Genomic DNA, 144,179 nt, shown 5'->3' with positions numbered 1-144,179 from the left:
GATCACCATTTACTATGCTGGAAAAGTTCCTTGGATACAAACATTTATTCTCATCATCATATGGCACATAAAACATAATTTAAAATATCAATTATTAGTTTTACAATCTCTTAGTACACCATACACTGATAACAATGAAAATAATTGTTATTGATCCTAGTCTTTAGTGTTTACTGAGACATGAAATAAGTAACATTGAAACCTTTCCCTAAAAATCCATCACTGCTTTGCCACACGACTTATTATCTATTTATAGAGTTTCTGCTGCCAAAGGAGGAGTCCCTTGAACAAAGAAAAATGCTAAAATGCAGTGTAAACCACAGAACCTAACACCTACTATTGCATCTCTTTGGATTTTAATGGACTTTTGTATTATAAGAGTGGAAATAGGTTTAGGGACAATAAATTCCTCTGTGATACAAAGGTTTCTCTGTCTAGTATGTATGCATTATACATTTGCATGCAGATTATATGTCTCTGATGTATATGAGAACAGTGCGTGCATAAGGAATCCTTTCTTTTGACCTTAGTAGCTATGGGGCTTCACATGAAGATGAATGTGCACATTTTAATTTTTAAATTCACTCGTACATTATATTTTAAATAAAAGAGAACAAACCCACCAAGCCCCCTTTAAATTCACCTATATGCTACTCTGATTATAAAAGGAGTAATATCTTTCCTATAAACCAGAATCAAAATAAATTAATTTAATAGTTATATTATGGATTTTAACAAGCACAGAATCTGCCAGCTCTGAGAAGAAAATATTGTTCCTGAACATTAAATTACAGAATGTATTCAACTGAGTAAACAGGTATAAAATGTTTTATTTATAAATTGATTTTCCTCCAAATGGGAATGTTTCTGTCCTATGTTCTTTTAATCAGGACCTCAAAACTTACCTGAGATGAGCTGGCTTTAGGTAGCTGAGCAGTAAGCAGATAGCATTTTATTTTACCAGGTACTTTGGGACTTAAATCCCTGGGCCACTGCCTCTGGGTATTGTCACTGTACAAACATGTCATTAATTATGTTTCTGCTTCTGCATGTTGCCTCATGAATTCAGGGACAAATTTAACACAGGATGACCTTGTATACATCAATATTGTTACTAAATTAATCTAGCAAAAGGGGGGCTTCCTTCATAGCTCAGTTTGGTAAAGAATCTGCCAGGAGACCCGGGTTTGATTCCTGGGTTGGGAAGATCCCTGGAGAAGGAAATGGCAACCCACTCCAGTACTCTTGTCTGGAAAATCCCATGGACAGAGGAGCCTGGCAAAATACAGTCCATGGGGTCCCAAGGGTTGTAAACGACTTAGTGACTAAACCACCACCACCAAGGATGAAGCAGTGTGAGCTAATATAAAGAGAAATGTTTCCATAATATATGAAGAAAATATTTAAAATATTTAGAAACCTTGTACATATGACAAAGAACTTGTATCCAAATATACGAACTTTAATCAATAGTAAGAAATAAAAAACAAACAAAAAAAGTGAGCAAAAAAAAAAAAAATTGAACAAATACTCAACAAGATAACAAATAAGCAAGAGGTTAATGCTTAAGAATTTCATTCTTATGTGAATCAGTGGGTATTAAGGCAATGGCAATAAAGCCACAATAAGATAAGATGACCTAAATGTTAATGGGCTGAAATTAAATACTGATCATAACTAATTTTCTGTTTCACCTGAATTCTCATTTGCGAAATACACAGGATTTCTTATCAGTTTGGGTGTTTTCTCAGTTCTTTTCAATTTTTTTGTTTGTTTGTTTTTCTACTTTTTTCCTTATAAATCTGAGAAATTATTTATGCTAAAATTCATAAGTGTGGTACCTGTATAATTTTGTAAAAGTGATTCTTAATGTCAATTTTTAAAAATGCCTTTGTATATGTTATTGTCATTCTTGACTATGAGGAGATCAACTTTAAAATGCCACCTGTAACCTGTGGAGGTATCATTGAGGCAAATCTCAAACCACAATATAATTGCTAATAATTTTCCACTAAAATTAAGAAGGGTTCCCAGGTGGCTCAGTGGTAAAGAATCCAACTACCAATGCAGGAGACTCAGGAGACATATGTTTGATCCCTGGGTCAGGAAAACCCCCAGAGGAGGAGATGGCACCCCACTCCAGTATTCTTGCCTGGAAAATTCCATGGACAGAGGAGCCTGGCAGGCTAAAATCCAGGGGTTGCAAAGAGTTGGACATGACTGAACATGCACACACACACACATACACACAGACAGAATCAAGAAACTGATTATGTTTCAAAAGCATTTTTCTATCTTTATTTACTTTTCTGTTACAGATATGGTATATGTGCAATTGTTCTCAATTCCCTAATTCTACTCCTATCCAAATTAATTTTTCCCTCAGGTACATCCCAGTCATCAGGGAAGCAAATATCCCTTGGGTTACATTTTGTTAGCCAGAAGCAAGTGTTAATTTTTTAACAGGTCTGCTTCTCAAAAACACGTGGACTAACATCCTTTCTATCTTCCCCCATATAACAGTTTAAACCCAAGTTTGGGTAGCTACATTATTAATTGCAAGGTGGGTAACCTAAAATATCTCCCAATGGGATTGGTGCTTCATTAAAAATGGAGATTTTAAGTAATAAAAGAACATCTTAAGGAGAAAATGTATGCTTCAGATACAAATGAGGGAAAAAAAGGTCATTATTTGGGTTTTTCCTGGTGCCTCTGCTGACATGAAAACAATTTTATGTCAGCAAACACTACCCAAAGATGACCTTTTTCAGAATATAATGGTCAGTTCCCCCAACCTTGAGTAGAATGACACAGAGCTCACTGCATGGTCCAGGTCAAAGTCCAGGAGCGACCCCCGCTGCAGAGAGGGTGACCGGGAGGGCCAGGGGGTGGACGGATGCAGTACTGTCCTACAAGCAAGGCAGCGCTTTCAGTGATACGGAGACCGAGGATGTCCTGAGATGCTCTGGTGATTATGCTCACCTCAGTTTCACCGTTGTAGCCGCACGTTCCGGGAAACAAACTCACTCAGAAGGACAATGCAGATCGTGGAGTGCAGTTTATTACACCAGCGGGCCAAGGCAGAGTCTGCTCTTAGCCAAGGGCCCCGACCAGCATTTGTGAAAATCTTTTCTGCCCCATGTGTACGTGTCCGAACCCACCAGCCCAAATTCCTTGAGACTTACATAAACTAAGGAAGGGTAAATAAAATCCCAATAACCCCATGTGTCATGTGCTCAGACAGTTAAACAATTAGCCAATAATCAATAAGTCCAAGGTTACACTCTGATAGGTACAGAAAAATGTATGGCCTGTCTGGAGGAAGGGGTGATTAGTGTATGTGTTCTCTTAGGCGAGGAGTAACCTGGATACGATCTTCAAGATTCCCCTGTCTGGGGCGGGGGTGTGGGGGTCTTATCCTTCTGTTGTCATTTCCATAGACATTAAACTCAGAGTTCAGAGTCCATTGGAGAGGTGGCCGAGCCTGATCAGCATGGACAGGCCTACGATGGAGTCCAGGCCCTAAGAATTCCTTCTTCATCATAAATCTATATGAACAATCATTTTATATAAGAACATTTTAGACTTAAAAATAAATATTATTATTTTTTATAATCTCATAGAGAAAAAAAAATAAAGAGAGTGATTTTAAAGTATAATATAAATACAGAAAAAAATTTCTATCTAAAAATGCAGGCTGCAAAAAATCTTTCAAAAATAGAAAGATTCCTGCACTCAGAACCAAAAAAAAAAAAAAAAAAAAAAAATTACTAGATTCTCAGAAACTGTCCCTACATCCATCAGAAATTGATTTTCCATATGATATGTGAGTTTGTTTATTTTTAAGGTACATAGTTTAGATCATACAGATTTTACACTTTTATGTCTGACATTTTTCACTGAAGATTATGTTTGTGAAGTTTTCCCATGCTCTTGTATGAAGTTATTCTTTCTCATTGCTGTGTACTTTTCCAGCATACAAATTTATCATAAACTCATTTGTCTAATCTAAAGCAGGAGTCAGTAAACTTGACCTGTTAAGTTTTATTGGAGCTGTGACACACCATTTATTCATGTATTATGGATGGCTACTTTTGTGATAGAGGACAAAACAGTTTAGATATACCAAGATTTTATGGTCTACAAACCCTAAAATATACACTATTAAATACTTTCAGAAAAGTATGTCAAGTCTTGATATAAGTGTTAAAAGAAATGAGTTGCTTTTGGTGTTACACTATTGTAAATAATACAATGGTGAACATGTCTATACATGCCTTTTGGGTGCATATTCACTCTGTACTCTTGGACATACTTCTAGGAATAACGTTTTTGGTCCTAGGACATTTATGCGTCCAGCTATAGGAGACTCAGACATAGAATTTTACCAAGTGCAGTGTGAAATCTCAATCTACTGTCAAGGCATAAAAATTGGTTGTTTCACATCCTCAACAGTAGTAGATACTTGTTTACTATTTGGTATGTAAACAAGTACTTTTTGCCATTTGGTAAATGTCAACACAACTGTTAACATTTTATTTCACTTCCGTTTACTTCAGCACTAATAAAGTTGGATATCTATCCACTTCTATAAGTGAAAGTTTGCAGTCTCTAGCCATGAGCTACTCCAGGATTCGTGACCTCCAGAGGAGAGGATTTTGATCTGGAGTCAGAGAAGAGGCTTGATCACTTGAAGTTTTTGTGTCATAAAGTTTTATTAATGTATAAAGGGATGGAGGAAGCTCTGACATAGACTCCATAAGGGGGCAGAAAGAGTGCCCCACTTGCTAGCTTTTAGCAAGCAGTTATATATCTGTTGAAGAATCACCTCAAAACTGAGAGAGTTGCATCAGCCCTCTCTCCCACAACGTGCATTTTGAGACAGCACAGAATGCAAGGTGACTCATCCCCAGTCGTAAAACAATTGACATGAACCCTAAAGAAAGGCAGATTTCCAAACAAATACATAGCTTCATTAACATAGCTTAAGAGAATATTTCCATGAGTAAGACATATGGATTTGTTGAGTCATTATCAGTTCAAGGTTTGAGAAAAGTTAAGCCCAGGCTGAACCAGGGGTCTTCCTGACAATACACAATTTAAAACAAACCTTTTAATTTTGTATACAGAAGGAACAAACAAAACAAACAAACAAAAAGCATCTGCCACTTGCAGTTTATTTCCTCTGCTTGGGGATCCCTAGCCTTCCTGCCTGTTACCCTCTCATTAGGAGTCCATGAGATGTTGAACTTGGATAACAGGGCATGTAAAACAGCTGTTTTTAAAAGATTTTGGCCTACTAAAACTCACAGTGTCTTCATGGCTTCATGTAACTGACAATGCAGGTTGAGCGAGTGAGTGAAACTCACCCAGTCGTGTCCAACTCTTTGTGACCCCATGTACCATGCAGTCCATGGGATTCTCCAGGCAGAATACTGGAGTGGGTAGCCATTCCCTTCTCCAGGGGATCTTCTCAACCCAGGGATCAAACCCACTTCTCCCGCATTGCAGGCAGGTTCTTTACCAGCTGAGACACAAGGGAAGCCCTAGAATACTGGAGTGGGTAGCCTATCTCTTCTCCAGGGGATCTTCCCGACCCGGGAATTGAACTGGGGCCTCCTGAACTGCAAGCGGATTCTTTACCAATTGAGATACTCAGCCTATATGCTCAGACCAATTCTTTGACTGAATGTGACCTGACTCTTTTTTCTTTTTTTCATATTCTTTCCACTGATATAGATGAATTTACGCTACAGTAAAGCCATAGTTTATAGAGGAGATCATTTCGCCTGAAAAGAGCCTTAGAGGTAATATAGCTTAAATCCCTCTTCTATACAGGGTGATCTGAGGGATAGAAAGCAAGAATAAGGTATTTAGAGTGGTGTTCCTGCCTGGTTCATAGCATGGTTCTAACAAAAGAGAAAGACATCCAGGTTGGTTAAAGATTTTTGCCTCTAGCTTTAGCCCAGATCTTCCTACTTACCGGTGTGTTGAACGTTACTGTTTTTCTACCTGTAACGAGTATACCTGTGCAGCCAGTAACAAGTATGAGTCTGTCTGTCCTCTGCATTAGACCTTTACCAAACCTAATATTTCTTTGCCATTTTCAGTTCAGTTCAGTCTCTCAGTCGTGTCTGACTCTTTGCGACCCCATGGACTGCACCATGCCGACTTCCCTGTCCATCCTCAACTCCCAGAATTTGCTCAAACTCATGCCATTGAGTTGGTGATTTCCATGTTTATGCTAAAGAATTTCAGTGGCAAGGATGAAGAAAGAGGTCAAGATAGAGGAATTTGACTGTAATATTAAAACATTACATATGTGTTTGATAAATTGCATTTGCACAATGATATTTTCCATGAGTCACTGGTGCATGTATAAGGATAATGTGATGTGAAGACATTAAAATGGTAAAGAATGAATAATACTGAAATTGACAGGCTAGAATAAAGTTTTTGATAAATTGTTCCCATTTTTTCACACATTACTGTCAAGGAAGAAGAAACATTTTGCCCAAATTCCTATCTGAGTTAGAAATTATCTAAAAAAAGAAAATTTCCATAATTTCTCATTAATTTCTTCAATATGAGGAGAGGAAGCCTACAATTAACTGAATCAATCAATTCTATTTTTGAAATTCCATTTAATGGGCTTAAAATTTTCTTCTATTCACATATTCCTCACTAGATACAATGAAATGGGCTAGTATTCATGTTGAATTAGTCTTTAGATGCTGAGATAAAACTGATCATATATATGATGATGGATTAATTAGGTCCATGTTTATTAATCTCTGAATTAATGGTAGTCCACTGACACCCTATTTTAACTATATTTCTGACTATATTTGCTGCCATTTTGCTGCTCATAAGCAACAAGTCAAAAGAAGTCTGAGTGAATTGATAAAGTATGCCAGGAGCACACATATTTAAGTCTTTTATGTTATGCAAGAATTATCCTAATTTTTTCACTACGATAATTTTTCTTAACATGGCATAGTGCTTTACAAATACCACCCTGAACAACAGAGGAATTATGTAGGCTTTATTTTTCCATTCTGAAGTATTGTCACATAAGAACATTTTACAATGGCAGCAAGAAAATTGAAGACCATCAGAGGCTTTTAATTTTATAATTGTAATGGATAATATGTCTCTTTCAGTACATTATGGTATTTTAAATACATGGCCACATCCTAGCTTTCTTAGCAAACTAATTTAGTGCTTTAGCCTTCAGGAAACCAGATCAAAAGCAGATGAAATAGTCAACTAGCAAGAACTTAGAGCTTATTCTTTCTAGTGAAATTAATAGGCATGTCATCACTCATGGGAAATAGATGGGGAAACAGTGAAACAGTGTCAGATTTTATTTGGGGGGGGGGCTCCAAAATCACTGCAGATGGTGATTGCAACCATGAAATTAAAAGATGTTTACTCCTTGGAAAAAAAATTATGACCAACCTAGATAGCTTATTAAAAAGCAGAGAAATTTCTTTGCCAGCAAAGGTCCATCTAGTCAAGGCTATGGTTTTTCCAGTGGTCATGTATGGATGTGAGAGTTGGACTATGAAGAAAACTGAGCACTGAAACATTGATGCTTTTGAACTGTGGCATTGGAGAAGACTCTTGAGAGTCTCTTGGACTGCAAGGAGTTCCAACCAGTCCATCCTAAAGGAAATAAGTCCTGAATATTCATTGGAAGGACTGATGTTGAAGCTGAAACTCCAATAGTTTGGCCAACTCATGTGAAGAGTTGACTCATTGGAAAAGACCCTGATGCTGGGAGGGATTGGGGGCAGAAAGAGAAGGGGCGACAGAGGATGAGATGGCTGGATTGCATCACCAACTCAATGGACGTGAGTTTGAGTAAACTTGGGGAGTTGGTGATGGACAGGGAGGCCTGGCGTGCTGATTCATGGGGTTGCAAAGAGTTGGACACGACTGAGCGACTGAACTGAACTGAATTTATAGTCTATTATCTTAATGTCCAAAGCCATTTTATGGACCTTGCAAACAAACATGTGTATATGTGTTCAATATGTTAACTATATTCTGATATACATTTGTAAACTACTTATCAAACCCTCGTTTAATTTTGCACTACTGACATATAATTAGCAGTGAAAAAAGGTTGTCTTCTGTTTTTAGTTTATTATATATTTGTTTATTTGATCTTACAGACAACACGCAGTGCTTTGTTTATATAATGCAATGCTCAAAAGCAAAGAACTCTGATAAACACGGTGATATAAAGTAATCTTTTAAATAGGTGGTTTTTTGTGAACAACAAAGAGACAAAGAGGTGTATTTAACCAGAGCTAAGAGCAAGGAAAATGGGAAGGAAATTGGTGTGCAGAGAGTCACAGAAGAATCTACAGGTGATAATGAAGCACAATTATGTACTTTACTATGATTCTGTCCACTGTCCCTTAACTTCTTTTACTCCTTTTTTTAAACTGTATTCAGATAAAATTGACAACACGCTTATGATATAGGGCATGAAGATTTAATATATGTGTACATTGTGAAATAATTGCTACAATAAACCTAGTTAGCACATTCATCAATTTACATAGCTATCATTTTGAGTGTGCATACCATGAAAACCTTTAAGAACTACTCTCTCAGCAAATGTCAGTCTTACAATACACAATTTTAACTAGAGTCACAGTGCACATTAGACCCCAGAACTTATTCACTGAGCAACAGAAAGTTTGTAAACTTTGATCAGCATCACCCATTGCTCCCACCGTTCAGCCCGCAGCAATATCCAATCTATTCTCTGGCTCTGTGTGGTTGACCAGTTGGATTCTACGTGTTTGTGAGACCCGTACAGTGCTTGTCTCCCTCTGTATGAATTATTTCACCTAGCATATGCTCCTCATGGTTCTTCCATGTTGTAGCCAATATGATTTCTTCTAACAGGCATGGACTCGTATACTTCAAGATCTGAGTAACTGTCAGATCCTCTGCCTACTATTTTTTCATCTCCCAAATTGAATCTTTTTCTGATTTGACTGAATATCCAAAGATGCCTTTTCTTTAGACTGTTTTTAGATATTTTTACTTTTGAATAATAGACCACTATGCATTATCTCATGATGAATTTCAGGCTTATTATGAATTACTTGACTATTTAGTTAATGCATTGTTAATACTAGCTTATATTTAATTGTATTTAAACTACAAGATGTATTGTAGTACATGAAGAACTGAAAAGCTCAAAGATCAATTAACAAAATGCACTCTATATCTTAGTGTAATTTAAATAGCACTTGACTAAAAACTGAACAAAATTAATATATTGAAAAAGTCAGAAATTTTTTTCCCAGAAACTGATGCCATATACAAATCCAGGAAATATAAAGAAGCATGGCAGGTGGGGGAAATAGCAATATACTTCCAATAGAAATTATGTTTCTCATGTAACCTACCATTTAGTTTTAATAAATCAACAATCACCATATATGTATGGATGTGTATGTGTGCACATACACAAAATATAAAATTTTAAAACCACTTATTCTTCAGTTTTTTCAGGGTTTGTTTCACATCCTTATTCCTTAGGCTGTAAATCAGAGGGTTTAACATGGGAATCACAAGGGTGTAAAACAAAGAGGTCATTTTGTCTTCATCTAGAGAGTAGGAAGAACTTGACCTGAAATACATGAAGAACATTGTTCCCTGGAAAATTGCCACAGAGGTTAGGTGAGAGATGCAGGTAGAAAAAGCTTTGATCCCCACTTTGGCAGAGTGGATCTTCAAGACAGATAGGATAATATAACAATAAGAGACAAGGACTCCTGAAATTGTACTCAATTCAATGAAGCCAAACGCAGTAAATATCAGTAACTCGTTGACCTGCGTATCTGAGCAAGATAGCAATAGAAGAGGAGCAACATCACAGAAAAAGTGATTAATCTCATTTGACCCACAGAAACATAAGCGGAAGGCTAATGTCAAGTGTATCAACGTCTCTGCTATACTCACCAGGTAAACCCCCGCCATGAGCAGGGAGCACAGCCTGCTGGACATGCTGACTGCATAGAGCAAGGGGCTGCTGATGGCCTTGTACCAGTGATAGGCCATCACTGCCAGCAGGAGACACTCACAATCTATAAAGGTATAGAGCACCAGTAATTGCAGGGCGCAGACATAGAAGGGAATTGATCTGTTCTTAGCAAATATGTCCACCAGCATCTTGGGGCCAACTGCTGTGGAGATGCTGAGGTCACAGAAGGAGAGGTGGCTGAGGAAGAAGTACATGGGTGTGTGCAGCTGGGGATCCAGCCGAATCAGGGTTATCATTCCGAGATTTGCCAGAAGAGTAATGAGATAAACAAGGAGAAACATTGTAAATAGGATTACTTTGTTCTCAGTGTTATCCGTAATTCCCAAGATAATGAATTCAGTTAAGGAGGAACAATTCTCTCTTTCCATTCTTCTTTGTTCTTGTGTAAACTTTTGGAGAAAATGATCAAGAAAATGATACTTGTATGTGTAACACTTTTCGGCATCTACAAAATGTCAAAAGATAGAATATCTTCTCTGTAAGTGTATTTTTATACTTAGAAAATTATTCAGTCATGCACCCACTCTTTAAAGAGGCATGACTCTCTATTCTGCAATAATAAAAAAGTACCTGAGAAAGACCTTTGAGAAATTAGATGTAAATCTATGTCATTCATGAGGTTTTTTACTTTCTGTAAGCTCTTCTCTGAGTGTTAGTTTCTTCATCCCAGGGAGTAGATTTAGAGAAATTTAACTCGTTACCTCTTGAGAAAAACCTAGAAGAGATACTAGTGTTAGAGAGGTCAAACTGTAAGGCATAGGACTGAGCATCTATGATGGCTGAAAATAGTTACTTAGATACAAAAAACAATAACAATTTTTATGTTTCTCAAAAAAGAATGATTGGTTTCAGAGAATTTGACTTAGTTCGAGAAACAGTGAGTATATCAATGACTAGTAATAAAAAATAATTATATTCCTGATTTTAGTTTATGTTATATTCAGTATTTGCTTAGATATGAATTAAGTATTATTGAGCTGATTTTATAGAAATGTATTCTTGCTTCCCTACAATGCTAATTACCTCTTTGTGGAGTGGTAGTTGTCAAAAGCTGAATCTCTTAACAAGTGGAAAAAAGAGCTAAAAGGAAGTGAAAACAACAGAATTTATTGTATGATTCGCAACATTTTAGATTTTAAATGGCCTGTTAGTTACTAAAGTGGAAATAATATGAGGGACAATAATGTTTCTAAAATGCATAGACTTTCCTCTTTGCTATATGTGTGTATGTGTATACATTTTAATGTTTATAAGCGTAGAATGGAAGCAATGAATTTTTTTTCCCCTCAGACCTAAGTAAACATGGCATGTGGTTCACATAGAGATGGATTTGTACATTTTTTATTTTTATTGTGGTACCTACTCTATTTTAATAAAGCAAAAGATACTTTAAATTCATGTATACATTTTTCCAATGATAAAAAGAGTAAATATTTCCTATGAAGAAACAGCAAAATAAAATAAATAAACAGCTGCATTATGGATATTAACCAGTTCAGATTCTTGTGATTCTGAGATTGAAATATGTCTAGTCATTGAGTTCAGATTTTAATGAAGAGGCAGGCACAATATGGTTCATTTACAATTTTTTTTCCCTCAAAATGTTAAGTATTTTCTTCTATATTCTTTAAGTTAGGAACTGGAAACCCACCTGAGATGACCAGGTCTTAGCTAGCTGAACAAAAGGCAGATGGCCTCTTATATTACCAGGTACATTGGGACTTAAATTCTTGTGCTACTGCCCCCTGCTTTGGTCTGATGCAAACATTTCATTAATTATGTTTCTGCTTCTGTGTCTTCTCCTGAGAATTCAGAAGCCACTTAGCACAGGCTGAATTTTCATGCTTCACTAATGTCATCAAATTGATCTTTGGTAAAAAGAAAACTGCAATTTTTTTTTTTTTTTTTTTTTTTTTTTTTTTTTTTTTTTTGGTATGATGTGCTTCACAGTTACCCTGAAATGGTTTCATCCTTCTTTAGGTAAAGAGTAAACATACTGAAACTCAAAAAGACCCTCCCTCCATTATGTCCGTTTTGTTAGATTTATTCATAGTGTTTTAGAGTCTCTTCACATTTCATTTAAGGATATTACCACACTTGGTTCATGTTTTCTTTTATACTGAAATGCAATGTGTACATCATAGAATTCAGCCTTCTAATGTATACAGTTCTTTCTTTTTACTATATTTTTAAGGTTCTTAGGTTATCACCAGTCTTTACTGCCACAACATTTTCATCATTACAACAAGAAATCCATATTTATTAGCTGTCACTTTCCCTTCCTTCCTCCCTGAGCTCTGGCAGATGCTAATTTACTTTCTGATTCTTTGCTTTCCATTCTTGGCCTCCTTTTAAACAGAATTATGCAACATGCATTTTTGTTTGTTTGTTTGTTTGCTTGTTTTTCTTTTCTTTTTCTTTGCTATTCTTTTCAACAGCCTTCTTGTCTTCATTGGAATATTTTCAAGGTTCATCTATATTGCATATTTATATTTCTTTGAATTTTTGCCATAGTTCATCTGTTTTGACAAACAACATTAGCAGAAATATTGTAAGTCACTCTGGGTCTTGTCTTGAAGAAGACAATATGTGAAAGCCATGGATTACTATTACAACTAGCCATCTGATTAAACAGTGTGGCACATTCTGAGATTACATGAACTGAAAGGGGAGAATTTGGGCTCATCTTTCTAGACATTCTCATCATGTCAATAATTAAAGAACTTGAAACCTAGCCAATCTTTCCACTGAATATTTCATGCAACCTCAGTAAACACTAGAAAGAACAAAATAAGGAGTCAGTGGTCATTCTCTTAAGTGATTTAGTTTTGAAATATAGTTTAGGTAGGAAGAGATAACTAGAACAGTGTGCAAAAATAAATCAGAGAAACAAGCTTTTGAAGATATATAAATGCATGTATATTCAAGGGTTTCCCAGGTGGCTCAGTAGAAAAGAATCTGACTGCCTAACAGAAGATGTGAGTTTGATCCCTGGGTCTGGAAGTGCCCCTGGAGTATAAAATGGCAACCCATTTCAGTATTCTTGCCTGGGAAATTTGGGCAGAGGAGCCTGGCAGGCTGCCATCCATGGGGTCACAAAGAGTCAGACATGACTGAGCACATATGGTCAGTGGTCATTCTCAAGTTATCTAGTTTTGAAATGCAGTTTATGTAGCAAGAGATAAGTGGAGCAGTGTGCAAAAATAAATCAGAGAAGCAAGCTTTTGAGTATATATATAAATACATGCATATTCAAAGATTGAGGAAAAATGCTTGAAAATATCTGACAAAGAACATGTAGCCAAAGTACATGAAGAGTCCACACAGACAGTAAGAAAACAAAGAATTAAAAAAAAAATTGAACAAAGATTATCAACAAATTAAGTCTCATCAAGAAGATATACACAAAGAAACCCACTTCAGACCTAGAGACACATACAGACTGAAAATGAGGGAATGTAATAAGATATTCCAGGCAAATGAAAATCAAAAGAAAGCTGGAAAAGCAATACTCATATCAGATAAGATAGATTTTAAATAAAGAATGTTGAAAGAGACAAGGAAAGACACTATACAATGATCACGGGGTCAATCCATGAAGAAGACATAACAATTGTAAATATATATGCACCCAACACAGGAACACTTCAATAAATAAGGCAAATGGTAATATCTATAAAAGGGGAAATTAGCAGTAACACAATAATAGTGGGGAACTTTAGCATTCAAATTACACCAATGGACAGGTCACCCAGGCAGAAAATTAATAAGTAAACCTATTCTTAAATGACACAATAGACCAGATAGATTTGATATTTGTAGGACATTCCATCTGAAAGAAGCAGAATGCACATTCATCTCAAGTAAACATGGAACATTTTCTACAATAGATCATATCATGGATCACAAACCAAGACTTGGTAAATTTTTAAAAATTGAAATAATAACCAGCATCTGTTTCCAATGACAATATGAGAAATCCATTACAAGATAAAGCTGTAAAAAACACAAACATATGGAAGCTAAACTATATGTGACTAAACAACCAATATCACTGAAGAAAACAAAGAGGAAATAAAAAAATACTTAGAGACAAATGACAACAAAAACACGGCAATCCAAAACCTAAGGTGCTCAGTAAAAGCAATTCTAAGAAGGAAGCTTATGACAGCACAATCTTACCCCAGGAAACAGGAAAAATCACAAATCAACAACCTTACATTACACCTAAAGCAACTAGAGAAAGAATAAACAAAACCCAAAGTTAATAGAAGGAACCAAAACATAAAGATCAGAGCATACATAAATGAAAAATATAAAGAAAATAATAGCAAAGGTCAGTGAAACTAAAAGCCGGCCCTTTGAGAATATGAAGTTGATGAACATTCAGTCAGACTCACCAAGGGAAGCCAAAGAGAAGATTCAAGTCAATAAAATTAGAAATGAAAGATGAGAAGTAACAACTGACATTACAGATATTTTCCATTAGTCATCAGTGATGTGTAAGAGGGATGTGCTATGGAAAGAAGGAAAGTTAGTGATGAAATTAAAAGACACTTGCTCCTTGGAAGAAAAGTTATGATCAACTTAGGCAGCATATTAAAAAGCAGATACACTACTTTGCTGACAAAGCTCTGTCTAGTCAAAGCTATGGTTTTTCCAGTGGTCATGTATGGATGCCAGAATTGGACCATAAAGAAAGCTGAGTACTTAAGAATTGATGCTTTTGAACTGTGGTGTTGGTGAAGACTTGAGAGTCCCTTGGACTGCAAGGAGATCCAACCAGTCCATCCTAAAGGAGATCAGTCCTGAATATTCATTGGAAGGACTGATACTGAAGCTGAAACTCCAATACTTTGACCACCTGATGCGAGGAACTGGCTCATTGGAGAAGACCCTGATGCTGGGAAAGATTGAAGACAGGAGGAGAAGGGGGCAACAGAAGATGAGATGGTTGGATGGCATCACAGACTCGATGGACATGAGTTTGGGTAAACTCCGGGAGTTGGTGATGGACAGGGAGGCCTGGCGTGCTGCAGGCCATGGGGTCTCAAAGAGTCAGACATGACTGAGCTACTGAACTGAACTGAAGTGAATCATAAGCTGTGGAAATAGTTTTCTCTACTCTGATTTTACCATTATTTCAAATAATGATGACATGGTCATATACTTTGTAAGCCAAATTCCAAATAAAATCTGCAAAGTCTGCATGTTCAACAATGTTTTTTAATGTTAAAATCATATAGAAGTAGCAACAAACTGAAAGACAAAATAAAACATTTTTTAAAATAGTAGATATTTGTGCAAAAAAAATGCTCTTAATTATGAAATCCATACCTACAGAAGCATGCAATTCTTTTCTTTAAAACAGGACCTCTTTTAGTACTTTCCCTTTGACACCATTAGTATATTAAATTCTTGCAAAGTACTAATGAGATGTGTCATTAGTAATTATAAATGTGTCACAGCTAATTATATTCACAGAAGTTCATACATCAGATGAAGGTGTGTTGAATACATACATAGCAGAAGAAAGCACTCTTTAAATATCAAAGTGCTCAATCATAGCACACACATTAAAATATTAAAATTTGCACTTCTGAACAACATTTCCTACCACAGAAGAGCTTCTGCACCAGCTGAAAAGTCACTGAAGAGGTACAATCTACCACCACCAAACACTGTGAAACATGAATGTGTATTTTCTCCTTTATAATTGTATTCAAGCCTGTGCAATAAAACACAGTTTTTTAAAAAATTTCACACAGCGATGCTTCTGGTGGAATGGTGTAGCTAGCCATGAGCTTTTAAATAAGCTTCATACTCATTTTAATTTTGTTCTTTAAAGGAATGAAAGGAAAAAATAATAGCTAAATGACTTGCCTTACGTCTGGTAGAAAAGATTGAAAACCAGTGATCGAACTTCTGGGACAGCAGTGCTCCATGATTTTGTAAAACCTTCTTTAGTAAGTAATACATATATATGTAATCTAAAAAAAAATGATACTGATGAACCTTTGCAGGAAAGGAATGGAGACACATGTGTAGGGAATGGACTTACACAGTGGCGGCGGGAGAGAGTGAGATGAATGGAACAGTAGCATCAACATATTTGCACAATCAGGAGTGAGATGGTGGGAAGTTTCAGTCTCAGGTGATGACCTGGGGGGATGGTGTGTGTGTGGGGGGATATAGGAATAATCACGGCTGATCTGTGTGGTGCTGGAGAAGACTCTTGAGAGTCCCTTGGACTGCAAGAAAATCCAACCAGTCCTTCCTAAAGGAAATCAGTCCTGAATATTCATTGGAAGGACTGATGCTGAAGCTGAAACTCCAATACTTTGGCCACCTGATGCGAAGAACTGACTCATCGGACAAGACCCTGATGCTAGGGGAGATTGAAGACAGGAGAAGGGGACGACAGAGGATGAGATGGTTGGATGGCACCATGGACTCAATGGACATGAGTTTGAGTAAACTCTGGGAGTTAGTGATGGACAGGGAGGCCTGGCGTGCTGCAGTCCATGGGGTCACAAAGAGTTGGACACAACTGCGTGACTGAATTGAACTGAATTGAAAAATATAGTATAAAAAGAAATGGTTAACTTCTAAACTGGGAAATGTAGAGATTTTTTAAAAATTTTCTCTGATAACCCTGTGGCCAGTATTTAAACATTTTAAAATAAACTCATCACACTACTTTTTTCAGTAATAATTTTCTCAGTGCTGCAATCACATCCTTGTTCCGAAGGCTGTATATCATGGGATTGAACATAGGAGTCACTATGGTGTAGAAGAGAGAGAGCAGTCTGTCCGTTCCTGCAGAGTGTCTGGATTTGGGCCTTAAGTAGGCAATGGTAGCAGATCCAAAGAATAAAAGCACAACCAACAGGAGAGACGAACAGGTGGAGAAGGCTTTGGCTCGCCCTCTGGCTGTTGGCAGCCTCAGAATGGTGCAGATGATTTTGATATAAGAGGCAAGGATCAGCATAAAAGGTACGCCAACAAACAGCAGAGCTACTGCATAGACTGCCAGCTCTTGCACAGAAGTGTCCCCGCAGGCCAGCTTCAGAATGGCGGGCACGTCACAGAAGAAGTGGTTAATCTGGATCGAGTGACAGAAACGCAGAGTGAAGATCCAGCACGTTTGCCCTATCTGCACTGGGATTCCACTGGCCCAGGAGCCCACAGCCAGCTGGAGGCACGTCTTTGGGGTCATGAGCAGGGGACAGTGCAGGGGGTCGCAGACGGCCACACAGCGGTCACAGGCCATCACCGCCAGGAGGAAGCACTCAGCAGCTGCCAGTACCAGGAAGAAGCACATTTGGGCAGCACAGGCCAGCAGAGAAATGCTCCCGTCCTGGGTCCAGAGGTTCACCAGGACCCTAGGGAGAGTGACGGACACATAACAGATTTCCAAGGAGGAAAAATTTGCCAGGAAAAAATACATGGGTTTCTGCAGAGCTGGGTCAAGCCAAGTTATTATTATTAAGAGGCCATTTCCAATTAAAATAATGATGTAACTGATGGTGAACACTCCAAATAATAACCCTTGTAGGTCTGGAAGATCAGAAAACCCCAGTAGTGCAAACTGGATGACTGTGGAGATGTTGTCGTTTGCTTCCATCTCTTCATATTTCATCTGTGGGAATGATTCAATCAGAGGCACTGTCATTTCATTTTTATTGACTCTTCCTTTTTGTGTATAAACTAGACTATATGTGTTCTTATTTTTCATTTCCCTATAAAAACAAAACTTATAATGCCAGGTGCTCTAAAAGTACAGAGAAGTATACCTTTTTTTTTTTTTTTTTTTTTCATTTATTTTTATTAGTTGGAGGCTAATTACTTAACAATATTGTAGTGGTTTTTGCCATACATTGACATGAATCAGACATGGATTTACATGTGTTCCCCATCCCGATCCCCCCTCCCGCCTCCCTACCTTTATTTATCATTAAATCTACCTGAAAGAAAAAACTTCAGTCTCTGTTTTCTCTACCATATATTATTTTATTGCTTAGATTCTGAAGATGCGTGATTGCAATTTTCCTATTCATCTGAACATTTAGAAATTCAAATTGAAAATTATGTTCAGTTGTAACAATGATTTCATGTTTTCAACTGACATGCTATTTTCACCTCCCTATTCTGTTTTCCATTATCATCAATTCAAAATTAATATCATTCCTGTAAATATTTTGTAAGCCACTTAAAATTGTTTTGGGGATAAAGATAGTTAATTTTTAAAATGATGATCTTCCATTGGTATTTTGAAATCTTGTTTGTCTTTGACATTATGCATATTTAGCTCTTTTAATATAAAACCAAATTAATGAGCTGACCATTGAGTATTATGGGATATGATTTATCTTTTAAAAGAGTGTACTTCAATGTAACATCTATGAAAGCAACCATCATAGATTTTTTTTTAATATCTAATTTCTCTTTTTATTCATGTATTTATTTTAGTTTGGCCACATGGCATGTAGGATCCTAGTTCCCAGACTAGGGATCAGATCTGGACCCTTGCAGTGGAATCAGGGAGCCTTAACCCCTGGATCACCAGGGAAGTTCCAGAAGTCATAATTTTTAATTCAGATTTTCCAACTTGGAGAAAAGAATCATTAAGTTGATCTTTCTGTCCAGGAACACCCAAGAGAGAAGAAGTAGGTACATCTGGCACTTATGTTCCAGCTAGGGGTTCTAACTAGAATGCTCACCTCTCACACACTTACTGCATGAAAGACACATCAGCCATAGTTCATCTCTGAGATCTTCCTAAATTATTCACATCCTTGATAATTGCTGTTGTTCTGCTAGCCCCATTTAATTCATTAATTCTTGTGGGGTTTTTTTTTTTGTGTGTGTGTGTATATGTTTGTTTATGTGAATGTGAATATGTTGAGTTGAGATTGCCCATCTTTGTTAAGCACTTGTCCTTTGCTATAGCTAGATCTTAAACTTCTTGTGATATTCATACATCTTTCTATGGAGTATATAGTATATTTTCTCAAAAGCAATTCCTTAATTTATTGAATAAATTAAAATGAATCAACTTGATTGTTTCTTTACAATAGTCCCAAGATGTAAGTGAGGATTTCTACCCCAAATTCAGAACAAGCTCCTGTACCCTCCTGTTTTATTTACTTATTTAATTCAGTGTAGACTGTAGTACTTGTATACTGATTAAAATTGCTTGTTGAAAGAATCACCAATCTTTTTAGACCAGTACAGTTCAGGCGTACCTTTTATAGAGTGTGTGTGTATCTAGAAATTATACTCTTTTCACCCACTCTTGTAGAAGTTACAAATTACATCATTGTTTTCAGTATATCATGCATAACTTTCATGGTATGTCTTAACTAATTTGAAAGTTCGCAAAGACAAAACCACTGCAAAGAAGCGACAAACCTGTATCCATATTCTAACAGTTTTAAGTGAGGACGAGGGTCAACATTTCAGCTACAGAAGTGTAGACACACATGTGGGGCAGAAGGAGCAGTCCATCCAGAACTTGAGCATCCCGAGGAACTCCTTTTCCCTTGGGACGGGGGAGCCTGGTGGGCTGCGCCTTTGGGGTCGCACAGAGTCGGGCACGACTGACGCGACTTAGCAGCTGCAGCAGCAGCAGCAGGAGAAGAAAAGCTAAATAGGAGTCTGTTTTATCATCTGCAATATTTCAGACTACTTACATATATTTATATTTTACATATAATATATATTAAGGATCAAAAGCTATTTAAACTAACTCATTATTATAGAATTTTCTCAATGAAAATGTGATTTTAAGAAACATAAAAATGCTTTAGCTGAGTCTTTAAAATGATCAGAAAAGGGGGTCTGATATGTGACATTATTAAGATATGATTTTGTGTGTATAAGACTATGAAACGGTGCCTATGTTTTTCACTACCTTATCCTGACACCTTTATCCACGTTTATTCACCCGTTTAATTCAATGCAGAGTGTAATACCTGGATACTGATTAAAACTGCTTGCTGAATGAGCTCTCGGTCTTTTCAGTCCAGCATGCACCATGCCCTACATTGATGAGTTAACCTCTGCCTTCAGAAACTACTGTCAGTCATTTTTGTTTGTTTGTTTGTTAATTTTATTGTATCTTCTTTTGATAAAAGGTCTTCTCTCATTTTTTGGATTTTATCTAAATTATTCCTTTCTGTTCAAGTAGGACAGTACATTCGAATATCCCTAGGTCAAGAAGATCCCCTGGAGAAGGGAATGGCTACCCACCCCAGTATTCTTGCCTGGAGAATTCCATAAACCGAGTAGCCTGGTGGGTTACAGTCCATGGGGTCGCAAAGAATCGTACATAACTGAGCGACTAACACTTTCACTTTTTCACACAGGGTAGTACATTTGAAAATCATACTGAAACTCAGGTTCAAAAAACAGCCAAAAGAAGTCAAAAAACAGAACTTGCAATCAAAAATACAGTGTTCTTAATTTACTGAAATCTTTTTTATTCTTAACCTTGCTTTTCTTTGTCAAATGGAGCAAGATTTTATGAATCTTAAGTGGAATTATCAATGTAAAATCATATTCAAATTAAGAAATATTAAAGTTATTCAAATCCTACCCAAGTTACGCTTAGCTTTATAAACTCAGTCTCATCAGCATTTTTCTTCTCAAACCTCGCAACGTTGGTTTCCAACTTCCAGGAACCTTTAGAGAGTACTACTGCCACACTCAGAAAGAAGAGCCGCTAAATTATTCAGCTTATGTAGCCACTTTTGTTTTTATCCAAATAACTCATGTTTGCTTTTCTGGTCTTCCCACTGTGTGAGGATTATAATAAGCAAGTACATCATCTATCATTAAAATGTACATGGTGCTATTGAAAGCAGGTTTGTAAAATCAAATTGAAGATAGGAAGTAAAAGTCTAAAATTGTGACTCCAGAAGTCTAATTCCTTGCGTGCTGCAGTTCATGGGTTCACAAAGAGTCAGTCACAACTGAGCAACTGAACTGAACTGAACTGAATTCCTTATTTGAAGTTTCTAAAGATTAAAATGAAAACATACCAAAATCTCTTTCGCATTGTCAGATTCAGTTACCATAAAAGTTATTTTTAACAAACAGTATTTTATGTTAATAAGATACAAAATCCTTTTAATAAAGTTTATTTACTATCTTGTTCCTTAGTTATATACAATTAATTTTAATGAGATATCCCCAGGTTTGATACATGCAAACTTCTTAAATACATACATAACATATAGCAATCACTTAATAAAGGTTAGCATTTAAATGATTATGATAGTGATGCAGAGGTTGGTAAACTTTGGTATAGTGGCCCACTATATTATAAAGTACTTTTGTAATTTTTTATTTGATAATATAATAATGTGCATCAGAAAATTAAAAAGGCTATCTGAATCAGGGTTTTGAAATAACAAGAATAACAACAAAAGTTTCCTTGCTAAATTTTCTGAAGTGAGGGTTTTTTGCCTGATGTTACATATAAATAGGTACATTTAAAACTAAATTTGACATTGGACAAAAATGAATCATGCTTACCTGTTTAGATTGAAGTTAAATACAATGCTTACCTTTATTAATTGAGCTATTGAGTTAAAAGCTGATAGAAACTGAATGTTTTGTGGGTTTTTTTTTTTTTTTGGTAGTTAGGTAATTTTTGACATCAAGTATTTGATACCAGGCTTAACCACCCTCTAAAATATCTGCTATCTTCATAACTAATAGTGCTCTTTAAATAGGAATTATTCTTACTCTTGGGATCAGCTTCTTCCCCAAGTTACTTTCTAATTGAACTAAACCTTTCTGCATGCCACTCAAGAAGTTTGGTACAACAAGCAAAACCATACCTGTCTATACCACACATTCTCTAAATTCTCTGTCTCTCTTCCTGTATTTGGCAATTACTAAGAAATATAAGCATGGTAAAGCAATGATTTATGATGATTGATATATTACTTTTATAAAATAAAGATGGTCTAAAAAGATGTAAATATACGCTGCCTTACAGGGAATTTTGCTTTTCTCTAAGTGTTCTGTAGTAAGAAATCCAGGACCGTCGGGGCAGCTGTATCGTCTTCAATACGGACCTTCCATCTCTAGGTCCACATGAGTCAGGTAGTCCTCAGTGCCTCCCGGACGACAGGTGGATACAAAGGAATGCTCACTCACTCCTTTTTAGATGTGCAAACTGGAAACAGAATCCTGAATTTCCAGGCATGATCCCTCATATCAGCATTAGTCACAATTTCACAATGAACTGGGAGAGAGGATGCAAATATTTCTAGCTGTGCTGCCATCTGTCCAGCCCAGACTCCCATTTCTATCAGCTGCCCTCACTTGTCACAAACTATAACTCCAAGAAGTTACTATATTGTCTCCCCAGCCAAGGATGCCCTCAAGTTAATTGTGGCAACTCTCAATACAGAGACCATCAGGTATTAGAACAGTATTTTCTGTACCACGCCCTACAAACAAACTCACAGACACAAACTCACAAAATACAATGGAGAAAGATATTAGATTTAACTATAGGAAGTGGGAATAGATTTATACTCTTATGAAGGTTAATAAGACATAGTTTAGAAATTTGATGCTCATGCATTGAAAGCTATTCAAGTGTTATATATGTACACACCAATTTTGAATTATATTATTTTGTAATTTGTTTTATTTTAATTCTAACAATTGAAATACATGCACAGCATAATCTCAGTTTTGTTTTTATTTGCATTTTGATAATGAGTAATGGCAGTGACTATCCTTTATGTGATTATTTGGCTTCTGCTGTCCGCTTTAGTAAAATATCTATTAAAGAGTTTTGTACATTTATTGGACATTTAGATTACTTCCATGTCCTGGCTCTTGTAAATAATGCTGCAGTGAGCATTGGGGTGCATGTGTCTTTTTGAATTATGGTTTTCTCAGGGTATATGCCCAGTAGTGGGATTCTTGGGTCAATGGCAGTTCTATATTAGTTTCTTAAGGAACCTCCATGCTGGTCTGCACAGTGGCTGTGTCAATTTAAGTTCCACCAACAGTGCAAGAGGGATCCTTTTTCTCTATGCCCTCTCTAGCGTTTCTTGTTTGTAGATTTTTTGATGATGGCCAGAGAGCTAGTGGGAACCTGCTTTAAACCACAGGGAGCTCAACTCATTGCTCTGCGGTGACCTAGATGATGGGGTGTCAGGGGTCAGAGGGAGGGGACATATGTATACATATAGCTAATTCACTTTATTTTACCGTGGAAACTAGCACAATATTGAATACCAATGATACATCAATGAAGAAGAAAAAAACTCATACATCTGATGTTAGATTGCTTCTTTTCTTCCTGTTGGCTTTGAGAGTTATTTGTATAATCTTTCTATATATTTCTTATTTGATATATGCAACTTTCAAATGTTTTCCCTTTTAGCTTGTATTCTCTATTTGAGCTTCCCTAATAGTTCAGTTGGTAAAGATTCCGCCTGCAATGCAGGAGACCTCAGTTCCCTTCCTGGGTCAGGAAGACTCCTGGAGAAGGGATAGGCTACCCACTTCAATATTCTTTGACTACCTTTGTGGCTCAGCTGGTTAAGAATCTCCCTGGAGTGTGGGAGACCTGGGTTCAATCCCTGGGTTGGGAAGATTCCCTGGAGAAGGGAAACACTACCCACTTCAGTATTCTGGCCTGGAGAATTCCATGGACTGTATAGTCCACGGGGTCACAAAGAGTAGGAAACAACGCAGGGATTTTGACCTTCACTTTATATTTTTGAAGGCAATTGGGACAACTTACTCTTCCTTTAGAGAGATTTTATAAACATTTTGCTGACTTTATCTTGAAAAAAATTTAGATGTAGGAGCTTATTAGGACTGTATGAATATTCACAACAAAAATAAATTGAAAATAAGCACAGATCAGTACAGATACAGGTATTATTAATAATATCTCTTGAAATCATTTTTATCTTTGGGCTACTATTTCAAGTAATGATGAAGGAGGCATAGTTGTTGTTAACCAAATTATAAGAAAATATGTAAAGTTTGCAGGTTTAACAATGCTTTTACATGTTAGAATTATACAACAACAACAAAATAGATTACAAAATGAAATACTATTTAAAATGTAAGATATTTGTCGAACAACTGCCTTCAGATCATCAAATATCTAGCTGTGGAATATCATAATTATGAAAGTCACACTTACAGACACATACAATACTTTTGTTTGAAATATCAGTAGGTCATTCCAGGGCCTTTCTTACTACTCTTCCCGTTGACTTGTGAATATATTAAATTCTTGCAAGATGCTTATGAAATGTGTCTATATTCACATGTGTCTATATCCACAGAAGTTCAGACATCATATGAAGTTGGGTTAAATGCATTCACAGAAAAGAAAAGCACACTTCCCTTGGAACATCCAAAATGTCAATCATAACACACACATTAATGGTACTAAAACCTGATATTCAGTTCAGTTCAATCACTCAGTTGTGTCTGACTCTTTGTGACTCTATGAACCGCAGCATGCCAGGCCTCCCTGTCCATCATCAACTCCTGGAGTCTACCCAAACTCGTGTCCATTGAGTTGGTGATGCCAACCAGGCATCTCATCTTCTGTTGTCCCTTCTCCTGCCTTCAATCTTTCCCAGCCTCAGGGTCTTTTCAAAAGAGTCAGCTCTTTGCATAATGTGGCCAAAGTATTGAAGTTCAGCTTCAGCATCAGTCCTTCCAGTGAACAACCAGAACTGATCTCCTTTAGGAAGGACTGGTTGGATTTCCTTGCAGTCCAAGGGACTCTCAAGAGTCTTCTCCAGCACCACAGTTTAAGAGCAAGAGTTCTTTGGTGCTCAGCTTTCTTTACAGTCCAACTTTCACATGTATACATGACCACTGGAAAAACCGTAGCCTTGACTAAATGGACCTTTGTTGGCAAAGTATTGTCTCTGCTTTTTAATGTGCATTTTTAATTTTCATAACTTTTTCTACCAAGGAGTAAGTGTCTTTTAATTTCATGGCTGCAATCACCATCTGCAGTGATTTTGGAGCCCCCAAAAATAATGTCAGCTACTGTTTCCACTGTTTCTCCATCTATTTACCATGAAGTGATGGGACTGGATGCCATGGTCTTAGTTTTCTGAATGTTGAGCTTTAAGCCAACTTTTTCACTCTCCTCTCTCACTTTCATCAAGAGGCTCTTTAGTTCTTCTTCACTTTCTACCATCAGGGTGGTGTCATCTGCATATCTGGAGTTATTGATATTTCTCCTGGCCATCTTGATTCCAGCTTGTGCTTCCTCCAACCTAGCATTTCTCATGATGTACTCTGCATATAAGTTAAATAAGCAGGGTGACAATATATATCCTTGTTGTACTCCTTTTCCTATTTGGAACCAGTCTTTTGTTCCATGGCCAGTTCTAACTGTTGCTTCCTGACCTGTATACAGATTCTCAAGAGGCAGGTCAGGTGGTCTGATATTCCCATCTCTTTCAGAATTTTCCCCCATTTATTATTCAGCTGTTAAAAAGAGTAAAATGATTCCATTTGCAACAACATGGATGGTTCTAGAGACTGTCATACTGAGTGTGGTCAGACATAGAAAGAGAAATATCATATTATATCATTTAATTGCAGAATCTAAAAAAAAAAAAAAGTGACATGTACACACTGCTGTATTTAAAATGGATGTCCACCAATGACCTGCCTATTGCACAGGGAGTGCTGCTCAATGTTATGTAACAATGTAAATGGGGAATTGTTTGAAGCAGAAAAGATACATAATGTGAACTTAGGGGACAGCACTATTTCTATGGGGCTGTGATTCTTGCTTTCCTAAATTTCAGAAACAAAACTATTATTGTTTTCTCCATCTAGATTGTCATCTTTGTCATCCTTATTATAATCATCATCCTAGATTACATTACAGACTATATATGAAAGTATATAATTTTAATTAGAAGGTATATATACATATAGATGCTATGAATAAAATGCATAAGTAACTAAACCTGGTACACCATATTTACTCCCTAGATGGTAAAGCAAGCAAATGGACTGAGAAGAGAAACATAACTAGCTTCAAAACAGGAGCTAACATTGCCTTATACACATGTGTACAATTATAACTAAAACAACAAAAGAGCATAATTGTCAAAAGAACTCCAGTGGACATATTCTCCAAATGAGTTGCTGATTGTGCTTGTGTGTGTGTGTGTGTGTGTGTGTGTGTGTGTGTGCGCGCGCGCTCAGTCGTATCTGACTCTGTGTCCGCCTAGACTGCAGCCCACCAGGCTCCTCTGTTCATGGAATTTTACAAGCAAGAAGACTGGAGTGAGTTGCTCTTTCCTTTGCAGGGGAACTTCCTAACCCAGGGATCTAACTCTTGTCTCTTGCATTCCTGCATTGGCAGGCAGATTCTTTACCACCATGCCATCTGAATGTAATTGGGAGGATACCTGTTAATGATTCTATTGACAGATGCTCATTTTCCTGGTGAATATCAGTTCAAAGGGTTAAATATTATATCACTTAGAGAAGGTTAAAAATATAGAGGATTAGGCAAGGCACACCAATGTAAATGCAATTGTGGAAGCTTTGTGTAATTCTGAAAATAGCTTCTAACATTTTCTTCACATTAAAAGCACATATATTTTATTTTTAAAATATGAAATAGCATAGGGGTAGCTTGGAAGACAGTGATGAAAAGATGAAATAATTCAAAGCAGATTATTTTGGGGCCAAAGTTGCTACATAGAATATAGAAATATGTACAAAGTAAAGTGTTGAGACAAACAGGGAGATTCTTCTATGATGTGCAGTTAGGAAAAGTACTCAGTGCATGAAAAATTTTCTTTTGGTATGATGATTGAAGTAATTCCTCATGAGGGTATAGTGGGCTAAATAAACATACTCCTAGTGACTATTGATTCTTTGAAGTCTCTAGATTTTGCCAGGCCTCTGACATAGGGCATGGTAATATGCAATCACTCATTCACTTGTTCATTCCTCCTTCAAATAGTCATTATTTAACTGCTACTGGTCAGTTTCCATGCAATTGAATCAAAAAGGGCCAAAAATGAAAGTGGAAAACTATAAGGAATCTTTCAGATTTTAAGGTATATTTAAGCCAAAAGTCTTAACAACTTGAATTCTCTTTTGTTTTCATAAAGTATGCAGCAAACATTACTCTTTATTCACAATAGAGGATTATTTAGGTATGAACTATTGAAGACCCCTTCACTAATTAGCCTGCCAGGCTCCTCCATCTGTGGGGACTCTTCAGGCAAGAATACTGGAGTGGGTAGCCATTCCCTCCTCCCTGGATCTTCCCAATCCAGGGATCGAACCCAGGTCTCCTGCATTACAGGCGAATTTTTTTTTACCGTCTGAGCCACCAGGGAAGCCAAAAAATATTTAAGCACAGTCAATGGTGGATTATTTTAAACTATCTAAAGTATCTTATTGTTATGCCCCATGTCCTAATCCCCGAGCGGGAAGAGAGAAGGCTTCCAAGACAATGCAACTCGCAAAAAGGAAAGTTTATTACTGACTCGAGCCAGGGCCCTCTGCCGCAACCAACGCAGTGGTGCGGGACAGAGAAGCCAGAGCCCAAGCTGTTATACAAATTTATAGGGTGAGCACACACCGTTGGTTGTTGGTTTAAGCGGATTGGTTACAAGCTCGCAAAAAGGAAAGTTTATTACTGACTCGAGCCAGGGCCCTCTGCCGCAACCAACGCAGTGGTGCGGGACAGAGAAGCCAGAGCCCAAGCTGTTATACAAATTTATAGGGTGAGCACACACCGTTGGTTGTTGGTTTAAGCGGATTGGTTACAAGTTTGCAAAGCAATTTCATTGGTCAAAACTTTCGCGCGGGTGGGACTTTTCTGGGGGTTTCTGCCCCATTCCTAATTTCCTAATTGGCAAACAGCGGTCAGTATTAAGTGAAAGCTAATTGGTCCTAATTGGCAAACAGTGGTCAGTGTTAAGCAAAAGCTAATTGGTTGTATCCAGGTGGCCTGATAATCTTACCAGGTAGGAAGGCCTACTCTAATCTAAGCTGCGTTACTTCTGCTCGCCTCACATTCCCCCCTGTCTGTTGTTCAAGTAGAGGAATCTTCCTCTTTTCCATCTTGGGCCACTGACACTGTAAGTGGACCCAGGAGGGTGGAAGTTAAGGTAGTCAGCCAGGGGGAGTGCTGAAACCAAGACTCAAACCATCTGCTGGGCTTCCCGTTCTCTCTTTCGTTGCGCCAGTCCCTCTGTCACTTTTACCATAGATTCTCTTACCACTCTTGTATGGTCTGCAAAGAAACCTCGCAGACCCTACCCTTTTGGAGAAAATCAAGTCTAACCCTCTCTCATTCTGCAAGACCACCTCAGACAAGGAAGTCAAACCCTTCTCTAAGTGACTGATTGCATCTACAGCGGCTCGTAGGGAGGAAAGCCCTTGGCCTTGCAGAGATAGTGAAGCTTGGTTAAATTGCCCCCGTATCTGAGGTACTTGGCCCTGGGGATTGCGCCACACTCGGGGCTACCAAATCTCTGTTTCCTATGTCCCGTTCCCAGGGCCCATTACAAGAGGTTACACAGCTCCAGCTCATGCAATAATAGCTTTCCATGCCACCACAGGTTTTCCAGTTATTTCTTACGTTGCCCGGCACGCGAAGAACCCCTCTTGGCTGAGTTTTCTCCCGGTTCCCACGGCTCCCCATGGCCCGAATTGTGGGTATTTTCCCTGGCTCCTTCCCTGGGGAAGATTCCCCTTAGGTCAAAGTAAAGATCTGGCCACCAGGTGTTCAGAGGGTGGATTCCTGAGGTCTCATTGAGCAGCTCATGAGTCTGCCCGTCGCTGACCAGCAGGAGAATTAGGATACCTCCCAGCGAACGAGTTTCAGTTTCAAAGCATTTGACGGGTGAGGACTCGCCTTCCATTCTGCTCGCGCTTTGGCTTGCCGTACGTGATGGCAGTGAACCCAGGGTCCAATCCCGTTGACCTTGACAGTGGTAGGAGTGGTAAGAACAACATAAGGGCCTTTCCATCCAGGTTCTAATACACACAGGAGGGGGTCTTCCATACAGAATCTCAAAAGGGGTAAGATTCAGCTTATAAGGGGTGTTACACGCCCGAAAGAGTGTGAAAGGAAGGAGGGTCACCCAGTCCCCGCCAGTCTCTATTGCCAACTTTGTCAAAGTTTCTTTTAGGGTCCGATTCATTCTCTCAACCTGTCCTGAGCTCTGGGGATTATATTCACAATGTCATTTCATCCCCAGAGCTTGGGCCAGCCCTTGTACAATCTGGCTCACAAAGGCAGGTCCGTTATCAGAGCCCATAGTCACCGGCAGCCCATACCTAGGCACCATCTCCTCTAAGATCTTTTTAGCAACCACTATTGCTGTCTCTCCCTTAGTGGGGAAGGCTTCCACCCACCCCGAGAAGGTATCTACCAGAACCAACAGATAGCGATACCTGTAGTTACCTGGCCTTCCCTCAGTGAAATCTATCTCCCAGTGTTTCCCTGGCTCTTCCCCTTGGTACCTCGTTCCCATGTGCTGCTTTTCCCCTGTCCTCATCAGCTGGCATGCTTTGCAAGCCTGGATTATCTCTCGTCCAGTTGCATTTTCCTCAAACACTGATCAACACGCAGATTCAGTCCATATTTGCTTTCATTTATCTACTGAGTGTACCCAAGCTTCTTCTTCAGAGACTCTGGCATCTCAGGGGGAGGAGGGCGAGGGAGCCTGAAGTAGACCTTCACAGAATCATAGATAAACCACTGTAGTGCAGTCAGAGTGCTGATCATGATGATGCGGGCAAAGAGTGCCTTCCATACACCTCTAAATCCAAGTCTCTTGAGGACCTGAGAGGCACTGCTACTCTTCTCTTTATTCAACACAGACACCACGGAATCGGCAGGGTGGGAAACAAAGGCACAGAAGACTCCAGCTATGTAACCTGCCACAAATGTGACAACCAGCTGCTCTGGCTTTGAACATTCGCTTCAGGCTTAGGAACCACAAACCTGTACAATGCTTCAACAGTACGTTCAAAGCAGGCAAACTCCATCATGGTATATGGTATCTGTCTCATCCAAAGAGGAGCAACCCCCTTGTAGAACGCCTTTAAGCCTTCTTCCTTATATATTTTGGGAGCTGCATCCCTCAGAGTGTTAGCATAACCTGGTTGGGTTTGAATTTGAACCTTAGCAGCTTCCATAGGAGCCAGAGCAATGTCAGCAAAGAATTCAGCACTGGCAGAGGCAGCCAAATACAGTGATGTGTGCCACAGATAGGCATTCTCCTCACCAAGCATGTTGCTGTACAAAATCTTGAAGACTTCATAAAAGCCAAACTTGCAGAGTCCCTGCAGGGAGTGGCCAATGAAGGTCGGGGCCCATCCTTTGGCCAAACCACGGAAACCATCCTCTTTGAGAGTAACTGAAAATCCATTAAAATGCCCTTGTACTTCTTTGGGTCCACCTGCATACGGCATTTCACTAAATCCAGAGGAACAACAGCAGTGTGTGTCAGACCACAACTTAATACCCCACCAAAGCCACACAGTGCATAAAACTTCGTGGAGCCATATTCACAACTGTACTCTTCTACTGTGGCAGCTCCAGCGTTCCTTTGCCCATCTTTTACATAGCTGCTCCCATTGGTGAACCATGCTAGCTCACTGTTGTCTAGAGTTACATCAGTTAAGCCTTTTCATGCCTCCAGGGCCTCAGCCAGTATTAAGAGGTCCCCGGTGGCATGGCTGCATGCCTCCTCCGTGGTTCCAGCCAACATAAGGACGTCTACGTATTGTAGCAGAATAACCTCTTGGTGGCAAGTCTGATATTCACAGAGGTCCTCACTCAGAGCCTCATTAAACAAGGTAGGGGAGTTCTTGAACCCCTGTGGGAGGCAGGTCCAAGTTAATTGTATTACCGGTTGGCCTTCCCCCTCGGTCCACTCAAAGGCAAATGTCTCCTGACTCTGGGCCACCAGGGGTAGGCTGAAAAAGGCATCTTTCAAGTCCAACACAGTGTACCAAGTGTACTCAGGCAGCAAACTGCTCAGGAGGGTATACAGGTTAGAGACAGTGGGGTGTATGTCACTCACCTGTTTGTTGACTTCTCGCAGGTAATTTGTCCCCCCTGGCTTCTTCACCAGCAGTAAGGGGGTGTTCCAAGGGGATTGACACTGCTTGAGAATTCTGGCATCCATGAGACGTCGAATGTGGGGAGTGATCCTCCGCCGAGCTTCCTGGCTCATGGGGTACTGTCTCACCCTCACAGGAGTTGCCTAGGCCTTTAGCTAGATGACGACCAGATGTCTCTGTTTGGCCAGTCCCATCCCTGCCATTTCAGCCCAGGCCAACAGGTGTTTATTCATCTCTTAAGGCTAAGGATAAGACATGTATCGGCTGTCCAAGTCCATCCATCACTGTCATTCTCCCAGCTCTGTAGGCTTAACTGAATAAAACCCAATGGCCTTTCCTTTCTTCCACATAATCTTAGCATAATCAGTACTGCTATGGCACAGCAATGGGATCTCATTTCTCTCCATTTCCTGCTTTAACCACTCTCCCCCCAAGAGTTCTCACCTGCTTAAGCCCCTCTCTAGAAGGGACAGATGTTTTCATAATATCATCAATAGCCCACCACTGATCAGCAAGGTAAAGTGCCACAGCTGTGAGTGAGTCCTCAGGTGCAAAAAGAGCAAGAACTTTCTGGGTCTGATCTTCACCATAGAGAGGTACAAAGCCTACATTTGACAGACTAATAGGAAAACATTCTGGATTTTCAGGGTCCCCACACCTCAGATCTAACATGTAATCTTCAGCAGAATTTTCCAGTTCCTCATGACTGCAATTATCCAACATATCCACAGGGAATGCCATCGGTCAAAATGAATCTGAGCATTAAATTTAGTCAACAAGTCTCTTCCAAGTAGAGGGCCTGGGCATTCTGGTATCACCAAAAAAGGAATGGGACACCTGGTGGGTCCCCAGATCTACTTTTCATTCTGTGGTCCAATAATATCTTTTTGTCCCCGTGTCCAAAGTTTCACCAGGATCCTAGGGAGAGTGACGGATGTGTAACAGATTTCCAAGGAGGAAAAATTTGCCAGAGAAAAATACATGGGTTTCTGTAGTGCAGGGTCAAGGCAAGTTATTATTATTAAGAGGCTATTTCCAGCTAAGATAATGATGTAAATGATGGAGAACACCCCAAATAGTAACCCTTGGAGGTTTGGAACGTCCAGAAAACCCCAGGAGAACAAATTGTATAGCTGTGGATACATTGTCTTCTGCTTCCATCTCTTCATATTTCCTCTGTGGGAATGACTCAATCAAAAGTACCATTATTTCACGTTTTGACTTTTATTTCCTCATGTATAAACAGGATTCTATGTCCTCTTGTTTTTCCAATTCCCTAAAGAAACAAAACCTATTACTAATAAGACCTGTGAAAATGTAGTGAAATATATTTTTCATTAATGTTAAGTATATTTTTTAGAAAATATATCTCTAATCTTCTTGAAGAGATCTCTAGTCTTTTCCGTTTTGTTGTTTCCCTCTATTTCTTTGCATTGGTTGCTGAGGTAGGCTTTCTTACCTCTCCTTGCTATTCTTTGGAACTCTGCATTCAAATGAGTATATCTTTCCTTTTATCTTTTGCTTTTGGCTTCTCTTCTTTTCACAGCTATTTGTAAGGCCTTTTCAGACAGCCATTTTGCCTTTTTGCATTTCTTTTTCTTGGGGATGGTCTTGATCCCTGTCTCCTATACAATGTCATGAACCTTCGTCCATAGTTCATCAGACACTCTGTCTATCAGATCTAGTCTCTTAAACCTAATTCTTACTTCCACTGTAGAGTCATAAGGGATTTGATTTAGGTCATACCTGAATGGTCTAGTGGTTTTCCCTACTTTCTTTTATTTAAGTCTGAATTTGGCAATAAGGAGTTCATGATCTGAGCCACAGTCAGCTCCCGGTCTTGTTTTTGCTGACTATATAGAGTTTCTCCATCTTTGGCTGCAAAGAATATAATCAATCTGATTTCAGTGTGGACCATCTGATGATGTCCATGTGTAGAGTCTTCTCTTGTGTTGTTGAAAGAGGGTGTTTGCTATGACCAGTGCGTTCTCTTGGTAGAACTCTATTAGCCTTTGCCCTGCTTCATTCTGTACTTCAAGGCCAAATTTGCCTGTTACTCCAGGTGTTTCTTGTCTTCCTACTTTTGCATTCCAGTCCCCTATAATAAAAAGAACATCTTTTTTTGGATGTTAGTTCTAGAAGGTTTTGTAGTTCTTCATAGAACCATTCAACTTCAACGTCTTCAGCATTACTGGTTGGGGCATAGGCTTGAATTACCGTAATATTGAATGGTTTGTCTTGGAAATGAACAGAGATAATTATATTGTTTTTGAGATTGCATCCAAGTTCTTCATTTCTAGCTCTTTTGTTGACTATGATGGCTACTCCATTTCTTCTAGGTATTCAGTGGTTTGCTAATGTTTACATATACTTTCAGTATGGAAATCCAATATATGAGGCAGTTATTAATTGATTCTCTGTTTTGTCAAGTATGTTGGCTCTCACAGAATAATGACCCTCAAAGACACATTTTATAAAGAAGGCTGAGTGCCGAAGAATTGATGCTTTTAAACTGTGGTGTTGGAGAAGACTCTTGAGAGTACCTTGGACTGCAAGAAGATCAAACCAGTCAATCCTAAAGGAAATCAATCCTGAATATTCACTGGAGGGACTGATGCTGAAGCTAAAGCTCCAATACTTGGACCACTGATGCGAAGAGCCGACTCTTTAGAAAAGACCCTGATGCTGGGAAAGACTGAAGGCAGGAGGACAAGGGGACGACAGAGTTCAAGATGGTTGGGTAGCATCACCAATTCTATGGACATGAGTTTGAACAAGCTCTGGGAGATGGTGAAGGACAGGGAAGCCTGGCGTGCTGTAGTCCGTGGTCTCACAAAGAGTCGGACAGGACTGAGCGACTGAATAGCAACAACAAGATGCCTATATATGACAACCTTGTGTGTGCATGCTAAGTCACTTCAGCGGTGTCTGCTTGCACCACCCTATGGGCTGTCGATAGCCAGGCTCCTCTATCCAGGGGATTCTCCTGGCAGGAATCCTGGAGTGGGTTGCCATGCCCTTCTCCAAGCTATCGTGCCAATCCAGGGATCAAACCCACGTCTCCTGCAGTTCCTGCACTTCAGTCTGGTTTTTTACCACTGAGACACTGAGGAAGGGCATATATGACAACCTTAATCATTCTAAACATAATTAGTTCAATGAATCCACCTAGAAAAGTTCACATCTGAGTTACTGCATGCACATACACAAATTCTTTTTATCTATGTATCTATCATCTATCCAAATGCTTTAAACACGAAATATAAATGTACATATATAAATATGTATATCTTTTGTGTGTAAAGCTTATTATGGAAAAGCTCAATCATCTTCCTTTTTGAAATTTCAACATCATCTCTCTAAAAGTTTGTTTCATAATTTATATATTTTTCAACTCTTCCCTTAGACTATATGTTCACCTTCTCTTTATCTTCCAATTCTATTATTCTATTTCCATATATGTTCTCTGTACTAATTATATGATAAGCTTATTTCACAATAAGCGTACATGCTTTCATGTCACAGCTAAAGATATAGTTTATCAATATGAAGGTTACATATAGCAAAACACTATTCCAAGAAACAATTATACATATGATACCTATATAAATATAAACATACAGATACCTTTAAAAAAAGGAAAGAAAGAGATGTCTACCATTATTCCCTGAACTTTCTTTTCCAGCAAAGAATCCATAGCTATTAATACAATCAAGATGCACAATGAAGACATATTCACTTTTCACTTTCCCCGAATCAGGCTATTAATCTTGGAGACATCTTGCACATATTATTGACCTTCCCATTCTTTGTTGTCAGTTGACTTCAGTCCACAAAAGCAATATTATCCTAAAGTACACTCACACACACAGACAAGCATATATACCTACATAAATGAATATCTGTTTTCGTGTTTCTAAATAATAAAATTGTGTTTGCTTAGTTTCTCAGGATTATAAGTGACTTGTTTTAGGAATAGTACAATGCAAAGTGGTAACAAAGGATTATGTTGCTAATAAAGATATTTGTAATTTACAAAGCACTGGTAGTATTTGCACACATTCATTGTATTTTAAAAACAAGTAATACAGATACAGATTTTTGGCAAGCTATTACCACTGAATGTGGTAACTAGTTTAGATATGGTTTGTTAGTTGCCAAGCCAAAGTGAAAATAATTTCTGAAGCTGTCCACTGACATTTTTAGCTTGTGAAACGTCAGTATCTACCCAAAAAAGTCGTAATGCTTCAAGACATCACTTTTATTTGCTATTCTCTACAAAAAGAGATTGATCCAATCACATCTTATTGATATATCAGTATTTTTAAATGCTGCCCCCCCCATTAGTTATCTCTTTTCCCTAAAAAAGTTTTTTTTTTTTTTTAATTAGGTAAGAAGGACAGAAAAAAGAGAGGATTTCTTAATTTCCTTCTCAATCTTTTCAACATATAATAGCTTCAGGATTTATCCAACTTCTGCCTAGAAATGTTCTTGGAATTCTGGTGTTGCTGTTATTACAGTTCTCTTTCTTTCTTTCTTTCTTTTTTTTTTTTTTTATAAGTTGGAGGCTAATTACTTCACAACATTTCAGTGGGTTTTGTCATACATTGCTATGAATCAGCCATAGAGTTACACGTAATCCCATCCCGATCCCCCCTCCCACCTCCCTCTCCACTCGATTCCTCTGGGTCTTCCCAGTGCACCAGGCCCGAGCACTTGTCTCAAGCATCCCACCTGGGCTGGTGATTTGTTTCACCATAGATAATATACATGCTGTTCTTTTGAAACCTCTCACCCTCACCTTCTCCCACAGAGTTTGAAAGTCTGTTCTGTACTTCTGTGTCTCTTTTTCTGTTTTGCATATAGGGTTATCGTTATCATCTTTCTAAATTCCATATATATGTGTTAGTATGCTGTAATGTTCTTTATCTTTCTGGCTTACTTCACTCTGTATAATGGGCTCCAGTTTCACCCATCTCATTAGAACTGATTCAAATGAATTCATTTTAATGGCTGAGTAATATTCCATGGTGTATATGTACCACAGCTTCCTTATCCATTCATCTGCTGATGGGCGCCTAGGTTGCGTCCATGTCCTGGCTATTATAAACAGTGCTGTGATGAACATTGGGGAGCACGTGTCTCTTTCAGGTCTGTTTTCCTCAGTGTGTATGCCCAGAAGTGGGATTGCTGGGTCATATGGCAGTTCTATTTCCAGTTTTTCAAGAAATCTCCACACTGTTTTCCATAGTGGTTGTACTAGCTTGCATTCCCACCAACAGTGTAAGAGGGTTCCCTTTTCTCCACACCCTCTCCAGCATTTATTGCTTGTAGATTTTTGGATAGCAGCCATCCTGACTGGCGTGTAATGGTACCTCATTGTGGTTTTGATTTGCATTTCTCTGATAATGAGTGATGTTGAACATCTTTTCATGTGTTTGTTAGCCATCTGTATGTCTTCTTTGGAGAAATTTCTGTTTAGTTCTTTGTCCCACTTTTTGATTGGGTCATTTATTTTTCTGGAATTGAACTGCAGGAGTTGCTTGTATATTTTTGAGATTAATCCTTTGTCTGTTTCTTCATTTGCTATTACTTTCTCCCAATCCGAGGGCTGTCTTTTCACCTTACTTATAGTTTCCTTTGTAATGCAAAAGCTTTTAAGTTTCATTAGGTCCCATTTGTTTATTTTTGCTTTTATTTCCAATATTCTGGGAGGTGGGTCATAGAGGATCTTGCTGTGATTTATGTTGGAGAGTGTTTTGCCTATGTTCTCCTCTAGGAGTTTTATAATTTCTGGTCTTACATTTAGATCTTTAATCCATTTTGAGTTTATTTTTGTGTATAGTGTTAGAAAGTGTTCTAGTTTCATTCTTTTACAAGTGGTTGACCAGTTTTCCCAGCACCATTTGTTAAAGAGGTTGTCTATTTTCCATTGTATATCCTTGCCTCCTTTGTCAAAGATAAGGTGTCCATAGGTTCGTGGATTTATCTCTGGGCTTTCTATTCTGTTCCATTGATCTATATTTCTGTCTTTGTGCCAGTACCATACTGTCTTGATAACTGTGTCTTTGTAGTAGAGTCTGAAGTCAGGCAGGTTGATTCCTCCAGTTCCATTCTTCTTTCTCAAGATTACTTTGGCTATTCGAGGTTTTTTGTATTTCCATACAAATTGTGAAATTATTTGTTCTAGTTCTGTGAAAAATACCATTGGTAACTTGATAGGGACTGCCTTGAATCTATAGATTGCTTTGGGTAGAATAGCCATTTTGACAATATTGATTCTTCCAATCCATGAACACGGTATGTTTCTCCAACTGTTTGTGTCCTCTTTGATTTCTTTCATCAGTGTTTTATAGTTTTCTATGTAGAGGTCTTTTGTTTCTTTAGATAGATATACTCCTATGTATTTTATTCTTTTTGTTGCAATGGTGAATGGTATTGCTTCCTTAATTTCTCTTTCTGTTTTCTCATTGTTAGTGTATAGGAATGCAAGGGATTTCTGTGTGTTAATTTTATATCCTGCAACTTCACTATATTCATTGATTAGCTCTAGTAATTTTCTGGAAGAGTCTTTAGGGTTTTCTCTGTAGAGGATCATGTCATCTGCAAACAGCGAGAGTTTCACTTCTTCTTTTCCTATCTGGATTCCTTTTACTTCTTTTTCTGCTCTGATTGCTGTGGCCAAAACTTCCAAGACTATGTTGAATAGTAGTGGTGAGAGTGGGCACCCTTGTCTTGTTCCTGGTTTCAGGGGAAATGCTTTCAATTTTTCACCATTGAGGGTGATGCTTGCTGTGGGTTTGTCATATATAGCTTTTATTATGTTGAGGTATGTTCCTTCTATTCCTGCTTTCTGGAGAGTTTTAATCAAAAATGAGTGTTGAATTTTGTCAAAGGCTTTCTCTGCATCTATTGAGATAATCATATGGGTTTTATCTTTCAATTTGTTAATGTGGTGTATTACATTGATTGATTTGTGGATATTAAAGAATCCTTGCAGTTCTCTTTCTTTTACCCTCCCCTGTATTCAATCACTTCCATTAGATTTTAGTAGGTTATGATAGCCGTATTATCTGCGAATCATGGTGATTTATTTTTTACTTGGTTCTCAATAAAAGTTGGTTTTTTCTTCTTCACTTTATTATCAGAATTGGTCACATGTCATCTGGCTGTTTTCTCCCAGGGAGAAAGTGTTACTGCACCTCCCTATCCATGTGGAAGTAGCCAGCACCACATAATGTGCACAGAACTGGCATATATTTTTACGGGAACAAACTTTAAAAGTAATGGTTCAAGTTTCATCATACTTTCTAACTTTGAGTAATGGTGACTGGTCATATTCTGCAATGATCTGTTGCCTGTCTATATGAAGGATTATTATATATACATGGAATTTTGAAACATATGTAACTACAGAAATAGCACACATGACTAATAATTGCGATTTCCTTGTCCAGAATAAATACAAATGTGTTATTTTGATTACCTGAATAGCACAAGTTTATTGTAATAAACTGTACAATTTCAATAAAACAAAGGGAAACATAGAATGATTTACTCTGTGATCTCCATAATTAATAATGATGATTATTTTTGTATTGACCATTTTTAATATGTGTATGTATGTAAGGTTTAAAGTGTATAATACTTGTGCTTTTATAGCAGATACTTACTTTTACAAAAATTTAAATCCTTTCCCTTTTACCCTAACTTTCCTATCCCTATTATCATCTCTAGGAAAATATATTATATGACTTGTGAATATTCCCATCACTTTTTCCAAGCTCATCTTACTGTACATAAAGATTTCAATAATATCTTTTGTTTTATCAACTCAACAAATCTTATTATGGATTTAATGATATACACATAAATGATGACTAATAATTGCTAATATCATTGTACAATATCATTTATTAAACTACATTCCCAATGAGAGGTACTTTTCACTCTAAGAAATTATTTCTCTGTAGAATAATTGCTAGGCCAAACTATACATAACATTTTAATTAATGTGCATTACTAACTTAGTTTTAAAAATTTCCATGACAACTCTATGGAACTGAATAATATGCTTTCCAATAAGTGATATAACTGAGTCTGTATTACAACTGGGCCTCTTATAGCAGTTCTTGTCTAAAGCTCTTACTACAAAAGAACATTTCACAATAAGGTTATAGAATTCCCGAGCTATTTTTTGCTATTGCTGACCCACACACTACAGTATAACTGGAGACAGAAAGGTTTCTCAGTGTTACAAGTAATTTTTATTTTGGTAATAGACTTTATAGACAGATAAATTGAGTTTAAGATAAATATCTGTTGAAAATTTGTAACACACATATAAGAAATCAAGTTCTGAAATACAAGTCACTTTTTCCATGAACTAAGGTGTTTACCTGGCCATTTTCTCAGGGCCATCATGACATCCTTGTTCCTCAGACTGTATATCACGGGGTTAAACACAGGCGTCACGATCGTGTAGAAGAGAGAAAGCACTCTGTCAGTTCCTGCTGAGCCCTGCGTCTTGGGTCTTAAATATGTGGCAATGGCTGATCCGAAGAACAATGCCACGACCATAAGGTGAGATGAGCAGGTGGAAAAGGCTTTGCCCCGACTCGTGGCTGAGGGCAGTTTAAGGATTGTGGAGATGATTCTGCCGTAGGAGACGAGTATCAGCAGAAATGGAACCAAAACAAACAGCGCAGCAACTGTGAAGACCAACAGTTCATTCAGAAAAGTGACCCCACAGGCCAGCTTGAGTATGGGAGGGATGTCACAGAAGAAGTGGTTGATGAGGTTAGAACCACAGAAGGGCAGAGAGAAAATCTGGCATGTCTGGCCTATTTGGATTGGGATTCCACTGATCCAGGACCCAGCCACTAGCTGGACACACACCTTGGGGTTCATAACTAGAGGGTAGCCAGAGGGCTACAAATGGCCGCATAGCGATCACAGGCCATTCACGGCCAGAAGGAAGCACTCGGTGGCCCCAAGTGTAAGGACGAAGCACATTTGTGTGGCACAAGCAACCAGAGAAATCGTTCTTCTTTGTGTCCCAAGACTTGTGAGCATTCTGGGGAGTGTAACAGACACATAACAAATCTCCAAAAGGGAAAAGTTGCCAAGGAAAAAATACATGGGGGTCTGGAGACCAGGGTCTAGTTTTGTTATCAGAAATATGATGCCATTGCCCATCAAGATAATTATATAGATGAGTAAGAACAGTCCAAATAAAAACTTCTGGAGATGAGGAACATCAGCAAAGTCTAGGAGAACAAATTCCGTCAATATAGTGAGATTACCTTCTGGTGCTTTTTCTTGATGTTCCATCTGTGAATAAGGGTAAATGTATTATCTGCTTTTTATTTTTACCACCAGGAATCAGTGCCTGTTTTATAAGTTGTATCAGGGTATCCAGGTTGATTTTCATGATCAATGCAACTGCTTCTATTTTAAGAATTTTATTATTTATGCATTTCCCCTTTCTCAGTTTATAATCCATGTGTTATCACCATACACTGTCCCTTGAAATATCTTTTAGGGCATTCTTTCTGAATACAGTCCAAAGACAAAAAAGTTAAAAGTGTTAGTCGTTCAGTCGTGTCTGACTCTCTGATCCCAAGGACTGTAACCCGCCAGGCCCCTCTGTCCATGGGATTTCCTAGACCAGAATACTGGAGTGGGTTGTCATTCCCTTCTTCAGGGAATCTTCCCGATTCAGGGATCAAATCAAACCCAGGTCTCCTGCATTGCAGGCGGATTCTTTATCGCCTGAACCACCAGAGAAGCCCCGAATGCCCCGCTCAGCACAGACATTGGACAAACTGATAGACAGACCCACGGTGTTGTCATGTGATCTCAGTTTTAAATACTGACGTTTTTTTGTGGCCATGTTTCACTGTTTGTGGGATCTTAGTACCCCAACCAGAGATTGAACCTCAGGCTCATGTCAGTGAAAGTACAGGGTCCCAATCATTGGACTGCTAGGGAATTCCCTCAAATATCTACATTTTTTGACAAGTTTATTGTATTTCTCTATGACTTTACATACTTCAGTAGCACTATTAATATAACAGAAATTATCTCCCTTGTATATTTTCAGCTACATATTTCAACTCTTCATTTCCCTCCCATCACTTGATGATCTTGATCATACATGTCTTATATACAATTCACATTATTAGGCAGTTTATAAAAAATATGAGAGAATATTTTATTTTATTGTACATAGGGGAATAAAATACATATATTTCAGTAAGATGCTATGTGGGGGCTATCAGAGGGTTTTATTCTGGAAAAGTTGTGTGGGAATAGATAAAGAGAGAAACAATTCAGAGGGTCACTGTGGGAAAAGAGGGGTCACCTGGAATGTGCTCACTAGCTGTGTAAGATACTTCCTGTCACGCTTTACCCCATGTTCTGTGTGCATCTCTAATGTCTTTGCTGTTCCTCAAGTAATAATAATAATTCAGATAACAGTTTCTAAACTCACTTTTCTTGAGCTAGGATATTGAGATTTAGCAATGATGGATGCATTGCTCATTTGCACATTGGTTTTGTGATTGCAAATCAGTGCCTATTTTTAAAATCATACTTAAGTTTGAATCCTGTTATTTATCATTGGTTGTATTAAGTAATTGCTTAAACTTTCTGTTTACTTTCTTATTTGAGATAATTAAATATGATATTATTTATAAAATTACCTATTACTTTTAATATGTTTAAGTCATAGTCCTATAATTATAATTACTAACATGGTATAATGTTCTTAAATCTTTAGTTGCCAGGGTTGTAACATGCTCCCTGGAAAATTGTTTTTGGTAGAGGTATTGAGTTACTCATTGACGATTACTTTTTTCCATTTTTTCCTTTAATCAGGGCCAGGAGTAGGATACAGTCTTACCTAAATAAGGGAGGAGACTCCTCCAGTACAGAATCTAAGAGCACACGCTCAGTTTCGGGGCTGATTCTGCATTGCACCATTGTTAAAGTGACTGCCTCCTTAAATCTTCCACCCCAGGCATCACTGACTCAACATGAGTCCAGCCCTGCTTCTCAGTCCCCCACCCTCTATGTTTCAAGTTTTCCACCAAGCACAGCCTAAACATAGAGTCATGGACAAGAAATACAATCCTGACAAGATGGCCTGCGATTGAACCATGGCTTCACTTACCAGCGGTGTGACAATGCCAAGTGCTTAATCTCCCTGCCCATGGTTCACCTGGCTGCAAAACCGACAACGTTTGTACCAACAGTTAGCACTGCTACATGAATTAGTTCATTTGATACAATAAAGCAACGTAAAGTTGTTTTGGCATTCATAGAAAGTCTATTTGAAAGCCAGCTATGCTAGCTATTATTGTTTTTATTAAAAGCTAAATTTTATGCTAAGTTTCACTCTCGGCTTTAACAGTATGAAAAACTGCTCTCTGATTTACCTTGGTTTGGTATCACATGGTTAATGTGGAGATGAAATAAGATATTAAAGCAATCATCACAGTGTTATAAAAATCCCAGACTTTTAGATGTGAATTCTCCACTAAATTTCTGCCAATAATTTAATAATATTATCACCTCTACTCTAGAACTAATAGGGAGAGTGTACCTGACTTTGTAGCACATAGTGTTGCAACTTTCATATACCTTTTTTCTTTCCCACTGATATTACATGATCTAGGATCTAAGCACTGAGATTTAGGAAAATAATTACTGCATGGTTTAGGAAAATAGTCCTAGTCTTCCTGCTTGGAAGCAATATAGATCTTAGAAAACGCTTGTTTACTTAACATATTGTTCATGATTTGATTCTGAAATTGAGTAAAGCAACAGACACTTTTAATTTAAAATGTTCAATCTTAAAAGAGGAAAAATTAATATACAAAAGAATAGAATTGCAATCTTTATCATTTTTATGAATAAAAGCATTTAATATTTCACTCATTAGCTGAATAAAATTATTTCCAGTACTATATAAAATATAATTTCTAATTGTACAGATATGACATTTTGGTGATGAAATCTTGTATAACATGAAATAGGTAAGATTTGAGTTTGAATTTTTCAAGAGTAAAACAAGGTATACTTCAAGTATGTTTGTATATTTGATAAAAATTGGTACCTCAATCCTTGAAAATAATTTAAAAACATTGTTGAAACTAAAGCTATCTTTATTATTTTATAAATCCTGAATTCTATAACTTTTCAAGATAATTGTTCTTTGAATTCCAATGGTTAAAACTTTATGTATTACTTTCTTTTAAATCTCTTATTATAATATCAAATTGAATAGACATATGTAATCTTTTTTTGTTACAATATGTGGGCTCAAGTGAAGTTTTCTTTAATACTATCTATACCTAGACTTTAGCTATTACATTTTTTGGCATTTCAAAGTGACTTTATATGATTATTTATTATAATTATTTGATTGCAAAATTTATTTAATAGAATCAGAAATATATAGAAGTTGCTTTAATGAACAAAAATATTTCCTATCATGTGTAAAATTAATAATTTACACATTAAAAATCTGTGTACATGATTAATTTTAAATTTAAAGTAAGAATTAAGCCTTACTATCATTTTCATATTTACCTTTCTTACTTGAAATGTTGCTGATTTTTCTTACTAGAGAGGCTTTGAATATTTACTGTAAGTGGAATTACTTGTTTCATCAAAGTAATTCAACTGGCCTTTAAATATTCTATTTTTTCTAAACATAAAGTGCTCTTTAAAAGTAGTTATCACTACTCAAGGGATCTCTGCAACTTGGCACATTTAAATTTCTAATTAAAATCATCACTCTTTGAATTCTCTGATCTGTTGTATTTTTTTATTTTAATTTTTCCCAGAAAGCTCTCACTACTCAGAATATTTTTTTTCTTCAGTCTCTCTAGGGAATAGAGGACACAGTACATTTCTCAGATGTGAACAGGGTGCTAAGTAATATCATTTGTGGGCTCCCCAGGTGGTAGAGTTGGTAAACAATTGGCCTGCCAATGCAAGAGATGCAAGAGATACAGATTTGATCCCTGGGTCATGAAATTCACGTGCAGTAAGAAATGACAACCCACTCCAGAATCCTTGCCTGGAGAATTCCATGGACAGAGGAGCCTCGTGGGCTCCAGAGTCAGACACGACTGAACACACACACACACACACACACACACACACACACACAATATTATTTCGGTTGATCAAATAGACACGGATTCAATTCTTACCTTAACTGTTAATCGTAGTAGGAGGTTAATTGTAGCAGGAGAAAACTTTTCCTCTCTTTTGTAGCCTACCACCAATTTTTCCCAATCTTATTTTACATCTTCAAGATGTGAATACTTTCAGCCTCTAGTTGCAATAAAATGAGAATCTGGAATAAGTCCAGCTGAGATCAGGGGAAAGACGCTAAGCAAAAAGTTTGTGAGTTATATGTTTCAAATGTGGAGAAATTTCTCCAACATAAAGACTGTTTAAAAATCTTGGCTTAGAGCCAGTTTTTCATGACCCCAAAATTGGATGCTGTTTCCTATTATTTAGTAAATAGTGATTTCTTAAGGTTTATGATTATGAAGTGAAAATATTTACAAGAGAGGGAACACATAGTAATGTGACAGTGGGAGTGATCTGGAAGGTTAATTAAAAAGTATCAGGAGCCTTGTGGCCCAGACCCTGAGTAGTGGGGGCGGGACAGGCTTCTCACGGGGACCGGATGCGTAAAGGACAGGAAGGGGGTGAGGCCGGCCCGGCTGAATCCTGCAGGGGTCCCCAAGACACAGCTGGTGCTGGGAAGCAGCCACAAGGCCTCTGGATCAGCAGGTGCTCGTGGTGACGAGTCGGCCTCCCGCGGGAGCCGGGAGGGCTGTCGTCCCCGGGGCCGCAGAGTCTGGACCAGCGGAACGGCTGAGCGCAGCATCATGCGTAAAGACAGACCCGCTGCTGGGATGGAACAGAAACTCCAGAAAAGGCTCAAATACACACGAAAATCTGTCATTGACTGAAATAGCCTACCAAATTGGTAAAGCGTGGACGTTTAAAATAACTGTCTTTCGGACAACTGGGCAGACTTGGGAAAAAACAGCATATGTATTTTTGATAACTGTCCCACAGCAGAATAAACTCCAAATGATACACGATTTTGTATATTTTAGAGTGAAATGATGAAAGTATTCTAAGAAATTATAAAGTGAGGTTTTATAATTTGGAGTAAGGAAAGTTTAACTCATTAAAATTTAAAATGCAGGACACACACACACACAAATACATATTTTTTGTAATATATTTTTGTGTAAAAATAAATGATTCTAGATGCTAAAAAGTGGCAAACCCCATAAGTATCAAATATAATTAATATGACAGAAAAAATTGTTACAACTGATTTGAAATAAAGGGATCCTGGTTCCTTCTTTAATACAGAGGAAAAGTCCAAAGTATAAATATAAAAATGGGTAAAACAGATGAATTAACAATTCACAGAAGAAAATTTTTCTTTCAATATACAGAAAACATCTTCATTTGTTAAAGAAAAAAAAGTAAATTGTAATCTGATCAATGATACAGTATTAAAAAATCTGAGACATTTTCCTATGCGCTGTATATGTGTGGCGAAGAATATCCAATCAACCAATATCACAACTGTGCTCACCCTTTGAATTAATCAGTAAGCATGCGCACATACTAAGATAAGCAATACCGTGATTTTGTAACAAATTTGTGGCTTGAAAAAGTATGAATATTCTATGACTGAATGAGCCTTGATTTTGATATTGTCATCTATTCTTTTTTCTCCCATAGTTATATACCTTTAAAATACATTCTATAATTTCTCAAAAATTTCTAGTGCTTGAAACTAGACTGGCTTGTTGTGACCCAGTGCCTCTTAACCACAAATGAAAGTTATTTTCTGTTGTTGTTTTAGAGGTTGGAAAATTAAACCTGGCTGTAAGTATGTCCTTTTATAAAGATGCTGATTTGTTTTTCAAAGCAATTCAGTGGCATCGCCAGTTTTGAATCATATTTTTGTTGCTTGATTACTACTTTTTTATAATAAAAGTTAATTCATTTTTCTGAATTAGTTTCAGGAAAAATAGAAGCATAGCCAAAAATAAGAAAGAGCATTATGCTTTTTTCCATGATAGAATTTGCTCATTAAATAAAATTTAAGAAATAGAAGAAATTATGTATATACATATGATAAATGGTGTTCTAAATACGGCTTTTTAGCTTAACAAAAAGGATATGTACAGTATGATTATGATTTGGTTTGCTTAAAAATATGCTTAATACATGCTGTACGTAATTGCATTTTATTCATTTCTATAACTCTTTGGTTTTCCTCTGTGTGAAGTTGTCACAATTACGTTCGATTCTAGTTTGATAAAGATTTGACATTATGAATGATTCAAAGTGAGCATTCTCGGATGCCTCCCTTGGCACACGTGTGCACACATTTCTCCTGGTGCGTGGCTAAGGGTAAGATTTTCACGATGAAGGCAGGCTGTGTGCTAATATGCCAGCATCAGGTGAGAGCTTTCATTACTCCTCACCCTTTACGTACGTGATGGGGTGAGTCTTTTTGTTTATTTCATCCTTGTAATGAATGTGTCATAGATATCATTTGGTTTTAATCTGGTTTTAATTTGCATTTACTGGTTGCTAGTGAGTTATTTTCTTCTTTTCTTCTGGGTATTTAGATTAGTCTCTTTTGAAATGCATCTTCAAGTCTATTGTCAATTTTTCTCCTGAATTTTTGATTCTTTTGATTTAGAGCACTCCTTTAACAACAGTGTATTTAAACCTTTTATGTTGAAAAATTTCACTCTGAATATCAGTATTTCTTAGTCCAGGAAGTTCAACTGATTAATGTTTACGTTATGACTCATAATTTTATCAAAAACACTTTTCTTGCACCAGCGTCATGAAGTTAATAAACATTATCTTGGAAAAGACTCGTTATGCGTTTTTACTTAAGTTTACAAATTATCTGAGACTCCATTTTAAAATAAATTTTGTGAAGTGAAGGTCAAGCTCTCTTTTTTTGTACCACTATATGTATTTAAGTTAATATAGTTTATTAAAAGATCATCTTTTCTACATTTTCTGCAGTATGAACTTTTGCTTATTCAAGTGTGCCCATGTTCTATAGTCATTCAACAAGTATTCTCTAAAGCTTTCCATATGCAGTAATCTTTGCCAGCTGAAATCTTTTACTTTTAAGTAAATTATAACAATGTGGAGGGAGACAAACTAGAATATACATTATGAATTTTGGATAAAAATATCGGGAGGCCAATTGCTAGATAAAATATATTATATTGTTTTAGCACTTTGGCCACCTGATGCAGAGAGCCAACTCAATGTAAAAGACCCTGATGTTAGTAAAGATAAAGGCAAAAAGGAGAAGGAGACAGCAGAGGATGAGATGGCTGGATATTAATAGTGTCGTTGACTCAATAGACATGAATTTGAGCAAATTCTGAGACATAGTGGAGGCCTGAGGGGCCTGGCATGCTACGGTCCATGAAGACACAGAGTCGGTCATGAATTACCAACTGAACAACAATGAATCAAATAAGCAGTGAATTTTTGGTGACAGAGACTAGTCCCTTAAATATAAGATCAGCAAAAAAATTAATTTCTTATAAATAGAAACACTAGGGAGATAACCCTGATATCAGAAAGTCAAGCATAAAATGGCAAGATCATGAGGATAACCAATTTATATTAAGGCAGGAAGCAAAATTCCAAATAATGTCTGATTAAGACAATAGCAGAACTAAGTGGGGAAAAAGATCACTAGCTCAAAGCAGTGGATGAGACGTTAAATATTAAACAGTCATTTTCTCAAGGCTATCGTGACAGCCTTATTCCTCAGAGTATATATCATGGGATTATACATCGGGTAACACCGTATAGAAAGCAGAGAGAAAAAAATCTTCCCTGTAAAACTGTCTGGAATCATGTCATAAGTATGTAATGTTGCTGGGTCCACAAAATAAAGGCACAGCCATGGGGCTTCCCAGGTGGTGCTAATGGTGAAGAACTTAACTGCCAATGCAGGAGACATAAGAGACGCAGGCTCGATCCCTGGGTGGGAAGATCCCCTGGAGAGGGGCACAGTGGCCCATTCCAGTGTTCTTGCCTGGAGAACCCCATGGACAGAGGAGCCTGGTGGGCCACGGTCTACAAAGTTGCAGAGAGCCAGACACAACTGAAGCAATTTAGTTCACACGCGTGATATGAACTGAGCAGGTGGAGAAAACGTTGGCTCACTCCATTGCTGATGGCAAATATAGGAAGGAGAAGCGATTTTACTGTAGAAGCCAAGTATCAGCTGAAAGGGGATCGTGACAAACGGTACACCAATGGTACCACTGTAGAGATTGACGTCTCATCTCATCTCTCTAAACATCATCGCCGCGGGTCAGCCTGCAGTTAGAGCCAAAAATGACAGAGAGAAAGTCTGGCATGTTTGCCTTATCCTACTGTGACACCACTGATTCAAGAGCCAAGAATCATTAGTTGAACACAGAGCTCCTGGTTTCTAACTAGAAGAGGTTACGGAAAGTTACAGTTGGCCACATGGCAGCCATGGGCCATAACTGCCAAGACCAAGTATTCTATGTTCCCAAGAACAGAAACAAAATAAATAAAATAAAATATACCTTTGTAGTGCAGGCAAATATATATATATATATATATATATATATATATATATATATACATATATATATATATATTCTTTCTGACTGGGAAAATTTATGAATATTCTAGAAAGAGTGATAGATACATAACAGATTTCCAGGAAGGAAAAGTTACTGAGGAAAAAATACATGGGAATTTGAGAGCCTGGTCAACTCATTATGAGAGTATCGATGTTGCTTCTCACCAGGATAATCACATATAAAAGAAAAATATTCCAGAAAGAAACACCCAGATTGGGAACACAGAAAAATCCCCAAATAACCAATGTCATCACTGAAGTGAGATGTGCTTCTGGGTTTTGTGTGTATGTGTGTGTGTCTGTGTGTGTCTTTTGTTCTCTCTGTGAACAGAGTGAAATCAGTCATTTTAATTTTTGTATAGCTGTATATAAATATATATTTTCTGTTGCTATTCAGTCTTCCAGTCATGTCCAGCTCTTCATGACACTATGGACTGCAGCACTCCAGGCCACCCTCTAGCTCACCATCTTCCGGAGTTTGCCCAAGTTCATGTCCATTGCATCCGTGATGCCATTCAGCCATCTCATCTTCTGATGCCCTCTCCTTCTACCTTCAGTCTTTCCCAACATCAGGGTCCTTTCTAACGTGTCAGCTGTTTATATCAGGTGGCCAAAGTATTGGAGCTTCAGGTTCAGCATCAGTCCTTCCAATGAATATTGAAATACATATGTTTATATTATATAAAGTATACATTATACATATGGAAGAGTGCCTAGGTACATATATATCCATTTCATAATCTTAAATTTATCTCTATTTGTAAATATTATTAAAGCTATCTTAGTCCTTTTTTTAAAAGAAATGATCAAATATTATATATTTTGATTTTGTTTAGTTCACAAAAAATGTTATTTATTTCAAATATCAAAGATTATTTGGCTGATATTAAAATTACCCTGTTAGCTACTAAATATTCTGTAAAATGTTGGGAGGCAATAAGAAAAGAAGATATGCAGTAATTTTCTTCCACATGTATTTTATTGTCTGAATAAAATTTATGATTTTTGTGATGTGCACATTTTTCTCTTTGTAATAAATCAATACTCCAAAAAGTATAAATAAATAAGTCAGACATTATCTGAACTCCCTTCACTGTAAAGAAGCTCATTCTCTCTTCTAATACACATCCAGATACCGCTGACATATATACACACCACCTACAGAGATGCACATGTGAAATGTTATATGAATATATGGATGCCATCTCCCTTTGTTTTACAAAAATAGAGTTATATTTTATCCATACATTTATGCACTTATTACAGGTCTCAAAAGCGTGGGATTTCTTCACTGCAGTGTCTCTAAAGCACTGTTTAGACAGACTGTGCAGCATCACATGGTAAACGGACGCCCGTGTCTAAATGCTCCAACTGAAAGCAGCTTCCCTTTGCGTTGCTGGTGTTGTCTTTTGCAGGATTAGAAAAGCTTTTAACAAACATATTGGACAAGCACAGGTAGCCGTCATTCTTGGGCAAACATTTTTATGAGGTTTCATTGATATAGTTTTTAAAGTTAAAAAAAAAAAAAAATCCTACTTTTTTTTTTTTAATCACTGTTCCTAAAAGATACAGAATTTATTCAGAATGATTAGCATAAAAGCACCTTAATAAAAAGACTGCTTACATAGTGTATGTGTACACTAGATCTTTTGTAGTTCTATTGTAACAAATTATCACAAATTGGGTGGTTTAAGCAACAGAAGTTGACTTTCTCACATCTTTAAAAGCCAGTGTCCAAATCACACTGCTGGCAAGGTTTCCCTCCACAGGCTCTGAAGGGAAAGCCACTCCTCGCTTCTTTCAGCTTTCGTGGTCCTTGACCTCCTTTGCTTCGTGGCTGTGTCACTCCCGGTTGCCGCCTCCATCTTCATGTGATATTCTTCTATGTGTCACTGCATCTCTAGCCTTCACTTCATCTCTCTTCCCCCCTGATAAGAACAGTGATCACAGGATATAGTGCCCTTCCCTTACATTAAGATAATCTTGTTTGAAAGTCCTTAACTGAATTACATCTGCAAGGGCTTTTATTTTCCTAATAAGTTCAGGTTTGCAGACTATAACCTGACATATATTTAGAGGGATCAACATTCAACCCAATGCCCTTTATACTTTAAATTCCCAATATTCCTAATCCTAAGGAGACACTACCAAAGCAAAACCTGAAGCTACAAGCCAGAGGAAATGGAGTCACTAGAGAAGAGTCAGCATTGAGGTAACAAAGGATCCTTTCAGGGTTTGTACTCTTGCAAAACAGAGAAAGAAGGAAAAAATGCTAGAACATTCTAAGATTCCGCTACGCCCACCAACTTGGACGTGGTTGTTCTTTTCTCATCGTCTAAATCCAATCCTCAGTACAGAAAAGGACAGTGACTATGTCTGAAGGAATGGGAAGTTTCAAGCAAATTTCTTACAAGACATGACCCTGATCATTAGTTTTATAGCAGTTAACTATCATTTTATTGCTCAGGAAATCTCTTAACTCACTCTTTCCCAGTGAAAGGAAAGATAGGTCTTCAGAATAGATCATTGTCATGGAGATAATGTGTGCTTTGATAACCCAGAAACTCTTAACTCTTTGAAATTACGGTCCTTTTACATAATGTGAGATGGCAGTGATGATATTAACTATCATTTCATAGGAACATAAACATAATACTAGATGATATTTTCTGATGCATTTCATGAGAAACATAGAAACAAATTGCTTCCGTAATTTCAAGCCTTCGAGTCAGGTTGACAATTTTCTTAGTAGTTTTCTCAGTGCCACGGTGATATCTTTGTTCCTCAGCGTATATATAATGGGATTCAACGTTGGGATCAAAACTGTGTAGAAAAGAGAGATCAGCTTCCCAGTTTCTTCAGATTGATTCGGCTTGGGTTGTAAATAGGTGGTAGAGGCTGTGCCGTAGAATAAGACCACCACGGTGAGGTGGGACGAGCAAGTGGAGAAGGCTTTAGCCCTCCCTCTGGCGGATTGCAATTTCAGAATGTTGGAGATGATTTTGCCATAGGAGACAACAATCAGCAGAAATGGAACCATGATGAATACCACTGCAACTACATAGACTGCTATCTCGTTCACAAATGTGTCCCCACAAGCAAGCTTGAACACTGGGGGGAGGTCACAGAAAAAATGATTGATTGTGGTCGACCCACAGAAGGGCAGAGAGAAAACCTGCCATGTTTGCCCAATTACAACAGGAACTCCACTGACCCAGGAGGCAGTGACCAGCTGGACGCAGACCTGGGGGCTCATGGTCAGACCATAGTGAAGAGGGTTACAGATGGCCAGGTAGCGGTCGTAGGCCATCACGGCCAGGAGGAGACACTCTAAACCTCCAAACAGAAGGACCAAACACATCTGTGTAGCACAGGCAATGAAAGAAATGCGGCCTTTCTGGCTCAGGAGGTCTGTGAGCATTCTTGGGATAGTGACAGTTACATAACAGATTTCTAAAATGGAAAAGTGGTTGAGGAAAAAGTACATGGGGGTCTGGAGAGTGGGGTCAATTCTTGTTACCAGCACAATGACACTATTGCACGTCAGGATGGTCAGATAGAGGACTAAAAATATCCCAAAAAGAATCCGTTGGAAATTGGGAATATCAGAAAATCCCAGGAGGATAAATTCCATCATTGCAGTGATGTTTGATTTTTCTGTTCTTAATTTGTACTCCATCTGTAGATATGGTGAATTCAAGACGGTTAATTCATTCATGCTTTTGAGCAGCATTTCCCTTCTGTTAACTGAATTAGATGCATGAACTTATTTACATAGTCCATGCAAGTACTGTTGCCTTTGCCTTGCTCAGCTTCTAAGAAATGAGATTTGAAACCTCAGCAATAAAATGACGTGCAGTTAAAATCAGTCAGAGAAATAAAATCTTCATTTTTACACTTGGATGTAGTGATACCAGAGGCTTCCCTGGTATCTCAGCAGTAAAAGAATTTGCCTGAAATGCAGGGGATACAGGAGATGTAGGTTTGATCCACGGGTAAGGAAGATTCCTTGGAGCAGGGGACGGCCACCCACTCCAGTATTCTTGCCTAGAGAATTCCGTGGACACAGGAGCCTGGCAGACTACGGTCCATGGGATCACAAGGAGTCAGACATGATGGAAGTGACTGAGCAGCAGCAGTAATATACCAGAAACAATAAGATGCATGCATTTTTATTTAGAGTTTATTATGCAGCAATAATATTAAATTATTTCACCCCCTTTAAGGGTGAAATTATATATGACACAGGCTTCCTATTGTTTTTCTTTGAGTTCATCAGTTTCATTTTCTGTACCTATTGACTTATTATATCTCCTTTCAATTCAAAGATTTTCACTTAAAATTTTTACCTAATTCTTATTCAAAACATTTTAAGCCCTCCCATTTCTACTTCAATGAGAACTGACTTTCTTAGACTTATTCCTTGTTACTGGGGGAACAGATACGTGTAATCATATTGTTCTTCTCTGTGTACCTCACCCATCAGTTTGCTACACATGAAAAGCATTAGTTACATCATGGGATCCAATAACGTTCCCTATTCATACCGTTGTACATTGCATTACAAATGCCAGTTAATCTTTAACTCAGTCCATAAATATGACCCATTCTTCATGATATTTGGGGTTCCCTGATAACTCAGTCGGTAAAGTATCTACCTGCAATGCAGGAGACCCCGGTTTGATTCCCAGGTCAGGAAGATCCACTGGAGAAGGGAAAGGCTACCCACTCCAGTATTCCCAGGCTTCTTTTGTGACCCAGCTGGTAAAGAACCTGCCTGCAAGGTGGGAGACCTGGGTTTGATCCTTGGTTTGGAAAGATCACCCGGAGAAGCGAAAGACTACCCACTCCAGTATTCTGGCCTGGAGAATTCTATGGACTGTATAGTCCATGGGGTCACAAAGAGTTAGACACAACTGAGTGATTTTCAGTTTCATGAGATTTTAATATAGTTTTTCTTAACATATGTGATTCTCTGATCCATTGTCATCTACTTCTCTTACAACCAAATAAAATATGTCCTATGTAATTCTGTTATAATTTTATCTAATAAATGTAACTTTATTTAAACCCTTTGATTATTTAGTTTAGAAATGCAAATGGCAAAAGCATATGAGTGGGATTAACACACACACACAAAGGCCCGTTATCTTGCTTCACTTCAAGTTCATGTAATCAGATATCAGGCGGTCAACACTTTGACAATTCTCATAGCAGTTTATTAATGTTTGTTCTTCTAATTGTGTTTTCATATTTCATTAAATCTACTATATCTGTTCCCATCTTCCAGCCTCACAAACTATTGTTTTTGCATTAATACTTTGATAAATAAAATTGAGCCAGCAAATATTCTCTCATATTTCTCTAGTTCCACTAGAATTAAGTTTCAAAATTACCCTAAGTGTAAGTTTTATTATAAATACTATTATTATTGTAATTTCACTTATATCTAATTTTATTTTATCATTAAGAAAGTTAAGAAACACATTAGTTAATTTAAGTTATTAACTAATTTTCAGGTAAAGATCTCAGAATTTCATATTTTTCTGTTTTATCCTTTGTATCTTAAACCTCAAATTCAGAACTATTTTTAAATAAAACCATCTAACATCTTACCTTCATGGATTTACATGAAGCTATCTATGGGAATATAGATGTTTTGACCCTGTAAAATTTTATAATTCTTTTGAGTCAGGAAGTCACTGTCATTCTGGAGTATTCTTCAAAAATCAGTTGCTCTTAAATAGGAAGTAGTCACGCTCACCCTGGGGGACATTTTCTCTTGAGTATCAGTTTAATTTCTAGAAGACTGCTTCTGTTTGCTGATTATCTGCGTTTAAGTTTTAAAACTACTTTTTCTGTAGATGACTTGTCCTCTGCAGCTCCGTCTTGGCATAAAGGTTCCCCTCTGTGGGGGTAGGAACTTAGTAGAGAAATGGCACTCTAGTATACAGTACTTTCTGGAAAAAAATAAAATAAAACTTTCAATTTATCGCATTTCAGGCCATTAGTAATTGCTGTAAATTTGTCTTCCTTAATTTTAATCCCATAATTCATCCAGATCTCATCTTTCACATCTTTAGAAAAATGTATCCCTTACTAATACACGAATGTGGTATGTTTGTTCTTTCCAACCCATTTTAGGTAAGGTTAGATCCTTTTTCAGAAGTGGAACACTCTGTTCCTAGACTAACTTTTGTGGAAATTAAGGTATGTTTTATCTGCTGACAAAAATCTGGATATGCTTATTCATGTTAGGGTATCTAGTTGGTCATCAGCGTAGGTATCTAACAGATTCAAAATGAAATGCACCTTAAATGTCTAGAGCCTGTTATGCAGAGTGAAGTAAGTCAGAAAGAGAAAGACAGATATCATATGTTAACACACACACACACACACACACACACACACACACACATATATATATGCTCGAGACAAATGACACTGAAAAACCTATTTGCAAGGTAAGAATATAGACACAGACATAGTGAACAGACTTGTGGACCCAGCAAGGAAGTAGAGGGTGGGGTAAATTGGGAGACTAACGCTGAGACATACACACCACCACATGTAAAAGAGAGAGCTAGTGGGAAGCTGCTATGTGCATAAAACACAGGGAGCGCAACCTGATGCTCTCTGACAAACTAGAGGTGGGAATGGAGTGAGGTGTGGAAGAGAGGTTAAAGACAGAGGGGACATGTATACACTTATGACTGATTTACTTTGTTTTATGGCAGAACCAATACAACATTGTAAAGCAATTACCCTCCAATTAATATTTTTTAAAAGAATAAACATTTAAACCCAATTGTTTAAGAGAGAAAAAAAGAAAAAGCAAAAAACAAAATAAAACAAAAAAAAAACCTCTCCTACAAAATGCTTTTTCTATTTCAGCTACTTCCAGGCAGGTATGTAGGTAAAATTGTCAGGAATGAAGTTACAAGACCAATATCAAATTCTGCTCATAAGCATATTTTTTTTTTCTTTCTGTTTAGAGATTCTTTGACAATTTAAAACACTATGAGTGTTTCAAAAATTGCATTTCTTTTTTGTTTTTTAAATTTGCTTCTCTTTATTGCAGCACAGTCCTAGTAAATTGGACCTATGCATTCTTTTTTAGGATTGATGAGGTATCCACGTCATTTAGTGTCATGCTTATTTAGAAATAAGAATTGCACTCATTATTTGTTTCAGCTAAGTTTTACTTACAAGATGGAACAAATTGAATGTCCATCACCCATGTGAGTAAACTGATCTAATTCCTAATTCTATTGTTAGGATAGTGAATTGAATATTTCTCTGTTCAATTCAGTATCACCATCACTCGAAATCAAATCTACAATCTGAGACAGTACCTCAAACATATCAGTGTAACAAAATAAAGAAACATCTTACAATCAATTACAGCACAAGTTTGCAGTCAGTGATGAAGAATCTCTGCTTGCTTTCACCCAAGGGTCCCGTTATTCCTACTTTTTCTTTGTAGTTTCCTACTGGATCTTCAGCTTGCAGAAACCTGAGATGCCAGACAGACAAAACATAAGGAAACAAATACACTATTCAGAGACTCTATACATAATAAACACATCACTTCTACCCATATGTCATTGTAGAAACTAATCACCTGGTCCAATGTAGTTCTGAGAAGGTTTAGGGAATGATATTCATTGTATGTCAGTAAAACAGATGTATTTGAAAAGCATAAAGCCAGACTCTGCTGCAGTCCTCACTTTTGGTCACTAAAAAAAGGGTGTTAGAGCATGCTGCAACATGTATACCCTTAGACTGAAGACTTAAAGTGACACATAACGGAATAAGTGTTTATGGTACATATTTATGCATATTAATTAGTTTTGGAGATATATTTGAACCTAACAATACAATGTCATTATTATTTTCATTAGGCTTTGATGTTTAAATTAGCAATAGTATTGAGGCATAATTTGCATAACATAAAGCATGACCTTTAAAATTCAATCAGTGATTAGTTGAGATATACTTGACTTACAGCATTATATTAAATTCTGCTGTACAACATAAATATATTTTAAATAATCATCACAATGTCTTGTTAATATCCATCACCACCCAAAGTTATGGATTTTTTTCCTGTGATGTGAGTTTTTTAAAATTTCTATTCAGTTCAGTTCAGTTCAGTCAGTCGTGTCCGACTCTGCGACCCCGTGAACCGCAGCGCGCCAGGCTTCCCTGTCCATCACCAACTCTCCATTTAGTCCATTTAGTTCCTTATCTTAAATTTCTCTCAAATTATTTTCTAGTTTACTAAATAAACTTCCTGCAGGGTTTTCATTTCCATTGCTTTTTAAATGTTCATATTTTTGTTCCTATTTAAATAGTATTTTCATGTCTGCTTATTTTGCTTTTCGATGTGGAAATAACGGCTTCACAGGCGGCGCTAGTGGTAACGAACCTGCCTGCCAACGTAGGAGACAGAGAGATGCGGCTTCCATCCCTAGGTCAGGAGGGTCCCCTGGAGGGGGGCTTGGCAGCCCACTCCAGTGCTCTTGCCTGGAGAATTCCGTGGAAGGGGAGCCCGTGTGGGAGAAGCAGGCTTGATCCCTGGCTTGGGAAGACCCCCCTGGAGAAGGAAATGGCTATCCACTCCAGTATTCTTGCCTGGAGAATTCCGTGGAAGGGGAGCCCATGTGGGAGAACCAGGCTTGATACCTGGCTGGGAAGACCTCCTGGAGAAGGAAATGGCAGCCCACTCCAGTGCTCTTGCCTGGAGAATTCCATGGACAGAGGAACCTGTCAGGATACAGTCCACTGGGTTGCAGAGAGTCAGACATGACTGAGTGACTAACACTTTACAGTGTTCACATATGCATTTTATTCTTTCTCTCTCTCTCTCTCTTTTGTTTTTTTTCCCCCACTGTATAGGCTGGTATCTCTAGTAAAATGTTGAGGAAAAAAAAAAATACTGTAAGAGAAAAATCCCTTTCCTTGGTTCAAATTACAGAAAGACATGTTTCAACATTTTTTAATTTAATTGTTTTGTTAACCCTATTGCTGAGATTAAAAAAAAAAAAAAAATAACTTTAGTGTCATCCTTTACTGAAAGCATTCTTTAACTTCTTATTTCCTAAACTTAAGTTAAACACCATTCTATTATTACAAGTTCAATGTGGATCATTTTACTGTATGATTTATTTTATGCTTTAATGCTAAGTTATTATTTATCTAGTAACAGTTTGTTCCCCTAGATTATGAAATTTAAGTGAAAACTGGATTTTTCTTCTCTGTAATACATCATTGTAACTACACAATATAATTATGTGAAGCTGTTTTAGACATGAAAACCAATCAGTCACCATATGAATTCTCTTTAGTGATGACAGTCAATGCTTATGGAGGAGGACAACCATGCAGCTGACCCCTGCCTCAATACTGGACAATGCATGTAATACAATCAAATGATATTATTCTAAACCATAAATTTTGGATATAATTTGCTGTGCAGCAACAGAATATTGAAACAAAGGACTTCAAAATGAAGCCTTGAAGCCATGTTTAATATTTTACTTCAGTCCTTTCAATGGGTAATTTGCAGTAGCCACGGTGTCATCTGTTACTGTCATCTGCACATTATCTCCTCTGAAATGATTGCTATAATTTTTGTGTGCTTTTTAGATGTCTTTTTTGATAACATGATTTTGCTCAAAGAAGAGAACTAGCTGGTAGATGAATTATGGTCTTATGAAAAATAATTTAAACACACAGTATAATAAGAGAAAGACAGATTTAAAAAGAATATAAAAGAAAAAACCTTCCTCAGATTGCATAATTTCCCAATCAGTTTGACTGAAAATGATCCAGTGTACTGTCTGTAGTTCAACTCTTTCCATCTGAACAAATACAAGATCTTTCTAATAGTAATTTTTTTTTAGTTTAATATAGTGATTCTGTCTTATCAAGTATCATCCTTTACAACCAGGAAAACTTGGGGAAATAATGTACTAAATATCCCAAGTATTTTTATTTTAATTTCAGTTATATACTTCACCAAAAGAATTTAAAAAAAAAAAGCAAGAGATCTTAGAGAATGGATAACACTATATGGGTGAGAAATGATTGAATCCCATACATCTTATATCTCTGAACAGCAAACATGCATTCATATTTTTTGCATTAGTAAAAATTAAGGTAACAAATTATCAAGACGCTAGTGGCATGATTTGGCTACATAAAAAAAGCATATCTACAAAGAAGAATTCAGATAGAAGCAGAGAGCAAAAATATATTGCCACACTACAAAATTTTAAGGGTCATTATGCAGAATTTTATTTTTAATCTTTACAGTTGGATCAAATCAAAGTTGCTGAAAGGTAAAATGTGTAAAGTCAAAAGCACATAGATATTTAACGATTGTTCTCCAAACTTTTACCATCTGTATTAACTAAAAATATTATGAAAAGGAAAAAAAAAGTGCATGATAGTTACATGAACAGGAAAGTACAAAAATATCTATGGTTTTAGGGGAAAAGGTAGGTAAGTAATACTATATTTTCTCATAAAATTGTAAATCACCAGTAAATTTGTGGACTGAATATAAGATTGCCTAAATATATAGTTTCTTAACAGCAAGGCACCCTAATATAATCCTGATATTAGAAAATCCAGCATAAAACAATAAGGCCAGGAATGAATAAATATAATAAATATATCAATCATATGGAAAAAGCAAACTATTTCTGATTATACACTGACAAAATTAAATAGAGAAACAGAAAATGAATTTAAATCAAGCAGCTAATGCTTTACATTAAGGGAGCAGTTTTCTCAAGGCTGTTAAGACATCCTTATTTCTCAGAGTGTATATCAGGGGGTTAAACATCGGGGCAATAACAGTATAGAAAAGTGAGAGAAATTTGTCTGTTCTGGAAGAATTTTTGGATTTAGTTCGTAAATATGTAACAATCGCAGAGCCGAAGAATAAAGTCACCGCCAGGACCTGAGATGAGCAGGTGGAGAACGCCTTTGCCCTTCTGTTGCCGATGGCAACTTCAGGATGCTGGAGGTGATTCTAAAGTAGGAGGCAAGAATCAGCAGAAAAGGGGCCTCAGCAAAAAGCACAGCAACCGTGAAGACCTGCATCTCACTCAGAAACGTGTTCCCGCAGGCCAGCTTCAGTACTGGGAGGATGTCACAGAAGTAGTGACTGATTTGGTTGGATCTACAAAAGGACAGAGAGAAAACCTGGCACATCTGCCCTATCTCAGCTGGAACTCCAGTGACCCAGCAGGCAGCCCCCAGCTGGACACAGACCTGTGGCTCATGACCAGAGGATAGTGCAGGGGCTACAGATGGCCACGTATCGGTCAGAGGCCATCGCTGTCAGAAGCAGGCTCTCTACGTTTGCAAATATAAGGAGAAAACTCATCTGTGTTGCACAAGCAAGCAAAGAAATATGTCTTTTCTGAGTCCAAAGGTTTATGAGCATTCTAGGAAGAGTGGCAGACACATAACAGATTTCCGAGAAGGAAAAATTACCGAGGAAAAAGTACATGGGAGTCTGGAGAGTCTGGTCTGTCCTGGTTAGGAGAATAATGATGCCATTTCCCATCAGAGTTATCACATAGATAAACAGAAACATCACAAAAAGAAACATTTGGAGATTGGGAATGTCAGAAAATCCCAAAAGAACAAGTTCCATCATTGAAGTGAGATTCACATTCACTAGATATTTTTCAGGTTCCATCTGTGAAGATAGTACAGTTAGACATTTATCTTTTTTTGCTTTGTAATTTTATAAATTAAAGGGACTTAGGGGAATCATTAATATTGCATAAGATTTATATTTTCTCTAGTATTTTATATCCTAGACTAAACATAACTGAAGCTTAATGGAGAATATGTATGCTAAATTCTAAATATAAAAGCATAAGTTGCAATTCAAGGTTTAACTTTAAATAAAAGTGATATGTTTAAGAATTATGCACTTTCATTTTGAATCTGTTTGTGTGCAGAGCAAAATCTATCCATTTTACTTTTATTAAGGAAGAAAAATTCTGAAGCAGAAATATTTGATTCCCACTTTCTCAGTGGTAGGGCACCACCAAATTCTGTAATGCATTTTTCAGGAATTTCCCAACTCTTCCATCAGAACTTTTTCAAGAATGAAGCATGCCTTTCCTTTCATATTCTTCAATGATAGCTCTTACTTCTTGTGTGTGCACTTTATTTAAGACCATTCTGACTGCCTTTATCTACTTAAATAAACAACATAGCCATCAGGAATTATAAAGCAGGAACATTTATTTTTCTTTTACAGGGATGCAGCTTATGTTTGACAGTGTCCTTGACTTATCAGTTATTTAATTAATAGTGACAAACTTGAAGGAATTACATTGATGATATAATTTCTGAAACTCTGCCTGGTAAATCTATTCTAAAATCTCTTATGATGTGCCAGAGGCCACTTTCATTTAAAAATTATCATGCTAATAATATATATATAAGATGCAGCACATGAAAATTAAACCTGAAAACTATAAATTATTTAAAATATGGCTAATACACAGTTGTCAACAATATCAAAAGCAGAGAATATATATTTTAGCTAGTAGGTAGGTGAGCAAATAAAGTTTAGTGAGTAACTAGTGAGACCTACAGATACTCAAAGTTCTCCTGTGTTGAGATATACTTAGAAAATATAAGAATTTTATAAGAAAGGTGATTAGTAAGCTGCAGCTTTAAATAATATCTAGGAAATTGGAAAACACAAATTCCGTTGTGCTACTCTTGTGTTAGCAAGCTACTTGCAATAGCAGATTATTGAATTGTGTTAACATCAGGTTATATTGATATTATAGATGAAGAAACTAGGGCTCTAAGGTTTACATGATTAAACTAAGAAAAAAAAAAAAAAGTATTCTCTTTGACTTCCAGGATTCATGAGCATGTGAGAAGGGTAACAGATCCATAGCTATTTCCAAAAGGAAAGAATTGCCAGAGAAAGAATACATAGAAATGTAGGGGTCAAGACCAAAGTAGGTTATTAGAATTATGGTTCTATTGCCCATCAAGATAATGATATACCTAACTAAAAGCAACCCAAATAGAAGCCACTGGAGATGCTGAACATCAGCAAAGAGCAAGAGAAGAAATTCCTTCAATTTAGTTAGACTTTACTCTAGTATATTTCTTCTTGTTTTTATTTTTTCATTGCTGTTCTTTTTTTGTTTTTTTTTTCACTTTTTTGTGTTTTCTCTATAGAAAAAGAAGATTTAGCAATTGCTTTTACTCCTTCATCCCCAACATTTCTTGTTCTTCAGTGCTAAATAAATTATAATTTCTAATTGTACAAGTCCAGCATTGTGATAGTTAAATTTTCAGCATATGCCATGAACAAGATTCATCGTAAGATGAAATTTTTGCATGTTATTCTCAACAGTGAGCAATTTAGAAAAAATAACTACTGTGTGCTGTCTCTAAATTATCTATACTATACCTCTTTCTTGTAAATGTTTAAGTGTTTATTATTAAGGGAAATAAATATTAATGCTTTACTACTGCCATCTTTGAACTCAAGTCTCCATTACTTTGAAAAATTCAAATTATTAAGAAGATGTATGATAATATTCCATATCAGTTTGTCATTGGTCATATCACCATCTCTAACCTATCTACTTCAGTTAGGTCTGTATATGTAATATTAATTTACAAGCTAAATCATGTAAGTAATTTAAAATCAGTGTAGAACTCAAAATTACTTCATTATTTTAATTTAAAAGCATTTTTTTTTCTTAAAATAGATGCTCCTTGAATTCCCCAGAACTTGCAATTGCATGAACTAGATTGTTTTATATTCGTTTCAGCTCAGTCGCTCAGTCGTGTCCAACTCTTTGGAACTCCATGGACTGCAGCACACCAGGCTTCCCTGTTCATCACCAACTCCCAGAGTTAACTCAAACTCAGTCGATTGAGTCGGTGATGCCATCCAACCCTCTCATCCTCTGTGCTCCCCTTCTCCTCCTGCCTTCAGTCTTTCCCAGCATCAGGGTCTTTTCTAATAAGTTGATTCTTCACATCGGTGACCAAAGTATTGGAGCTTCGGCTTCAGCATCAATCTTGGTTTTATATTAAATCTCTTCTTAAAATATCATCAGGGATCTAATTAACTTAAAAATGCCCATTAAAATATACTGGCTCAAAACCAAGTTTATCTCCCCACGTTATATAAAATATATCAGTTTTTCAAGTCTTTAGCATTTCAAATAATTTAATATTATTATTGAATATTTTAACTGTAAACTATATTTGACCTAGTCAGAAATACATGGAAGTTCCTTTAACATATTACTCTTGCTATTATATATTAGTATTAGATTTTAAAATAAAAGTTATAAACTATAGCTTACAAGAATATAAAATAGTTCATATTTACCATTCTTATATAAGATGATGCTGATTTTATCTCACTGTAGAAGATGTAAATAATTGTTAGTTTACGTGAAACCACAGTATAATCAAACATTCAACTTAGCTTTAAAATATTCCGTTCTTTCCAAAATAAAGGGCTCTTTAATAAAGTTTCTCTACCCCATGAAATCTCTTTGACCAGTCACGTCACATTTCCAATTAAAAGCACCATTTGGCACTCTACCACTTATTTTTCCCAGGTAGCTCTCACTCCATCCAGAATACTTTCTCTTCAGCCTCTCCATGGACTAGAGTGTGCAGCACACGTTTTATTTCTTAAAATTGAATAAGGTGCTGAGCAGCGTACCTGGAGACCATCTAAACCTGACACACACCCAGTTCAAACGCTGCCAAGATCTCTCTACTGTGAGGCTCTTTCTATTAACACTGAGCCTTCAGCACAGTTTCCTGAACGTGTTTTTCTTATATCCTCCTATATTATATTCTTAATTGATATTTAGGGTCCTGCACGTGCAATTGCCCAGATGATAAATACTATTTTAATCTTATGTTATTGATTCTTCCCCAGGCACCGGGGAGACCTAAGAGATAGATGCTGTATTATTATTCCTAGAATAAAAAAAAAAAATTAGAACCACTGATAATAGAGGTTTTATGTTCTCAGTTTAAAATTTCTAGTGTGAATGCAGTTGTAAGAGAAAATACCAAAACTTTGTATGGGATAAAATAACATGAATTCTCCAACTGAGATAGTGTGGAAAGACACAGCCTGTGTCTTCTGGGCTTCAATTCTGGGGGAAAAAAAATTTATTCCCAACACCTAGATTGTTTCAAAAATGTTGATTTGTACCCAGTCATGTTACTTATTAGTAAACAGTGGCTTCTAAGGGTTTATGATTACAAACAGAAAATATTTCCCTGAGAGGGAGCTCTGATGAGAGTGTCATAACAGAGAGTGACTACGAAGGTAATCCCAGTGTCAGGGATCATGTGGAAGACACCACGGAAGGCGAATGAAGAGTGGGTGATGTGAGAAGCCAGCCGGAACTGAGCTACTGCAGGTGCATAACCAAAAAGCAACAGTGCTGGAAGGAGTTCTAAAGTCTCATAATTAGCACAGTGTAGAATTATGCATGGACAGAGAAAATTTCTGATGCCATAGAAAATAAAATTCAGAAAAAACCCCACAAATTTATCATTCAATACCAAAATACCATAACACATTTGCAAATATAGACTTTTAAATTAATGTTATTGGAACAGCACGGTAGCTTTAAGATAAGAAAGCTTTAAATGATGTGTAGGTTTAAATAGTGTAGAAAGTAAGTGAAATAATGAAAACATTCTAAATTAAAATTTGTATAATCTTGAAGCAAGAAAACTTTAACTTTGGCTCAAAATTAAAATTCAGGACACAGAACCTGAAAAAAAATTAACTACGCAAATGTAGGTAATTCTACTTGATGGAAATGAGCATGCACCAAAAGTAAAGTTAAACTAGTGTGGGTAAAGTTTTGGAAAAAATATGTCATATCTCAGATAGATTTTTATTTTCCAATACAAAAAATATATATATATTTTTTAGTTATCAAGGAAAAGTCTAAAATGAAATTAGAAAATGATACAAATAGTTTAAGGAACACTTCACAGAAAACAGAGGGAAGCAATTGTTTAAAAATGGGAAGATACTCAACTTGTTAATGAACAAGGAGTAACATTTAACTCTACAGAGATTTAGTTGTGAAAAATAATCTGATATTTTTCTATGTAGTTTTCTGGGAAAGCACATTAATACACTAATAATATTGAGAAAAACTCTGATAGAAATTAAAATTTATCCTATAATAAAAATAGCATACCAAATTGGCAAAATATGAGCATTAGAAAAAAAAAACTGCTGTTGGACTACTGAGAAAACTTTGAGAAAGAAATATGGATTTTTATTAATACATTAGAATAGAGTAGGAAAATCTTCTAAGGGTTTAACACATTTACATATTTTGAAAGTTAAATAGCGAAAGAGTTGTAAGTACATGTTTCTATACTGTTAAAGTGAAGAAAGTTTTTCTCAACTGACTCAGAATTAGAATGCAGAATGCAAAAACCTACAAAAAAAATCTACACAAAAATAAATGATTCTACTTGGTATAACCTTACACTAAAAGTAAAACTGAAATGTTTTGATAAAGATGACAAAATATAATTCCTCACCTAAAGTGCTTTTTGCTTTTATTAATAACCTCCACTTAAATATCAGGAAGTGAAAATAAAACAAAAGTAGAAAAATGAACCAAGTAGTTAAGTGACAGTTCACAGAAAAGGGAGGGAAATCATCATTTAAAAATAGGGACGAAATCTGAATGGCATTTAAGAAAAAGGAATGAAAAACGTATATTGTGTAGATTTAGTACATAAAGCAGTCTAAGATATTTCCCCAACCAATCTCTTGGGAAAATATACTTTTTACACTCCTGAGAATGCAAATGCCTAAACCTGTGGAGGAGAACTGGGCACCTTCAATTACCCTTTGAATCAATCAACATGCGTTAAGTACAATTTTATGCCATTTTGCATTTCTCAGCATTGTTTGTAAAAGATGATCAGTTACCCAATTGTGAATGAGCAGGTGGACTGTCTCTCTCTGACATAATGAGCCTTCATTTTGATGTTGTCATTGACTTTTTACTTTTTCCATAGCTATCTGTTTCCTTCAAAATAGGAGTTTTGTAATGTTTTATCCAAATTTGTCTAGTGTTTTCAGTAGGAAGAATGTCTTGCTGTGACCCTCTATGTCACAATCAGAAATGAAAGTTACTTCTTCATTGTTTAAATGTTCCTAATTATGCAAGGAGATCCAACCAGCCCATCCTAAAGGAGATCAGTCCTGGGTGTTCATTGGAAAGAATGATGCTGAAGCTGAAATCCAATACTTGGGCCACCTCATGCGAAGAATTGACTCATTGGAAAAGACCCTGATGCTGGGAGGGATTGGGGGCAGGAGGAGAAGGGGACGACAGAGGATGAGGTGGCTGGATGGCATCAGCGACTCGATGGGCATGGGTTTGAGTAAACTCTGGGAGTTGGTGATGGACAGGGAGGCCTAGCATGCTGCGATTCATGGGGTCGCAAAGAGTTGGACGGATACAACTGAGCTACTGAACTGAACCGAATTATATTCAACTTGATTTTACTACATAAAATATTGTTTTTGTGTACTTTATAATCCCTCCTTCAATAATCTTATTCATTTACTAATATATCTCCTCTATATATTGCCAGTGAACTTTACCTTTTTACCTCTTTATCCCTTCATAGTGTAGCACTTTAAAATTTAAACATCTATAGTAATCTTTATTTAATGAGAATGAGTCTGTTATAGGTATTTTCATATTATTTTGTTATCTAATCATTTACAAAATTTTGAGAGTAGAAGCAAGTTATATTCCCAAGTAGAGGAAATTGGATTTCAGAGTAATTAAATCATCAACCCAGTGGCATAGCTATTGAATATCAGAGCTTGTTCTGTGTCCTATATCATTAGATGTTTTTCCAATTCTGCACATATTTTTCTTCCACTGAGAGATCATTTTACACCAGAGGCCAGAGTGCATTCACATAATCATTTAACTTTGTTGTTCATTGCTCCTGAAATCAAGAATTTTTTTTCCATCAGTAAGAAGAGGGAAAAAAAAAATCTTGTTACTTTTCTATCCCAGAAGAGAATTAGTGTTTTTTGTCCCGAGATATCCCTAAAGATTTCAAGAGCCAGAGATTCTGGTATAAGAGTTCAAATGCTTAATACTCATAGCATGTTTTAACTGGGCACTCAGTTCATTTTCACAGGTAATATGAAAGGATTTTCATTGATTACAAGATATTTTAGAAGCGATAACCTTAAATCTCATACTAGATTCTATGCCTTAATATTTAAGTCTTAGATAAATTTTTCTAGTTAATTCAGAACTGAATTAAGGATTGAGTGAGGAAATTTATTAGAACATAGTAGGGGAAACAAAAAAGTCTCCCTGAATTTTTAGCCCAATGTGGCTATAAATTAGAAAAAATTTTCATTTCCTAGATGGAAGACAGCAGTCAGAATAAGGTAAAAATAAATGGCTATATTTAAACTTTAGGAAATTATTAAATGGAAAGAAAATTATTTATTAAACAGCCGTTGGGTATATGTCTTTTGAAGATCATTATTTTTTCTCATGGGGGATATAAATTAATTTTAAATTTATTTCACTAGTTGATTAATCTAGAAGCTACAGTAAGATTTTTGTTTCATTTTATTTTCATAGTCTACTTAAGCTTGATTTAAAAAAGATTCAGGCACATAAGAATGTTAATTTGTACTTCTAGGAGCATAGCAATTCCGGAATTGTGGCATGTTACAGTTAGCTTGTGATATGTTGCTGGTAATAGCATGGGGTCTGGCAACAGAGAAATTTGTACTTCAGCCTTGATGCCTCTAGTAATTCACTGTGTGAGCTTACTCAGTTCATAGGTCTAGCTGGTCCTTCAGTTTTCTAATCTATAAAAGAATTCCCATTTTTGTTGCAGGTTGCTATGTAGACTCTTTCTCTCAAAGTGAAATCAGCTAGATGCAAACACAATTAGTTCTAATTTCCTTAATTAGTGGCCAGAATCGCCTGTTTGATGGGCATCCTGGATGAAGTAAATGACCCCATACTTTTTGTCTGTGTGTGCTAAGTCATGTCTGACTCTTTGCCACCCCATGGTCTGGCCCACTAGGCTCCTCTGTCCATGGAATTTTCCAGGCAAAAGTACTGCATTAGATTGCCATTTCCCTCTCCAGGTTATCTTCATCATCCAGGGATCAAACCCACATCTCCTGCATTGGCAGCTCGATTCTTTACCACTAGCACCACCTGGGACACACTTTTTGTTTATCATTCCTCATTGTTCTACAATGAAATAGGTAATTGCTCTAATGAAGTATGATTAAGAATAATATATGCCTTCATTCATAATCCACCTTTGGTACCTATGGCTGATTCATGTTGAAGCTCAATAGAAAACAACAAAATCTGCATAGCAATTATCCTTCAATTAAAGAATAAATAAATTTTAAAAGAATGGAATCCAGAAAAGAAAATAGATCAGAGATATAAAGGTTTATGAGAAAGTTGTAAAGTACAAAATTATCAGAATATTTAAGTAAACATACTATTATTTTATTGATATGCCCCACATCAGAATGTAATGAAAGAGAATGTTTAAGATGATTGATAGGATTAAATACTGGAATTCAGTTACTTTAATTTCATGGGAATGATATTTTTAATTTATATTAAGTGTCGTGTAACACATAAGCTTAACTAAAAGAAGAGCTACTTAGATTTTGCTTTGGGGTCCATTTATTATCCAATGCTTTGACAAAAATTTGATTTCCTAGATCCCTACTTATTTATAACTGTCCTGTCAAGTTAAGAAAAAAATTTGATAACCCTATATGCAGGACAGATAAAGAGACACAGATGTACAGAACAGACTTTGGGACTCTGTGGGAGAAGGCGAGGGTGAGATGTTCTGAGAGAACAGCATTGAAACAAGTATACTATCAAGGGTGACACAGATCACCAGCCCAGCTTGGATGCATGAGACAAGTACTCGGGCCTGGTGCACTGGGAAGACCCAGAGGGATGGGGTGGGGAGGGAGGTGGGAGGGGGGATCAGGATGGGGAACACATGTAAATCCGTGGCTGATTCATGTCAATGTATGGCGAAAACCACTACAATATTGTAAAGTAATTAGCCTCCAACTAATTAAATGAAAAAAAAAAAAAAAAGAAAAAATTTGAAACAAATTATAGTCATATTTAACATGTATGCATCCTCACATATAATTGATACTTTAATAAAACATTTTAATGCATCTCATAAATAAGAAATCTGTTGTCACACCATGTTCATGTAGTCGAACAAAATATGCACCAAAATTTTGATCAATTTTATTCTTTCATTTGAAGGCTCGAGTTACTTTGGCTAAATCACATTAGGGGTAAATCTGCGATCAATATTAAGGTTCTAGAGTTAGATACAATATTTTTTGTCTTCCACAACTGTGCTGTCTCAAACACTCCAGTTAAATAAAAATTAGAATAAAATAAAGCTAAAGTTTTCTTTGTGAAGGTTAGTGACCATATATTAAGAATTCTTTATTAGACAATCTCGATGTAGTCTTCAAAATTTGTCTCATATTTTTATTATCTTTACTGTGTTTCTTATCTAATTCCTATTTTGAAACTGATTCTTGTCGGTCAATATTTTTGTGTGTAATATATGGATTCTTGAAGGAGAAAGACTGATAATAACGAATTAAAAATGACTATATTGTCAATACTCAAATAATACATTTAGTACGCTTAATACCTTTAATGTTAAAATAAACTTGATGGTTTTATAAGATACCTTATTAATATAACCATTCAAACTAAATTGGAATTTTTATAAAACATTTATAATACATTTGTGTGTGTATATGTGTTTTCAAGAGTAATATGTGAATTAAAAAAGATAAATATTTGATTTAATTATATATTATATTTGTACCATATATATTTCTCTAAGGATTAAGTAATGTTTTCCTTTTTGATTTGAAAACTCCATAGTTGAAAAATTATTTAAGAAAAATTTTCAAGTGAATGGTGGAGCTATCTGGGAAAATGAAGACATGAGGCTTTGTTTTCCTTCTAAAGGTGATTTCACGCTGATTTGCTCACTCTCTATTTGATGCATGCAAGTCTCACTATAACAGAGATATAGTGCATTCCATGTTAGTAATATAAGCTCTTAGTAGATCACTGAATTCAGCTCATTTCCACCCGCAGCAGATTTTTCATTCTTTCAAATAAATGTCGATCTATATAGTACACTGAAGAAAACCAAGAGTCGTGATACTGAAATCTTGGTCCTATACATGGTAAAAGAAATATCTAATTGCTTCAATGCTGGAGACTTTAGGTACAGATACTGATGACCTTTTAACATTTTGCTTGTTTGTTATGCACTTTGCTTTCTTCATACTCCACTGAATAAGCAACAGTCTGACATCATAGGGAAATATGAGCCATAATAAAATACCACGTTGTGATTTACACAGTCATGTGCTTCTTTTAGCAATACCTTTTCTAAAGAGTTTTACTATTTGTCATCAGGAGATATTTACAGTTAGTCCTACTTATATCCAAGGGTTCTACTTCCCTGGATTCAAGCAACTGCAGATCCAAAGTATTGTGAAAATAAAAACTTGCAGAGTTCAAAAAGTAAAACAAATTTGCAGCACATCAACTATTTTAAAAGCATTTAAATTGTATTCACAACCTTTTAGACAACATGCACATTATATTAGGTTTTGTAAGTAATCTATAGATGGGTTCAAGTGTGTGAGAAGAGGTGTGCTGCTTATATTGTAAATGTCTCCCCATTTTATATAAAGAACTTGTGCCTCTTTCATTTAGGTATGGGGGAGGGGGGGTTCTGGAACTACATGCCTCCCACCTAGGGATGACTGTTTCTTATGTAATTATAAAATATTCAGGACCAGAATGCCCAAGTGGTTAAGGCGCTGGACTTAAGATCCAATGGATTTATATCCTTGTGGGTTCGAGCCTCACTTCTGGTACAAGTGGATCTGCTTGGGCTTCCCTGGTGACTCAGAGTATAAAGAATCTGCCTGCAATGCAGGAAATCCAGGTTCGGCCACTGGGCCAGGAAGATTCCCTGAAGGGAATGGCCACCACCCACTCCAGTCTTCCTGTCTAGACGGAGGAGCCTGGCGGGCTGCAGTCCATGGGGCTGCAAAGAGTTGGACATGACTAAGTGATATCACAACAATAATAATAATCCCATTTCCTAGTAACCTGGGGGCATGATAATGTTAAGTAATTTTCACATTGGCTTTTAACATTTAAATTTAATACTATCTTCTGATGTCAATGTATTTGTTCACATTTTACAAACTGTAAACTTCATGCATGCTGTAGAAAATCTGGGATTAGCACTCAGATGTGTATTTTCTACTATAATAATTTTGGGATTAAAAACTCCTATATTCATTTGTCTTTGTGAATTTTTAGATGACATAATATGAAAGTGAGCAGTCATAAGTTTAACAGAAAATAGATTGGAAGTTAAAACATATAAACTGGAATTATTTTTAACATGAAAAATTATTAATTTTTAAAAATTATTTATTTTTAATTTATTTTTCTAGAGTAAGCATCCACTTGGACTCAACTTTTAATCACTGGACTATTCCCTCACTGAAAAGGATTTCTAAGAAACAGACGTGAGGATATAATTGGTGGACTCTATTTTCCCCATATATTGCTTTTGGAACTTAAAAATGAAAACTGAGACGTCAGGGTCACCATCAGATTTAGATTTATACAGGATTCAGATAAAAAATAGGACTGAGGTCACCATGTTCATACTGATGGGCTTTACAGATGGTCTTGAGATGCAAATCTTTCTATTTTTACTATTTCTAGCAATCTATCTTTTTACAATGATAGGGAACTTGGGATTGGTTTTCTTGGTCATTATGGATTCCCGGCTCCACAACCCCATGTACTATTTTCTGACAGCATTATCATTATTGGATGCCTGCTATTCTTCTGTTATCACACCCAAAATGCTGATCAATTTCCTATCAGAGAATAAAGCCATTTCCTTTCTTGGATGTGCCACGCAGATGTTTCTCTTTCTTACTTGTGGGACCACAGAATGCTTCATCTTGGCCGCAATGGCCTATGATCGCTATGTAGCCATCCACAACCCTCTCCTGTATCTAGTTAAAATGTCACGCAGAGTCTATGTGCCACTTATAATTTCCTGCTATGCTGTTGGCATCTTGCATGCTACTTTGCACACCGTGGCTACTTTCAGCCTCTCCTTCTGTGCCTCCAATGAAATCAGACATGTCTTCTGTGACATCCCTCCCCTCCTCGCTATTTCTTGCTCTGATACTCGCATGAACCAGCTTCTAGTTTTCTATTTTGCAGGCTCTATTGAGATATCCACCATATTGATTGTTCTGATCTCCTATGGTTTCATCCTGTTGGCCATTCTGAGGATGCGTTCTGCTGAAGGGAGAAGGAAAGTCTTTTCTACATGTGGCTCTCACCTAACCGGAGTGTCCATTTTTCATGGCACGGTTCTCTTTATGTACGTGAGACCCACTTCCAGCTACGCCTTGGATCATGACATGATCGTGTCTGTATTTTACACCATCATAATTCCCATGTTGAATCCCATCATCTATAGTTTGAGGAACAAAGATGTCAAAGAGGCAATGAAGAAAGTGTCTGGGAAAATTTGGTTTATCAACAAAGTATATTTTTCACACTAAACATTAAATTGAAATAAATTAAGACTGATGTTTATTGTTTTAAAATCAAAATTATAATTAAAATATTTTCTATTAGTTTATTTGTGTCTACCTGCTATTCTTAGATGTTTAAAATAAAGATTATAGTCAACCCACCACATATGCAGTTTTTGCACATACAGGAAACTGTGACATCTATACACATCTATCTCCACATAACATGGGTATGTAATATGTATTTTATTATCATATTCATATGAAGACTTTATGTATATATACATATATACATCTACAGACAAACGCATACACATGTATACGCACATACACGCATATGCATATATAGATACTGGTTGTTAATTTCTGGAACTCTCTTGCTTTTTCGGTGATCCATCGGATGTTGGCAATTTGATCTCTGGTTCCTCTGCCTTTTCTAAAACAAGCTTGAACATCTGGAAGTTCAGGTTTCACGTACTGCCGAAGCCTGGCTTGGAGAATTTTAAGCATTACTTTACTAGCGTGTGAGATGAGTGCAATTGTGCAGTAGTTGGAGCATTCTTTGGCACTGCCTTTCTTTGGGATTAGGATGAAAACTGAGCTTTTCCAGCCCTGCAGCCACTGCTGAGTATTCCACATTTGCTGGCATATTGAGTGCAGCACTTTCACAGCATCATCTTTTAGGATTTGAAACAACTCAACTGGAATTCCATCATCTCCACTAGCCTTGTTCCTAACGATGCTTCCTAAGGCCCATTTTCTTAACATTCCAGGATGTCTGGCTCTAGTTGAGTGATCACACTATTGTGATTATCTGGGTTGTGAAGATCTTTTTTGTACAGTTCCTCTGTGTATTCTTGCCACCTCTTCTTAATATCTTTTGCTTCTGTTGGGTCCCTACCATTTGTGTCCTTTATCAAGCCCATCTTTGAGTGAAATGTTCCCTTGGTATCTCTAATTTTCTTGAAGAGATCTCTAGTTTTTCTCATTCTGTTGTTTTCCTCTATTTCTTTGCATTGATCACTGAGGAAGGCTTTCTTATCTCTCCTTGCTATTTGTTGGAACTCTGCATTCAAATGGGTATATTTTTCTTTTTCTGCTTTGCTTTTTGCTTCCCTTTTTTCACAATAAAACATCTATTTCTGCTTCATTGACTATGCCAAAGCCTTTGACTGTGTGGATCACAAAAAGCTGTGGAAAATTCTGAAAGAGATGGGAATACCAGACCACCTGACCTGCCTCTTGAGAAACCTCTATGCAGGTCAGGAAGCAACAGTTAGAACTGGACATGGAACAACAGACTGATTCCAAATAGGAAAAAGAGTATGTCAAGGCTGTATATTGTCACTTTGCTTATTTAACTTATATGCAGAGTACATCATGAGAAACGCTGGGCTGAGGAAGCACAGGCTGGAATCAAGATTGCCCAGAGAAATATAGTAACCTCAGATATGCAGATGGCACCACCCTTATGGCTGAAAGTGAAGAAGAACTAAAAAACCTCTTGATGAAAGTGAAAGAGGAGAGTGGAAAAGTTGGCTTAAAGCTCAATATTCAGAAAACTAAGATCATGGCATCCGGTCCCATCACTTCATGGCAAATAGATGGGGAAACGTTGGAAATAGTGGCTAATTTTATTTTTCTGGGCTCCAAAATCACTGCAGATGGTGACTGCAGCCATGAAATTAAAAAGACTCTTACTCCTTGGAAGGAGTGTTATGACAACCTAGACAGCATATTGAAAAGCAGAGACATTACTCTGTCAACAAAGGTCCGTCTGGTCAAGGCTATGGTTTTTCCAGTGGTCATGTATGCATGTGAGAGTTGGACTGTGAAGAAAGCTGAGTGCCGAAGAATTGATGCTTTTGAATTGTGGTGTTGGAGAAGACTCTTGAGAGTCCCTTGGACTGCAAGGAGATCGAACCAGTCAATCCTAGAGGAGATCAGTCCTGGGTGTTCATTGGTAGGACTGATGTTAAAGCTGAAACTCCAATACTTTGGCCACCTGATGCGAAAAGGTGACTCATTTGTAAAGATCCTGATGCTAGGAAAGATTGAAGGCAGGATGACAAGAGTACGATAGAGGATGAGATGGCTGGATGACATCACCGACTCAATGGACATGGGTTTGGTTAGACTCTGGCAGTTGGTGATGGACAGGTATGCCTGGGGTGCTGCGATTCATGGGGTCGCAAGGAGTAGGACACGACTAAGCCACTAAACTGAACTGAACTGCTAATAGATTCACTTTGCTGAATAGCTGAAACTACCAGAACATTGTAAAGCAACTATACTGCAATAAATTCTTTTTCATTTATTTTTATTAGTTGGAGGCTAATTACTTTACAATATTGTAGTGGGTTTTGTCAAACATTGACATGAATCAGCCATGGAATTACATGTATTCCCCATCCCGATCTCCCCTCCCACCTCCCTCTCCACCCGACTCCTCTGGGTCTTCCCAGTGCACCAGGCCCGCGCGCTTGTCTCATACATCCGACCTGGGCTGGTGATCTGTTTCACCATAGAAAATATACATGTTTTGATGCTGTTCTCTAGAAACATCCCACCCTCTCCTGCTCCCACAGAGTCCAAAAGTCTGTTCTATACATCAGTCTCTCTTTTTCTGTTTTGCGTATAGGGTTAGCATTACCATCTTTTTAAATTCCATATATATGTGTTAGTATACTGTATTGGTCTTTATCTTTCTGGCTTACTTCACTCTGTATAATGGGCTCCAGTTTCATCCATCTCATTAAAGCTGAGTCAAATGAATTTCTTTTTAACGGCTGAGTAATATTCCATGGTGTATATGTACCACAGCTTCCTTATCCATTCATCTGCTGATGGGCATCTAGGTTGCTTCCATGTCCTGGCTATTATAACAGTGCTGCGATGAACATTGGGGTGCACGTGTCTCTTTCAGATCTGGTTTCCTCTGTGTGTATGCCCAGAAGTGGGATTGCTGGATCATATGGCAGTTCTATTTCCAGTTCTTTAAGGAATCTCCACACTGTTCTCCATAGTGGCTGTACTAGTTTGCATTCCTACCAACAGTGTAAGAGGGTTCCCTTTTCTCCACACCCTCTCCAGCATTTATTGCTTTTAGCCTTTTGGATAGCAGCCATCCTGACTGATGTGTAGTGGTACCTCATTGTGGTTTTGATTTGCATTTCTCTGATAATGAGCGATGTTGAGCATCTTTTCATGTGTTTGTTAGCCACCTGTATGTCTTCTTTGGAGAAATGTCTGTTTAGTTCTTTGGCCCATTTTTTGACTGGGTCATTTATTTTTCTGGAATTGAGCTGCAGGAGTTGCTTGTATATTTCTGAGATGAATCCTTTGTCTGTTGCTTCATTTGCTATGATTTTCTCCCATTCTGAGGGCTGTCTTTTCACCTTGCTTATAGTTTCCTTTGTTGTGCAAGAGCTTTTAAGTTTCATTAAGTCCCATGTGTTTATTTTTGCTTTTATTTCCAATATTCTGGGAGGTGGGTCATAGAGGATCCTGCTGTGATTTATGTCGGAGATTGTTTTGCCTATGTTCTCCTCTAGGAGTTTTATAATTTCTGGTCTTACATTTAGATCTTTAATCCATTTTGTGTATGGTATTAGAAAGTGTTCTAGTTTAATTCTTTTACAAGTGGTTGACCAGTTTTCCCAGCACCACTTGTTAAAGAGGTTGTCTTTTTCCATTGTATATCCTTGCCTCCTTTGTCGAAGATAAAGTGTCCATAGGTTCGTGGATTTATCTCTGGGCTGTCTATTCTGTTCCATTGATCTATATTTCTGTCTTTGTGCCAGTACCATACTGTCTTGATGACTGTGGCTTTGTAGTAGAGCCTGAAAGTTTTGCTTTTAACTTTTATAATTCTATTAGTCTATTTTGCTGTTAATTTATAATTTCTTAATTTAAATATGGATTTTTCAATGAATACCATGTCAGTGCATCCCACATGATTTAGTAAAGCAGAACTTCCTATCAATACCAATATTTCTGTATTTTTTTTTCTTTCTTTGTCTTTGGATTAGAGTTTGCTTTTTAATTTATTTTTCAATGCTTAAATAGAATAGCTTCAGGAGCTGTTTTTTAAAAATTGTCTTTTATTTCAAAACAGAATGTGGTATGCTCCTGTGTTGGCTGCCATTCATGCGAAGTCACTTCAATCATGTCCAGCTCGTTGCAACTCTATGGACTGTGGTCCACTAGGCCCTCCCCGCCTCATGCCTGTAGGATTTCCTAAGATGATTGCTGGGTCATACGGTAAGTGTATGTTTCATTTCATAAGATACTGTCTGATTATTATTTGAAGTGACTGCTCCACTTTGCTTCCTGTCAGCAATGGATGAGATCTCCAGTTACATAGCATCCTTGTGAGCACTTTGCATTGCCATTTACTATTATATTCTAGTCATTCTAATATGTATATGGGATAACACAGTGATTTTATTTTACTTTCAGCATGGTGATTTTAAATCATATTTCCCTAATTGCAAATGGTGTTGAGCTTTTTTTTTTTAATTTAAACTTCCATCTGTGTATCTTCTGTGATAAAGTATCTGTACTCTATATCCATGCTGTACTGTTAATCATTTTATTTTCATATTTTTAAGATTTAATAGTCTTTTAAGCTATTATCCATATTCAGCATCATTATTTTGAAAAAGGGTTATTCTTCTTGTATGTATTTTCCTTAACAGCTTTGTCAAAAATCAGTTGACTATACTGTATAAATTTATTTCTGAAAAGTCTATTTTGTTGCAGACTTACATGTCTATCCTCTCATTAGTGCCACGGTATCTTGGTTATTTTAGGTTTGTGTTAAATCTCGAAATTATGTGAGGCCTCCAACACTTTCAAAAAGTTTTGAATACTTTAGCTCCTTTACATTTTCATAAAAATCATATTTTATTACCTTGTCTTTTCTCTAAAAATGCTTGTTTAAGTAGGGTTCCACTGAATATAAAGATCTTTTGGGGTTGCATTTAATTAATAGAACCTGTGTTCACAGTTGGACTGTTTACAAAATTTTTCCCTTTCTTCCTTCCTTTTCTCCTTTCTTCCCTCCTTTATTTTTCTTCCTGTTTCTTTTATTTCTTTTTTTTTTGCTTTTCTCTTCCTTTTTCTCTCTTTGGTTTAGTCCTCGAACTCTATCACCGGCACTACTTAATTACTGATTTAGAATCTCTGGGTGTAGACTGGAAGCAAGTATGTATTGTTTCACAATTGTTTGAAAACAATTTAAATGCATTTCTATGTACTAATTTATGGAATGGTATATGGCACACTCCAAAACACAAATCTCCATGCAACTCAAAAAGCTTGGAATTTATCTGCCCATATCTCTAATTTAAAAGGTTCTACTACACAGAATATTAAAGTTATCTGTATACAGTACCATGTCTCCTGTCAAACTACCTATTCATATATTTATATCTTACTTCTTCCATTAAACTATGCACTAAAATTTAATATATCTAAACTGTTTATTTAAAAAATTTGTCTCTCATAATACTCAGAAATGTAGCATGTTTAAGTTTAAGTAACTATAATAATCATCACTAAATGATTATGAATTCTGTCATAGTTTATGTTTTCACAAAAATTCATTATGTGTATGTATAAAGAATTTTGAGAGAAGTAACGCCATATACTTCTGGGAGATAAAGGTTATATTTCCTGGTCCATAGGTATTTAGTGTCAGAATGAGGACTATGTCCTATATCATTAGATTTAATTTCCAATTCTATGAATAGCTTTTTTCCACTGAGGGATCATTTTATTCAGAGGCCCACTGCACTTATTGAATTTTATCTGTAATAAGAGTTCATTGCTACAGAACCAGCCACTCATTTACTATGGGGGGAAATAACCAAATCAGGTGGTTATTTTCTGTCCCAGAAGAGAATTAGTGTGTTTACTCCTTCGGGTTTCCCTGTGGATTTCAAGAAGAGCTTGGCAATCTGAAGTAAGACTCCTAATGTCTAGTATTCATATATACCGTAACTGAGCAATTAATTTCCACAGGTAAGAGGAAAGGTTTTTCATCACTTATAAAACATTTTAGAAGCTTTAAGAACTCCAGGGAACATTTTAGAGAAGTAGAACCCACTCTTACTATAATTAGGTATATAGAACTGTAGATTAGAACATTAATTTCCTCAATGGAAGATAAGAGAAGGAGGACGGTAGGAATAAAAGGTTGATTTAAACAAGACAAAATATTAAATGGAGAGATAGTTAACTATCGACTAGCAACTTGGTAAGTGCCATTTGGAGATTAAGATGGTTTTCTCATGGAGGGATAGAAATAAATTTGAAATCTATTTTGCTAGTCAGTTAATTGCTCTAAAAACTACTTCTAGTTTTTGTTTTGTTTTGCTTTAATGCCCTGATCCCTAAAGTAAGGGGTCATTTGTATAAATGAATTCACATATGTGACGATATTATTTGGCACTATTTCTGGGGTATTTCATTCCCAGAACTATGGCATATTGCAAAGAGTATGCAATATGGTCAAGTGGGAATAGCTTAACACGCGCAACAGAGACTCCTGAATCTGAATCCTGACTCTGCTAGTAGCTTATTATGTAAACTTGGCTAACCCATGGGTCTAGCTGGTCCTTAGGTTTCTCCTGTATAAGATGCTGGATTATTAACTGCAGGTTGCTATGCAGGTCACATAAGATGAAGTACACAAAAGTTCTAACACCTGAAAGTGAAAGTGAAGTCGCTCAGTTGTGTCCGGCTCTTTGCAACCCCGTGAACTGCAGTCCATCAGGAGCTCCGTCCATAGGATCTTCCAGGCAAGAGTACTGGATGGGGTGGCTATTTCCTTCTCGAGGGGATCTTCCCGACCCAGGGATCGAACCCAGGTCTCCCACATTGTAGGCAGATGCTTTTACCATCTGAGCCAGCAACACCTAGTAGCCACTTAATAACACGTGGTAACTGCTATCACATCTTTCCTTCAAGACTGGTGTTTGTAGTATTTTTTCACAGATGTTAAGTGCTACATGTTTTCTCAGTATATGAGAGTTGAGGAGATTATTTGATTTTAGTTTTCCAGAATGTGGCTATTTTGTTAAAAATTTGGAATCTATATTTTTGGTTTTCAGGCTCTGTCTCTTAGAGTAGTATTTGCTGGATATAATCAGTTCTAATATTATCTATAGTGAAGCAGATCACCAGCCCAGGTGGGATGCATGAGACAAGTGCTCGGGCCTGGTCCACTGGGAAGACCCAGAGGAATCGAGTGAAGAGGAAGGTGGGAGGGGGGATCGGGATGGGAAATACATGTAAATCCATGGCCGATTCATGTCAATGTATGACAAAACCCACTGCAATGTTGTGAAGTAATTAGCCTCCAACTAATAAAATAAATACATAAAAAAAATATACCATATTCCATAAAATGTATGGAGTTTATCTCTTGCATCCAAGGTGCTCCAGCACAGGCACTTCTGCTGGAGCACCTTGGATGCAAGAGATAAACTCCATACATTTTATGGAATATGGTATTACAGTCTTATTCATAATACAGTTACTGGGAACATCATTACCTTAAAAAAATACCTATAATGATAGGCCAATACACAGGTTTCTCCATTTAAATAAGAGAAGCATTCTGTAAGGTCAAGTAATTCCTCTAAAGTAAAATTGCAAAACAGTGAGTAAACTATCAGATTATTAATTTTATATTAATGCCTATGTAAAGATAGACTGGTATTTATAGGTGTTTTATGCATTCATGACATACGTAAATAATCTTTAATTTTTTTCAATATTTTTAGGCTACATAGTTCTACACATTTTTTCAAATTGTTGCAAATCTCCAAATTTGGATCTACACAGTTCAACTCCTGTTGGTCAAGGGTTAATAGAGAACTATTGGTGCATTTTTCATATTTTGCTTGCATAATTTTTTCCTCTTTTCACTGTTTTTTTTTTTTTTATTTCCCTAATTCCTGTTTTGTATCTGGCACTCTCTAGTAAATACTTTTGTACAACTATACTTCCTTTCTTGAAAGAGAGAAAAGAGAGATGAGAGAGAGAGACAGACAGACAGAAATAGATGAGGGTAAAAGAAAATGAGAAAATTTTAAAAAATAAATATATTTTTGTGATACTCAAGCTATACATTAATATAGTTCATCTTATTATTTTGGTTTTATAAGTTATTTTATTAATGTATCTTTCAAACTAAACTAGCTCATTCTAATACTTTCATGCATTGTGCTATTATTGGGGCTTCCCAGGTGGCACAAGTGGTGAAAACCCCACCGACCAATACTGGAGACATAAGAGCCGTGGGTTCCTGCAGTGGTCAGGATAGAACAGCCTGGGTCAGGAAGATTCCCTGAAGGAGGACTGGAGATACACTCCAGTATTCTTGCCTGGATAATCCACAGACAGAGGAGCCTGGTGGGCTAAGGTCCATAGGGTCGCAAAGTTGGACAAGCCTGAAATAACTTAGCACACGCATTGTGCTATTATTATTATTATTACTGCTACTACTTGTTATGTGTGTTAGAAAAGTTATCCATGTGAATCTAGAAGGAAGTTTCTGGGAAAACGAAGACATATAACTTTTTTTTTTTCCTGATAATCATTTGCTTCTCCTCTTGATATATGAAACTCTTAACAAAACAAAAATGTAATGTTTCATGTTAAGAATATAAATATTTGTAAGTCATTGAATTCAATGCAGTCGTCTGCATTACAGAATTTGCACACCCTAAATGCATATTGGTCTATGGAACACCGACGAAGAACAAAAGTCAACAGGCTGAAATCTTGCTCCTACATCACAGATGCAATACTTAATTATGTTTCAAAGATAGAAGCTGTAGGTCCAGATCCTGGTGATTCATTAGCACTTTGATTATGTATTATAGATTTTCCTTGTTTTCATATTCCTTTGAATAAGCAACACTGGCAGCATAGGGAAATATAACAGTGATAAAACACTCCATTGTGGTTTACCGGGATGTTATGCTTTTATCAATACATTATAGAAAGAATTTATTATATATCATTAGTGACATTTGTTTTATAGTATTTAAAGAAACCCCATATGCAGCTATAACATATGGAATAAATGTCACATAGTTTATTTTTGCCAAGAATATGTCTCAAACACACATGCAAGGACTTTGCAGAGATAGAGTACGTGTATAGAAAAATTTTAGTTTGTAGTCAAGAAAACATTAGCAGTATAATAAATTGTGGGGGAGAAAATGAACAAACTGAATGTTATGTTTTTCAAAGAATGAAAGCTGAAATGCAAAACCACAAAGCAACAGCTTGTTGTTTTCGTTGGCATACTGCATTTACCCGTGGAATGATGTATTCTGTTCTGTTCACCACTGTTCTAGCAGTGCTAGTTAAACAGGGAAGTAGTCATAAAAGAGGACGTGAAATGACTTGGCTTGGAAAAGCTGCCTCGTACGCTAGTTGTAAAGTAAGTCTAACTTATCCCATTTACTCATCTGGGCATTCTTTGAAGCTTAATAATTTTCACATTGATTTTTTTCATTTAAATTCAACACAATCTTATGATGTGTGTTTGCTGCCATTTTAAAAGTTGCAACATTAAGGAAAGGTATAATCACTGATGAAAATCTAAGATTAGCACTCAGATGTGTACTTTCCAATATTTGCCAATTTAAAACTTCCTATATTTATTCGCATTTGTGATTTTTAAAATGATGTGATGTTAAAATAGTAGGCAATAAATTTAACAAAAAGTAAACTAAATTAGCCAAATTTTTAATGGGAAAAATTTAACCAACAATAATTAATTAATTTATTTTTACAGGGTAATACATCCACTTGAACTCAATGTTTAACCCCTTCTCATTCCCTCACTGCAAAGAATTTTAGGATTGCAATATACCCTTCTAAGAAACAAATAGGAGGGTATAATTGCATGGACTCTGTATTCACCATATACTGCCTTTAGACAAAAAAATAAAAACTGAAATGTCAGGGTCACTGTTCGATTTAGATTTATACAGGTTTCAGGCAAAAAATGTGACTGAAGTCACCACGTTTATATTGATGGGGTTTACAGATGATCCCGAGGCTCAAGTTCCTCTGTTTTCACTGTTTCTGGCAGTCTACCTTTGTACACTGATAGGGAACCTGGGGTTGGTCTTCTTGGTCTCTGTGGATTCCGGGCTCCACAATCCCATGTACTGTCTTCTGAGTGTGTCATCACTCTTGGATGCCTGCTGCTCCTCAGTTGTCACTCCAAAAATGATAGCCAATTTCTTGGCGGAAAATAAAACTATTCCATATCTTGCGTGTGTGACACAGACATTTCTCTTAGTTACTTTCGGGACCACAGAGTGCTTCCTCTTGGCTGCGATGGCGTATGATCGCTGCGTGGCCATCTACGACCCGCTCCGGTATTCAGCCAGCATGGGACCCAGGGTCTATGCGTCCCTCATCATTGCTTCCTGTGTTGGTGGCGTCTTGCATGCTTCTGTACACACCGTGGCTACTTTCAGCCTCTCCTGTGCCTCCAATGAAATCAGACATGTCTTCTGTGACATCCCTCCCCTCCTGGCTATTTCTTGCTCTGACACTCACACAAACCAGCTTCTGCTCTTCTACTTCGTCGGTTCCATTGAGATAGTCACTATCTTGATTGTCCTGATCTCCTATGGTTTAATTCTGTTGGCCGTTCTGAGGATGTGTTCCGCAGAAGGGAGAAGGAAAGCCTTTTCAACATGTGGCTCTCATCTAACTGGAGTGTCCATTTACCACGGAACCATCCTCTTCATGTACCTGAGACCAAGTTCCAGCTATGCTTTAGACCATGACATGATTGTGTCAATATTTTATAGCATTGTGATTCCCATGCTAAATCCTGTCATCTACAGTTTAAGGAACAAAGATGTCAAAGAGGCAATCAAAAGAGTTTTGCGAAAAAATTGGTTTGTTCATAAAGTACATTTTCACACTAAACACTGAGTTGAAGAAATTAAGACATGTTATTGTCTCCATATAGGAATGTCATGGTACAAGATTTTTTTTTTAATTTTTAATTTTATGTCTTTTATTTCTTTTGGATATTTCATAAATAAAGATTATGGTCAACAACCAACTGTGTAAGTTTTGCAGGTGTGGATAATGATCATCCATTGGTTTCTTAATGAGTTTATAAATATATGCACACCCAAATATACACATATACACTAACATATACATATACCTGCTAATAACTGGCGATATATTTTTGCCAAGGCTGCCGTAACAAACTACATAACACTGTGTGGCTGAACAACACAAATGTATTTTCTCACTGTCCTGGATGCTTTGTGTTTGAAATCAAGGTGTATCCAGGGTTGTTTTCTTCTGAGGCCTCTCTCATCAGCATCCACAATCATCTTGAATTAGAGGCCCCACCCTATAGTTGCCCCTCAAGACCCTATTTCTAAATTCAGTGACAGACTGAGGTAAGTAGTTTAGGACTTCAACAGGCAAATAATGGATTTACTTATACCCACACATATACACACGGAAGCATGTATAAACCATTATTTTCTCACAAAATACAGAGTCTTGGTGTTCAGTTCAGTTCAGTCGCTCAGTCATGTCCAACTCTTTGTGACCCAATGAACCACAGCACGCCAGGCCTCCCTGTCCATCACCAACTTCCGGAGTGCACCCAAACCCATGTCCATCGAGTCAGTGATGCCATCCAACCATCTCATCCTCTGTTGTCTCTTTCTCCTCCTGCCCTCAATCTTTCCCAGCATCAGGGTCTTTTCAAATGAGTCAGCTCTTCACAGCAGGTGGCCAAAGTATTGGAGTTTCAGTTTCAACATCAGTCCTTCCAATGAACACCCAGGACTGATCTCCTTTAGTCTTGGTGTTAGCATTTATCAATAATGTTCATGAACTAAAGAATAAAAAGAAAAATAAAAACAAGCACAATTCCAAAATAAGATTACAAGTATCTGCTAAATATTTCCCTTACCCCACTAAGCCGCAGAACATCTATATGGGTTTCTCTCCATTCCTGGTTCTGACTCAGCTTTGGCTCAGTTTCCCCTTGACACCCCTACCTTCTACTAATAAAGGATTCAAATTCCCAACTTGAGTGCTATATAAATGACTTCAAAATTTCTGTGCCTGACCTTATCTCCTATGCCTATAGGGATGAGTTTGCTAAAAACACAACCGATATCAGCTGACCTTGTATAGTACCTACTGTTAAAAGAGAGGGAATTGACTGGGGGAAAATTTTTTAAAAGGTACATAAAAATTAAAAACAGTAAATCTATATGACCAAGAGAAGTGGTATTACCGCTCTGATCTTCCCACTGGAGATGACCATGCAGACCATGCAGATAAGCCAGCATTGCCTGAGGGAAGGGTTATGGCCTCTTCTGAGGCTGCCATTGTCTGCTTCACTGCAGATGCTCATCTGGACCACCCTAACTGCCTCTCTTGCTTCTAGACCTGTATATATGGGTCCCAGAAGGCCCTGAAAGGTGAGACCCAGGTGGAGCGACCCACGAACTGTGACCCATGTGTGGGTATACCGTACTCTGTCAGTACTAACCGAGTCTCTGATTTTTTCAGGTAGTCCTATGGGGAGCATGTGTGGATATTCAGAGTGAGGATAATGGTGGAAGGAACATGATATTACATTAGGCCAAACATTGGTATACACCAACTCAGCAGAGATTCTTATTTTAGACCACGGTTTCAGGAGTTAAAAAGGACTGTAACAGGTTTGATAGGTGAGTTGGCTAAAACATGGAGAAAAAGGTGGCCAACAGTGAGATACATAGTAATGGTCAGTCCGCTCTGTTTGATGTAGGGAAAGAGACTCACAGTCTTAAGGTGGGGTTGGAATGTTTAAGTGGATTTGTCACTTAAGATCTATTAATTCACACTGGGACTGTGCAAAAGGCTTCCTTTTCACCAACAAAATGAGAAACATATTTGTGAAGGGAGCTCTAGCACTTGAAGATCTCCATATGTGGTCTTCTCTAAGACCAAATCTTACAAAGGGAACTACAGCCACTAAATTGAAAAAATACAGTGATATTTATTGGATCCCAGGGTGGCAGGTGCCAACTGGCAAAAAGCAACCACCAAAGGTACAGTGGTCCTAGTTACTGTAATGGACAGCAGCATCAGAATAGTATGATTCATAGAGACCTATGGCATTAGCTAGGTAATCATGGTTTCCTTAGAAGTAAATTAGAGGCTTATTAAATGCTTACTTGATCTCTGTAAGCAGAAAAGATTTAATTCAAGGGAACCAAAATCTAACTAAAATTATTAAAATAGATAGTCATGGCTCCTCATTAATTCCCAGAATTGAGCCACTTTACAGCCCCAAGAACCATTCAATGAAGGGGAGTCTGGGTCCTCTAAAGAAGGACTTGCTACATAGCCACAATTTTTATTTTTTATATTTATCCCACCCTCCCGGAAGGGACTGAAATATTTTGTGAAAGTAAATGCTCTGGGAAAAAGGAAATAATCATAATTTTCTGTAACTACAGGACACTTTATTTTTTGGGCTCCAAAATCACTACAGATGGTGACTGCAGCCATAAAACTAAAAGACACTTGCTCCTTGGAAGAAAATCATGACAAACCTAGACAGCATGCTGAAAAGCAAAGACATTACTTTGCCAACAAAGGTCCACCTAGTCAAAGATATGGTTTATCCAGTAGTCATGTATAGACGTGAGAGTTGGACTGTGAAGAAAGCTGAGTGCTGAAGAATTGATGCTTTTGAACTGTGGTGTTGGAGAAGACTCTTGAGAGTCCATTGGACAGCAAGGAGTTTCAACCAGTCCATCCTAAAGGAAATCAGCCCTGAATATTCATTGGAAGGACTGATACTGAAGCTGAAACTCCAATACTTTGGCCACCTGATGTGAAGAACTGACTTATTTTTAAAGACCCTGATGCTGGAAAAGACTGAAGGTGGGAGGAGAAGGGGACAGCAGAAGATGAGATGGTTGGATGGCATGACCGACTCAATGGGCATGAGTTTGAGTAAACTCCAGGAGTTGGTGACAGACAGGGAGGCCTGGTGTGTTGCAGTCCATGGGGCCACAAAGAGTCAGACACGACTGAGCGACTGAATTGAACTGAAGCTCTCCGTCTCTCTGTCATAGTTTAGCTTGTAGAGCTCTTCATCATCTTTCTCTTCCAAAGAACATAACACTGGCCCTAATACTGATGGAATGATGCTGACTGGACCAAGGGAACAAGAAGCTGCAAATGCTCTGGCTTGTTGGTGAAGTACTTTCCTATCCCTGGGTAAGAAATGAACATGGTTAAATTTCAAGGGTCATCTGACTCAGTGAGATTTCTACAGGGCCAAGTGGAGCATGCTGAGATGGCTCTTCTCAGATGAATAGTCATTGCTGCATCTGTTGTCTCCTAGAGCAAAGAAAGTAGGATCAGATACACTGGGCCTTTTTAGATTTGGGAGGCAACATATTCCTTTTTCAAGTGTGTTCCTATGGCCCATTTCCCAAGTGACCCAGAAGCTGCTAGCTTTGAGTAAAGCCTAGGATAACAGAAGGCTCTGCAACAAGTCCGAGCTATTATCTAAGCTGCTCTATCACTTGGTCCATATGCTTCAGTAGATCCAATGGTGTTTGAAGTGTCCATGGCAGATAGGGATGCTGCTGGAAGCCTTTGACAGGTCTTCCAAAAGGGAATTACAGCTCAAGCCTTTAGGAGTTTTGAATAAGACTCTTTCATTCTCTTCAAAGTGCTCTTCTTTTTAATACTGAGCTTTTGACTTGCTACTGGACATTAGTAGAAACTGAACACTTGATCATTTCCTACCAAATTACCATAAGACTTATGATACTTTTCATGAAATAGTGTTATATAATTATAATATTAAAATGCTTGTTTTAAAGACACATATGTTTTGAAAATAAAATAGAAACATAATATGTGATGTTTATTTCTGTATTTACCATAATTTTTTTGTTTATTTCTGATATGAAATTACCAACAGTTTATGTTACTACAGGCTAAATATTTGTTTGACATTGTTGATAGATCAAGACTGATAGTAATAACTCTGCTTTGTTTTCTTTTCCTGAAAGTTTCTACTTTTAATTCAAATCTTTTTAAAATTTCTTTTTAATATTTTTGCTAATGTGTAAAGTGAAAGTCGCTCAGTCATGTCCAACTCTTTGGGACCCTATGAACCATAGAGTCCATGGAATTCTCCAGGTTGGAATCCTGGAGCGGGAATCTGTTCCCTTCTCCAGGGGATCTTCCTAACCCAGGGATCGAATTCAGGTCTCCCAATTTCAGGGGGATTCTTCACCAGGTGGGCCACAAGGGAAGCCCAAGAATACTGAAGTGGGTAGCCTGTCCCTTTTCTAGTGGATCTTCCCTACCCAGAAATCGAACTGGCGTCTTCTGTATTGCAGGTGGATTTTTTACCAGCTGAGCTCCCTGGGAAGCCCTAATGCATGAAGTGTAATAAACAGTGAATGTTGAAAACTTATAATTAGACATATTTTGCACATCTGTACACCAGTGAAACCACTGTTTCAACCAAGATAAAGAACATGTCTATCATATGTAGAAATTTTCTCATGCTCCCTCCCTTCACCATTCCCCACAACTCACAAAATATCATTTAAATGTAATGCCATTGTGTTACATATGAACATAATCTGACTTGTTTGTTTGGGTTTTGTTTATTTGTTTAGGTTTATATTTTTGGTATTTTTGGTAACTTTTTTCCTTTAAAAAGTAAAGATGCACCTACCATTGTGTTGGGAACTGTAGACCTAAAAAAATTAGGTGGCAAATTTTTATCCTCACTCCCAGCATCTAACACTGTGTGTGCCTTACTCCTTTGTAGTAATACTGAAGGTCATTCAAATTATGATCTACAATACTCAGCAGAGAGGCTTTATTTTTAATTCAGTTCAGTTGCTCAGACTTGTCCGACACTTTGTGATCCCATGAATCATAGCACGCCAGGCCTCCCTGTCCGTTACCAACTCCCAGAGTTTACTCAAACTCATGCCCATTGAGTTGATGATGCCATCCAGCCATCGCATCCTCTGTCGTCCCCTTCTCCCCCTACCTCCAATCCCTCCCAGCATCAGGGTCTTTTCCAATAAGTCAACTCTTCTCATGAGGTGGCCAAAGTACTGGAGTTTCAGCTTCGGCATCAGTCCTTCCAATGAACACCCAGGACTGATCTCCTTTAGGATGGACTGGTTGGATCTCCTTGCAGTCCAAGGGACTCTCAAGAGTCGTCTCCAACACCACAGTTCAAAACATCTATTCTTCGGCACTCAGCTTGCTTCACAGTCCAATTCTCACATCCACACATGACCACTGGAAAAACCAGAGCCTTGACTAGACGAAACTTTGTTGGCAAAGTAATGTCTCTGCTTTTTTAATATTTTATTTTAGACCATAGGTATTAACTTTGTGAAGTACATTTTCAGACATGAAAGTACTTAGAAAATTTAACATATATGAGTCTTCCAAAACAATAATTAAAATGCACATTTTAGTATAGAAAGAGATTGAGAAAATTTTAACATCAATGAATAATATACACTTTAAGGAACATGTAAAGAATGTTGTGTAATTGATTCAAAAGCCCTTAAAGTAGCAGATCGCAAGTCTGTTGGGACTGATTCCATCTTTACGTCATTTATACACGAGCTGTAGCTTCTTTCTATGTGCTCTCTAATTGTCCAGGAGTCTAGACTGAGCTTTTTAACACAGTGATGAAAAGATTTCCACTGTTAGAGAGGACAAATTCTAATGTCAAGGTGCTATTCACATTTATTAAAGTTTCCTTGCCAAAGGTAATCACATAGCTAAACAAAGGGTCAGTCTAGGAAGAAATGACAAAAAAACATGGATATAAGAATAAATGATTTATTGGGGGCCCTTACCATATGGACGTAATGTGTTTTATTAATGACTCCATATTTTTCTATTATATTTATGCACAATATTTATTAAAACAGTTCTCAATATGAGCATTCATTTTCCTTTTTTTTCCTGCTTAGAAAAATACTGCTGCAATAAACATTACACTACACATTATTGTTTTTATAAGTACTTCTCATACTAATACCTTTACATATTCAGGCTTTTTTTTTTCCTATGAGGAAATCACTTAGTAGTGATTCTGTAGCATCTCAGGGTGTTTTATTTATTTAATAGAGTATATAAAAGTAGAGTATAGAAGGGCATAAAAAAAGGGAAAATGGCATAATTTCAATTATAGCACATCCTGACTATCACACCTTCTTGTTTATTTAGACATCTCTACTTACTAGTTTACAGTAAGGAGAAAACTGATCTTTAGGGTAAAACATTGCTAAGTAAATGAACACAATTGCCATAAACTTGGGGACATAACTCTTTACTAAAAGGAAATTATAGCATGAGCTGCATTTAACAATTTAAGACAATACAGAGCAGTAAATTTCAATTAAGTCTGTGAGTAAATTACATACATAAATGCAGCATAATTTCTGTATTATTTCAAATGTCTCATAATCCTGATAATTAGGGAAGAAATTTTCTCATTGCCTTTCTGACGTCTTTGTTCCGCAGACTATATATGATAGGATTTAACATTGGAGTCAAAATGGTGTAGAAAAGAGATATCAGTTTGTCTAGTCCTTCGTGCTCATCTGATTTAAGCTTTAAGTAGGTGACAGTGGCTGATCCATAGAATAAAAGTACAACGGTGATGTGGGAAGAGCAAGTGGAGAAAGCTTTGGTCCGTCCTGTGTTTGCTGGCAACTTTAGGATGGTGGAGATAATTCTGATATAGAATCCAAGTATCAGCAAAAAGGGAACAGTGACAAACAATATACCAAATATATAGACCACCATCTCATTCACAAAGATGTCTCCACAAGCCAGTTTTAACAATGGGGGAATGTCACAGAAGAAATGATTGATTGTGTTGGAGCCACAGAAAGGCAGAGAGAAAATCTGGCATGTTTGGCCTATCTGGACCGGAGCACCGCTGACCCAGGAGGCAGCCACCAGCCCGACGCAGACCTGGGGGCGCATGAGCAGGGGATAGTGCAGAGGGTCACAGATGGCCACACAGCGGTCATAGGCCATCACAGCCAGGAGGAAGCACTCGGTGGCTCCAAGGATAAGGAAGAAGCACATTTGCGTAGCGCAAGTGAAAAAAGAAATGGTTCCTCTCTGGGTCCAAAGGTCCATGAGCATCCTGGGAAGAGTGACCGATACATAGCAGATTTCTAGGAAGGAAAAATTGCCGAGGAAAAAATACATGGGCGTCTGAAGAGTGGCATCTACTCTGGTTATTAGAATTATGATGCCATTCCCCAACAGGATAATCACATAGATGACTAAGAATATCCCAAAAAGAAACCATTGAAATTGGGGAATATCAGTGAAACCCAAGAGGACAAATTCCATCATGATAGTGAGATTTGTTTCTGTAATTTTCAAATGATCTTCTCTCTCTAAATTTACATTTCTTGACTGCATTTTCTTTCTGCACAATTGGACTAGGACATGGGCTTTAGTCTTAACCAGTTCTCAGTTACTTTCTGACACACTTGTGTTCTGTGATTTGGGGAGATTTGATTTGAAATCAGGAGGTATAAACTCATCTGCAGAAAAAAAATCTTAAATGATTTATAATGTTACATCTACATTCTAATAAAATCCATATGTCTCATCATTTTAACTTAAATTATGGCAAAATGGAGAATGGAAAAAGCAGAAAAACTACTGTTTGCAGTCAAACCATTTACTATTAATTGTCTAACTTTCATAATTTTTATTCCCCAATCAACCTCATCTATCTGGTCTAAAACATCTAACACAATATTCTATTGACTATTTATGTATCCTTTTTACCCTTAACATTATATCTAATAACTCATTCTATAAAGATATGGCATAAGGCTCCACCCTAATTTATTGCTTCATAAATGCTTCTAATTAACTCAAAAGTAGAAATCATTATTAGAAGTGGTTATTTTCTAAGGAGTGAGGAAGTTAAAACTTTAAGAATGTAAGAGACAAAGTTTTATATTCAAGTTCATAACATTCCAAGGATTAGAATTCCAAATTACTGAACTAAAATACATCTCATTGCTTAGAAACACAACTTTTTGACATTTAACTGTTTTTAATCCTAGTAATTTTGCTGGAGAAGGAAATAGCAACCCACTCCACTATTCTTGCCTAGAGAATCTCAGGGACGGAGGAGCCTGGAGGGCTGCCTTGTATGGGGTCGCACGGAGTCGGACACGACTGAAGTAACTTAGCAACAGCAGCAGTAACTTTGGACATTTTAATACTTTTCCGCCAAAATTAAATGTTCCTAGGGAAAAGAAATATCAATATATATAAAAGTTTCACAAATGTAGTCAGATATTGTGTCCAATTCCTTCCCTGTTTGCCGTCTGATTTGATTAACATAAACAAAAATAAAAATCAATCAAAAGAGTTAAATATTCTTTTTTAGGAAATTATAATTTGGCTGTGAAAAATGCTTCCTATATTCCTCTATAGAGGAAGTGCTCAGATGTACAGATGTGTCCAACTCTTTGCAACCCTGTAGCCTGCCGGGCTCCTCTGTTCATGGGATTCTCCAGGCAAGAATACTGCAGTGGGGTGCCATACCCTCATCCAAAGGCTCTTCCTGACCCAGGGGTCGAACCCATATCTCTTACGTCTCCTGCATGGCAGGCAGATTCTTCACCACTGGCGCCACTCAGGAAGCTCTATGGAAGGAAATCACTAATAAAACGTGATTCTTCTCATTAAAATTATTTTAGTTGTAATGGCAACGTTTACTTTATTGACAGTTTAGCAAAATATGTTTGATTAATCTGAATGCAATACAGCACTCTTTGATTACAGTTTTCTTAATAGATTATTTCTAGAAATGAATAATATTAACGTTAGTATTATGTTAACAATAGACACATTAGAAACATATATTTCAAATGCTTCAAGCACATTATTTAACTTTTTAATGCAGGAAGTAAGAAATCTAAATTAAATAAGGCTATCTTACAGAATAAATAGGTGTTCAACCCATATATACTCATGATTTTAGTTGTTTGACATGTGTGCTAGTCGTTCAGTCATGTCAGACTCTTTGTGACACGATGGAGAATAGCCTACCTACTCTGAAATTTTCGAGGAAAGAATGCTGGAGTGGGTAGTCATTCCCTTTTCCAGGGGATCTTCTCGATCCAGGGATCGAATCTGGGTCTTCTGCATTGCAGACAGATTCTTTACTATCTGAGCCACAAGGGAAAGCCCATATTTGTTTGATATTATTTATTAAATCTTAATCTTGAAATTTAGAAACAATGTTGAATTAAAATAGAATATTAGTACAAAATAGTTTATATTCACCTTTTTCAAATTTTTCTGGCTACTTTATTCCTGTTGATGAATTTTTAAATATATTTTAAAATGTTACATTGTTTAAGATCTAAAAGATTTTTAAACAAGAACTTAACTTGCTTTTATAAAGCAAGGCTTTTTATAGAGGAAATCCTCACTTCTTCCTCAAGGGAATATTTCTTTTCCCTCTATACATCTAAATTGCTAGTTAAATGCAAATTGCCAGTTAAATGCTCCTGTTGGTAATTAAGTTGGTGTGTTTTTGCAAACAATTCTTCCCTGATAGACCAGACTTTCCTTCAGGTCTCCCACAGAATATAATGTCATGCCTTCTAGATTTCCTAAATGCAGTCAGTGGACAAAGATGTCCTAGAAGAAGAAACACTTTGAATGGTCCAACAGTACCTGCAGGAAAATGTTCAAATTCTTTATCAACTGGTTTCTTACCTGTGTTATTTTATTCTCTATAATTCCTCTAAATAGGCTTTTTTCTAAAACCAAGCGTTATTATCATCGGAACACATTCAATTACTCTCTCACCTTTAAGCGAAACTAAGATTATTTTATTCAAAGTATGATAATCTCTCAAGCACCCTGGGAATCCCTGAATAGACACATACAGCTCATTAATGACATCTATAAACAAAGATTAAGAACAACTATATCATTTGAAGTTTTTTTTTTTTTTTAATGTGCATCATTTTTAAAGTCTTTATTAAATGTGTTTCAAAATTGCTTCTGTTTCATGTTTTTTGGCTTTTTGACCAGGAATTGAACCCGCATCCCCTGCACTTGAAGGTGAAGTCTTAACCACTGGACTGCCAGGGAAGTCCCAAGAACTACCATTACTTATAACATTTTCTAATTTAAAAACTCCTCTTTCTTATTGAAACATTTAGTAGTTTGCATTTCTCTTTTTCAACCCACATGCATGTATTTTGTGGAGAGAAGCACTTTAAGCATGAATCTAATATTTACAGACCAAGTTTTGCTGTTGTTCCTGTAACAGAGCCATTTTCCAGGCCCGAGGTTCTGCTCATCTACACTGTATTAGGAGACTATTTCTTCAAATTTTGAGCCTCAGTGATTTTCCTTAGTTTGGAGGTTTGACTCCCTTGCAGTTATTTTACCACACTTCTGTTAGGGGAAGTTGGGTAATTTCAAATAGTCCCTAACACTGGCCTCTACCGGCTGGATCCCACTTTCACTGCCAAAAATGTAGGATTAGACTCTAAAGGAATGTAAGAGTTGACACGACTGAGCGACTTCACTTTCACTTTTCACTTTCGTGCATGGGAGAAGGAAAGGGCAGCCCACTCCAGCGTTCTTGCCTGGAGAACCCCAGGGACGGGGGAGCCGGGTGGGCTGCCGTCTATGGGGTCGCACAGGGTTGGACAGACTAAGGCGACTCAGCAGCAGCAGCAAAAGAATAGAGACTGTTTTCTGACTCTAAATCATGTGCCCTACCATCCCCACAGGCCTTAGGGCGGGCGCTTACCACGCAGCGTGTGCCAGCGGGAACCTCACGACTGTGTCACACACGGAATTTGGACCAGGAACCCCGGGTCTCAAACCGCGTTATTCCTGGGAAAGGATCCCTAAACGCCCGGTGTGCAGCAGTGAGAACTGAAGGTCCTGACCAGGCTCTGACACGAGCTCCCTGTAGCCAGAAAAGAAGACGCGTCTTCTATCCCACCCCTCGCCCCACGTACACACACACACCACTCACCGCTGGGAGGAATTCTTACCAAAATCCCCTTGCTGAAGCTGGAAAATTTCTTATTACCAACAAAAGCTGTATCTGTTTATGGAACTTTATGGGTGAAGCAGGGAAACGAGATAGACTACATATAGTACACGCAAATGTCTGATATATTGTTCCCATCTTACTGCTGCTTAAAAAACGCTTTCCTATTTCAAACCTGTTCTTTGAGAGCTGTCTTTGCTTCCGATTTTGACAGATTTGCTTTATACTCAGAACATACTCTCTGGTAGCTCAGACGGTAAAGCGTCTGCCTGCAATGCGGGTTTGATCCCTGGGTCGGGAAGACACCCTGGAGAAGGAAATGTCAACCCACTCCAGTACTCGTGCCTGGAAAATTCCATGGACAGAGGAGCCTTGTAGGGTTCAGTCCATGGGGTCACAGAATCAGATACGACTGAGTGACTTCACTTCAGAACATACTCTAAGTGGCGCTGGTGCTAAAGATGCCACCTGCCAGTGCAGGAGACGTAAGAGACACAGGGTTCAATCCCTGGGTTGGGAAGATCCCCTGGAGGAGGGCATGGAAACCCACTCCAACTTTCTTTCCTGGGAAATCTCTGATGTAAGAGCCTGGCGAACTATAATCCACAGGGTCGCAAAGAATCCGATGCTACTGAAAAAATTCAGGCCCCCTACACACACACACCCATGCTGAACATACTTGCATGATGACCTCTTTAATATCTAACATATATACATTTTTCTTATACCTCGCTTCCCTGGTGATTCAGATGGTAAAACATCTGCCTACAATGTGGGGGAACCGGGTTTGATCCCTGAGTCTGGAAGATCCCCAGGAGGAGGAAATGGTACCCACTCCAGTACTCTTGGCTGGAAAATCCCATGTACTGAGGAGCCTGGTCGGCTACATTCCTGTCATTGCTGAGAACTAAAATCTGCATTCTGTGTTAATATGCATTTTTGTTGCTGATTCACATACATGGCATTCTCATTGCTTCTGTTGGGGAAACACACTGACTGAAACTCCCCACCCTGGCTAGAAATCTTAGTACATATTCGCATGAATTACTTTACCACAGGAAGTCCTGGTAAGGAGTTAACAAGACACCATCAACAATCTGGGAAAAGTCAGATTTTCCACAGTCTGGGAAAAGTCAAATGGAGACTCCATGTGTTCTACCACGTTCCAGAAGCCTTCTCGTTGACATCCACCTTTGCTGAGCAATGCGTGCACCACCAGGAAGGATCCTGAGTCAGAATGACCAGCCAAGCACAACCTGGAAATCAATTCCATCAACATAAATCCCTAGACTGTGAGTCACGAGGCAGAGCAGTCCTCCTGGGTTCCCTCACCATCCTGGCCTCTGCCTGGGCGTTCCTTCCCAATAAAGCCTCTTACTTTGTCAGCAAGTGTGTCTCCTTGGACAGTTCATTTCTGAGTGTTAGACGAGAGTCCCCTTTTGAGCTCTGAAGGGGTTCCCCCTCCTGCAACTTTCCTGCTCCTTCCACCTGGCTTGACCACAGAAGCACAAGGCCATAAAGCCAGCAAAGCAAGAATTATCAGAGGAGGAAGATTTGGACCAGGACCAGGGGACCAAAATAAATGGCTGAAGAAAATGTCGTGGAAACAACTGGCCTCGAGAAAACGATCAACCATACGTGACAATCATTGTTCAGACACAGTCATGTCTGACTCTTTGCGACCCCAGGGACTGCGGGACATCAGGCGTCCCTGTCCTTCAATGTTGCCCTGAGTTTACTCAGACTCATGACAACTGATGATGCCGTCCAACCATCTCATCCTCTGTCACCCCTCCTCTTCCTGCCCTCAATCTTTCCCAGCATCAAGGTCTTTTGCAATGAGTCAGCTCTTCACATCAGGCTGAGTATTGGAGCTTCAGCTTCAGCATCAGTCCTTCCAGTGACTATTCAGGGTCAGCTGCTTTCTGAAGAAAGTCATTTTCCTTGCCTCAACACCTGTCTCTTAGATTCATTCTTTGGCCTGTAGTGTGGAGAGCAGAGCGAACTTGGGCTCGGTAACAAGAGGACATCTACTAGAATTTCCCTTCTCCCTATTTTGGCTGCAAACCCACAAATGACGCCAGAAGACAAGGAAGTCCCCAGTGGGAAATATCAAACCCATCTGCCCCTGAATGACTGTTTTCAGTGAAGCTTCCCCTGAATTGGGATGGGTATGTGTTTGTCACTCAGCAGCATCCAAGTCTTTGCAAATATTCTGCTTTGGAGCACTCACATCTTAGAAATGCAGGGGTTTCCTACTTTATCAGAGTTTAACCAGGTTAGCACAGATGCACTGCTTTTCTCCTGCTCTCCCTCTGCACAAGTTATCTAAGAACAGTCTTCACACTCATCTCCCACATTCCACATAGCCATTGCACTAACATGTGAATGCACTCACCTGGCCACAGGTGATTGAGTCCACAGTGCCTGTTATACAAAGATGGTTCAACCAGGCTATTTATTGCAGCTGTTCAAATAAGAGCCTAGAGAAAGTATTTATCTCTCTTTGTCTGTTTTTTTGTTGCTGTTTTCCATATCTTCCTCAGTATTGACTGGAGAAAATTTAAAGCCAGACATCAGGGAGATAGAGGACAATCAAGCAGATGTATAAAAAGTATGTTTGCATTTTTCATCTTTGTTTTCCTTCACCCATGAGTTAACGACTGACAAACACAAAGCAACCATCACTATAAATTATATTTTTCATCTTATTTGTTTTATAACAAAGGGAAGCATGATAATACAACTTCAGGAGATTTAACACTTTGACCCCAAGTCACAATTTTAGTTTTTGACATAGCAGTGTGTCTACAGAAGGGCTAGTATTACAAAGTTTAAAGAGAACGCTAATATAAGTACACATCAATTTCCAACCCAAGGCAGTAAATTATATCTCAGTTTAGCAAAAAATGACCACATTTCTGTTTTCTGGTGTTGCACTTTCCGTTTGACATACATCCCATATAGTTTCAATAAAGCTATTTGTTTTAAAATTATTTCTATAAGGCTACAGATGGGCAATAAAGCTATCTAATTGCAATAAGTTATATATTTGCAACCTTTTCCAGTATTCTTGCCTGAAGAATCCCTCGGATAGCGGAGCCTGGTATGCTACAGTTTGTGGGGTGTCAAGGAATTGGATGCAACTAAGCACCTAACCTCACCATTACTACTACGTATTTGCAGTAAAGTTATGTGCACATTAACCAATACAGCTTACATATTTTCACATAAAATCAGCTATTTTATATTGGCGTTTTTATTCTTCCACATTTAGCCCTTTGCATTTTACCTTCTTGACATTATACTGTTTATATTCCTTTGAAACGTGATTAGCTGAGTATGTGTGCATGTGTCTTTGTGTTTCTGTAGTAATAGCATCTGGAACAGAGTAAGTGAGAGGAGGCTAGGGAACTTGTGAGAAGAAAACAAAGAATAGAAGAAAAACTACCATAAATGTGTGCATTCAAATCAGACGGCAGTTTTGTAAACAGCACTCTTTTATACCAATTCATATTTTTTTCTTTACCAGATATGTGTGTTTTTCCAGGGATAAAGGAAATGATAGTTGCCATGTTTACTGTTGCTATTAAAACGATATTCCTGAATTTAGACTTAAGCACCTCTGCAGGAAATAATCCCATAAATAAAACTGGAATCTATTTTAAAGTTTAAAAAGTTGGCTATATGTTGTATATAACACTCATTACAAACTATAAATCATGAAAAAATATGCATCAGGAAAAAATAAATTGACAATGGCAAATACTCTACATGGCTAGTTTCATGTGATATTGTCACTTCTGACTCTAAACACTGAATTGCTTTTTTTCATTACCCAAATTTCTTTACAAGTTTTCCCTATTTCTGAGAACCCAAAAGAAATATAAAATGATTAGATGACACTTCCATAGTTTTATATATAACTTCAGTAATTTTGCTTATATCTAATTGGATATATGTATGTGAATATGAATGGACTTAATTAATTAGACAATACTCTAATGAGAAACTAACTTACATCAAGCTTCTCAAATTTCAGTGTAATCTATTTAATGCAGAAAATTTACCAAACAACCCCAGAAATGAAGGAATCCTCTTCCTAGTAATTGCATTCCATAAAGCCTTCTTCACTTCCTTATTCCAGAGGCTGTAGATCAGAGGATTAAACACGGGGATCACCACTGTGTAGAACACAGAAGCCACTTTGTCCTGATTCAAAGAGTAGCTGGAAGTAGGTCTCAGATAAGTGTAGATGGAGGTGGAATAGAAGAGGATGATGGCTGTCAGGTGAGACGCACACGTGGAGAACGCTTTGCGCCTCCCCGCCCCTGCATGCACACGGAAGATGGAGAAGAGAATGCAGCAGTAGGAGGTGAGGGTCACCAGCAGACTTCCAATGATAGTCACGCCAGCAAAAGTAGACACAATACTTTCATACAGGTGTGTGTCAGAACAGGAGAGCTTAAAAATTGGAGGAGTGTCACAGAAGAAGTGATGGATGACATTGGAACTGCAGAATGGCAAGCTGCTTACATAGCTGGTGTTTACCATGGAGTTCACCAGGCCTGCTGCAAAAGCCCCTGTGGCCATTTTCAGGCAGACCGTCCTGGACATGATCAAGGAGTAAAGGAGAGGGTTGCATATGGCCACATAGCAGTCACAGGCAATTAACCCAAAAAGGATGCATTCAATTGTGGCAAAGGCTATAAAGAAGTACATCTGCAGGAAGCAACCAGCAAAGGTGATGGACTTCTTCTCTGATAATAGATCTACCAGCATCTTTGGAGTGATGGTGGATGAATAACAAACATCCACAAAGGACAGGTTAGCCAGGAAGAAGTCCATGGGTGTGTGAAGTTGGGAGTCAGTTCTGATTAAGAGGATCATCCCAACATTCCCCACAACTGTCACTGTGTAAATCACATAAAAAAAATAAAAGAGGACAACCTGCTGCTCCCGTGTGTCTGCTAATCCCAAGAGGATGAACTCAGTCAGCAGAGTATAATTTTTTCTGGCCATTTGTCACAGGTATAGTATGCTTAAATTTATATTAGGCCTAAAGTTTACAGGAAATAGTACAAATACGAATGAGTTTCAGTGGTTGGCATGTAGAAAACCTAACCCCTAGGATCATAGAGCATAGTGAATACTGAAACTAACATAATGGTTAAGATAGTAGAAAAAATGAATGCCCGTTGGAATTTATTAAGCAATTGTATCACATTCTGGTTGAGGGATTAAAAAATGACTCGTCAAGTTCACATATTTCATTTCAGATTAACTTTTTTGTTTGCAAATCCAGTATCTATGTTGTATTCTTTCTCTTCTAGCCCACATACAAAGTATAGATTATAGATATGTCCTTGCTGAAGTCTCTCCCATATCTTCTGAACAGACACTTAACTTTAACTCAAATATATATTTTTTCTTCTCCTCAAGATCACTCTGCATGTTCTTCAACCCATTGATTCATGCATCACCACCTGGAAATTGCTTTTGTGTTCTCCAAGCAGCAAAAGAAGCCCATTTCAAATAACCAAAATTTGGGCATGCATTATATTGTTAAGAGGAGGAGGGCAAGGCAACCCGCTCCAGTATGCTTGCCTGGAGGATTCCATGGAGAGAGGAACCTGGTGGGCTACAGTCCATGGGGTCACAAAGAGTCAGACACGACCTGGTGACCAAGCACAGCACAGCATATTGTTAAGGATGATTTTGTGGTAAAGCAACAACCATTCTCATCACAAACCACACTGTCAAATGAATGACATATCATAATAGACACTGTACCTGTCCATGGCAGTGAAGGACAGCACCAAGTTCTTAGTGCATTCTTCCCAGTACTAACTTACTTTGTCAAGTATTTTCATTTTTGTCAAAATCTCTAATAAATCAGTTCAGGCACAAAAATTAAAAGAAGACAGTTTTCATGTTTTAAATGAAATGAAAATCAGTTAAAATTTGAATTAGCTCTTTGTAAAAATTTGAGACAACTTCTAAGTATATACACATTGCTGCCTCTTTATTTTGTTCTCCTTAAAAAGGGTTGGGTACACCTGGGGATTGGGTTATAGATTTTGATTGTGAAATCAATCCTCTAAAGGCAGAAACTGCAGTCTCAAAAGTAATTAAAATGTGTTCACATCCAGAGAGATGGAATCAAACACTAGTGCGATCTTCATTATAACATGGTTCCTGATTTCTGTCTAAGTTTTTGCTTTATTTAAAAAATGGTTATTTAACTGCTTCTGTCTTTGTAGTGTTAGCAGTTTAGTCCAAATGGGTATATAACCTACATGCACACTACTGGCCTTCCCTGTGTGAAGTTTGTGTGTATCCCTCTCCTTAGAAGAGTAATTTTAACTTTTATTCCACATTTGTTCTTGAGTTAAATTAATCAGAAGAAGAAAATAAGTACTAACCTCAGGCCTACATGATTATCTGTCGACCGAGATGAACAACATGGATCACAGCTGGTTGAGGCAGATGACAACTTTATGAGAGAGAATGTAGGAGTAGGAGGTGAGGGTCACCAACAGAGTTCCCACTATATTCACACCAGGAAACGTGGAAAAGATGCTTTCATGCAGGCCTGTGTCAGAAAGGAGAGCTTAAAAAGTGGGGGGCTGTCACAGAAGAAGTGATGGATGGCGTTGGAACTGCAGAAAGGAAAGCTGCTTACATAGCTGGTGTTTACCATGGAGTTCATCAGGCCCGCTGCAAAAACCCCTGCGACCATTTCTACGCAGACCATCCTGGACATGATCAAGGAGTAAAGGAGAGGGTTGCTTATGGCACATAGCGGTCATAGGCCATTAACCCAAAAAGGATGCATTCGGTGTGGCAAAGGCTATAAAGAAGGACATCTGCAAAAAGCAGCCAACAAAAGAGATTGTCTTCTTCCCAGATAATAAATCTACCAGCATCTTTGGAGTGATGGTGGAGGAATAACAAACATCTTCAGAGGACAGGTTTGCCAGGAAGAAATGCATGGTTGTGTGAAGTTTGGAATCAGTCCTGATTAAGAGGATCATCCCAACATTTCCCACAACTGTAAGCATGTAAATCACCTGGAAAAGGCAAAAGGGGATAACCTGTAGCTCCAGTGTATCTGCTAATCCTAACAAGATGAACTCTGTGAATGAAGTATAATTTTTTCTGCCCATTGATTACAGATACAGTATGCTTAAACTTAAACTGGGCATGCATATTTCCAGTTGCACAATTTACCAATAATAGAAATAATGATAAAGTAAAATATATATGGAAAATAAACCTAGGAGAACAGAGCATGGTAAACAGAGTCAGAGGAGAATTAGTAAATGGATTAGCATTGGATTTTATTAAGTAATTGGCTCTATTAATTCTGGACTGAGGGATTCACAAATGACTCCTCTAAATACACATCCATCACCTAAGGTTCTTTTTTGAATGCAGCATCTATGATCTATTTTTTCCCCTCTAGTCCATATCCAAATGCAAAGTACAGAACCATTCTTGTTGAAGTTTTTTTCCCATTCTTTGAGCAGGTATTTGAATTTAACTGAACTTATTATTTTTTTCTCCTCAAGTCTGCTCTCTATATTCTTCGAATCCAAAATTTATGCATGGTCACTTGGAAACCACTTGTGTGTTCTCCGGGCAGCAAGAATAATAGCCCAGTTCGATAACTGATATTTTGACATCTATCATATTCTTAATGATGAACTGCAGTGTATTAAGGTACACAAATAACTGTTCACCTCTCAAAGCACACTCTCAAATTAATGCTGTGTGGGAGCACACGCTATACCTCTTTATGGCGGGGGATGACAGAGACTGCACCAAGTACTTGACAGCATTTTTCTCAGTACTAACTTGTCTAGTCTATTATTTCTGTTTTTACTAGAACCCCTAATAACTCAGATGAGGCACACAAAAAAACATAAAGAATGCGATTTTCATGTTTTAAGTGAAATGTAAAGCAGTGACATTTTGAATTACCACTTTATAAAAATTTGAGACACATTCTGAGTATATGCATATTGCTATCGTTTAATTTTGTTTTCCTTAAAGAGGGTTGGGTAACCATGGGGACTGGATTATAGGTTTTGATTGTGTCATGAACCCTCTAAAGGCAACAACCGCAGTCTCAGAAGTATTTAAATATGATCACGTGCAACTAGATGGGATTAAACACTATATGGAACTTTATGATTGCTCTGTGATTTCAAAGCTATTTGCCAAATTAAAAAAAGATCTATTTAAGTTTCTCTTTCTTTGAAGTTTTAGCTGATTCCAATGGTTACATAATCCTCTACCAAATTATGATCCTTCCCTTTTTTTGCGTGTGTGCGTACCCCTACACTTGTCTGGCTGGAGTTAACCTTCAGTCTAGCTCTGTTCTTGAAAGTGAGTGTATTAGTCACTCAGTTGTGTCTGACTCTTTGGGACCCCCTGGTCTGTAGCCTGCTGAACTCCTTTGTCCATGGAGTTCTCCAGGCAAGAACACTGAAATAGGTTGCCATTTCATTCTCCAGGGATCTTCCCAACCCAGGGATCGAACCCAGGTCTCCTGCATTGCAGGAAAATTCTTTACCAACTGAGCCAAATGGAGGCTCTGTTTTTAAGTGAAATAATTAGAAGGAGACACTAACTTCTAACTACATGCCTACATGAATATTCATCAGACCCAGCTGGAATATGTGAACAGCAGAGGGCACTGGATGGTGTGACAGGTCATGAGATCTGCTTTGTTATATCCCAGATGACTTGAATATTGCAGCTTCTATCAGGAGCAATTTCAGCAGCAAGGACAAGGAAAGAGCCACGGGGAATATACCTCCAAAAGCTCTCAGTGTGGTTAGCATCTTAGCAAGCCCTGAATCCCACTCAATTTCCCCTAGAATTCTACTATGCCACTCCATTCCACCTATATATTATTGCTTCCCTTTAATATAATATACAGATTAACTTTAATGGATTTAATTGATGACTGGGAGAAAATTTACATTATCAGGAAATCCATGAGACTCTTTTAAAGGATATGGGTCTGTTTTATCCTTCAAAGATCAATCTAACTACTTTGAACTATACATTGATTAAACTCTGCTATAGCTGACTGAGTGTGCATGTGGCTTTGTGTATAATATGTGGATCAGTCTGGGACAGAAAATGTGAGAGAACAGGAAATTTTTGAGAAGAAAAGATGGGAAGAGAAGAAAAGCTGTTGCAATTGGTGCCTTCTAACCAGACAGCAGTTTTCTAAACAAAATACATTTAAACAAAATCCTATATATTCTTTAAGGAATAAGTATATGTTTTTGGGGATAAAGGAAATGAAAGTCCACATGTTTACTATAGCAGTTAAATGATATTACTAATTAAAAATTTAAGCATTTTAGCCCTAATTCAATAAAGTGGAAATCTACATTGAAAGCATTTTTGCACATGTGATATATACAATCCTTTACAAATCATAAATGTTGAAAAAATACAGTAAAAAAACTGACAATTACAAATACAATACACAACTAGATTCATGTGACATTGCAAAAGTTATCTCCATATACTTTACCCTTTATTTCTATAACCAAGACGGCTTTATGAATAAATCACATTTTAGAAACCTATAGGAAAACATACATTGATTAGAAAAAAAGTTTCATGATCATACCTAAATTGCTAAGTTATATCTAACAGGACTCGTGTCCATGAACATTACCAGAACATGGTTATACAGATTAAGTTGTAATGAAGATAAGCTTGATCCAGTTTCTGAAAGTTAAACTACATACTCTAATTAGTTTAGAAAATTAATCAATCACAGCAATGAAGGAATCCTCTTCCTAGTAATTACATTCCATAAAGCCTTCTTCACTTCGCTGTTCCGGAGACTGTATCAGAGGATTCAACATGGGGATCACCACAGTGTAGAATACAGAAGCCACCTTGTCCTGATTCAGAGAGTAGCTGGAAGTAGGTCTCAGATAAGTGTAGATGGAGGTGGAATAGAAGAGGATGACGGCTGTCAGGTGAGACGCACACGTGGAGAACGCTTTGCGCCTCCCCGCACCTGCATTCACATGGAAGATGGAGAAGAGAATGTAGGAGTAGGAGGTGAGGATCACCAGCAGAGTTCCAGCGATACTCACACCAGCAAAAGTAGACATGATACTTTCATACAGGTGTGTGTCAGAACAGGAGAGCTTAAAAAGTGGGGGGCTGTCACAGAAGAAGTGATGAATGACGTTGGAACTGCAGAAAGGAAAGCTGCTTATACAACTTGTGAGAACCATGGAGTTCAACAGTCCTGTTGTAAAAGCCCCTGCGGCCATTTTCAGGCAGACAATCCTGGACATGATCAAGGAGTAAAGGAGAGGGTTGCATATGGCCACATAGCGGTCATAGGCCATTAACCCAAAAAGGATGCATTCAGTTGTGGCCAAGGCTATAAAGAAGTACATCTGCAGAAAGCAGCCAGCAAAGGAGATGGTTTTCTTCTCTGATAAAAAATCTACTAGCATCTTTGGGGTGATGGTGGATGAATAACAAACATCCACAAAGGACAAGTTAGCCAGGAAGAAATACATGGGTGTGTGAAGTCGGGAATCAGCTCTGATTAAGAGAATCATTCCAACATTCCCCACAACTGTAAGTGTATAAATCACAGAAAAAAGGCAAAACAGGGTAATCTGTAACTCCAATGAGTCTGCCAAACCCAACAGGATGAACTCAGTGAGCAAAGTATAATTTTTTCTGGCCATTTATTACAGAAATTTTATGCTTAAACTTGAATTCACTCTAAATATTTTCCTCTCAAAAGGTTACAGGAAGTAGTAGGCCTTATAAAATTAGTCCCACATGAAAAATAATCTAGGATAACAGAGCATAATATATAGAAAAAGTGAAGCAAGAAGAAAATTAATGAAATAGTGAATAAGCATTGTTCTTAGTCGCTCAGTCATGTCTGACTCTTTGTGACCCCATGGACTGCAGCCCAACAGGCTCTTCTGTCCATGGGATTTTCGCAAGCAAGAATACGGAGTGGGTTGCCATTTCCTTCTCTAAGAACAAGCATTGGAATTTATTAAACAATTCTCCATGTTAAAATACATCTGGGTTTAAGGATTCTCAAATTATTGCGCTAAGTACGCATATTTCACTTCAGTTTCTGCAAATGCAATATATATATTCTATACTTTCTCTTCTAGCCTACATCCAAAATGCAAAGTACCAAACTATTCTAGCTGAAGTCTCTCCCATGGTCTGAACAGGTATGTGAGTTTAAATCAATGCAATTTTTTCTCCTCAGGACCACTCTATATATTCTGCAACTCTAAAATCTATGAAAGTAATTAGCCTCCAATTAAAATAAATAAATTTTTAAAAATCTGTGCATCAACACTTGAAAATCACTTCTCTATTCCCCATGCAGTAAAAAAAAGTCCATTTCAAATAATCACCATTTTGACATTTACCATACTCATAAACATGATTTTGTCATGTTTTAAATTAAGCCAAAGTCTTTCATTACAAAGCGCGCTATCAAATTAATGCCATGCATTACTATTAGCACACACCGTACCTGTCCCCAACAGTCAATGGCAGCGCCAAGTGCTTAGCAGCATCCTTCCCGTTACTCACTTGTCTAGTTTATTGTTTTCTTTTTTTATTACAAAGCCAAATAACTCAGTTGAGGCACAAAAGTGAAATGAAGATTTTCATTTTCTAAATGAAATGAAAAGCAGAGAAATTTGGAATTACCTCTTCGTAAAAATCTGAGACACTCAGCATATACACATTGCTGCCTTCTATTTTGTCTTCTGTGAAGAGGACTGGGTAACCATGAGGATGGGATTACAGGTCTTGATTGTGGCATCAGTCCTCTAAAGGCATAAACTCTAATCTCAGAGGTAGTTAAAATAAGATCACATGCAGTTAGATGCAGTCAAATGGGATGTGGATCCTGCATCCTCATGTAATTATTGATCTCTTTGTTACCTTAATGTTTCCCCAATGTTTATAAGATATTAACTTTAATTGGCTGTTTAATTGCTTCCTTGTAGCTTTAGCATATTCCAAAAGGGTGCAGAGCCCACTACCAAGTTATTATCTTTCCTTTTCTGTTTGAGTTTATGTGTGTTCATGTGTGTGTTCACCCCTCCCCTTGTCTCAGTGAGTTTAGCCTTTATTCCAACTCAGTAATTGAGTGAAATAAATAAGAAAATGACACTCACTTCAACCCTTTTTAAAAACCCTTTTAAATACTCTGATTAAATAAGACAATATATTAAAAAAACATACTTTTAAAATTCTGTAATTACATTTGTTTGTTGAACTTGTCTGTCATTCTGATCTTACAAAGAATTTAAACTACAAATATTCCATACCAAACACACAAATCACAAAGAGAAATGAATCACACTGGGTGTCAATATGAAGAGAGTCTGTTTCATAGAGAAATAAATAAATCATGGCAACATATTCTTAGTTCAATCTCCAAGGTAGTAGAAATAAAAATTGAAATAAATAAATAGGACTAGTGAAACATATAAGCCTTTGCCAGCATACGAAACCATAAGCAAAATGCAAAGAAAACTTAGGACTGTGTAAAAACTTTTGCAAACCATGCAAATGACAAGGGCTTAATTTCCAAAATATACAAACAGCCCATATAACTCGGTAACAACAACACAGCAAAATAGAAAACAGTCCAAGAAAAAATTGACAGGACCTGATTAGACATTTCTACAAAGAAAACATACAGATGACCAACAGGCACATGAAAAGATGCTCAACAGCAAGAGTTGTTAGTGAAAGGTAAATCAAAACTACAATGAGGTGTCACCTCACACCAGTCAAAATAGCCACCATTAAAAAACAAACAAACAAAATCTACAAATAATAGATGCTAGAGAGCTGATGGAGAATAGGCAATCTTGTTCATTGTTGGTAGGAATGCAAACTGGTGCAGTCACTTTGGAAAACTTATTGAAGTTCCTTAAAGATAAAAAAATAGAATTACCAAATGATCTAGCAATCACAATCCTGGGTATCTATCTGAATAAAACTATAATTTGAAAAGATATATGCTCCCTTATGTTCATAGTAGTACTATTTACAATAGCTAAGGCATGAAAGCAATCTTAATGTCTGTTGACAGATGAATGGATAAAAGTATTGTACATATATACACAATGGAATATTAGTCGCAAAAAAGAATAAAATAATACCATTCACAGCAACATGGATTGACCTAGAGATTATCATATTAAATGAAGCAAGTCAGAAAGAGAAAGGCAAATATCCAAATATGGTATGATATCATTTATATGTGGAATCTAAAAAATGATACAAATGAACTTATTTACAAAACAAAGAGACTCACAAACATAGGAAACAAATTTATAGTTACCAAAGGAAAAAAAGGGTAGGGGGGACAAGTTTGGAGTTTAGGATTAGCAGATGCAAACTGTTATTTACGAAATAGATGACCAGCAAGGTCAGAGTATGTGTGTGAGTGTGTGCCCGTAAGTGCCTGCGTATATATACACACAAGGAGCTCTATTTAATATCCTATGCTGCTGTTCAGTCACTCAGCTGTGTCTGACTCTGCGACTCATGAACTGCAGCATGCCGGGCTTCCCCATCCTTTACCATATCCCAGAGTTTGTTTAAACTCAAGTCCGTTGAGTCCGTGATGCCACCCAACCATCTCATCCTCTCTTGCCCCCTTCTCCTCCTAAACTCAATCACTCCCAGCATCAGGGTCTTTTCCAATGAGTTGTCTCTTCCCATCAGGTGGCCAAAGTATTGTGGCTTCAGCTTCATCATCAGTTCTTTCAATGAATATTCAGCATTCACTTCCTTTAGAATTAACTGGTTTGCTCTCTTTGCATGCCAAAGGACTGCCAAGAGTCTTCTTGAGCACCACAATTAAAAGGCATCAGTTCCTCAGCACCTAGCCTTCTTTATGGTCCAACTCTCCCATCCATACATGACTACTGGAAAAACCATAACTTTGACTATATGGACCTTTATCAGCAGAGCGATGTCTTTGCTTTTTAATACTTTGTTTAGGTTTGCCATAGCTTTCTTTCCAAGGAGCAAGCATCTTTTAATTTCATGGCTTCAATCACCATCTCAGTGAGGAAAATAAGGATATCGCAAAGCAAATAGTAATAGACAGAATGTTAAAAGGCATATTCAGAGCAAATCACCCAGTTAAAATTAGATTTTTGAGCCTGAATAAGTGTTCAAAACCAAAGAATCAAATTTGGGAAGGCTTTCTTTGCATGCTATGTTGAAGGAAATCTCTGCAGGAGTGATCTTGTATCCAGGAAGTCGGCGAGTCAGTCATGGCTGGAAAATCTCTCTTTGCCACCCTTTATCAATCAGAATAATGGTTCTTCTAAATACTATATTCTTCTCATGCAGGTAGTATGTTCTGACATGAAAACTAAGTCCAGAAACCAGTATCTGAAGATGCCCTACCAGCATATATGGAAAATTTGGAAAGCCTTTCTCAAATTGAATGCAACAAATGATCTCTGCTTCTTCCCATTGTTCTCTACAGTCAGCAGAGGTACAACTGCCAATAAGTTAACATTTTGTGTCTTGAATATGATGCCTCAAATATAATTTTTTCTCAAACACTCATCTTTTAGTGGAACTATCAATACCAGGCCTGCTACACCATGCTTTTAGTCTTTTCATCTGATAAAGCTAATTTGATGCCTATTAGTTTTCAGGCTATACATTGGGACTAGAGAAAGAAAGTTGAATAATCTCATTGGAAAGAGAAAACATAGGCAATGTTCTGCAAAATTAAAAAGCAACAACAGTTCACAAGACCCATTAATGAATGCTATGTGTTATATCAAACATTGCAGTACCCTGAATAGAGGTTGAGATTATTTTTTTTTTATTTAACATGACATCAGAGTTTATGTGATATAAAAATAACAGATCATTTACCTATAATATGAAGTCACAGCTAATGGGAAAATAACAGAAATTGAGTGGAGACTGTAATGAATAAGAAACAAATTTTATGAATTAATATTTTTAAATCACAGTCCAATTTTAGTAGGAATTTTCTCAAAGCCACCGTACCATCTTTGTTTCTCAGACAATATAGTATAGGGTTAAACATTGATGTGGCAGTGGTGTAAAAAAGAGAGAGAAATTTGTCCCTTCCTATCAAATGACTGGACTTTCGTCTTAAATATGTAATGAGTCCTGATCCAAAGAGTAAAGCCACAACCATGAGATGGGAAGAGCAGGTGGAGAATGCCTTGGCTTGCCCAGTGCTGAAGACAGCTTCAAGATGGTCTCAACTATTCTCATATAAAATCCAAGAATCAACATAAAAGGAATAGTGACAACTAGAACAGCAATCACATAAACTAATATCTCAATCATAAAAGTGTCCCCACAGGCAAGGTTAAACACTGGATATACATCACAGAAGAAGTGATTCAACTGGTTAGAGCCACAGAAGGTTAGAGAGATCTGGTAAGTAAATCCTATGCATGCAGTAATTCCACTGACCCAACTGCCAGCAGCCAGCTGGACACACAGCCTACTGTTCATGAGGAGAGAATGCAGCAGTCGGTTGCAAATGACGACACACCTGTCACAAGCCACGGAAGTCAGAGGAAGACACTCAGTGACCCCAAACACCAGAAGGAAATACATCTGAGAAGCACAGGCTAGAATGGAAATATTTCTAGATTCTCTACTGAGATCTGTTAATAACCTGGGGACAGGGACTGATACAGAGCATATTTCTAAGGAAGAAAAATTCCCTAGGAAAAAAATACATGGGAGTCTGGAGGGAAGGATCCATCTTGGTTATTATAATAATGGGACTATTTCCCATCAGAATAACCCTATACATGATTAAAAGCATCCCAGAAAGAAATCCTTGAAGGTCAGAAATATCAGAGAAGCCAAGCAAGATGAACTCCACCAATGTAGTGTGTTCCCACTCTGGTGGATTTTACCCTCTGGATTCCATCTGTGAACAAAAGACCCAACCAAAAATTGGACCAAAGAACTAAACAAACATTTCTCCAAAGAAGACATACAGATGACTAATAAACACATGAAAAGATGCTCAACATCACTCATTATCAGAGAAATGCAAATCAAAACCACAATGAGGTACCATCACACACCAGTCAGAATGGCTGCTATCCAAAAGCCTACAAGAAATAAATACTGGAAAGGGTGAGGAGAAAAGGGAACCCTCTTACACTGTTGGTGGCAATGCAAACTAGTACAGCCACTATGGAGAGCAGTGTGGAGATTCCTTAAATATCTGAAAATAGAACTGCCGTATGACCCAGCAATCCCACTAGTGGGCATACACACCGAGGAAACCAGAATTGAAAGAGACACGTGCACCCCAATGTTCATCGCAGCGCTGTTTATAATAGCCAGAACATGGAAGCAACCTAGATGCCCATCAGCAGATGAGTGGATAAGAAAGCTGTGGTACATATACACCATGGAATATTACTCAGCCATTAAAAAGAATTAATTTGAATCAGTTCTAATAAGGTGAATGAAACTGGAGCCCATTATATGGAGTGAAGTAAGCCAGAAAGTGAAACACCAATACAGGATACTCATGCATATATATGGAATTTAAAAAGATGGTAACGATAACCCTGTCTGCAAGACAGCAAAAGAGACACAGATGTATTCAACAGTCTTTTGGATTCTGTGGGAGAGGGCGAGGGAAGGATGATATGGGAGAATGGCATTGAAACATGTAAATTATCATACGTGAAAAGAATCGCCAGTCCAGGTTCGATGAATGGTACAGGGTGCTCGGGGCTGGTGCACTGGGATGACCTAGAGGGATGGGATGGGGAGGGAGGAGGGAGGGGTGTTCAGGATGGGGAACACGTGTACACCCATGGAGGATTCAAGTCAATGTATGGCAAAACCAATACAATGTTGTACAGTAAAATAAATAAATGTTTAATGTCACTCGGATGCACCCTGTCCAGCAGTAAAACCAGACAAAATAATTCAATGATTTCAAATCAATTCACATGATAGCTACCCATTTTTTTTGTTGTATTTTTCTTAATACATCAAATCCAGCATCCTAAAATACCACAATGTAAAAATAAAAAATAATCTTAGACTCTTTCTTTTGGCTCACATTAAGGATTATGGGTTTGTGAGTAACAGTAAAACAGACAACAACAAAAACAAAAAATATGTTGTGTAGCCTATTTTCACGGTAAGAGTTGCTCTAGGTAATGGAGGGCCCTTTCTTCTGAAAAATGCTTCTACTTATATTTTACATGTTAGACCTTGAAAGGTAATTAGATAATTCTGAAGTCTTTAGCAGTAATTAAATAAGAAAAAGAGAAAAAATGGGTAAAGAAATTTGATCATAACAGCCACAGATCTGACAACAGACAAATGCAAAGTCAGCTATTGCATATGTTTCTACCTCCAGATATATATATGAGTATGCATGTATACTTATGAAACTACATAGATATTGTGAATATGCAAAATGCATTATAGACATGTGAAGGTCATATAGTATCTATTTAAAATACCTATGTCTGGATAATTACCAGAAAGCAAGTGCGAAATGCAGCATCTCACTCACAGTCATAAAAACGAGAGTCTGATTTCTTGTGGTTACAGCCTGCATATTTCAAGTTCAGGAGGTTTATCTCATTAATGAATTTGACTGAAAGGAAGTTTTTTATTCTTTTTTTCATTCTTTAATTATAAAGAATACACTGCTATAAAATAAGCTGGTGAAAATACTTGCTGCTTACCTTTTTTTTTTAATGTTGTGAAGAAGTCACTATGCCTTTCTCTTTTATAATGAACATTGCCTTATATAATATACATGTCTGGTTTGAATTATTCAAGAAACTAATTCAATCCTTACTATTTTCCCTTGAACCTTATACCTTAAATCAATTAGTGCACTTAAATAGAAATGGTCTGTTTTTACCATGGAGATATCTCTTCATGACAAACTCCATTTTTAACCACAATAAGCTGTTTATTGAGACAACTTAAGAAATAAACACAGCCTCCTCCAAGTCAATTAGTGCTGCAACAGTTTCTCTCTCTATGGAATATGGTCTGGGGAGCACTAGCTACTTACCCCCGCCCCCTTATGTGTCTCCATGTACTCTACGTCTTTGGAGAGTAGGGTAATTGTCCTCCTAGGAAAGCTGTTTAAGATACTCACAGTCTTAACTTGGGCAGTATCTATTTATGCAATCAGTGCATCCAAAATTTAAAAGTATTAAAATACCATTCTTTAACCACGCAGAATGGAATTTGGAAACTATCTAGAATTCACCCGTCATCTAGTCTGTTATGAGTTAAGGTCCTCTCTTCACACCATATATAGAATTTATCTTTAGTTGAAAGTTACATACATATGAGAGATTGTAGTGTTACTTTTTTGCACTATGAATCTTTGCTAAACTATGTAAAATAATTCATGCATTCAGCCTTTATTTATTGAATCATTCAGTAAAACCTAATCATCTCAGTTAGATTAACTGTAACTCAATGATGGACCATAGCCTTGTTTAACTCAATGAAGCTATGAGCTATGTGTTGTACGTCCATTCAAGATGGACAGATCATGGTGGAGAGTTCTGACAAAATGTGGTCCACTGGAGAAGGGAATGGCATACCACTTTAGTATTCTTGTCTGGAGAACCCAATGAACAGTAAGAATAGGCAAAAAGAGAGCACACTGAAAGATGAACTCCCCAGAATGGTAGGTGCTCAATATGTTACTGGAGATTAGTGGAGAAACGACTCCAGAAAGAATGAAGAGACAGAGCCAGAGCAAACACAACACCCAGCTGTGGGTGTGACTGGTGATAGAAGCAAGGTTCAATGCTATAAAGAGCCATATGGCATAGGAACCTGGAATGTTAAGTCCATGAATCAAGGCAGATTGGAGGTGGTCAAACAGGAGATGACATTAGGAATCAGTGAAATAAAATGGATTGAATGGGTGAATTTAACTCAGATGACCATTATATCTACTACTGTGGGCAAGAATCCCTTAGAAGATGGAGTAGCCATCATAGTCAGCAAAAGAGTCTGAAATGCAGTACTTGGATGCAGTCTCAAAAATAACAGAAAGATCTCTGTTCATGTCCAAGCAAACCATTCAATATCACAGTTATCCAAGTCTATGCCCCGACCAGTAATTCTGAAGAAGCTTTAGTTGAACAGTTCTATGAAGACCTACAAGATCTTCTAGAACTAATACCAAAAAAGATACCATTTTCATTATAAGGGACTGGAATGCAAAAGTAGGAAGTCAAGAAACACCTGGAGTAACAGGCAAATTACTGAATGAAGCAGGGCAAAGCTTAATACAGTTTTGTCAAGAGAATGCACTGGTCATAGCAAGCATCCTCTTCCAACAATACAAGAGAAGACTCTACACATGGACATCACCAGATGGTCAACACCAAAATCAGATTGATTTTATTCTTTGCAGCCAAAGATTGAGAAGCTCTATACAGTCAGCAAAAACAAGACCAGGAGGTGACTGTGACTCAGATCATGAACTCCTTATTGCCAAATTCATACTTAAATTGAAGATAGTGGGGAAAACCACTAGACCATGCAGGTATGACCTAATTCAAATCCCTTATGATTATACAGTGAAACTGAGAAATAGACTTAAGGGACTAGATCTGGTAGAGTATCTGAGGAACTATGGACAGAGGCTCGTGACATTGTACAGGAGACAGGGATCAAGACCAACCCCAGGAAAAAGAAATGCAAAAAAGCAAAGTGGCTGTCAGAGGAAGCCTTACAAATAGCTGTGAAAAGAAGAGAAACCAAAAGCAAAATAGAAAAGGAAAGATATACCCATTTGAATGCAGAGTTCCAAACAGCAGCAAGGAGAGATAAGAAAGCCTTCCTCAGAGATCAATGCAAAGAAATAGAGGAAAACAATAGAATGGGAAAGACTAGAGATCTCTTCAAGAAAATCAGAGATACCAAGGGAACATTTCATGCAAAGATGGGCTCAATATAGGGCAGAAATGGTATGGACCTAACAGAAGCAGAAGATATTTAGAAGAGGTGGCAAGAATACACAGAAGAACTATACAAAAAAGATCTTCATGGCCCAGATAATCACAATGGTGTGATCACTCACCTAGAGCCAGACATCCTAGAATGTGAAGTCAAGTGGGCCTTAGGAAGTGTCACTACAAACAAAGCTAGTGGAGGTGATGGAATTCCAGTTGAGATCTTTCAAATCCTGAAAGATGATGCTGTGAAAGTGCTGCACTCAATATGTCAGCAAATTTGGAAAACTCAGCAGTGGCCACAAGACTGGAAAAGGTCAGTTTTCATTCCAATCCCAAAGAAAAGTAATGCCAAAGAACGCTCAAACTACCGCACAATTGCACACATTTCACACGCCAGTAAAGTAATGCTCAAAATTCTCCAAGTAAGGCTTCAACAATACATGATCCATGAACTTCCAGATGTTCAAGCTGGATTTAGAAAAGGCAGAGGAACCAGAGATCAAATTGCCAACATCTGCTGGATCATCAAAAAAGCAAGAGAGTTCCAGAAAAACATCTATTTCTGCTTTATTGACTATGCCAAAACCTTTGACTGTGTGGGTCACAATAAAGTCTGGAAAATTCTGATAGAAATGCGAATACCAGAACACCTGACCTGCCTCTTGAGAAATCTGTATGCAGGTCAGGAGGCAACAGTTAGAACTGGATATGAAACAAGAGACTAGTTCCAAATTGGAAAAGGAGTGCATCAAGGCTGTAAATAGTCACCCTGCTTATTTAACTTATATGCAGAGTACATCATAGGAAATGCTCGGCTGGATGAAGCACAAGCTGGAATCAAGATTGCCGGGAGAAATATCAATAACCTCAGATATGCAGATGACACCATCCTTATGGCAGAAAATGAAGAAGAACTAAAAAACCTCTTGATGAAAGTGAAAGAAAAGAGTGAAAAAGTTGGCTTAAAGCTCAACATTCAGAAAACTAAGATCATGGTATCTGGTCCCATCACTTCATGACAAATAGATTGGCAAATAGGAGAAACAGTCGCTGACTTTATTTTTCTGGGCTTGAAAATCACTGCAGATGGTGATTGCAACCATGAAATTAAGAGGTTTACTCCTTGGAAGGAAAGTTATGACCAACCTAGACAGCATATTAAAAAGCAGAGACATTACTTTGTCAACAAAGTTATCTAGTCAAGGCTATGGTTTTTCCAGTGGTTATGTATGGATGTGAGAGTTGGACTATAAAGAAAGCTGAGCTCAGAAGAATTGATTCTTTTGAACTGTGGTGTTGGAGAAGACTCTTGAGAGTCCCTTGGACTACAGGGAGATCCCACCAGTCCATTCTAAAGGAGATCAGTCCTGGGTGTTCTTTGGAAGGACTGATGTTGTAGCTGAAGCTCCATTATTTTGGCCACCTGATGGGAAAGACCCTGATGCTGGGAAAGATTGAGGGCAGGAGGAGAAGGGGACAACAGAGGATGAGATTGTTGGATGGCATCACCGACTTAATGGACATGAGTTTGGGTAAACTCTGGGAGTTGGTGATGGAGAGGGAGGCCTGTCATGTTGCAGTCCATAGGATCGCAAGGAGTCAGACATGATTAAGTGACTGAACTGAACTAAATCATATATAATGTGTACTCTTCCATTGCTAGTAGTGAGGAAAATGTCTGAGAGATGTTATGACAGAGCAACACAATACACTTTAGTGCACCAAAGTTGGAAGCAGACAGTTGTGGTTGCAATAACCCATGTGGGAAGCTAGGGTTGATATGGTACGTATATTGTGAGAAATGGTCACAGCATCTACATACAGTTTCTTTCCAAAGTTGTTCCTCTGTTTTCATTCTCAATTTTATCATACATAAAATCAACCACCAGAGAAAATATGATGTATTTATATTTCTTCATCTATTTAACCTACATTAGTCAGTCATCAAATTATGCTTACTGTCTCTTCTAAAGATTAATTAATTTCACTCATTTCCTCCTATTTTATGGCAATTTTAAAAATTTATATTTTGTATACTTTTTATATTGAAACATGCTTTATACAACTTTATTTTTCATACTTAACTTTCATCAATCTCTTCTCTTTCAAAGACAGTATTTTTTCTACGAGGTAGATAAAATCATGTCATTTCTCTCCTTGATTCCCTTCACTATCTCTTCTTGGTTCTCATGATTGCATCATACACCATGAAAGAGAGTGAAACACCACTAACAATGCAGTTCTCCTTCATTTATCTTTTTCCACAGAAACCCAAATGCTTTTCCAGTTTCTTGTTCCACTTGCTTGACTCAGTTCTTGGCAATGAAATAGGAAAGAACACATTCAGAATGATCCCAGAAGCTATGGAACTGACCAGTATCAGAGCCACCTGACCCTGAATGATTGTTAAGAGTGGAGCTGTACACTGGAGAAGACACGAGTCTGAGGAAACCCCGGGAGAGAGTGAAGGACAGGGAAGCGAGGTGTGCTGCGGGCCATGGGGTCACAAAGACTTGGACACGAGTGAGCGACTGAACAACAGCGTCACAGGGAGCTTCCCCTAAACCTGGGATGTTGTCTTGGAATCCCTTCTTTAGAGCCCTCGGGTCTTAGAATTATAGGAGTTTCCTATCTATGTCATAGTTCAACCAATTAGTGCAGAGGCACTGTTTTTGTTCTCCTCTCCCTCTGCATAAATGATCCAAGAACATCCTTCACCCTTGCCCCCTCCTTCCACATGGTCATAATATACCACATAACTGCACTCACCTGGCTCCAAGTCGCTGGTTCCACAGTGCCTGTTACACCAAACAGCTCAACTAGGCCATTTCCTGCAACTGTGTGAATAAGAACCTAGAGGAAATCTTTCTGTCTTTGCCTCTGTAGTTGTAATCTTTTTACACTTGGGAATTTTATTCCATTTCCCCCTCCATACTGAATGGACACAACTTGAGCTCTGATATCAGGGACATGAAGTAGAATCATGCATATGTGTAGCAGATCTATGTATTTTAATCTCTCCTGTTTTCCTTTACCAGTGAGTTAATGATTGACACACACAACACAACCATAGTTAATGAATTATATTTAAAAAATTTATTTTTTACACTGCAAGTTTTAAGTGGTGAGACTATTTCAGGAGATTGAATGTTTTGAATCCAATTTATTAGTTCAGAATTTTTGCTATGCTCATCATCAGGTTGATCTCTTGTTTGCAAAACTTTGAAATCCCATGGCCAATAATTATTACCTTTTTTTTTTAGTAACAAATCTGAGGAGAATAATATTTATTCTATAACTAAAATATCCCAGGGACAATTTTGAGACTTAAGGGTGGTGGCTGGTACATGCGATGTTTCCATTTTAGGACTAATATTACAGCATTTAAAGAGAATTTCAGCATTTTCCCACCAAAGATATAAATTGTATCCCGCATTAGCAAAAAATGACCAAATTTCTGTTTTCTGGTTCTGGTTCTGGCCACAGTTCTATTTATCATATATTCCACATAGTTTTAATAAAATTATTTGCCTTAAGATTGTTGCTATAAAGTTATATAATGTCCAATAAAGCTATATCTTTGCAATAAAACTACATATTTTCATTATCGTTATGTGTACATTAATCTCTAGATTGAATATTCTCACATCATTTCAATTAATTCATATTAGAATATCTTCTGTACCCCTAACTATTTACATTTTACCTTTTTGGCATCATATGTTTTCATCTCTGTCCATTGAAATGTGATTATGAATTAATACAGTGTTTAAGTTGAGCAGTATGAAGTGAAATAAGATTATTTCTTCACTTAATCTCAGTACTAACTTTTACCTAATTATTGCTTATGAAATGTATAGTTTTCAGCTTTCAGTAGACCCATGAAAATTGTGTTATGAAATTTCTGTTTAACAAATTAAATTTTAAAAAATCATCATTATATATTAATATCAAACACTTTCTGTACTTTTTTTTTGCCTAAATTCAGGGCTCTGTTTCTTAGTAATATCCCCCTTTTTAGTTATTTATTTGGATCCATGTGGTTTCTGAATATGGATTATATCATTCCTTCCAACTTGTTTACTTACTTTTTTCCATCTTTTCCAAACTGTGACATTCGCAGCTATTATAAGCCTGATTTATCTGACCTAAACACTAATGTAGAGCAAAACAAAGCCAAAGGTGTAGGTTTCAAACTTCACTACTTTCAGTGAATAAATTACTCATAAACAGTTGAATAGGGCAAAACATGTATTGATAACTGTATATTTGGAAAAGGTGGTAACATTAAACATTCAAATGAGATAAAGGACTTGGAAAATCAGACAAACAGGAAGCAGTGTGGAGTAGAGCAAACAGGCTCACACAGGCATAAAGGCAGTGGTGGTGGTTTAGTCACTCAGTCGTGTCCGGCTCTTGTGACCCCGTGGACTGTGGCCCCCCAGGCTCCTCTGTCCATGGGGTTCTCCAGGCAAGAACACTGGGGTGGGTTGCCTTTCCCTTCTCCAGCGGATCTGCCAGACCCAGGGACTGAATCCAGGTCTCCTGCACTGCAGGCAGATTCTTTACCAACTGAGCTATGAGGGAAGCCCTAATAAGAAAGAACATACAATAGTTTTAAAAACACATTTTACAAAATTTGCAGGTTAAAAATTAGTCTAAATGTATATAAGGAGCTGCTGCTGCTGCTAAGTCACATCAGTCGTGTCTGACTCTGTGCGACCCCATAGACAGTAGCCCACCAGGCTCCCCTGTCCCTGGCATTCTCCAGGCAAGAATACTGGAGTGGGTTGCCATTTCCTTCTCCAATGCATGCATTCATGCTAGGTCGCTTCAGTCGTGTCCGACTCTGACCCTGTGGACAGCATCCCAGCAGGCTCCTCTGTCCATGGAATTCTCTAGGCAAGAATACTGGAGTGGGTTGCCATTTCCTTCTCTAGATATAAGGAGCACACTCATTAATTAAAAAAAAAAAAAAAAAAAAACCTCCCAAAGTTTTAAATATTTGCAAGCTTAATTAAACAAGATTAATTAAATGTAGAAGGCTGAGTTAGAGAACATTGTCATGGTCTAAAGGCAATATGTCAAAACACCCAAATCTCAGAATAACTATATTTCATCCTGAACACAATGTTTCTATTCCTAAGTTTTACTAGAAAGTAAAACATTTAGTGGAAGGAGAAGAATATTAATATTTATCAGTGAACTATCTTGATCCCAGAAATACCTACGACAGAGAAAGTAGAAAGAGACCAACCAAAGAGCAGCTGGCTGGTGCAGCGGAATGCAGGTGAGTCAGTTAGTGAAGGAGTGAATCTGCTGAGACCAGCCTGATGAGCTTGTTGCAGGGCTTCCAGGAACGGAGAAAAAATATGGACCGAGAACACAGCTCAGGGGTGCAGAGACAAGACGAGTTACCCCATGGATGTTCTTCAGACCACAGAGGGCCATGGGCGCTTGACCTGAATGACCTTTTGTGACAGATCATGGTCTGTTCTGCCACACCCCAGATGACTTGAGCATCGCAGCCTCTATCAGACACAACTTTGGCAGAAAGAGCAAAGGAAGGACATGGAGAATTTCCTTCAAAAATTATATGTGAGTTGATCTTTTTAGCAAACCCTGAACCCCACTAACTTTACTCCAGAGTTCTAATAAGCCAATTTCCATTCTACCTTCATATTATTGCTTAGCTTTAGTATTATGATTAATTTTGATTACTTATTCTTAATTGATAGACTTCCATAATATGTATGTTACATCCATTCAATGTCAACATCTATCAGTAGAGCTAATTAAATTCTGGAGTAGTTAAATGTGTGTGAGGTAGCTTTGAGTGTATAAATCACATGGAAGACAGAAAGTGAGAAAAGAATAGGAAATTTTTGAGAAGGGAAGAGGATAGTAGAAGAAAAACTATTGTAAGTGGTGCACTCTAATCAGACAACAGTTTTCTAAATTGCATTCTTTTATATAAATTCATAACTTCTTTATAATGAATATGTTTGTAGAAATAACAGAAATAAAAGTTGATGTGTTTACTATTAAAATGATATTCCTGAATTTTGATTTAAGCATATCCCCAGGAAATTATTCCATGAAATAAAATGGGAATCTATTCAAAACTAAAAATATGTCATATGTGCTATATAAGAATCTATCACAAAACATAAATGGTGAAAACGTATGCACTGGAAAAAATAATCTGAAAATTCTAAGTTCTTTCCTTGGCTAGTTTCATGTGATACTGTCATTTTTGTCTTTAAATACTTAATAACTTCATTCTCTAACCATGATTACTTTATGAATAAGCACAGATTTTGATAATGCAACAGAAATATAAAATAATCAGGTGAAAGTTTATAATTTTGTAACAGTCTAATACACATTTTATATCAGTTAGTTTATACCCAATTGGATACAAGTACATGAATAATAATAAAACACTATTAATTAGAAAATATTCTAATGAAATACAGTAAACTTGATCCACATTTTCAAACATCAAAACATGCTCTGTTTAGTCAAGAATATTAAGGCAACAATCCTAGAAATAGAGGGACCATTTTCCTAGTAATCACATTCCATAAAGCCTTCTTTACTTCCTTATTCCGGAGGCTGTAGATCAGAGGATTCAACATGGGGATCACCACTGTGTAGAACACAGAAGCCACTTTGTCCTGATTCAAAGAGTAGCTGGAAGTAGGTCTCAGATAAGTGTAGATGGAGGTGGAATAGAAGAGGATGACGGCTGTCAGGTGAGACGCACACGTGGAGAATGCTTTGCGCCTCCCCGCCCCTGCATGCACACGGAAGATGGAGAAGAGAATGTAGGAGTAGGAGGTGAGGATCACCAGCAGAGCCCCAACCATATTCACACCAGCGAATGTGGAAAAGATGCTTTCTTGCAGCCGTGTGTCAGAACAGGAGAGCTTAAAAAGTGGGGGGCTGTCACAGAAGAAGTGATGGATGACATTGGAACTGCAGAATGGCAAGCTGCTTACATAGCTGGTGTTTACCATGGAGTTCACCAGGCCCGCTGCAAAAGCCCCTGCGGCCATTTTCAGGCAGACAGTCCTGGACATGATCAAGGAGTAAAGGAGAGGGTTGCATATGGCCACATAGCAGTCATAGGCCATTAACCCAAAAAGGATGCATTCGGTTGTGGCCAAGGCTATAAAGAAATACATCTGCAAAAAGCAGCCAGCAAAGGAGATGGACTTCTTCTCTGATAATAAATCTACCAGCATCTTTGGAGTGATGGTGGATGAATAACAAACATCCACAAAGGACAGGTTAGCCAGGAAGAAATACATGGGTGTGTGAAGTCGGAAATCCATTCTGATTAAGAAGATCATCCCAACATTCCCCACAAATGTAAGTGTATAAATCATAGAGAAAAGGCAAAAGAGGATAACCTGTAGCTCCAATGTGTCTGTTAATCCCAACAGAATGAACTCTGTCAGTGAAGTATAATTTTTTCTGGCCATTTATTACAGATATATCATGCTTCAACTTGCATTAGATGGAAACATTTCACTGTCAATGTTTACATGAAGTAATAGGAATGTTAATGAAGTTAGTGACACATGCGAGGGGTGGGGAAAGGCTTTGGATAAAAGAGTATAGTAAATAGAGCAACTGAAATAATGTAGAAATTCGTGAAAAAATGAATAAATGCTGAAGTTTATTAAGCGATTCTCTGTATTAAATGTAGGTTGAGGCATCCACAAATCCTTGGTCTAAGTCCACATGTTTCTCTTCAGTTTTGTGCAAATGCAACATTCATGTTCCATTCTTTCTCCTATTGCCCATATCCAAAATATAAGTTTCAGAACTAACCTTGCTGAAGTCTTTCCCATTCTCTGAGGAGGTTTTTGTTTAACTCAAATGCATTTTTTTCTCACAAAGACGACTCTGTATTCCCTCATCTTCAAAATTTATGACTTGCATCCGTACATCACTTTTATCTTCTCCAAGCAGCAAACATAGCCTGTTTCAAATAACCAGTATTTTGACACCTTGACAATGATTATGTAGCGTTTTAAAATTTAACCGCACAACTCTTCTCATTTACAAAACGCGTGACCAGATCAGTGGCCCATGCTAGCAGTCACTGCACCTGTCCTCAGCAGGGAGCAACAGAGACCGCAGCATGTACCCAATAGCATCCTTCCCAGTGCTAATTCATCTGGTCTGCTATTTTCTTTCTTATCAGAATCTTCTCTAATAACTCAGTTGAGGCATAAAAATTATAGAGAGACAATTTTCATGTTTGAAGTGAAATGAAATCAGAGACAGTATGGATTCTTTCTGTGTAAAAATTTGAGACACGTCTTGAATATATACACAAGCTGGATTTTTTTTTTTCCTGAAAGAGGGTTGGGAGACAATGGGGACTAGACTATAGCTTTTAATTATGAGTCAATACTCTAATGGCAGAGACTCCATTCTCAAAAGTAATTAAAATGTGATCACATACAGGTAAATGGAATCATACACTGTACGGATTTTCATCATAACTTGATTATATATCTCTGTGTTACTTTAAAGTTGCTTTCCAAGGATAAACAATTTTTTAATTGGCTATTTACTTGCCTATTTTTTGATAATTTTAGCTTATTCCAAAAGGGTACATAACCCACTCCAAAATTATGATTCTCCCCCCGTATGCATATGTGTGAGTGTGTGTCTGTGTGTAAAGGTGTGTATGTAACTCACCACATTTCTGGGTAAGTTTAACCTGAAATCCAACACTGTTTAAGTGAAATAAATCAGAGAAGATGCTGGCTACTAAACTCATGAATATTCTTCCGACCAGTATGAATTATGTGGGCCGCAAAGGGACCTAGATGTCTGAGCTGGATGACAGCTTTATGACAGGTCATGAGGTCAGTTTCACCGCATCCCAGTTGACTTGAACATCACAGCTTCTATCAGGTGCCACTTCAGCAGCAAGCTCAAGAATTTCTCTCCAAAAACTATATAATAAAGTTACCATCTTAACAAGAGCTGACCCCCTCTCAATTTCCTCCTGAGTTCTATTAAGTCACTCCCATTCCACTTTCATATTAAGACTTGCTTTTAACATTCAGGTTGACTTTAAAGGATTTTGTTGGTAGTCGACAGAAGATTACCATAAACAGGAAATCCATGAGTCTATTATACAGAATATGTCAGTTTAACCCATTAAACACTGATATACCTATTTTGGAACTATGCCTTAATTAAACAAAACTGAGTGTGTGTTCATGTGGCTTTGTGTATATGTATCACTCTGGAGAAGAGACTCATAGAAGAATAGGATATTTTGGAGAAAAAAAGAAAAGAATAGAAAAAAGCTGGTCTAACTGTACTTTTTAATTAAACAGCTCTTTTCTATATAGAACACTGCACACAGTTCATATTTATATATTAATGAATATGTATGCATTTGTGGAAACAAAGGAAATAAAAGCTGAAGAGTTTACTATTACATTTAAATAACATTCTTGAATTTTATTTAAGCTTATGCCCAGGAAATGATTCAGCAAAATAAAATGGAAATATATTATGAATTTAAAATATTTTGCCACCAGTAATATATATCGCTTACAAATCATAAATGGTGAAAACAAAACATCAAAAAAGGGAAAATTCATTAAATAGTTCATTTCATGTGACCTTGTTGCTTTTGTCTCTATATACTTAGTCCTTTATTTCCCTAATCTAAATTTCTTTATAATCTCTATTTTAGGGATCTAGTGTAATATACAATGATTAGAAGAAAGTTCTATGCTCTTACCTAATGGGGATAAATTATATTTATCAAATAAATGCTGTATAATATTAACTTATATGCAGAGTATACAATGAGAAATGCTGGACTGGATGAAGCACAAGCTGGAATCAAGATTGCAGGGAGAAATATCAACATCTCAGATATGCAGATGACACCACCCTTATGGCAGAAAGTGAAGAACTAAAGAGCCTCTTGATGAAAGTGGAAGAGGAGAGTGAAAAAGTTGGCTTAAAACTCAACATACAGAAAACTAAGATCTTGGCATCTGTTCCCATCACTCCATGGCAAATAAATGGGGAAACAGTAACAAACTATTTGGGGGGGCTCCAAAATCACTGCAGATGCTGACTGTAGCCATGAAATTAAAAGATGCTTACTCCTTGGAGGAAAAGTTATGAGCAACCTAGACAGCCTATTAAAAAGCAGAGACGTTACGTTTGCAACAAAGGACTGTCTAGTCAAAGCTATGGTTTTTCCAGTAGTCATACATGGATGTGAGAGTTGAACTATAAAGAAAGCTGGATGTCAAAGAACTGATGCTTTTGAACTGTGGTGTTAGAGAAAAGTTTTGAAAGTTCCTTGGACTGCAAGAAGATCCAACCAGTCCATCCTAAAGGAAATCAGTCCTGAATATCCATTGGGAGGAACGATGCTGAAGCAGAAACTCCAATCCTTTGGCCTCCTGATGTGAAGAACTGACTCATTTGAAAAGACCCTGATGCTGGGAAAGATTGAATGTGGAAGGAGAAGGTAATGACAGAGGATGAGATGGTTGGATGGCATCACTGACTCAATGGACATGAGTTTGAGTTTACTCTGGAAGTTGGTGTTGAACAGGGAAGCCTGGCATGCTGCAGTCCATAGGGTCACAAAGAGTCGGACACGACTGAGCAACTGAACTGAACTGAGTATTAACAGAACATGATTACATAGACAACGGTCTAATGAAAATAAGTTTGACCAGTATTTCAAATTTCAAGACATAGTCCATTTAGCCCTGAAAATGAACCACTCAGAAAATAAAGGAACCCTTTTCCTAGTAATTATATTTCATAAACGCTTTTTTTCATCCTTATTTCTGAGGCTGTAGATAAGAGGATTCAACATGGGGATCACCACCATGTAAAACACAGAAGCCAATTAATCTTGAGTCAGGGAGTAGCTGGAAGTAGGTCTCAGATAAGTGTAGATGGAGGTGGAATAAATCAGAATGATATCAGTCAGGTGAGGGGCACATGTGAAGAATTCTTTGCACTTTTCCTTCCCTGAATGCATACAAAAGGTGGAGAAGAGAATATAGGAATAGGAAGTGAGGATCACCAGTGAACTTCTGACTGTATTCACAACAGCTCCTATACATGAGATGATTTCATACAGATATGTGTCTGAACTTGAAAGCTTAATAATTGAAGGAAAGTCACAGAAGTGATGGATAACATTAGAACGGCAGAATGCGAAGCTGCTTCTTCAACTAATTTGAAACATGGAAGTCAGCAGTCCTACAGTGAAAGCCCCTGCGGCCATTTTCAGGCAGGCTGTCCTGGGCATGGTCAAGGAGTAAAGGACAGGGTTGCATGTGGCCACATAGTGGTAATAGGCCATTAACCCAAAAAGGATGCATTCACTTGTGGCCAAGGCCGAAAAGAAGTACATCTGCAGAAAGCAGCCAGCAAAGGAGATGGTCTTCTTCTCTGATCATAAATCTATCAGCATCTTTGTAGTCATGATGGATGAGTAACAAACACCCACAAAGAGACAGCTTAGCCAGGAAAAAGTACATGGGTGTGTGAAGTCAGTAATCAGTCCTGATTAAGAGGATCATCCTAACATTCCCAACTGTAAGTGTGTAAATCACAGAAAAGAGCAAAAAGCGGATAACCTGCTGCTCCAGTGTATCTGCCAATCCTGAAAAGATGAAATCAGTCAGTGAAAGATAATTTTTTCTGGCCATTGATTATAAATAAATTAGTGTGTGTGCTTTCCGTCGCTAAGTTGTGTCTGACGCTTTGCGACCCCATCTGCACTGTAGCACTCCAGGCTTCCCTGTCCTTCACAATCTCCAGGAGTTTGCTTAAATTCATGTCTATTGAGTCAGTGATACTATCTAACCATCTCATCCTCCACCCCACCCTCTGCCTTTTGCCTTTAATCTTTCCCAGCATCAGGTTGTTGTTGTTGGTTCTTTTTTTTCTTTTCCCACTGAATTGACTTTTTGCATCAGGTGGCCAAAGTATTGCAGCTTCAGCATCAATCCCCCTAATGAATATTCAGGGTTGATTTCCTTTGGAATTGACTGGTTTGATCTCCTTAGAATTGCCTAGTTTGAGCTCTTTCAGTCTAAAGGACTTTCAAGTGTCTTCTCCAGCAGCACTCAGTCGTGTCCAACTCTTTGCGACCCCATGAATTGCAGCACGCCAGGTCTTCCTGTCCATCACCAACTCCCGGAGTCTACTCAAACTCACATCCATCGAGTCGGTGGTGCCAGCCAACCATCTCATCCTCTGTCATCCCCTTCTCTTCCTGCCCCCAGTCCTTCCCAGAATTACTGTCATTTCCAATGAGCCAACTCTTTGCTTGAGGTGACCAAAGTACAACAGGGAAAAGCCCTCAATTCATCCAGTAAAAGTATCCATCCAAACTTGTAAGCAAGAATATCCATTAGCTTTTGGCATATGAGTAAAATCAATTTTCCAGTCCTCTCCAGGATACTTTCCACATCATTGTAATCCAGATTTTGCTAACTTTTCAGTCTTTTGGTTATTTTTCTGATAAGCCTCAAATAAATTAAATTATTTAATTTAACAATAATTTAATTTAGTTTAATTCTGACAAACCTCAAACCTTTAAATAATCTTCTTTAAAGTTTTCATTACATTTTTACCTTCAAACAAGCGAGAAGCCATCTGGTAAGGACTCTCTGCACCCAAATGAAAACTCTGGTGTAAACCCTTAAGAATTTTCCATTGAGCACTTTCAGGAATTATTAATCGTCCATCCTCAGACTGTAAGCATCCTTTATCAGTAATCTTTGCTCCTCTTTTCTCGAATCTTTCTAATTCTTCCTCAGTTTATTGTGTTTTTTCCTGTTCCACAGGACCTGTCCAGATCAAAGGCGTCTGCAGTGAGGGGGTTTCGTAAAGTGCCACTTTTCTGGCTTGACAGTCAGCCAGTTGATTACCTTCTGCTACTTTACTCCCTCCCTTTTGTGTCCTTTGCAATGCATAACAGCTACTTCTTTACGACAATATATATGCAGTTAAAAGTCTCTCAGTCTCTCTGAAATGCTTAATAGGTCCTCCTGTTGCTGTTTTAAACTTTCTTTCTTTCCATATTGCAGCATGAGCATGTAAAGTCAAGCATACTTAGGATCAGTGTAGACATTTACTCACTGCCCTTTGCTTAACTCTAGAGCTCGGGTCAGAGCCACAAGCTCCGCTAACTGGGCGCTGGTTTCCTGGGGGAGATTTTGCTTCTAAAACCTGTTCAGCAGTCACCGCGGCATAACCTGCTTTCCTCTTTCCATCCCGAACAAAAGAACTGCCATCTGTAAATATTTCCACGTCAGGATTGTCTAATGGGGTATCCATTAGATCTTCCCAAGCTACAGAGTTTAAAATTAGGAATTGGGAACAATCGTGATCAGGTGTATCATTTTTCTTCTCAGGAAGGAAAGTGGCAGGATTTAGATTTCCACAAATTTTGAGCTTAGTTACTGGTCTAACAAAAATGACTGATATTTAAGAAGCCTACTGTCTGTCATCCAAATATTAACCTTAGAATTTAAGATTCCACTCACATCATGAGAAGTCAGTACAGTAAGGTTTTGTCCATTAATTATTTTTAAAGCTTCAGGTGCTAATAAAGCTGCTGCCCCTATTACTCTTAGGCAGTGGGGCCACCCACATGAAACTATATCCAATTCTCTGCTTAGATAAGCAGTGGGTTGCTGGTGAGGTCCTTGACGTTGTGTCAGAACTAAGGCTACACCTTTTCTTTCAGTGACAAACAAATTAAATTCTGACCCTGTGCGCAAGCTCAGAGCGGGAGCTTGCAGGAGAGCAGTCTGAAGAAACTTAAAAGCCTTTTGAGTATCTGGAGACCAAACCAGTTTGTTGGTTCGGGCCTGCTGAGTTTCAGCTATAAGTTTACATGAAGGCTGGGCAAGTTCCCTGGAATCCAAATGTGACAGTAGCCTGTGATTCTCAAAAATCCTCTCAATTGTCTTAAAGTTATAGGTAGGGGATGATTTAGGATAGGTTTAATTCTCTCAGGGCCTAAGGCCCTAGTCCCTTCTGATATGATTAGGCCCTGATGGCTAACAGATTGTTGACAAAGCTGAGCCTTTTCTCTTGATGCCTTGTAACAGCAGCCTGCCAGAAAGTTTAAGAAATCTTCTGAGGCTCCTGAACAAGCTTCCGCTGTTTCAGCACAGAGCAAAATATCATCCACATATTGTAACACCACCGTTTCAGAGCTATTAAAGTTTTGTAGATCCTGTGACAAACTTTGCCCAAATAAGTGAGGACTGTCACGAAATCCCTGGGGCAAAACTGTCCAGGTTAACTGAGAAGCTGACTGCGTGGGGTCTTCAAAGGCAAATAGAAATTGACTTTCCTCCGCCAAAGGCACTGAATAGAAGGCATCTTTCAAATCAATTACTGAGGAATATTTGGCTCGTTCAGGAATTTCAGACAACAGAGTATAAGGATTAGGCACCACGGGGTGTAAAGGAACCACAGCCTCATTTATTATTCGTAAATCTTGAACTAGTCTCCATCTATCATTTGGTTTCTTTATACCCAGAATAGGAGTGTTGCATGGACTGTTACGGGGAACTAATAGTCCCTGCTCCTTTAAATTCTCAATGATGGGTTTTAACCCTTCCTTAACCTCAGGTTTCAGGGGATACTGCTTCTTATGTGGAAATAAGAGCAGGTCTTTGAGCTTGACCACTACAGGAATAGCATTTTGTGCTCGACCCACAGATCTTCCATCAGCCCATACTCTAGGATTCACGTTTTGTTCAACTAAAGGGAGAGAAAGCGAGGGCTCCATATTCATGAAAACAGAGGCATGAACCTGGCTCAGTGTACCCCTCCCCAAAAGGGGTGAGGGGGATTCTGGCACAATAGGAAACTCGTGTGAAAATAGCACAGAATCCCAGTTGCAAGGTAGAGAATAACTGAAATAATACCTTTTGGATTGTCCAGACAGTCCCATTACAGAAGCGGATCGGGAAGAAAGTGGGCCAGGGGCTTCAGTAAGCACGGAGTAAGTTGCCCCAGTATCTAAAAGGAAATTGACGGATTGGCCTCCCACTGTTATCAATACCCGGGGTTCCTCAGGTGTAATTAGGACGGGAGCTTGTGTGGGGAACCCCGGGCACCTTCAGTCCTGATTGTCTTGAGAGTCAGACCCCTGAGACCTACGCCTCTGGGGGCAGTCTCTCCTCCAGTGTGGTCCCTTGGCAGACCGGACATGGAGCCGGGGCGGCTTAGATGCCTGAGGGCAATCCTGCTTGAGATGCCCCTCCTTTCCACAGCAATAGCAAGCCCATCCCTTTTCACCTGAGTCCCTCTGGGCTTTTCTCTCAGGCTGTTTAAGAACAGTTTTCACAGCCATTGCGAGGGCTTCTGCCTTTTCCTTTGTCCTTTTCTGCCTTTCTTTCTTTTCCTCTTATTCCCTTCCATAACAGACTGCCTGAGCCAGTTGTAACAGATTATATAAGGACTGATTTGGTTCACACGCCTGTTTTAATAGCTTACGGCGGATATCTGGAGCAGACTGAGTGAGAAATCTATCCTTTAAGATCACCTTTCCCTCCTCACTTTCAGGATCAATCTCAGTGAAGCTGCGAAGGGCTTCTCTCAGTCTTTCTAGGAATTTACCAGGAGCTTCCTTCTCCTCCCGTTCTGTGTCTGCCAGTTTGCTGTAGTTTAAAGACTTAGCACACACCTGCCTGAGTCCTTCAAGAATACATCTGACAAAATGACTCTGATCCCTTCTTCCTTTAGCTGTGTTGTAGTCCCAGCCTGGTTCTGTTGTTGGGACCGCCTGACTCCCAGTGGGGAGGGCAGTTATCTCATCCTCCCTCTTCCCTACTGATTCATTACCAAACCATTCATCTCCATAAGCAACCGCTTTTCCCAAAACTCGAGTCTTTGAGTCGGGAGTCAGCGTTTGTCCCAAGATATACATCACATCCTTCCAAGTAAGGTCATAATGCAGAGCAACACCTTTTAAAGCTCTAATATATTTTTCTGGGCCCTCTAAATGGTCTCCCATCCTCCTTGATTTTTTGTATTTCTTGATAAGAAAAAGGCTTATTAACTCTCATGAACTGATTATTTCTCCCGGTGGGTGCTTCATGAAGAGGCAACAGCTTGTGTGGCTGTTCCTCAGTCTCTCTTCCTGCTCTACACATATGATCCCAGAGATAGATTGTAGAAACCTGCTTTTCTTTATCTCTTTGTCTCCTGTCTTCAATCTCATCTAGCCAAGTAGGAGGACGGGGGGAGCTGAAGGTGTCACACCCAAATCTATACACTAAGGACATAAATCTGGCATATTTCACAAAGAGAAAAAGGGCAACACATATGCTACTTCCACCCATTTCCCTTATTTTCTACAGAACCGATCTAATTTTAAAACAGTATTATCTTTAAGAGACCCTCCAACCGGCCACCGCTCACCGTCCTCCAGTGGGTACCGCGGCCATGCAGTATCACACAGGAAGACCAGGTGTGTCTTCTTTAAGCCCTGGGGATCAAATCTATCCCAGTTTTTCTGGATACAGTTCAAAGGAGTGAGGCTGGAATTGTTAGCTCCCATCTGTAAGAGAGAAAAAAAGCGACCAGCACCATCTTTCTATGGGAGGTGTCCCTACCTGCTCTAGATGGGGGTGTAGACAGACTTTACACAAAAGCTTTCCTTCCCTGGTCGGACTTAGTCTGTCCTTTACCTACGCAGGCGACCTACTCATCCCTCCCTGTCCTACCCCTGAGACGGGTGGAGATGCCCCATGGGTAGGCCTGATGGCATCTCTGACTGACGTCCAACTCCTCACCATTAAAACCTAGCTTGCCTCTGATGCCACCCGGGGTGCAATCAGAGTAACCTTCCGGAATGCCTCCCAGGCTAAACCACTGGGAGAAACATTCATCACCTGTGCCTGTGAACGACCCTGAATATATTCCTGACCACAGTAAGACCAATACGAACATGAAACTGAGATGTTTCTTCCAAGTGTCACCTCACCAGTATGAGACTCCTCTTATCCACTAAGAGCCAGCATTGCCAAAGGAAGAAAAATCCCTTGTAGTTCCTTGTAGTTCCAATCTAAGTAACCTTTAACCTCAGAGATGCTCTTGGAGCTAGAGCTCCATCTAGCTTCCAAGCTTTCCATGCCTAGCGAGGCTAGGTGCTTCCTGACTACCAATCCAAGTTTGAGATCTAAGTCATAGTGCACAGTAACAGATCACAAGTCCGTTGAAAGTCTATGATCCGATAGATTTGGTTAGTACTTCTAATTTTCAAGGAGTTATGAAATGGTAAAAGAGACTGAAAAGCTTGACCGAGAAAGGAGAGTTCGGTCCACATGCTTTGTCCATTTCTGCTCGGTCTAAAGGAGACATTGGGTGCCTCTTGGCATTGGAAGGTCAGTATAAACCCCCGACAGGTTTCTGCCATAAGCCTTATGAGCTGACAGCGGAACCGCAGAGCAGGGCTCCTCACTTGCTTCCTACAGGGTGTGTCATTCATTCACACAAGCACACTGTAGAGTTAGTAAAGTACAGCAGGAAACGTGTTAGCTGGGAGAACAAAGAGCTAGAGCTCCAAGCATCCTTACCTTCTCCTGAAGAATCCCAGATGAGACCCCAAGATGAAAGGCTGTTGCTAAATCACGCAAAGACGCCAGGGTTCTTGGCCTCCGGAGGAGAAGAATGCAATCTGGAGCCAGAGATGAGGCTGGATTGCTCTGAGCTTTTGTGTAATAAAGTTTTATTAAAATATAAAGGAGATAGAGAAAGCTTCTGATGTAGGCATCAGAAGGGGGTAGAAAGAGTACCCCCTTGCTAGTGTTAGCAATGGGATTATATACTCTCAAATTAGTTACTACAGTGAATCAAAAGAATGTCTGGAGGTTGTAAAGACCTCACCAGACCCACTCCCATAATTTACATTTGAGATAGCAGAAATAGCCAGAAGGTTTTTTCAGAGACTGTTCTCAAGCAAGCTACATTATTGTTATATAATCCTAAGGAATGTGCGGGGGGGGGGGGGGGAACGTTTGTCCTTTTTTCCTTCTTGAGAATTCCAGAACCCTCTCTCCATGGGGACCCCTAGACTTCTTCACAACCTGCCTAAGAATGGACTCTCTCAAGAGGATGGGAGCAAAGCCTTCAAACACTTAGCTGTCTAAAGTAGTACTTTCTTGGCTAAGTTTATCACTGAAGATGCCTTGGCACTCTTTCTTAAAAAAAAAAAAGAAATAGCATTCTCTGTAGGAGCTTGAGACAGGCACAAAATAAAGCTGAACAACCACATTTTTCCAACTCCATTCCCATGTTAAGTAGTAACTCCCAGTGGCTTTGAGAAGCAGTGTTGATTCCCATTGTCCTGTTTAAGTTTGGAAATAAGATATATATATATATATATATATATATTTTTCCCTCTAGGGATTTAAACTGCTTTGGGGGGAAGGAAGCTTCTCCAAAAGTGAGATACTGGACTTCTTGCTATTATGGCTTTGAGAATAGAAATGACTAAGTAAGAAGAGAAATAGCCAAGGTTTTAATTTGATGTGTGGAATCCATACACAATACTTTGGAGTGGTGGTGTTGCCTAGTGCTGATTAAGACACTGGATCCCCGAGCAGCCTTCCTACACCTAAGTTCAAGTCTCTTGACCAGTCCATGCTCCTATTTTCTCTTCTTCCCTAACACGGGAGTGACAGTAATAGCTACTCAATTTATAGAGTTATTATAAAAATGAAGTAAATTGATTAGAATCTGAGTGGTTTATAGTAAATTCTCAATCATATTAGTTCTCTTTCCTATGTGTATGCCTCTGTGCTTCCCTGGTATCTCAGATGGTAAAGAATCTGCCTGCAATCCAGGAGACCCTGGTTTGATCCCTGGGTTGGGAAGATCCCCTGGAGAAGGGAAAGGCTACCCATACCAGTATTCTGGCCTGAAGAATTCAATGGACAGAGCGGCCTGGCGGGCTACGATCCACGGAGTTGCAAAGAATTGTACACGACTGAGTGACTAAGACATACAGGGATAAGAGTTATCTGCCTTCCTTCTCTTCAATAAAATATAACAGTTCAGAGATTTTCTTTCCATACTTTGATGTTTAATGTGGAATGATCTATGTATTATTTTAACGAATATAATGAACCCTCCATCTTCAAAATCTAAAGCAACTTTAGATATATCTAGAACTACATACAAGCCTTTTATATGTGTAGACTTTATATATACATACATACATACACATATATTATATATAATGATGAGATTATGCAGAAGGGTGAAATATTAATTCTTTAGACTCACTTTTCTAGATTCAGTGATGTAAGAAGGGATTTGCATCTGCTAGAACTAGTCCAGGCTCTACTGTTCATTCTTTGCACACTTTCTCTGACCCCCTTGGGAAACTCTGCTTTCAAAGATGTGTTTTCATTGTCACATTCAATGACTCTAAAGTTAGTTTACCTAACAGGATGAGAGTCATTCGGTGATTACCAATGTGACTAAACGTTTCAGGGTGGCCCATACTGAAAAACCATGTTCTGCCTGTTGTTAAGCAACAGATGAGGGTGAGAAACACTCTGAGGGATCAAGATCAGCGTGTCGAGGCGGGGTGAGGCCCTGGATTTGCATCTTACTCTGAGCAGTCATCCGGAGCCCTGGGACAGGGTGCTGATGCTAGTGTTCCTCTGGGTTCACTGCTTCTTCTGATCTTCAGCAAGATTCACAGGTCAGTACTGTGACAGCAGAGCCTGAAGACCCACCGAGTTTCCCAGAAGAGTAAGAACTGCCCTGCTGTGTGGAACTCTTTTCATTGTGTTAGTGGGCAGCACAAAAGTGGCTTAGGCAGTCTTAGAATATTCACTTTGAAGGAATTCCCTATCAGAGTCTAGATATTCAGTAAGTTGTGAAATCTCCTTCTCAAAAGACCTTCAAAAACGAGTTGTTGTTTTTTTTAATTAATATTATTTGGCAAGTACGCTCCTCCTGAAGAAAGTCTGGGCTAAATGAAGGGAGAGGGAGTAACACCATTTTTTTTAGTGCATCCTGTGTACAAGGTGCTCTATGGGCCAACTCATCATCATCAACTTAGTTTTGTGAGGTTCCATCATTTTTGTTATACATATAAAAACCCCAAATCTCAGGACATTTCCACAGTCAGTGGGAGAGCCAGGATTTGAACTCAAGTCTTTAATGCCAGGAAGCCATAAGGTCCATTCCAGCCTTAACATGAACAGTTCTTTTCCTGAAGGAGGGGGGACATGAGATTGCTTTGGGAGGATGTTAGGATCACTATACGCATGCTAGGCAGTTAGTAAAGGCGTTTCCTACCTTAGGTCTTAATCACGTGCATCACTTTGTCTGTGGCCCCAACCTGCTTCTCCAGGTTTGCCTCTCACCATCCCCTTAAGGCCTCATCCTGCCCGATGTAAGTCTCCCTGTTTATAAACATTCCGTGACCCTGTGTAGTTCTGAAGCTTCGTGATACATATGGCTCCCCTTGCCTTGACTGCTTTCCTCCACTTTTTCAACTTAAAAGTTCCTTCTCATTCAACATCCAAATGAAATATGGCTTCCGAAAACAGTCAGGAAAGTTATTTATGATCTCTTGAGCATCCAAATGAAATATGGTTTCCTAAAACAGAGAAGTTATTTATGATCTCTTCTGGGATCCCATGACACTGTGTTCCTAAAGTTTTTCAAATGATGTTGCAGTGAACCTGTGTATTCACAAAGGCCTTCTCTAGTGGCTTTTAATTTTTTCTGAAGACTGGGACCATGCATTATTGACTAAATTATACCTGATGTTTTTCACTGTGCCTGGAATATGACATGTGATCAAGAGATGTCTGATAAATAAGGGAAAAAGTGAATGAATAAAGCAATATATGATTTCTCTAACAAGGAGAAAGTTGAGAAGTATTGAGTTCAAAGGATATGGATCTTAAGCACTGCTGTCTTCCCTACTGTCAGCATCTCTATTTTCTACCTTTTAACTACTTTATCATCTCAATTTCATCTATTATCTTTTGATTTACTTCTCAACCATCATCACTATTTCCTAACCCAATTATAAATTTACACTGTAGTTCCTCTTAAAACTGATTCTTTCCCAAAGTATCAACACAGAGAAAGATGTGATTATCTTTCTTTCACATGTGACTTTGGGAATCCTGCTGATTTTTTGCTGTTATTTAATGGGGGATGGAAAGATGTCCTTTATTGGAAGAGCAGTATGATCCCTAGTGGGAGAGACAAGTATGTAAATTGAGAATGCCTGAGAAGGATCATGTCCTTACAATTTACCTATAGTATACAGGCTGTGCCCTGAATCAAGGCACTTAGCCTAGAGGGCATGTATGGGTTGAAATCCAGGAGACACACCATTTGCCAAATCTTGTTCTGCAATCAGCCAAAGTCTGTGCCTATAAAATTTAAACAAAAATACAGTATAGGGAGCAGTGCAGTGTGTTGTTCATATTGGGGAAATTGTTTAATCTTTGAAGCTTCAATCTGTTTTCTAACTGTGGATACTACTTACTCTGTTCCATGGGCACATTTATTCCTTCACTCATTTATTAAGTCATTATAAAACCTTGCTGAAGACTTTGCCTGGCATTAAAGAGCTTAAGCTTTGGAATAAGATGTCATTAAATGATGATTTTTTTGTATTATTATTATTTGGTTCAATCTGAAGTGGGTTGAAATTTCCCCAAATTCAGAAAAAAACCCACCCATGGTGAATTATGTATATAGTCAGAAAACAATGTAACTAGAACACAGATTTTGATTTACTTATCTCAAAAAGCTCACCAGGGGACTTCCCTGTCAGTCTGGTGGTTAAGACCCCATGCTTCCAATGGAGGGTGTGGGTTCAATCTCTGTTGGGCAACTAAGGTCCCACAGGCCTTGCAGCACAGACCCACTCCCCCCCCCCACAAAAAAAAAAAAAAAAAAAAAAAAACTCACCAGAATATTCTGAATAAATGAATAATTATTCTGAATATTGAATAACACCCAACCACGGACACCGAGTCCTACACCTTGTGTAGTTCCTCTTCTAGTTCCTTCTCAAATCTCACCTGTTTCAAGGCAAATGCTAAATCAAGGTCCCTCATATTTCTGGGTGATCACAAGTTTTGAGTAGGCTGATTTACGGGGGAAATACAGTCTTTGCCTTCGTTCTGAAAAAGAGCCACTTTGGAGTGGAGAATGTTTACATGAAGTCACCAAGATTCCCCTCCACCTTCAGGGATAAACAGAGGGTTATTCTTTTTTTTTTTTTTTTTTTTTTTTTTGCCATAACTCACTCTATTATTTGAGAACTTTCATTATTTGAATTTTTTTTCCTTGTAATATACTTAACTGAGTTCCAGGTCAGACTCACTCTCTCCAGTGTCCCCACTGAACCTGTTCATCATCCTGGCTTCATTATTTCATAATGACAACTATCACACACTTACCTACATAAGTCATCCATCAGGCAGTTTAGACTCCTTACTCCTGCTTACTTACCCAGCCACTTACCCCCTATTATAAATTATGTCTCCTGGTTATCCATCCCCTTGCTCTCATTTCTGTTGTCAGTGCCTTGTTCAGGACTTCAGCATGTTCCCTGGACTCCTTCCTTCATTTTGACTCTTTTTCTTTTTTTTTTCTTTAACATGGGACCATAGCCTGCTGACAATGTTGTGATAGCTTCAGGCGGACAGCAAGGGGACTCAGCCATATGGATATCTGTATCCATTCTGCCTTGACTAACTCTTCTGGATCTTCAACCTTTACTTAACCTCCAGGCCAGCGTTTGAAAAAGAGTCCCTCTTCATGGCCATTGTCACCCATTAGCACTTTAACTGCCCTTGTCTCTTTACTCTTGTACCTATTTTTCAACTTGAACCATCATTCAAATGAGAATCAAATTAAAATTTAATTTTAAAGTAAAAAAAAAATGTTGACAGCCCACAAAAGATGCAGTTATTACTGATGACAACTTTCCTTTTAAAAACAGCTGGAATCCTGGAAGGTTTCCTTGTAGAACTGGGTGTAGGGAGGGATGCTGGGCTAGAGAAGTGTCATTATCTGCAGCAGGAGGGGAGGAAGACCTACAGTGATGGTAAAATCCAGGGTCCTTCACTTAGAACTCAAGACCCTTTCTCCCCCTCCTCCTTCTCTTGTCTCTTTTGTTACCTCCCACACCTTTCATCCTCTCTTCCTCCTTCTCTTCTCATCATCAAGCCATCATGTTGACCAGGATTGTGCTAAGCAAAGGATGTGGCCAAGCCGGGACACCTATTCTGCTGGTGCTTACTCACGATGTGAACCTGATCTGTATCCCACCTCTGTACACATCCTCTCTTGCCCTGACCCAGGCTTGCCTCTGTGATTCCACATGACTCTTTTGGACTTGCACACAGCTCATTCCTCTTCCACCTTGCAGTTTTCCAAGCAGTTGAAACAAATTTTGCTATACCCTCTAGGCTTTTGTCATCTCTTTCCTGTCATATTGGATTTTTACTCTGATGAAGAATTTGAGTTCCTCAGTGTCCCTCTCAGAGCGTGATGTTCAGACACAAGGAGGTGGCTGACCATGCCCATTGGGTGATAGCCCTGACTTCTTTGTTCTGAATATGCTGCTCTTGTGCACACCACACAAGATTGTGTTTACATCTTTTGTGGAGCCCAGAAATATTGCTGACTTACTGATATAAAATTTGGGGCTTCCCAGGTGGTGCTAGTGGTAAAGAACCCTCCTGCCAATGAAGGAGACATAAGAGATGAAGGCTTGATACCTGGGTTGAGAAGATTCCCTGGAGAAGGACAACCCATTCCAGTATTCTTGCCTGGAAAATCACCAGGACAGAGGAGTCTAGTGGACTATAGTCCATAGGGTTGCCCAGAGTAAGACAGGACTGAAGCAACTTATCATGCAGCATGCTTCATATGGACATATTATAATCTGTCTAATTAACTCTTCTTGTTGGATTTATAGGTTGTTTCTGACTTTTCATAGGTAAACTTTTCTAGGTGAGAAGATCTTAGCCTCAACTTTACTTACTAGCATTGTAGAAGTATCATTATCCCACTTTCTAGATAAAGTAGCTCAGGCTCCAAGAGCTTCAGCAAGCTCCTCAGGACATTCCTAGTAAGTGGTGGAGCCCACATGCAAACCACACCTCTTTCATTCCCAAATTTGTACTCTTAATCATTAGACTGGACTCATAAAAATATTTTAGAATGACTCACCACATAAATGAATGAATGAGTGAGTGACCCTATGAAACAGACTACCTTGGTATCATTATGTACTTTTCATGAGGAGGATGGAGGCTTGGGGAGGATTTTCTATGTAAATAAGGAAAGATACCCCCTCTGGGCAGGTGCAGCTGTGGTCCAGGGCTTGTGCACAGAGGTCATATTTGGTGCACATTTGCCTTTCAGGGCACAGCCTGCAAACACTTTTTAGGCTGTAGAGAGAGAGCATTTGAACTCAGGTTCTCTGACTTCATGTTCTTCCCTCCTTCCCTAGAGAGCATGCCATTTCTCCATCACGTACTCCTCTGCTCCCAAAGAGATGGCAGCAATCAGGACTTCTAAGCAGGTGTTAAACAGGAAATGTGAATCACACCTCTGAGGCTATGGATGCTGTGATATCAATAATAATAGCTATGATTAATGAAAAGTGTGTCTGGCATTATGTTAAACACTTTACAAACTTTAGCCTCATTTTCTAATTAGATGGGTAAGGTCATTCCCATTATGCAGATGATGAAGCTGAGTTCCAGAGCATTTCAGTGACTTTCCCAGGGTTATACAACCAGTATACACACCTCAGGCTCCATGTACTCTGAGTGGCCATGAAATACCATGGTTGTCAGAATTCTCCTGGCACCCTTCCATTCTTCTCTAGACATCATCTCCTGGAAACTTTTCTCTGAACATTCTGGATCTACCTTCTAAAAGTCTAGGGTACATGACTGACCATGCTCAGGGTATTCATTCTTAAAACATAAATCCTAAGTTATCGTGGGTATTTTCCCATAAGGTTCTGATTGTTTCTATTTTATTAATCAATTCTTCCCTGTTCACTAAAATTGGATGCAGAAACATGGTCTTTCTCTAGCTTCTGGGAGACAAAAACTCACCAGAAAATTACAAATTCATCAGCTGAGCTGCTTCTTGCAAGCTATGTCTACGAGTTATATTCAAGGTGGTTGAAGGTACATATTTTTGCTAACACATCCTCTGAGCTGATTCTGTGACTTGTGTTAGAAAAGCATCGTCCATATTTTCTTTGTGTTCTGGAGATGAGATCTGTGGTTTTTTTTTTTTTTCTTTTTTTTGCCACTTTAGTTTTTTAATTGAAGTATAACTGCTTTACAGAGTTTTGTGGTTTTCTGTCACACATCAACACGTATTTTTTCCCTTTATTTTTGTTAATCTTTCCCCTGATTCTTGCACAAATGCCTGTCACTTGGCTTCTTCTATCCTCAGCTCTCTGGTTTCCTAGGGTCTTCCTGACACTTGTGAGACTCCCATTATGGGCCACAGGCTCATGTGCACTTTCCTAGGAAAAGGTTGAACTTTGGTGGGGATGTGGAAGGATCTGTTCAGAAAGGCATTCCTCTGACTGCAGAATCAAGGCAAGAAGATTGTAGAAGACCCCGATTAGGCAGAGAAGTTGAGAAATTGGGGTGAAATGAGAATTGGGGGAAAAGATGTTTCTAGTGTCAAAAAACCAAATCTTTCTTACTTTGCAGACATGCTTGTGTATTCTGTGTTTATCAGTCAAGTAACACTCACAGAGCAGAGCTTCATGAATCAATATTTTTAATCCCATGCTTTGAAACCAGTTGGAAAAATTATATACTAACATGAAAACAAAAAGGATAACAAAAAAAATCTGTTTAAATTTCTACTGTATAATATGCTAATATTCTGATTTTGAATTAGTTTATTTAACACATTTGTTCTCCATTTCTTCATGTGTATAATGTGGACAAAAAGTTCCTAATTGGGCTAAAACCAACTTTCTTATAGAATATTTTAGAAGGGGTTCCAAAATGCAGTTAATGATTGAGAGACCTCCCTCTTCAATATTAAATGGAAATTTTATTTCTAAGATCAGCTATAAAGGGCTTTATGGTAAAAAAAAAAAAAAAAAAAAAACTATCTGATTTAAAAATGTGTCACTGTTATCTGTGGGCTATGTGATACATAATTTTCATGTTCTAGCATCAGTTTTTTTTTTTCATCCTTAATATGGGGCTACCATTCGCTTCCCTTATGGTGAGGTTTAAGGGAGGTCATGTATTTGAATGTTTTCGAAGAGACAGAGGAACCAGAGATCAAATTGCCAATATCCACTGGATCATCGAAAAAGCAAGAGAGTTCCAGAAGAACATCTATTTCTGCTTTATTGACTATGCCAAAGCCTTCGACTGTGTGGATCACAATAAACTATGGGAAATTCTGAAACAGATGGGAATACCAGACCACCTGACCTGCCTCTTGAGAAACCTGTTTGCAGGTCAGGAAGCAACAGTTAGAACTGGACATGGAACAACAGACTGGTTCCAAATAGGAAAAGGAGTATGTCAAGGCTGTATACTGTCATCCTGCTTATTTAACTTATATGCAGAGTACATCATGAGAAACGCTGGGCTGGAAGAAGCACAAGCTGGAATCAAGATTGCTGAGAGAAATATCAATAACCTCAGATATGCAGATGACACCACCCTTATGGCAGAAAGTGAAGAGGAACGAAAAAGCCTCTTGATGAAAGTGAAAGAAGAGAGTGAAAAAGTTGGCTGAAAGCTTAGCATTCAGAAAACTAAGATCATGACATCTGGTCCCATCATCTCATGGGAAATAGATGGGGGGACAGTGGAAACAGTGTCAGATTTTATTTTTGGGGGCTCCATAATCACTGTAGACGGTGGCTGCAGTCATGAAATTAAAAGACTCTTACTCCTTGGAAGGAAAGTTATGACCAACCTGGATAGCATATAAAAAGCAGATACATTACTTTGCCAACAAAGGTCCATCTGGTCAAGGCTATGATTTTTCCAGTGGTCATGTATAGATGTGAGAATTGGACTGTGAAGAAAGCTGAGGGCCAAAAAATTGATGCTTTTGAACTATGGTGTTGGAGAAGACTCTTGAGAGTCCCTTGAACTGCAAGGAGTTCCAATCAGTCCATCTTAAAGGAGATCAGTCCTGGGTATTCATTGGAAGGACTGATGCTGAAGCTGAAACTCCAGTACTTTGGCCACCTCATGCGAAGAGTTGATTCATTGGAAAAGACCCTGTTGCTGGGAGGGATTGGGGGCAGGAGGAGAAGGGGACGACAGAGGATGAGATGGCTGGATGGCATACCGACTCGATGGGCATGAGTTTGAGTAAACTCCGGGAGCTGGTGATGGACAGGGAGGCCAGGTGTGCTGCGATTCATGGGGTCGCAAAGAGTCGGACGTGACTGATCGACTGAACTGAACTGAATTGAATGATGTCTTTGGGTTTCCCAAGTGGTGCTAAAGGTCAAGAACATCCCTGCCATTGCTGGAGAGGTAAGAGATACAGCTTCCTGATCCCTGTATCAGGAAGATTCCTTGGAAAAGAGCATGGCAATCCACTCCAGTATTCATGCTTGGAGAACCCCAAGGACAGAGGTGCCTGGTGGGATGTGGTCCACAGGGTCGCAAAGAGTCGAATGTGGCTATGGGGCTTCCCTGGTGGCTCAGATGGTAAAGCGTCTGCCTGTAGTCCCAGAGACCTGGGTTCGATCCCTGGGTTGGGAAGATCCCCTGGAGAGGAAATGGCAACCCACTCCAGTACTCTTGCCTGGAAAATTCCATGGACTGAGGAGCCTGGTAGGCTACAGTCCATGGGGTGGCAAAGAGTCGGACACGACTGAGCGACTGCACAGTACAATAAATCGACTTAACATACATGATGCATGGTATTTTAGGCATCCATTGAAAGTCTGTTTTTTTCAGCTATTTTGGTGGAGGAGAGTTATGAGGAAAAACAGTGAGGGAAGGTGATTAAGACTGAAAAGAAAGATAAGTGTTTTGACTCTGAGATCTGTTGGCTGGGTGAATTTGGGATAGTCACCTGACCACTCTGATTTCAGTTACTTCTTCCATAAAAGTGGGTTGTATTATCTGTATCACACTGAATGAACTACATGACAAAAAAGAACTCTACGAAGTCTAAAAGCCTGTGACATTGTACGCCTTCAAGATCGTTCAATATTTTGATGCTCGCCAGATGAATTGATGTCTATTTCATGCACTCCAGTTGCAGGAGTCTGAAATATTTCTACTTGGGTGAATATGTTTTTTTCCAGATTTTACTCACCTATTTGTAATTTTCTTCTTATAAGACAATGACTCCATTTCAAAACAAAACAAATAAAACAAAATCATAATGTGAAGAACAAAAACCAAAACCTGAAATACACATAGTATCTACTATCAGAATTTGAGCCCACCCTAAACCTAGTGTAAATAACAGCTAGACCTTGAGACTTAAATAGCTTTCAAGTTTTTGCTGGATAGAAATCCAGAAAATTGGTTTGGGAAGAGATGAGTGATCATGGAGCTTGAACATGTACCTGAAATGCTTTTGGAAAGACAGCCAAGGTCCAGCCACCCAGAAGCGAAAGAGAGAGGGCAGACTTCGAGTTCCTTACCGTGGCATCTTCCCCAGCGTAGTGGCTGAGGACCTCGGGCCCACCAGGATGCCTGTCAGCCCAGCCAGTAGCATCGTAGACCTTGCGATTGATCACCAGTCACTGGTCAGTCTCCTGATTGTGTCTCTGGATCTCCTGCCAGGTGTACCTGTTGAGGCTTTTTCTGGGCAAGTCACACTTCTCATTTGCCTTCTGCCTTGCAGAGAGCTTGGCTTTCCCATTTGCTATTGGTTTCCTCTTTGCCTGATACTTCTCACCTAGGTCCAGCTGGCTCTCAGGCTTTTCTTCAAATATCATTGTCTTTGTACTTCTAGAGTTTCTGGCTTGACACCTGGAATTTCCAATTCTCACCTGATTGAACTACAGAATGGCCGTTTCCCTCTCCTTTTATTCCATGAAGTAAGAACCTACACAGAAAACTTCTTAGACTACCTGACTCTTGGCAAACCTGAGAGTGAGCTCCTTCTCAGCCTCTCACTTCTCTGTCCTGAGTCTTTTTTCCCCTGATGAAGACCGGACTACCTTTCCCCCCCACCTAGAACATTAGTCTACCTTTCTTTCTTCAGTT

General features: G+C 38.0%; 9 protein-coding genes and 5 pseudogenes across 10 annotated transcripts; 2 read left to right on the top strand and 12 right to left on the bottom strand.

The window, feature by feature from the left end:
- Positions 1-9,510: 9,510 nt before the first annotated feature.
- On the bottom strand, positions 9,511-10,446 carry LOC136175096 (olfactory receptor 5W2-like). Its single transcript, XM_065945405.1, has one exon. The coding sequence runs from the start codon at positions 10,438-10,440 to the stop codon at positions 9,511-9,513; it is 930 nt and encodes a 309-aa protein (XP_065801477.1). The 5' UTR covers positions 10,441-10,446.
- Positions 10,447-16,763: 6,317 nt separating this feature from the next.
- LOC136175052 (olfactory receptor 10AG1-like) lies at positions 16,764-17,723 on the bottom strand. The gene has a single exon (XM_065945363.1). It carries the CDS (start codon positions 17,712-17,714, stop codon positions 16,764-16,766), a length of 951 nt encoding a protein of 316 aa, XP_065801435.1. The 5' UTR covers positions 17,715-17,723.
- Positions 17,724-29,679: 11,956 nt separating this feature from the next.
- Positions 29,680-31,317, bottom strand: LOC136175390 (solute carrier family 25 member 3 pseudogene; annotated as a pseudogene).
- Positions 31,318-39,574: 8,257 nt separating this feature from the next.
- On the bottom strand, positions 39,575-40,537 carry LOC136175388 (olfactory receptor 10AG1-like; annotated as a pseudogene).
- Positions 40,538-51,654: 11,117 nt separating this feature from the next.
- LOC136175108 (olfactory receptor 10AG1-like) lies at positions 51,655-52,623 on the bottom strand. Its single transcript, XM_065945413.1, has one exon. The coding sequence runs from the start codon at positions 52,603-52,605 to the stop codon at positions 51,655-51,657; it is 951 nt and encodes a 316-aa protein (XP_065801485.1). The 5' UTR covers positions 52,606-52,623.
- Positions 52,624-59,709: 7,086 nt separating this feature from the next.
- On the bottom strand, positions 59,710-60,600 carry LOC136175387 (olfactory receptor 10AG1-like; annotated as a pseudogene).
- An 11,100-nt stretch (positions 60,601-71,700) lies between these two features.
- LOC136175386 (olfactory receptor 5T17-like) lies at positions 71,701-73,966 on the top strand (the record flags this gene model as incomplete). Its single annotated transcript, XM_065945702.1, has 2 exons — positions 71,701-72,657; positions 73,940-73,966. Coding segments are annotated over exons 1-2 (984 nt in total), but the record flags the coding sequence as incomplete, so codon positions are not given.
- Positions 73,967-80,253: 6,287 nt separating this feature from the next.
- Positions 80,254-91,268, bottom strand: LOC136174982 (olfactory receptor 10AG1-like). Of its 2 annotated transcripts, XM_065945277.1 has the most exons (3): positions 91,237-91,268; positions 90,250-91,174; positions 80,254-80,298 (listed from the first exon to the last, which is right to left on the bottom strand). In XM_065945277.1, the coding sequence occupies exons 2-3, from the start codon at positions 91,132-91,134 to the stop codon at positions 80,254-80,256; spliced, it is 930 nt and encodes a 309-aa protein (XP_065801349.1). In that variant the 5' UTR covers positions 91,135-91,174; positions 91,237-91,268. The 2 variants fall into 2 exon arrangements, with proteins under 2 accessions (XP_065801349.1, XP_065801347.1); XM_065945275.1 differs by lacking the exon at positions 91,237-91,268 and having other exon boundaries at positions 90,250-91,203.
- LOC136174435 (olfactory receptor 5T1-like) lies at positions 82,663-83,658 on the top strand. The gene has a single exon (XM_065944630.1). It carries the CDS (start codon positions 82,663-82,665, stop codon positions 83,656-83,658), a length of 996 nt encoding a protein of 331 aa, XP_065800702.1.
- Positions 91,269-98,869: 7,601 nt separating the features above from the next.
- Positions 98,870-99,853, bottom strand: LOC136175384 (olfactory receptor 5F1-like). Its single transcript, XM_065945701.1, has one exon. It carries the CDS (start codon positions 99,851-99,853, stop codon positions 98,870-98,872), a length of 984 nt encoding a protein of 327 aa, XP_065801773.1.
- A 4,808-nt stretch (positions 99,854-104,661) lies between these two features.
- Positions 104,662-105,579, bottom strand: LOC136175087 (olfactory receptor 5F1-like). Its single transcript, XM_065945398.1, has one exon. It carries the CDS (start codon positions 105,577-105,579, stop codon positions 104,662-104,664), a length of 918 nt encoding a protein of 305 aa, XP_065801470.1.
- A 4,232-nt stretch (positions 105,580-109,811) lies between these two features.
- Positions 109,812-113,178, bottom strand: LOC136175383 (olfactory receptor 10AG1-like; annotated as a pseudogene).
- Positions 113,179-121,415: 8,237 nt separating this feature from the next.
- On the bottom strand, positions 121,416-122,372 carry LOC136175382 (olfactory receptor 5F1-like). The gene has a single exon (XM_065945700.1). It carries the CDS (start codon positions 122,370-122,372, stop codon positions 121,416-121,418), a length of 957 nt encoding a protein of 318 aa, XP_065801772.1.
- Positions 122,373-125,638: 3,266 nt separating this feature from the next.
- LOC136175381 (olfactory receptor 5F1-like) lies at positions 125,639-126,614 on the bottom strand (annotated as a pseudogene).
- Between the last annotated feature and the right edge of the window lie 17,565 nt (positions 126,615-144,179).

Source organism: Muntiacus reevesi, chromosome 9 (assembly GCF_963930625.1).
Source record: "Muntiacus reevesi chromosome 9, mMunRee1.1, whole genome shotgun sequence".
Taxonomy (NCBI): Eukaryota; Metazoa; Chordata; class Mammalia; order Artiodactyla; family Cervidae; genus Muntiacus; species Muntiacus reevesi.
The sequence above is the reverse complement of the archived record's forward strand: the minus strand, read 5'-3'. Positions and strand labels throughout refer to the sequence as shown.

What these genes read in the sequence shown, in the direction of transcription:
- LOC136175096 (XM_065945405.1), bottom strand. Translation starts at nt 10,440, where the DNA reads ATGGAAAGAGAGAATTGTTCCTCCTTAACTGAATTCATTATCTTGGGA.
- LOC136175052 (XM_065945363.1), bottom strand. Translation starts at nt 17,714, where the DNA reads ATGAAATATGAAGAGATGGAAGCAAACGACAACATCTCCACAGTCATC.
- LOC136175108 (XM_065945413.1), bottom strand. Translation starts at nt 52,605, where the DNA reads ATGGAGTACAAATTAAGAACAGAAAAATCAAACATCACTGCAATGATG.
- LOC136174435 (XM_065944630.1), top strand. Translation starts at nt 82,663, where the DNA reads ATGTCAGGGTCACTGTTCGATTTAGATTTATACAGGTTTCAGGCAAAA.
- LOC136174982 (XM_065945275.1), bottom strand. Translation starts at nt 91,203, where the DNA reads ATGCAGTCAAGAAATGTAAATTTAGAGAGAGAAGATCATTTGAAAATT. An exon ending in TCAGAAAGGCAATGAGAAAA is followed by an intron (nt 80,299 to 90,249) that starts TTTCTTCCCTAA and finishes TACAGAATGCTT; the next exon opens with CTCTTATTTAAATGGAGAAA.
- LOC136175384 (XM_065945701.1), bottom strand. Translation starts at nt 99,853, where the DNA reads ATGGCCAGAAAAAATTATACTCTGCTGACTGAGTTCATCCTCTTGGGA.
- LOC136175087 (XM_065945398.1), bottom strand. Translation starts at nt 105,579, where the DNA reads ATGGCCAGAAAAAATTATACTTTGCTCACTGAGTTCATCCTGTTGGGT.
- LOC136175382 (XM_065945700.1), bottom strand. Translation starts at nt 122,372, where the DNA reads ATGGCCAGAAAAAATTATACTTCACTGACAGAGTTCATTCTGTTGGGA.